Genomic DNA, 140,802 nt, shown 5'->3' on the forward strand with positions numbered 1-140,802 from the left:
ATCATTTTTTAATTATATTTTAAAGATATAGTATTTTCATATATAAACCGTATTTACATTTCATTTATATCATACATATACCATACCATAATACACACATGTATATTATCAATATTGATCTATTGTATTTTTATCTATGTAATAATTATTTGTACTATAGTGTAAGTACAAGTGAGTACACTATAATAAAATAAGGAATATTAATATTCTATTTTTTAAAATTAGTTATTTAATATTTAATAATTTCCCAATAATAGCCTATAATAAATATATATATATATATATATATATATATATATAAATAATAATAATATAAGAAATATAAATAAATATAAATAATAAATATAAAAATATAAATAAATATAAATAATAAACAAATAAAACAAATCTTTACTCAAAAACATACGCAAGAAATCAAGAAAATGAAAAAGCAAGAGCAGTAGAGTGCAGAAAACACAAACAAATCAACAGCACCACAAATCGATACGGCATTTATTTATTTCAGAAACTTTAATACTGTGATCACTGCAAATGTCTTTTTCATACCTTTACATTTTACAAAGACAATGGATCCGGGATGTAAACAGTATATTTCCAATCCTGTAAAACTTATGGTCCTCTTGAAAACGGTGTGCTTTATCTGCCGTCAGAGCTGATCACTGTACTGTTTGAGTTTGTTCTTCCAGCGGAGAGGAAACCAAACGGATCACGACACGGCCGTGTAAGCCGTGACTCCTCTTCCTCCCCTGCTGCAATCACTAACCTGGCAGGTTGTGCTCGACTGAATACCAGCATCCTCTACAGAACAAACAACATCCAGCCTGCTCTCGTCTGATCAGCGATGCTCGAGGAAAACACGGGTTCAGGTTGTTTTTTTTGAAGTGAATAAAGTCGAGCACCTTCCTCTGTTTGTCAGGAACTGCATTGGCAGGAAAACAACGGAGCAACATCCAAGACAAAGATTGCACAGGGATGGATCAATTCACCCTTCTCATCCAAAAAACCTGTCAACACAATCCTTTTTATAAAACATTGTGCAAAGGTTCTTAGAAATAAAAAGATATTACAAAATGGAACATTTGAACATCTGAACATTCACATTTCCCTCTGAAAAGCACCAAAAAACAACTGTAAAATAACTTTCACACTGGAGTAACTGCTGTGTGTGTGTGTGTTTATGTCTTTGAATAAAACTGTATCGAACATCCAACTCGATGCACACTTTTAAAGATGCGAGCAAAACATCTGCACTGCACAGTTTGTCATTTGGCCATACTTCATTTGAAAATACAAAAAACTAGAGCACTTTCCATGTACAATAAAATACGAAACATTACCTATTAGTCATCATTTAAGCATCGACGAGCTGTGGTTCTGGTGCTCGAAACAACTTACAGTCAAAACATCCTGGATCTCTGCCTATAGAACTCAGATTATCGGTATATTTGGAGGATTTCACATTAGTGGATGACGACCAGACTGCTTTACACAACTGGCCAACTTGTTAAAACAACCAAATCTGAGGAAAACAACGGTCAACTGGTGTTATTAAAATCCACAGAGGCTCTTAAAACAGAACCTATTTTCATCTATTTGTTAAGAGTTCACTCACCTCCCTGCAAAACTGCAGAGCTGAGTGTCTGTTATAGTAAACATCACATTTCTTTAGTTTATAATCTCTTTACATTCAGACCGGGGTGCCGTTTTGTGCTTTACGCTGCCGGGTTTTAATTGCATCAATTTAAGACGCAAATTTACTCTTTTTCATGAAAAGGGGGGAGGAAGGATTTAAGGCTTATATTACACCACGTTTGTGAACAGTGACCTGAAATAACCCCAACACAGACACCTGGCTGGGGAAATAGCTTTCCTGCTTTAGTTGTAAGTAGCTTTGTGATTTAGGGGAACATTTCATCCAATACGCTCTGACTACAGGCGCCAGCTGCCCTGAAAGATATACTGCATGCAACTGAAGGCAAAGGCACACACTAGGGCTGTCCCCAATACCGCTTTCTGGGCTTCGGTAAGTAATGTTCGAAGGTATTCGAAGCTTCTCTTTGCGGCGCGGCGCGGTGTCTGTCCGTCACACACGCACCTCTACACACAGCAATATTCGTCCGAGAATAACTAATAAAAATGTTGTGTGATTATTCCTTATTTCATGGGCTATATTGGGATTTATACATTATTATAGAGAGGCGAAGTCCCGTCCCTTCCGGTGGACCACCATGGGACCTTATTTCGGAAAAAATATGTCAACACAAGAGACAAATCATTTTTGATCCCATTTGAATTGCGCCATGAATCACACATATGATGTTTGTCAATTTAAAAAGGTAATTTTGCAAGTCAAGAAAGTTGCAGTTTGCCTCTTGACCACCGTACATATTTTTTTTCCAAGGGGAGGGGCTTCGCCTCTCTATAGCATACTTATATATATAAATATATATTAGGGCTGTCAAAGTTAACGCGATAACACATTGACGCAATTGATCTTTCGGAGGTTGTAGCGGGCTCAGTTTTAAAGCTAGAGTGAAGATAAAGGCATCATATGAAACTAGAAAACCTAAAGAATCCATTGGTACCAACCATGTCATACTAGCTTGTTGTGAAGGAGGATAAATAACGCTCCAAAGTTATGCTAAATTTTGTCAAGGAAAAACTGGCATGGCCATTTTCAAAGGGGTCCCTTGACCTCTGACCTCAAGATATGTGAATAAAAATGGGTTCTATGGGTACCCACGAGTCTCCCCTTTACAGACATGCCCACTTTATGATAATCACATGCAGTTTGGGGCAAGTCATAGTCAAGTCAACACCCTGACAGCTGTTGTTGCTTATTGGGCTGCAGTTTGCCATGTTATGATTTGAGCATATTCGTTATGCTAAATGCAGTACCTGTGAGGGTTTCTGGACAATATCTGTCATTGTTTTGTGTTGTTAATTGATTTCCAATAATAAATATATACACACATTTGCAGAAAGCAGCATATGTTCCCACTCCCATGTTGATAAGAGTATTAAATACTTGACAAATCTCCCTTTAAGATACATTTTGAACAGATTAAAAATGTGCGATTCAATATTTTAATCGATTGACAGCCCTAGTACACATATATATAAAAAAACTAAACGAAGTATTTGAATATCGATTTGGAGGTTGATTACCATGGCAACGGTCAAAGCTTCGAAGTATTCGGGTCAGCCCTAGCACACACGCACATTTCCATACACGACTTCACACACTCTGGTCCCTGTCTGGAGGCTTATTATTCATACGAACAAGAGAAAGCAGCAGATTCCCCCGTAAAGACATTTATGAGGTCTACAACTGTGACTATGATTAAAACTAGTGTGTGTGGTGTGTGGTGTGTGGTGTGTGTGTGTGTGTGTGTGTGTGTGTGTGTGTGTGTGTTACCAGGTGTGTTTATTTTTCTGGATGTAGAAGAAGAAGAGCCTTTCCCTTTCATCTGCTCCCCAGGTGCTGTTTCAAAGGCACGTCCCTGCTCTGCCTGGGAGTAAATGACCAAAATAAGTGACTGTAGGCACGGCTGGATAGACTGATGTACATTCACACTATGACAACACACACTGCCACCGGTACAGTAAGTAGCTCCTTTCTTATCATGGAGATTTTAACCATATAAGTTTGTTTTTAATTACTTTCTCCTCACGTTCCCAACTTTATACTGAACCTGAGGAAAACTATAAATTTAAAACACGTACAAGTACACCTAAAGTCTGCTCCCTTTTATCAAAAATCAACCTTTTGATTGTCTCTCGAAGCTGGCTTATCATTGTTCTTCCTGTTCTGTTTGTGTGTTTGGCCTCCCGGTCGACTGATTGTTGAAGAGGCGGTGGGAAAAATACAGAGTGACTGGCAGCACATTTAATAATCATGACATTTCCACTGGTCACCACTAGAGGGCACTGTTAAGCAACACGACAGCAGGCTCGGGCACCACGAAATACAACAGAATACAGAAGAAAAAAGCATATAGTTTCGCCGGAATTAAGAAAGAAAGCCATTTAAATAATAATATCGCTAGTGACCTTTTTCTTGAGGAACTAAACACTGATGTCAGTTGTACTGTACGAACAGAACAACTTATTTATTGGAATTATAATACAAGGAAATAAATTAAACCTGGGAAAAATAACTTTTCCCTCCCAAAAAAATGTCATTCCTTATCAGCTCTCTGTATTCCAGATGGTGGAGTCCTCTCTTTCCTTTTTTCCCAAAGCTTGACTGCTTTAATGGAAGAAGATGGAGTCTTTTAATTAAATCTTTTCCCAAGTCGAACTTCTTCCCAGAGCAAACTCTCCCTTTTGTTTTTAAAGAGTCCTGACTTCTTCCTATTGCTTTTAAGACACATACAATTGGGATGGAGCAAAGCACTCTGGATATCAGTCATGTTTAATGGCTTATAAATATACTCCTCTGTCAGGGGTTTGTGCTGTAGAGACAGACGGGACGCTGTAATCCAGATCTGAGGAAAAAAAACTGTACAAATCCGTGTTTCCCTTCTGTTTCAGAGGCGACCTGCTTCCACGATGACCCTTCAGTGGTCTTTACACTCCATTTACATGTGAAGGAAATGAAAACGTCTCCTGTGTCCAGCTGTCTTGAGGCTTCAGATTCATTATGTTTGTGTTATAGCGAACTCCAAAGTGGCAGGACCGGCAGATTTGTTGTCGTACCTGTCTGACGTCGCATGGCGTGGATGTCTCTGCTACCCTCTGCTGTGGCGGGTTCGGTTTGGCACTAAAGACTCACCTTTCAGAGAAGCTGGGCAACGTTAGAAAAAAAAGGAGGAAAAGGCCAGATATGGACTGTAGGTTGTCTCTAAAAAGGAGAAGCATCCACTGAGAGAGCATGGCAGGGGGAGTCTGGTGTGCTTAGATGAGGGAGAGGCAACGCTGACCTCTTGAGAAGGAGGAGGGAGAGGGAGAGCTTCCTCTTTGTTGGCAATTTTGCAAAAACAATTTTGGCACAGCGAGATGAGAGAAAGATCAATTCAGCAACGCTCTCTCTGGAGAGTAGAGGTCAGTCCTTCATTATCTGATAAACAACTTTTATCTTGAGTCTCATCCTGAGAAGTTTACAGAGGGGTCTGTGGAGGCCGGTCGACAATATTACCCGCTGATGCTTGAAGCCAATGGAAGATGGTCGAAAGTTTTCTTGCGCTCAATTTCTTCTTCCCCCCTTTTCTGCCTCTCCGTCCAGTCTGTGTGTGCTGATGTATGCGTTTGTGTTGGTGCGTGCGTGAGTTAAAATATGCAGGTGCGGAGTCAGTTCATGTCGATGGTGTTGAAGACCCACTCTGTGAACTTCTTGAGCTTGGCGGCGGAGGTCTGCGACTCCTCCTGCAGTCTCTGGTTGTCCTCCCACAGCCTCTTGATCTGACCCTGAAGTCTCTGCTTCTCCTCTCGCTCCTGTGGAGAAAAAGGTTGGGGACAATTAATACCAGTTATTAAGCTGTTAAAGGGATAGTTCAGGTGTTTTGAAGTGGGGTTGTATGAGGTGCTTATCCACTGTCAGTGTATTATCTACAGTAGATGATGGTTTGCACGCCCACAGCATTGAGAAGCAGACAGGAGTTACCGCACAGGAGCAAAGAAATGTACTGCTGTGGACCGGGCTGGCAGCAAAATGTATTTTAGCCACCTAAAAAATCAATATCAATTTAAGTGTACACTATATTTAGAATATTTTCAACGCTTTACCTTGCCGTGAGACAGCCCGTTTCCTACGCTGTATCCATCGATGCTCTCGCTAAAGCCACCAGACTCCATTGAAAATATCTGTAATTTTACCTCACAGAACACAGGGGTTGCTGGTCTACCGCTGCCTCGATCAGTTAGTTTGTTTGTGTTATTGTGTAACTTTGGTGAATCGGAACTAACCAAAGTCACACAATAACACAAACAAACTAACCAATCGAGGCAGCGGTTGACCAGCAACTTCCGTGTTCTGCTAAGTAAAATTATTGTTTTTTTCAATGGAGTCTGGTGGCTTTGGTGAGAGCATAGAGAATGGCTTCAGTTCCCCGTTGGAAACAAAGACTCTAAAGTTGTCTGACGCCAAGGGAAACCTGCAAAAATATTCTAAATATAGCGTACACTTAAACTGATATTTATTATTTTAGGTGGCTAAAATACTTTTTCCTGACAGCCCCGTCCACAGCTGTACTTTGCTTTGCTTCCGTACAGTAACTGCTGTCTGTTTCTCCAAACTGGGGGAGTGCTGACCACCATCTACTGTAGGTAATACACTGACTATGGATAAGTACCTTATACAACCCCACTTCAAAACACACAAACTATCGCTTTAACATAGGAAAAAACAATAATGGAATGAGTGTCCAAACACTCAAGAGTCAACGTAAACACTTTACTGTGTGTATAAATATAATAAACAGTGTTTAGTGTTTACATAAACATCTCAGGTCTGCAGACAGTGAGTCACACTAGAAGGGAACTTGAGGGCTTAGTGGGTAGATTTTATCAGTTGACATTTTGAACCCGCCAAAAAGCACAACAAAAGTAAATCCCTCGTTGGTTTGCATGAACATAAATATCGAGGCACTTTAAGAAAACAAGTGAAACTGTGGGGAGCTTGGCTTCATGCCGTCAGTCAGCTTGGAGCTGATTGCTTCTGGCTCCGGGAGGTGAGAGTGAAGCATATTAGTTTTTCCTGGTGTCAAACTCATCTACTGCTATTTACTCAAAAATATTAAAATGCAGACAGCTTTCCAGTATTTCACAGACAGAAGAGAATTTACTGAGAATTGCGTAAGAAATAAATCAGAACCTGACTGCAGCAATGTTGAAGCTCTTCACTGTTGAGAGCTCGGAGTAGTTAACGGCTCACAAAGTCTGCAACTAACGGCTAAAACTTTTAAAAAGTGCAGAGGGCTACAACAGCAGACGACCTTTCAGCTTCCACTCCTGTCAGCTAAAAAGTAGGTGACAGCATTGAAAACATTGATGCTGCCTTTATAAGTAGAATTAGGTTTGAATATGGATCCACCTGAAGACTTTTCGGAGTAAGTGAATATGATATTTGTAGCATAAATCAGACAGGCATCGTTCGTAGCTATACCTACAAAAAGTAATGCACTGTAATTCGCACATATCCCACAAAATCAATTTGTATGTAAATATAGGAGTGATAAACGTTGCTTAGGGAGGAGGTCATGGTGGATGAGTGGGTCAAAAAACACTCATTGGCCCAGGAGACCGGCGTTCCTGCCCCGTGTGAAACCAGAAGCCAACGTTGATTTATTCGTCACGAAAGTTTCGTACTTAATATACGCCACTTCCGTAGTTATTTTAAGCCAAACCACGATCTTTCCCTAAACCTAACTAATTAGTTTTGTTGCTTAAAGATAAGTGTGTGAAATGCATCACACACACACGCGTCTAAAGCAAGCAACGCATCCCTTTTACCACAGTGGACGCAGTGGAAGTGGCTGAAATATTGATACAAATTGGAAAAAGAGTGTTTGAGTGGATGGGAAACCATTTGAGTCCATTAGTTTAAATGATTCTTATAAGAATACAAAGAGCAAAATTAAACCGCTGAACTCCTTCCAGGTGATTTGAAGTGAAAATAATAGCTGGAGTGATTGCAGTGAAATCTGAGTCAGCATTTAACAACGATCAGCAGCACAGTGGAACCCAATAACAGCGGCAGCGCTCAACTGCTGACTGTGTGTTTTCTATTGAATGCAAAATATGTATTTACACCCCCAACTTCCTGTTCCAGTGTATGCAAATTAACTGTGGCCTTCATCCCTACTGGCACTTGAATAGAGAAGGGGAGCCAGAGGATTATCTTTTAGCACAACACAGAGTGCAGACTAAAGTTCCTTATACACTGAAACAAAAACAACTACAACTGTATAAATGCAGATGTTTGTGTTTTCTCTCCCACCTTCTTCAGATCCTCCTGGAGCATCTTCACCATGGCCTCCAGCTTGGTGACCTTCCTCTCCAGCCCTATGTGACCTTCACTGTGGACCAGACAGAAACACAAAGGAAGCCTCGTTAAGACAGGCAGTAATAGAGAGATGATATATTCAATGATGACCTCAAGACTCGCTGCAGTTTACACTGCAGGCCCTCGACTGTACTACCCACTGGTTTACTGTTCATTCTCTACATTCATTCACTCTCTACCTGTATATTAGTTTCTGTTCATCCTGTATTTTCTGTATAATCGGTTCACTACATTGATTCATCTACTTATATCTATACACACTAGAGCTGTAATGATTAACTGACTAATCGGTCGCCATCTCTTTTGATAATCAATTAATCGTTAAAGTAATTTTTCACGCAAAAATGGCCTCTCAAATTTGGAGATTTCATCTGTTTTATATCATATTAAAGTGAATATCTTTGGGTTTTGGACAAAACAAGACATTTAAAGACAACACCTTGGACTTTGAGGAACTGGGATGGACCTTTTTCACTATTTTCTGACATTTTACAAATGATTAATCTATTAATCTAGAAAATAATTGACAGATTATAAAAATGAAAATGTTGTTGCAACCCCTAACACACAGTTGCTTCTGTTTGCACTTTCTAGTTAGATGCTAAACTGCATCCTGTACTGGTACTTATTGCATGCAATTACATTGAAGTTGCATCCAATCTAATCTAATATGACACCAAAGGACTTGAATTTTTCATTTATTTAAAATGTATTTAACCAGCAAGAGCCTCTTGAGATTAAAAAGCTCCTTTACAAGAGTGTCCTGGCCGAGACAGACAGACAGCAGCACATTAAACTAAGTTTAAGACATATACAACATATAACAGTTACAGACAATAAAATAAAAAAAAAACAGAATAAATATACCAAAAGAAGACTGAGGTCAGATCCAGGATGGATCACATAGGGGCAAAGTACCTTCCTCCAACTCCTTCAATCTATTTTTGAAAACACTTAAAGAGACCAGCTCTTCTAGACTAAAAAACAATCTGCAACGAATCAAGCTGCAAGAGCAGCATACCTGCTGTACAGTAAAAGCCCTTTTTCCCATTTCAAGAAAGACATTGGGGACAGATAGCAAGTCTTGTGAATATGTCACAGAGCAGAGACGGTAACTTCCAGCATTTTTTCAGATGGATAAATTTACATAGATAAGAAGGAAACAAGTTAAAGGTCCCATGTCGTGCTCATTTTCAGGTTCATTCTTGTATTTTGTGTTTCTACTAGAAATGTTTACATGCTGTAATGTTAAAAAAAATACATTATTTTCCTCATACTGTCTGTCTAAATATACTTGTTCTTACCGTCTGTCTGAAGCGCTCCGTTTTAGTGCATTTCAATGGAATTGCAACGGAATTGCGTTGCTAGGCAACAGTTTGGGTCCATGTTTACATCCTGTCAGCTGATGTTATTTACATACACTGCAACAGGAAATAAACTGGGATACATTTTCGATGTTTATGTTTAAAACCGTGTAATGGTCTAAATATTGTATATTTGTGACATCACAAGTGGACATAAATTCTAACGGCTTGTTTCAAATGCGCAGTTTCTGAATACGGGCTGTGTGTATTTCTCCGTATATTGAGCGTTTTGAGAGTTTAACAGTATTTATAAAGCACTTAAACCTGCTTTATAACGTACAAGACCTGAAAATCTCACCTTTTACAATATGGGACCTTTAAGAATATTAGCTGTATAATTTTAAATACAGGAGCTACACAATGAGAAGACTCATTGAAGTAGAAGTGCAACACTAGAGCATACAGTAAGGGTGTGTTGTTACCTAGATGAGGGCCGTGACAGCGGAGCAGGCTGCAGCTCTATGTGGGGCTGTTGGGGACTGGAGGCACCGCTGCTTCGGTGGTTTGAATCTCCGAACACGTAACTTCTCTGTACTGGAAGGAGAGAGAAATGGACATAAGGTGAAAACAAGTCAAGTTACAAATACACAGAATCAGCAACAAGTGCAGGTAGATGAATGATGAATAAAAAAAATGCCTTTAACTGAAAATATAGGTAAGTCTATTCATATTGTAAAATACATACATACATGGTGTTAACACTTTACTTAATTTACACTTGTGCAAAGGAGATAAAAGAAAAAAACGTGTGCACTGTAATACCATAGTGTGTGTTTCTTTCACTCTCGAAGGTGTTGGCCACATCCACCAGGTGAGTCCACTCTAGGGGGCTGTCCCTGTCCTGAGACGGGAGGGGCATCAGCTCCTGAGGGAGGGGTCCACGGTGACGCTCCACCAAATCCACCAATGAGGTGTCGGATGCTGAAAGGTCGCCTGGAAACAGAAAAGAATTGAATGTAAAATGATCGTTTCTATGGGTGTTGTGTGTTTTCAATCAAAAGGGGGCAGCAGATACACATCTGGAACATTAGCTAAATCAGATGTATCACACGCTCATTCAGTTTATTACTATTTTTTATCATAATTAAAACAGATCACATGACTTAGTGTGGATGTATAAACCTCCTTGTCTTGCTCTGCTTTCACATAAAAATGGCTCTATGGTTACAAAATATTACAAAGCACCTAAAAACATCTTTTCCATGTGAATGGACTCCAGCTGTTATAAATACCTCTATAGACAAGATACCTACACTCCTCCTCCTCCTCCTTACCGTGGAGCTTGACTCCCAGTTTATAGGAAGGCCGTCGGAGGGGAACGCCGCGGGTGGTGGGTGAGCGTGGGAGGGTGGAGCAGCTGAAGAGAACATCGGCGCTGAGTGTCGGCTCAGTCACGGAGTCGCACAGAGGAGGCAGGCGTTGGCCACGATAGATACTCTCATCTGATAGGGTACGATGGAGGGAGCGGCGGTGGCTCAGATGCTGGCTGGGTGGAGATTTCTGACCGTGCTGCACAGGATGGAGGGAAGTGATGGGGATGTGTTATAATAAAGATCTGAACCCATGCATTATGTGGGTAAACATCTGTATAGAGAAGGTTTAAGGTTCTTTATCTGTCATTTGTCAGTTCTAGCAAAGCAGTCACTGGCAAGGAAAATCTTGGGTCTCAGGTTCCTTCAACAATGCTCATAAAATATGTATATAGAAAAGGAGAAATCACACAAAATGATAATCTAAGGCATAAAATATAGGGCTTAAATATAAAAATAAGTAAATATAAAATAGTAATGTAAATGTAAATGTGTAATTTTGTTAAAGGCAGTATTTCAGATGGGAAAACTGAATGTAAACAGGATGTAGTATGTATAGATAAGTAGTAAATATGTTTATATACACAGAGGTGTAACAGTTTGTAAAACAGTATGTAAAGTACATAAAGGTAAATAAAGGTAAAGTGAAATCTAGTCCAGTTTAAAGGAATACTTCAACCACAAAATGACCATTTGTATATCAATTACTCACTAAAGCTGTAAGTGTTAGTGATGTTAGGATGTGTTCTTCTTATGTGTCTGTTAATTGGTTGTTCCTGTAACTAGATTCACAAAGACGTACCTTTTCCTTGTGTCTGCGTGGCGGCGGAGGGCTGTCTGGGGCGCTGTGTCTCTTCGTATCCTCCTCCATAGTAGATTTGGCGTGAGGTTGTGGCGAGTGCATATCCCGAAGAGAGGGCCTGGCTGCCGGGGTCGGAACAACCTCCACTCCTCCCTCTCCTGGAGACTTCCTAAAACACACAGACAGACGATTCAGCAAACACAATCAGGACACAAATTATGCACACCGTCTCTGTATTCTAATAATAACATTGATAAATAATGAAGATCATTCAGCTTCAAAAGAAGAGCTTTTAATTGGGAAATTGCATTCAGTTGCTGTATTAAGCCTTTAATGTAATACCCTCTTCAACCACAAGGGGGTAATCAAGTAGTACGCATATTATTACTACCAAAAGACATTAATAGGAAAGAACAGTGGGTGGACAAGTAGTGGGATCAAATGCAGTGTTACAGCATCTTACATCCTACAATAAACACTATCATTGTAAAGCTGGTAATGTTTTATACAATATACATAAAGGGATGAAGAGCAGTCTGAAATAACAACACTTCATCATCACCTCTGGCACCGTCTCAACAATAATGCAACAGTATGAGCTTTATAAAAGGTAGTATTGATTGAGCATTATTATGAATGTGAATAAGTTGCATTATATAGTAGAAGTGCTCTTCGTTCATTTGTCCACACTAGGACTGCAATTAAAGATTATTTTCACTGTCGATTCATTTTTCGATTCTTTTTTTTTTTTTAATCTATTAGTTGTTTGGTCTATAAAATGTCAGAAAATGGTAAAAGAAATGTCCATCAGTGTTTCCCAAAGCCCAAGATAACATCCTCAAACGTCTTGTTTTGTCCACAACTCAAAGATATTCAGTTTACTGTCATAGAGGAGTAAAGAAACCAGAACATATTCACATTTAAGAAGCTGGAATCAGAGAATTTAGACTTTTTTTTTCTTAAAAAAAATACTCAAACCGATTAATAGATTATGAAAATAGTTCCCGATTAATTAATAGTTGACACTTCTAATGTAAGAGCTGCAGGTAAACTGTTACAAAACCACACATACAGTTAAAATCCACTGCTGGACTGGGAAATACAACTAAAGACCTTCTTAATTTTAAATTTTTTTTTGCTCCGTCCTTACTTGCGCGTGTCTCCAAAGTCGACAGAATTGATGGTGGACCCGGGTTTCCTCCAGCCGATCAGGTACTTGGACTGAGCTCCTTGGCGGGGGTAGAAGCTCTTGGGCCCGGGTGACGGTGAGTTCTGGGACGAAGGTGAGGTGGCTGAAGAGGAGGACTCATCTCGTGGGGAGCTGTGGCCCGAGTGCCTGGCAAAGGGAGGGGAACAAGAATGAGAGGGGTTATTCATCATAGCAAATGTAGTTGCACCACAAATAAGAAAAGCTGATGGGAGTTGAATCATAATCCTGCATCTTTAGGCAATGACAGGTTTGTTTTATGGCTTGTTTAGAGAGGAGAATCTAAACACTTTTGCCCCTTAAGATATCAATTTCAGTCTTGGGTCAAGCATTCATAAAAATCCTCATCCTAATCATCCAGGAGGACATTCCAGGAAGGACACACATAGTTGAGTTATAGATGGAAAATGATATGAAAGCATCACCTGCGGTCATTCAGAGCCCACTCCGCCACACTGACAGAATACAAATGTGTCTTAAATGCTGGACAGATGATGCCCAGGTCATGAACTGCAACTCTATCTGAACGGGTGAATTAATACAGGAAGAGCGAGACACTGGAGTTCTCTCCGCTCTGGACGCCACTTCAGCTATGAAATGTTGGACATGTGTTGCACATTTCCTGAGGCCTAATGTGGAAAGATAAGAGGGAGTTAAAATTGCTCCCGTGCTCGGTTTCCAGGAAAGACTCGCTGAGAGGGAGGTAGTCTAGTGTGTGTTCCTCTTGGGCAGAGAAATATCGGCGGCTTGAGTAATGAGAATTGGAAACATGCTGCCGAGGTCAGACAAATACTGCGATGTCACGTGACAGATTATTCATTAAAAGGCGGGAACATTATTTCTTTTAGGTTTTTATGTATGTTTATTTTCCCAAGCCCTTCTAAAAACTTTTTTCCACATGTCCTGATGTAGGTTTCTGCATGATGACGCTGCTACATGTACAGTATATACACATCCTTATAGTCAGTGTATTAACGTTACATACAGTAACTTAGATGGCGTTCGGCATGCTCTCAGTTTGGAGAAGCAGACAGGAGTACCAGCAAGGAAGCAAAGCACGTCTGTTTGGATCCGAAAGTCACACAATAACACAAACAAACTAACCAATCGATGCAGCGGTAGACCAGCAACTCCTGTGTTCTGTGAGGTAAAATTACTGTTTTTGAGAATGGGGTCTGGTGGCTTTGAAGACAGCGATATAACGGCTTCAGTTCCCCGTCGGAAAGGGTGGTCTGAGGGCGAGGTAAAGCGGTAAATATATTCTAAATATAGCGTAAACTTGAGCCGTTATATCGCTCTCTTCAAAGCCACCAGACTCCATTCACAAAAACAGTAATTTTATCTCGCAGAATGCAGGAGTATACATACAACCTTACTTCAAAAAATCCGAACTTTAACGCTTTAAGACTGAAATTAAATAAGCTGTAACGTGCAACTCTTATTGAGAGAAATTAGATTTCTTCTTCTTAGATTGTTTAATTTCAATATTTTTTTTGATTTGTCATTTTCCAACTTTGTTGTCATCTTGCAACTCCATATGGGGTCTCGCCCCCCCAGGTTTGTAAGCATTCAACACATAAAGTTGTACACTCTACACACAAACTCATACAGACCTCGAGTGTGATCCAGCTTCACTCAGACTGAAGGTGCTGCTCTCTCTAACCAGGAGATGAGTAGGTGGGCTTCGGCCCGTCTCCTGACTCCTTTCTGCTGGAGGGCCCGGGGACTCGGCGGCAGCCGGCGACCTCTCCAGCATCCTGCGGCCCCCCTCGGTGGGGCTGTGCCATGGAGACGCCGTCCGCTCCCTGCTCTCCCTGCTCTCCCTGCTCTCTCTGCCTCCGCTGGGAGCCAGCAGGGAGGTGGTGCTGCCGTGGTGAGAGTGGGGGTGCGTGTGGTGAGAGGCTCCGTAAGAGCTGGTGTCGATGCCGCTGTCGGCCGACGCCCCCTGGAGGTAGCCTCCTCCTCCCAGGCCGTTGGGCTCTGTCTCGCCCTGGTCACCGCTGGAGGCTCCACCGGCTCCCATTTCGTACCATTTATCGCTGTCGCTGTGGCCCCCGCTGGACGCTGTGCTGGATAGTGTGTTACTGCTGGAGTGGCCAGAGTAAGGCCCATCGGACTGGAGGAACAAAAGTGGAAGAGGGAAGGGAAAGGACAGTTGAGGGAGATTTCCACGTTAGTGAAAACATCAGTTTTTCAGCATTTATTTTCAGTCATTTGGTGAACACCACATCATGAAAGGCGCTTTCACAAGCCAACATTTAGTCTGTTTTAATCAAACTCTGGTGCGGTTTGTTTGGGCAGTTGTGAACGTAGTAATCGTACTCTGGTGAATACCAAAACAAGGTCAGAGACCGCTCGTGAGAGGTGGTTTCCAAATGAACCAAACGCAGGCTGACTGTGTGGGCATTTGTTGAGATATCCACAGGTAAACGACAGGTTAACATGAGTGGGAGGAGGACTGACCTGGACTTCAGCAGAAGTCCGATGTTTGCTTGACATCTGGGCCGAAGAGAACATACAGAATATACTAAATAAAGTCCACAAAAAAGTGACGTTTATAAAGTCATTCGGGATAAATTGGAGAAGGGATTCATGAGCGGAGTAGATCAGTGCCGAGTCAGAGAACTGTGAAACCGAGCCAGACGAAATAGAAAACGAACCAAAGGTATCAATTTCACGCTGATTCGGACTAACCAAATGGACTATGGCTTGTGAAAGCACCCTAAAATTACTTGAGACTACAGTATTATTAACTAGGATAACAGAATGAAATGTACAATGTATGCTAACAGAGATGCAGAAGTCTTTATTACAAATAAATAAATCATCTCAGCCCCAGAAGAAGAAAGGAAAGAGGGGTTACAGAGCATTTAAACTGTGCTGTCAGAGTTCCAGTAAATAGTGTAAGACAGGTGTAAAGCCTGACCTGGCTGCCCTTCTTCGGGGACACGTGGATGACCTGCTCCTGCCTCTGGATGCGGGGAGCTCCAGAGTAGCCTTGACCAGACTTGGAGACTGGGGCCTCTGCAATAAATAGAGCAATAAACACAGCTTGGGTTGGTGACAAATACACGCACAGAGCCTGCGGTACAAACAGACGACTTGTTGGTGATTCAACAGAGAAGTCCTTCTCATCTCTGCTCGCTCGTGTGTATTTTGCTACGACAGCACTCATGCTTCTTGGGGCTTCGTAACGACGACATTGTTTTCATTCCGCCTCTGTTTCGTGGACAAAAAAACCCTGATCACTTGTCATCAAAAGTAACGCACATCAAACAGAAATTTGTCCCCGGACGGTTCCTGCTGGCTTTGTTTGTTCTGGGCAAGCTGTTCAGCGTGAGGGGATGTGTGCATCTGTCCTGGAGCAAAATTCGGGGGTATAAATGGGACTGTTGTGTAATTGTCTACATGTTATGCAACAAGACACACACAGTAGGCAGCTAATGACCAACGCACCGTGAGAGGCAGAGCTAAGGGAGGTATCATAACATCTGCTGGGGTGAAACTAGTAACGTAGTGAAGCCCCCCCATATCCCACTTACAATATTCATTACTCTGCATAGTTTTCTCTGCCTAACGGGCCTCGCGGCATTAATTAGAGATGGGTGCATGTGTGCATGTCTGCTTGTTTGGATGCCTGTGCATATATAAGCAGTGTATGTGACTACATGTATTTTTTTGTTTTCTTAAGCGTTGTTATTGATGTGATTGGTCATCCAGATGTGTCGGTATGAAAAAGCCGGATATTTTCTTGACGAACCAAAAGCACGTTGGGTTAACGTGTGCACTCCTGTAGGCTTTGTTGAACTAAAAAACACTTCTACGGTAGTTAAAAATTGCTTTGCATAGAAAGGGAAGTCGGAACAAATAGCAGTTTTCCCAACGCATGAATTAATCATAAACCTGCCACAGGATATCAAAAGGAAATGGAGCAAATGCGCGAAGCAACAGGAAAAATGTATGCAATAATTACTCTAACGAGGGCTGTGCCCGTTCGGAGCGGGCTGATTGCTCGGCTCCCGGTATTGCTGCTCGCAGCGTTCTCGAGAACCGCTCATCGCTCGTTGACTCCAGGGAAGTGAGGATGAGTTCAGTTGGAACAGGCTGGAACCTCCAGTTCAGAGAGGTCGTGACTAGAAAGTCCTCTGGTTGCGAAAACAAGTCTGATTGTATAGAAGTCTATGAGAAAATGATCCTACTTCTCACTTGATTTATTACCTCAGGAAACATTGTAAACATGAGTTTATGGTCTCAATCTCTAGTTTCAAGTCTTCTTCAATACAGCATGATGTTCATTTAGTAAATTATGGTCCCATTTAGAGTCAAATAGACCATAAAGCAGGGGATGCTTTAGGGGCGTGGCTACCTTGTGATTGACAGGTCGACGGCCAAAATGCAGAACTCGAGGCTTCAAAACGGCAGTCCACACACCAATGGGTGACGTCACTGTGACTACGTCCAATTCTTATATACAGTCTATGGTTGTAAAGTTAGTATATCAGCAAAAGTGAACGCCACGGCCTGAAAAGGCCCGCTGTGACATGCTCGACTCAGTGCTGCTGCACGGAGCGCTGTTCGCTTTATTAATATTGAACGTGTCACATATCCAAATTGCACCAACTTCCACACTGCACATCCTTGGGTCCCCAGCAATACACCCGCCAAGTATGAAGTGGATCAGATGAAAGGTTCTTGAGACACGCAAATGACACACCCACCGACAGACAGACGGAGATTCCTCGAAATATAGTTAGATGCAAACCTCTGTATCGGCCACATTAAGAGTTAAAGTAAAGTCCGGTTTGTGTGACAGGAATTGAGAGAGCAAAAGAGAGTCTTCTGGCCTCTGCATGACTCGTGTTATTTCTGGACAGAGCACGGCCACATCATCATCGCTGAAGACTTCACGGGTCAAGGGGGTAAAAATGGGAGGAAGAGGAAAGGATAGAACAGAAACCCTCAACCACAGAGACGGCAGAGTGGACCATGTAGGGAAGGACACTTGGCTGACACAGTCTGAGCTGGCCCAGCCTGCATTGTTCCACCCTGACCAATAACGACATAAGTGCTATAAACAACCACAAAATGAGAGACTAAGGCCGTTCTCTGTGATTGTGGCGGTCAGGAACAGGTTGAGGACACGGCTGAAAGTAGGCTGCTCGACAATCAACCAGAGCAACGTCGTGCTGGGAATCAGAGGAGCGGCTGAGGAGCATGTCGTTTCTGTGGCTTTCGGAGACCGAGCTGGAAAACAAGAATAAACAACTCCCAGAAAAACAAGTGCATGGGAGAACACTCGTAATTAAATGAAAGCCAATGTACGAGAGAATAAAAAGATGAATGAGAGGCGAACATAAGAGCAGAACGAGGACCGGAGGAAGGGAGGGAAGGAAAGGCTCACAATGGAAACTTGACCAACTGTGTCGACAGGAAAGAAAGGAATTTCTCCCCTTTCTCGTTCTTCTTTATTAAACCTCACAGAATAAAGTATAGAAAAGCCATATACTCTAATTGAGATCAGGATTTGATCTCATTTCCCCCATTCAATAATTATCTCTTCCCTTTTTCTGTTTGTCTCATTATCTTCCCAGCGTTTTGTCTGCTCGCAGAGACATTAAGACCTGCTCTGTGAAAGCAATATAATTCACAGCTTGCAGAAGAGGTGGGAGAAAAGGAGGAGGAGGAGGAGGAGGAGGAGGAGGAAGAAGAGGAGGAGGAAGAAGAGTAGGAGGATTGTGGATGCTGTCAGAGTTGGTATCTCAGCTCCAAAAAATTGTCACTAGCAGATGAGGAAGCACACTCTCTTCTGGATACCTGTCATTTCAAAGGATTTAGTAATATGGATAAATATGGATGACTTCTTTCCCTTCCTCCCTCCCCCGCTATTCAAGACTCAATGTGACCTTACATATAAAAACACATGTCCATGCACATACACACACACACACACACACACACACACAACCACAGATTGATGTTTAGAAAACATTTACATTGCTGAAAACATTAGAATCTACCTGGAATGTTAAGCCACTGCACTTTGCTCTCTAACATCTGTATTTTTCACGCTGAGATTTGAGGCACATACGATACGAGAGTATTCACCGTCAGTGTGGTAAATCGCTAAGTGATGCTTAATGACAGTGACTAGCATGGCTAGGTAACGTGGGCTTGAGTGTGAGGCTGCTGCAGTAATACAGTCATACATTAACGTTACCAGACTGTCGTCTCCAACTATATCTCAGCCTATAGATCAAACAGTTGGATATTTACAGACAACACTTAGGGGCATGACGGAGATCAACCTTAATTTATTAAAGTATTGCGAACACTCAGGTTCAGGCAAGATTGCAAAATAATTATTAGACATATGTATAAAACAACAAGAGATAACAAGAGATGAATGCATACAAATTTGTTAAAATGTATAATAATCTGAGCCTGTCAGTGGCAGAAACAAGCACCGTTAGTGGACGTACACTCACCGGCCACTTTATTAGGCACACCTTGTTAACACAAATAGCTAATCAGCCAATCACATGGCAGCAACTCAATGCATTTAGGCATCTAGAGGTGGTGAAGACGACTTGCTGAAGTTCAAACTGAGCATCAGAATGGGGAAGAAAGGGGATTTAAGTGACTTTGAACGTGGCATGGTTGTTGGTGCCAGACGGGCTGGTCTGAGTATTTCAAAAACTGCTGATCTACTGGGATTTTCACGCACAACCATCTCTAGGGTTTACAGAGAATGGTCCGAACAAGAGAACATATCCAGTGAGCGGCAGTTGTGTGGACGAAAATGCCTTGTTGATGTCAGAGGTCAGAGGAGAATGGGCAGAGTGGTTGGAGATGATAGAAAGGCAACAGTAACTCAAATAACCACTTGTTACAACCAAGGTATGCAGAATACCATCTCTGAACGCACAACACGTCAAACCTTGAAGCAGATGTGCTACAGCAGCAGAAGACCACCCGGTACTAGCAAGGTGTACCTGATAAAGTGGCCGGTGAGTGTATATTGACAATGCATAATTGCCACGAGCAATTACATTGCAGCCTGTTAAGCGGCTGCAGCGTTATCCCTCAATACTGGAACAATTTCAAAAATTGTTGTCCCCATTAGTCACTTAGATATGAAAACATGGGAAAATAAGATTCAGCTTGAAAAATACCAAAGTTACCCTTTAAGTTTACTGTATTTACTCCACTATTTCCCCACAAGATGTATTCACCTGTTGACCCTCGTTCGGCCCCTCCCCCTTCCTCCATCCTCGACCAATTGGGAGTGGACTTCCCACTGGACCCGCCCTCTCCGACCACCTCCCGTCTCTCCGCAGACATCGGCGAGTGGCGGCTGCCTACAAACCTGGTGAACGAGCACACGGGAACAAAATCAGAACACTGAGTTTATTATATTCTGCTGTTTTTTTTACATCAGCTAAATGTGTGTTTCCACTGATTAAAAATGCAGAGCTAGAAGTAACAGATTAAGGAAGACAATACATTTGACCACAGGCTGCAGTGGGTGGAAGTATAAAGAGCATTATAATATACAAAGACACACAAACGCTATCACCTCGCTCTCCTACACTAATTTAATGCACCGTTACAACTGTGGAAATTAACAAATCAGCTTCCTAAATGTGAAACAGGGACACAGTAGTAATAGTATCACAAGATAAATGAAGTTATTAGTGCTTAGACATGCTTTCTAAAGATGAAAACTGAGTCACGCTCTTTGTAACGAATCAGTTCATGACCATACAATCATGACAACAGCTAAAAGACAATTAACAAACACGTTTCTATCATTAATATTTACAGAAAGATCAGAAGAAAGTCCCTTAAGGCAGCAAAAAAATAGTGATACTGAGGAAATGAGTTGCTTTTCTGATATGATATATCATAATTTGCATAAAACAATACTCAGCCGCGCCACAGACAAACACAATCCCACCCTCCTCCCTCTTCCTTACTGCTCGGGCATGGACTTCTGTCTCCAGTGAGCAGAGCTTCCGGAGGCGTCACTGGAACAAGACAGGTTGCTTGGAGAGCTGCGATTGGAGCGACCCAACGCCATGGAGGCGGCCAGGCTGTAGCTCTCGCTGCCCGGAGACATCCTGGTACACGAATAACACACATGTACACACACACACACAGGAACTGTAAGAATTTACAGGGCAAGTGGAAATGGAGGAACTAAAGGAAGATGAAATAAACACAAGCAAAGCACTGCAGGAGCAAAAATGTCCCTTCAGAGGAAATTCCATTGATTGCTACTTCCCACACAGGCTGGATGAGAGAATGATGTGAATCGTTCAAAGCTTCTGCTTAAAAAATCAGCTACATATCCAACAGCTGCCTCATGCCTGCAGAATTTGCAATGATTTTCTTGCTTCGTTTCAACAGTGTGAGAGGTGAACATATGTATTATTTCACATTAAGGAAAACAAATGAACTCAAACAAATACTGTACCAACGACTTCTGGCCTAGAGTGGAGATACTGGCATCATATGAAACTAGAAAACCTAAAGAACCCACTGGTATTAACATATCATACTAGCTTGTCATCAAAGAGGTTAAATAAAGCTCTAAACCTATGCTAAAGTTTGGCGAAGAAAAACTGTCATGGCCATTTTCAAAGGGGTCCCTTGACCTCTGACCTTAAGATATGTGAATGAAAATGGGTTCTATGGGTACCCACGAGTCTCCCCTTTACAGACATGCCCACTTTATGATAATCACATGCAGTTTGGGGCAAGTCATAGTCAAGTCAGCACACTGACACACTGACAGCTGTTGTTGCCTGTTGGGCTGCAGTTTGCCATGTTATGATTTGAGCATATTTTTTATGCTAAATGCAGTACCTGTGAGGGTTTCTGGACAATATGTGTCATTGTTTTGTGTTGTTAATTGATTTCTAAATATAAATATATAAAGACATTTGCATAAAAGCAGCATATTTGTCCACTCCCATGTTGATAAGAGTATTAAATACTTGACAAATCTCCCTTTAAGATACATTTTGAACAGATAAAAAATGTGCGATTAATCAGGATTAAATATTTTAATTGATTGACAGCCCTAATATTTTCCAGTTTATACTCTATTTTGGAATTATATTCTAATAATCCATATCTAAAAAGCCAAGGGGCTCTAACCTCTTGGGGTCCAGGGGCCGGCCATCACTGCTGACACTGCGTGGGATGACGGCGCCCCGCTCCAGCCTCTCGGCTGACAGGGTCTTCCCCACTGAGCTGCCCAGGCTGATGGCCCGGTTGGGCGTGTGCGGCTGTGGCGAGGCGGTGAGTGACTGCTGAGGGCTGCTGGACGTCCTCTGCCACTTGTTGTTGTTGCTGCGGAAGGGGAACTTGTATTCGAAGGAGCCGCTGTCGCCGCTGCTGCTCTTGTATTCTGACACGGGCATCCGATAGAGCTCCGAACATCCTCTGTAGAAGAGCAGGAAGGACATTTTGTTTGAGAGGAAAAGTGTTGTGTGTGTCAGTGAGGGTTCACATAACCTTTTCTTTCTTATAGGGATTGAAAAGGTCTGAAATAAGAATAGAGATTTGTGACTTTTCAAAGGCAGGGTGAGCATTTTTGAGAAGTGTCAGTGCCAGTGTTTGGTTTGTCCATTCTGGGCTACTGTAGAAACATGACGGAGCAACATGGTGGACTTCGTGAAGAGGACCCGCTCCCTATGTAGATATGAAGGGCTCATTCTAAGCTAACGAAAACACAACTGTTCTTAGTTTCAGGTGATTATACGCTAATGAAAGCATAGTTATGAATATTATATTCCATTTCTGCTAATAGATCCCCTGAAATCCTACACACCGGTCCCTTTAAAGGAAACAATCGATGGCTCCGCTCCCATCCCCCGCCTACCTGCGTGGAGTGGCGTCATCATGTGGCGGGATGATGACGACACGCACTGTCACCGAGGTCCGCAGGAGGTCAATCATCTGCTCGTGGGTCAGCGTTGCTACAGCAACTTTGCAGATTTCCACCAATCGGCTTCCCTGCCGCAGTCCTGCCTGCCAGGCGTAACCGTACGGCTCCACCTATTAGTGACAACGTTTGATTGCATTACAGCGGCGGTGGTGAGACGCTTCATTATCCAGACAGTAATATAGCCAAAACAGGGAGTGTCCATATAGAGCTGAGAAATTACTAACAACCTGGCTTTTCATATTCATATATTCAGACATTTTGCAACAATACAGCACAGAGAGCCATGGTGTAACGTTTCCCCCCATAATGGCTTAATATAAAACATGGAAAATTCTATTATACTGTAGTGATTACTGTTTTACCAAGTCTGAAAGCAATAGACAGCAACAAGGCAATTTTCTCTCCCCGCACAGTGTAACACACTTTGGGTAACTAATCTAATAAAAAAGCAAAAACAAGGGCAGTTCATCACATTAACAGGTAGAGTAAGGCTAATAAAGCATATTCAGATCTTCAATGTAAACATGTGTTCTATCCTAATTAACTAAATTAGTTTTAGAGCACATCTTCAATACCACATCTGAGTTATGTACGGACAGATACCTCGGCCACGATGCCTTCGTAGTTCACGTGGAAGCCGAGCTGCCCCAGACCGTTTCGACGAAGCGTCATCTCTGATGTCTCGCAGCCTTTAGTCAGGAACTGGACACAGGGAGGGCAGAGAGACACACAGAGTACAGATGAAAGATTAAGTGACATATTATCAGAGGAGAGATGATGAGAAAGAACCAAACAGGTCAAGAGGTGAGGAGGGGGGAGTGAATAGAAAAGAGGCAGAGGTAGACCGCTTTAATCGGTTTGGCTGAGTTTTACAAACTATCTTAATCGGCGGAACTGGGCTCTGATAGCGGCCGATGGCTACACAGCCACCACCAGTCATGCGGGGACGTACATCACCTTTTGGCATGGAGGCTCCATACACAAAGTCAAGGTAGAGGGGGAGAAAAAAGTTATCTCTTGAATATGTAACATAACAATATCAGCTCTTTCTCCACAATATAAAACAGGCAGACAGGGAGGAAAATAAATCATTCACTGTTACTTTAATTTGCCAAACTGGTGTTCTCTCTTCCAAACAATCCAGCCACGTAACCATCCATTCATGAAATTAAATCGCACACTTTAGGATCCTCCTTCCCCCGGGAATATGCAGAAATATTAATGGTTTATATGAGTGGCATTTAACAATGTAACGGGACACGCAACAGAAGTACTCCTGGCCAGTTATAAGCCACAGAACGGCGCATTGCCCATTGCAAATAGAACATTTTCCAATGATGTAATCCACCACATCATACTTCAGGATACTCTCTTACGAATTATTAAATTCAGAGTGATAAAAAACAGATTTATTAAAAAAAGGCGTATGCAAAAGTAGCCGACTAGGCTGCTACAGAAGTAAAGAAGATATCGACCGATTAATCACCCCTCTCCAAACTATCATATCATTGACCTTAAAAAATCCACTATCTGTCGACCTCTAAAAAGGGACATAGTGAAAGAGGGAAGTGAACTTTTCTTATCTTCCTCAGTCAAATTTGCAAAACCACAAAACTCTATTTTTAAGTGTAGAATCAGTTGCTGTTAATAGAATACTAAGTCTTAAAATGTGTAGGTCTGCAGGTGGGTGAACAAGTTCAGTGCATACGTACGCATGCTTCCTCTTTTAAGTTTAAGAAGAAATTTCTTTAAACAACTTAAGTGATCCCTGAGAGATTTTATAGCCATAAATAAAGATGAATTAGTGCTCCAGCATCTCGCTGCCTTCACACACACACTCGACAGATGACAGAAATGAAAGCAGGTGTGTCTCTTGCTGTGACACTTTAGGCTGTGCTCACACAGAGATGCGTCGCTTAAGAGAGACCCTTTTGAACTTCATGTTTTTTTCATGGAAGGATGGGACTCTTCAGGCGGGGTGGGGAACGCTGTGAAGCAGCCGCGCTGCTTTTTCACCGGGAGTCAAGGTGGAAAAGTTGAACATTTTTTAAGGAGAAACAGCCCCGGATCATCTGTCAAACTGTAAAAGGGCGACCAATGAGTTAGACAAAGCATCTGGTAGAGCCAATCCTGACTACTTTTTCTTTGAGGTCAGTCACAACTCATCTCTTCCTCCCTCTAGTGACACTCCTGGCGGCTTCGGGGCACCTTGCATTTCTATGTCTGAACAGAGCATCTCCGCAGAAGTCAAACTCACACAAGGATGCGTGAATAAATCATGCTGCAGACTGGCACCTGATAGGAATTGTTATGATGCTCTGAGATGCTTCTGAATGTGTGCGTGGGAGAGGAAGAGAGTACAAGAGGAGAGCAAAGAGAGGAGAAAGAAAGAGAGACGAGTTCCAAAAAGCGAGAGGCCCGAGGCCACTTCCCTTCCTCTCTCTGGCACCGAGGTAGTCCAAATGATTGAAGATTAACGCCAGATGCATAAAACGCAACATGAAAGTGGTACATTTCTGAGCCAAATACCGATGTGTGTGTGTGTGTGTGTGTGTTCAAATATGCTTGTATGCATGTGTGCAAATCAAAAATGGAGGGACGCAATCCAGGTTACATAAATACATGATATAAACCATCACACACACACAGTTTGAAGGTAGGGAGAGGCTGGGGAAATGAATGTATTCTAAAGCACTGATGATTGCATAAGAAAACACCTTTTTTTCTAACCAGTTTCCATGGAAACAGCTAAGGAAGAGCTAGCACCACTACAGTGTGTGTGTGTGTGTGTGTAGGTGTATGAGCCATTAGGAGCATGTTGTCCAGAGGTGTTTCTGAAACTCCCTCAATAAGCTGAGACCAGTAATGAGACAGCAGCTTTGGCATGAAACGTTGTCATTCTGGCAGACTGACAGTAAATAGTAGGAGAGAGTGTGAGTGGGTCAGGTAAATGATCAATGGCAGCCAACAGCATTTTAATCCATTGATTTGGTTTCTCAGTACTCGTCTGCTGACATGAATGAATGTTCGTCACCTTTGCCGTTCCTTTGTTTTACTCAGAGTCTCCCAGCACCTACATGGAGCCTGGTTTAGCTTTACAGTGTGAGCAGGGCCACTGATTTGGTTACAGGCACCAAAAAAATCGTTGTGTTGTTGACACTGAAACTACATTATGTTAATTATCTTAACACCAACTGACCTAAATTGATTTTGATTGTGTAGTTGCCATGCCCTAAGCTATGACAGCAGAGGGCAGGAAGTCCAACAGATTGATATCAAGAGCAAAGAGAGCAAACAACTACTAATTAAATATATAAAGCTCAACAGTGAGGTTCCAGTGCGTACACTATACGCCGTGTGTCTGATGCACGTTCATTATGCCGAGGAAAACAACTCTGGATTCAGCTTTAAGTTCATTTTACAACTTTTAGGACATTGATTTAAATGAGGGCTATTTAAGTGTTCGTACTGGGAAGTTGATTTACCTCAAAAAATAAATGATCATCTGATTTACAGACATCTCTTTATACATTCGTGGCTTTGGGCTCATTGGCGTTATCAGTCCTAAATGGCAGCAGCTATTGTCAAAAAAAGCACCTGAGTTTCGTCTCTTTTCTATACTCTTTAATGAGAGTACGTGTGTTGCTCCCGGATTTCAAACCGGGCCAACTTGGTGGCTCGTTTGGAAACTTTCTCTTACATTATGACAACAGGCGAGAAATAAGCCATGCAGTTACTGAATCTGTCTTCCTTTCCAGAGGCGGCGAGTTGCCATTTTCAATGGTTTATGAGATGAGTAGTTATTTCACTCACTCATTATGTATACAGTCTTGTACCTTTGCCTCTTTTTCAGTTTTCCAACTTTTTTTTTGCTCCGAATCAAATGTTTTATGGTCACAATTCATCTTGTAGCTGGTTGGCTTGGTTCCATGCCTACAACTCTTTATACACTGTTATACACTGTCACTGTTGAACTCTATTACAAACAATAACAACCATCAGTCTTATCACATATGTAATGTGTTGGTGTGCGTGTCTTCTAACCTCTAGACGTTTGACCACCTCCTTGAAATCCTCAGTGTTATTACTGACACTCCTCAGAGACGCGCTTTCTCCCCGCTCGTAGAAAATCCGCAAAGACGCCGGGCTGCTCGCCGTCCAGCCGATCACATCCTTGGTGGCACAGTTAAACACCACGGCCTTGGCGTCCTGGTCCAACAGGATGAGGAAGTCGTTGGAGATTGCCAGAAGGGCCTCCAGTTCCCCTCCGGTCCCGTGATCCTCGACGTGGACCAGCCAGGTCACCCCCCCCAGGCTGCGCAGCTCCGCCCCGGCGTACGGCCGGCTCTTCTCTTTCTTCTTGTGGGCCAGCGAGATGAACGGAAACTTTCCGGAAGGGTCGATGGGCGTGCTGGTGGTGTGGCGCTCGGCCAGGTCGCGCAGGTACTCCTGGCGTGTTCGGGTGGCCATGGCGCGGAACTTGTTTGACTTGTGGGCAGCATTTTCTGCGTTGATGACCTTGGCCAGCAGGAAGTCCCGGAACACAGAGGACTTGGGAAAGGTCACGCCTTCTGGGATAGGGGGGGCCGAACGAGGGCACGTCTTTGGAGCGAGTGACAGCCACACTACAGGGAGAGGAAAGGAGGCAAGAGGAGAAAGAAGGAAACATGGGAGGAGAGAAGAGAAGAATTGATGGTTAATAAATGATGTTGTTCCAGTATTGACCAACAATCTGGACAATTTAGGGCGGGTATTTTGTTCCAACATCATAAATTCTGTGGCTTAGATTAATTGTTTTATTACACAGTAAATCTACTCAGAATGTCACATCACATCCAAGCAAGTATTTATGGCATTAAGATAAAAAAAAATATGCTGCCAGATTCAGCAACAGAGTTTATGTTTGGTATAAAGCCTCACGCTGTCTGCTCACTCAAGTATAGGGACATAAAAGGCACAATTCTTGATCTGTCAGGACAAAAACAAAAACATTGAGAGTGAATTTAAAAGTGGAAAAGGCAACAGACCGAGCTCCAGACTCCGCCGTCTTGCAAAAATAATCTTTTTGATTTATATTTCTTTTTGTATATCTGCTTCAAATGAGTTGTCTACTGCTATCTTCATCTGTCTAAATCATAGACTTTATATAAGAAGTGGATTTAGTCACTGTGACATCACCCATTGGTTTGTGGACTGCCGTTTTTAAGCCTTGAGTTTGGCGTTTCGGCCATCGCATCTTGTTTTTTTGCAACCAAAAGTGAGACGAGAGGGTGGAGCTAAGTACAACCGAACACTGAATAAGACATTTATTATGCGACTAAAGTTGTTATAATTATTTTTCATGAGCTGAAACCACACTGTGAAAGGGTTAAAGTTCTAAGACGAAAACACGGACAACTCCCAGACCGGACAACGCCGTGGTAGCGACCTCTCAATCACAAGGTCGCCACGCCCTAAAGCATCCCCTGCTTTATGGTCTATTTGACTCTAAATGGGACCATAATTTACTAAATGAACATCATGCTGTATTGAAGAAGACTTGAAACTAGCGATTGAGACCATAAACTCATGTTTACAATGTTTACTGAGGTAATAAATCAAGTGAGAAGTAGGCTCATTTTCTCATAGACTTCTAAACAATCAAACTTCTTTTTGCAACCAGAGGAGTCGCCCCCTGCTGGCTGTTAGAAAGAATACAAGTTTAAGGCACTTCAGCATTGGCTTCACTTTTCAGACCCGGAGGTTGTCCACTGGTCTAAATGCTGCACATAATAAGTATTAAGACATTTGCTATTGTGTGGAACATATTTGCCTTTCCCTAATACTGCAGCACATACTTCATTCTCATGTCCTTTACCTCCCTGTTTCCCCTGCTCTCCACCTCCCTTCTCCAACCCCCTCCTTTTTCCTTTGATTAAGCCCCTGGAATGGCCATCTCAGGCTGTTTGCCCTGTCTGGTATGTCAGGAACTCAGCCGAGCAGCCGTGGAGAGGAAGGAGAGTCGAGGACGAGGAGGAGGAGGAGGAGGATGAGGGGAGAGTACTATTCCAAATCTCCTGCCCAAAGCCCCAGAAAACCCCACAGTGAGGGAAAAGGAAAACGTGGCTGAGAAAAGGAGGACTGTGTGGGACAGCTTACTGGAAAAAACATCATTTTTCTGTTATGCAAGACAAACAGACTTACAACCTGATCTGTTGACAAAAAAGGTTAGCAGTGCCCTGAAATGGCCTTCTATTTGACCAAAAAAAAAAAAGCACAATGTCTGTAGCCTACATGTGTCACCTGGTCTCAACCTCGTCGTGACCAAATGAGCTCAATCACAGATCGTCTCTTAGGTGATAATTACCAGCTGACGAGAGTAACACCGGAAGTCGGTTCCCTCAACCCACACGCCCCCCCCCTGCTGATATGCATCAGCACACATGTTGACACAGGGATTAATCGCTTTGTCTAATAAGCAACTAAAGTCAAAACGTCACCCACATATTTCTAAACATACCTCGGAGACACCCTATCCTCACCGGAGACGTGGGGTGTTCAATTACACTGACGTCAAATTCGTTGACACCTCATTCCCCACCTTTCCTCGTTTGTGACAGAGAGACGTAACAGAGGAAATGTTTTTTTTAATGGTAAAGATTGCCTTAGAGAGTGAACGGCAGAGGTGGGACCAAGTCACAAGTAAGTTTCAAGTCTTTGCATTCAAGTCCCACGTCAAGACAGGAAAGTCCTGAGTCAAGTCCCAAGTCAAGACAGGCAAGTGCCGAGTCAAGACAGAGTTAAGTCAGACAAGCGCAAAGTCAAGTCTCAAGTCAAGATAGGCAAGTCCCGAGTTAAGACAGACAAGTCCCGAGTTAAGACCAGCCAGTCTTGAGTTAAGACAGGCAAGTCCCGGGTCAAGTCCAAAGTCAAGACAGGCACATCCAGACTCAAGACTGACAAGTCCTGAATTAAGTCCCAAGTCAAGACAGGCAAGTCCCGAGTCAAATCTCAAGTCAAGACAGGCAAGTCCCGAGTCATGTCTCAAGTCAAAATAGACAAGTCCCGAGTCAAGACAGGCAAGTCCTGAGTCAAGTCCCAAGTCAAGACAGACAAATCCCAAGTCAAGACAGGCAAGTCCCGAGTCATGTCTCAAGTCAAGACAGACAAGTCTCAAGTCAAGACAGACAAGTCTCGAGTAAAGACAGGCAAGTCCCGAGTCAAGACAAGCAAGTCCCGAGTCATGTCTCAAGTCAAGACAGACAAGTCTTAAATATGCATCTACTTAAAAAGTGATAATATGTCAGTGTTGTGTTTACAGTTTTTTCCACTGAGCCCAAGTGTCCAAAAAAAACTGCTAATGCAGGTTTAAAAAGCAACTTAATATGGCAATATACTGCACCCAAGTTTCACACTACTGATAATTTGAAAATCAGATGTCAGCTGGTGTCATTGCAGCACGCAATGAGTGTTAATGTGCTGCGAAAGAGGTGCTTTCAGGTTCACCTTACCTACACCGGTCTGGTTGAATTGCACTGGAAGGCAGCACACTGTCAGTGTGTCAGTGCTTAGGAGTATACATCAAGTATCTTATATGAAATTTTTGAAAATGTCAACAAAACAAAGCCCAGATGGAAAATAACCATGAATTGTCCTTTTAACTAGCTTTCACCTTGCAGCATACTAGCATATTAAATCTTTATTTTTAAACTGACAGCCGATACAAAGTAAGTGACATAGTCTCCAGGCAATGTCCGCCTGCTATTCTGCAGATGACACATGAATCATGCAGGGTATTTCAGAGAGGAGACGCTGAAGTGGTTATAAGCAGGCTGAACAAATGGTTAAAATAAAATGTGACCTTTTGTTCGTATTCTTCCCCATCACTACAAACATCACTCAATACATTACACCGGAGCTCTAAAAGCACTTGTACTGATCTCAAACACCTGTGAGTCAGTCAACCAGCGACCTGTGACTCATGCAGGACAGAGGGAAGTGATAGAGAGAGAGAGAGAGAGAGAGAGAGAGAGAGGAGGGGGTAGAGGTGTGAAAGCCAGAGAACAAGACAGAGAGAGCATTAAAAAACTGAATGACAAAAAAAGAGAGATTGAATGAGAAAAGAGGGTGAGGAGAGAGAGAGAGAGGGAAAAGGACGGAGAATGTAGTGCGATGGGGATTGCTGGGCTGTGTGGCTGCTGTGTGATCCTCATGGCAGGACGTTTGGCAGCAGGAATGAAAGAGCACATTCCTGCGGTTTCAGTGATTTGTGGTCTTATAAATATCCAGTGTGTGGGCAGCTCTGCTCTTCCAGTATCCACGACCTGCTGCCCACTGAGGCAGGGCAAGAAAAGAACATGTCAATACCTATTGGAGTGGGTGGCTAAGAGGTGTACTGTATGGATGTGTGTGGATGTGGGGGAGGCACATATAACATGTTTTTGTCTGCTTGTGTTGTGACAACTAGTCCTCAAAGCAGAAACCATGCGGACACATGCAGTGATGTGTTCTAGACATCGGAAAAGAGGTTAACAGATCGGGGGATGAATTATGAAAATGCATAGTGTATAGGTTATTCTAACACGGCAGAAAATGGTCCATTGATTTCAAAGAGATATACGAGTGTTTTCTATTTTCTGCCACTTGTAATGTGCAGCAGACTGCACAGAGAAGATGAATGTGTACCCCAAAGACGTCACATGAAACTGTCATAATAAAAAAAATGAATAATCGGGACTAAAATCAACCTGTGTAAGGAAGTGAGTAATGTTTCACACCACACAAAACGTGTTCACTGTCTGGGAGTCACGTTCAGTGTCACTACTACCTCATACTATGTGATGCTTGTTTGTCTAGTCTAGTAATAGACTCACAACTGCGATGATGTATCTATGGGGAGACAAAGAACTGCATTGGCATCTATTTGAATGAGCATATGCAAGCATTCATCTGTGAATTATTGCATTGCTGGAAATGATATCTTAACGTTTACATTTCAACATGTGCTGAATGTTTGTTTACAATGACGCAATGCCAATACATTCCTATAAGGCAGGGGTTCTCAAACTTTTTGGGGCCCTTACAGGGGAGAAAACTTCTCCAATAAACCCCTTTTAATCGTAACACTGATTAATCATATGCTAACTACCATCTTAGTTGACATTGGATCCATTTGTATTCTAAAACTTTTCAACCTAAATACATCTAGAGCTCATATCAAAAACGATGTGGACTGCAGACCCCAATACTTCATTATATGAGCGTGGCATTATATGATAAGAATATGACAAATATGATATAATATTATTATCTTTGGACAACGATACATATTTATCACAAAGTCCGCCACAAGTGAGTCACAAAAAGCAACTAAAATATGATTTAACAATTTTATCACTGGGCTCTGTTGGAAGGAGGTCAACTTGGACGGAAACGGTGACACAGACGTGCCATGCAAGGTTTCCGCAAGTGTGCTCGCCTCGTAGGTTGTGTGCTTAACGTTAGCGAGTGTCGGTGAGCTGTTGAGAGATGGAGACCGACCGAGAGAGCGAGGGAGCGTGTGTGTGACAGACTGTCGGTGAGTAGAAACGTTATAGCCGTGAGCGTAGCAGTGCAGTGTGTGTACAGTTTAGGTTATTGGTGAATAAATGCTACAACTCCTCAAGACCCGAGCCAGAGTTCCCGTGACTTGCTTGGCATAGTCTGTTTACTTAAGGGATAAGCCCTGAAGTTAGCAACTACTTCAGCTCAGGTTCGCTTAATGTGGGCTAACCTTTAAGCTGGACTTTGACAAGCCGCTCCTCAGAGTTTTGCACATTTCCTTTGAATGGGCGCCGTGGTTCTAAAAACAATCAGCAGCAGAGCCATAGTACAACAATGAAGTGCGCTAAATTTCCCCTGCCCTGTGTATGTATGTAAATGTCCAATAAAATACACACCAAAGCTTCAAAGCATTTAGGTCATCCTTACTTAATACATTATGACTCATGGTCAATTCCCCATGGTGAATATGAATCAGAAATTTACATGTGAAACCTGAGGTTTCACCTCTAGAGTGCGTGTTGGAAATTAGTTTTCACTTCAGAAAACTTAATTCACATTTGTGAATCACAGAAGGCACGTGTAAACAGTATTATGCTCTATATTCACTCCATCGCCGGGCTCTTTGTTCGTGTGTGTGTGTGTATTGTTGCTCAGTAACGAAGTAGCCCCATGGGGGACAATTAAGACCTCACACAATGTGCTCAGACAGCAATTAAAACAGCCATTAGTGGGAGAGGGAGAAAGAGTCATAGAGAGCGAGATAAGAGCGAATGACAGAAAACTAGATAACAAGACAGAGGCAGGAATAAACAGAGAATGAAATGTCCTTCACAGCTGAACACGCAGAAAGTTCACTATTTCTTAAAAATGACTCCGGGCTGGCACATTGTATTTCATATTACACATCTCTGACAATGTGGTAATAAATCGTGAGCTGCAGAGAGGGCTCTCAACACTCACAGCCTACTCTGTGATGGAGTGGTGGAACTGCAAAGGCAACCATTTGAAGCAACAGATAAGAGCATTATTGTTTCAGCAGTGATGGGAAGTGATTCATGAAGAAAAGTTATGTGCATACTTTAGGTGAAACAAATGATCCATCTAGACTTTTTCAAAAAGCGTCTACTGCACCGGCGTCACTACGAGATGACACATTATACAACGACCGACTGAAAACATTCAAAGATAAGAAACACTTAATCAAAAAAATGTCAGATGTTTTAAAGGTATCATCACAATTGAACAAAAATACATAAAGTTAACTTTTTCTTTTCTTTTTTTTCTTAAACTGTGCTGGTGATTAAATTACCATAAAACTAACAATCTACAGTTTAATTGTCTTTCTAATTCCATTTTACCACCTCAAAGAAAATCAGCATGAACCACTAAATTCAGCTGTTTAGTGATTTCAAAAGCCATCAGCTGAATAATTGTTCTGGTAATAGGCATACCTTCTTTCTGTTGTTCAGTCACATACACACACACTCCTTAGTAGGTAAAAAAAAAAAAAGAATAAAAATTACGAAGCTGGGGGAGGTGGGTAATATTCCGAGAAAAATACTCAAAAAAAACTTGGATATTTTCTGAGATTAAAGTGGTAAATTTACAAAAAAACTCACAAATTTATGAGAAAAAAAGAGGATATTCTTTGAGATTAAAGTGGTAAATTTATGAGAAAAAACAAACAAATTTATAAGAAAAAAATTAAAATTCTCTGAGATTAAAATGGTAAATTTATGAGAAATAACTTGGATATTCTCTGAGATTAAAATGGTAAATTTATGAAAAAAAACTTGAATATTCTCTGAGATTAAAGTGGTAAATTTAGGAGAAATAACTTGGATATTCTCTGACATTATAAATCATAAATTTGCGAGAAAAAAATGAGAAATTCTCTGAGATTGAAGTCACAAATTTACAAGAAAAAAAATTGGAAAAATTGTTTTCTGAACCACATCGCTTAATTTTGCAAGGTTGGATCAACCTCATCACACCACAGACGCCACCGTTAAGCACTGCGGTAATGTGAGCCGCCGAGTGTAAAGTATATGAATTATATTAGTATTTATTCATGTTCATAACAGAACAGAAAGAACATGAAAGAATATTCAACGAATGTATATTTCAGGACCTTCGCCTCGCTCAGAGAGGACATCAGAAACAGCAATCTTTAGGATTTATCTGATAACCCATTGCCAAAATAAAACATACAACAGCTGCAATGGTTGGGCGATAATACAACACTAAAACATATACACATAGGACAGTATATCTCACCTGTAGGAGCTGTTGTCGGAACATGGGTTGTGAGCACGCACCACCACAAAGACGTGCTGGAAGTGTGAGCGAATGTTTTTGGGGGTGAAGGGGAGCGCCCCGGGTTCCTGGAACACGATCGTGACGATATCGTTCCCAATGTGACGCTTCCGCAGTAACTGGAAAAGCACAAAGACAACAGGAGAAACTAGCGTTAGATATTGAGTTATATAATTGAGTTAGATTAAATAATATATCTAGAAAATACAAAAAAACAATGCAAAACCAACCACTACTTTAAATGTACGCTGCACTGTGAACATATAAGTTCTGTAGTGCTTTATCTATTACATTATCTAGACAATTGCTTCCTAAGCCATGTGCAAAATGAGTGAACTTATCATAGGATCATGTAAACGCTGTACTTATTTATAACAGTCTGACCTAGATGACCATTTTAATATAAATAAATAGCTGCAACTTGCTCGTGGACATAAAGACTTCAGTGTGTTGTAACTGAGAGCCCTTTAATTAACCTACCTGTTGCTTGTTGTTGGGTGTGTAGGGCAGCATGGTCGACACATGGAACATGATCTCATAGTCCTTGTAGGTGGTGTACATGGAGTGGGTGCCCGTCGAGTCAGCTGAGGAAGAAACAATTACATGTGAATTTCTCATGTTTTGGAATAAGGTCGTTATAACATAGCTACACCGATGGCTCAGAGTCAATGGGTGGGTATATAGGGACCAGACCATTTTGAAAAAGTGATGTATTATGTTCAAAATCAATAAAAAACAAAACAAAACTATTGCTACCAGACATGGAGAAGCCCAGGAACACTAACATACAACATTCAACTGGAAAACTCTTCAAAATATACACTATGTATTAATTCTCTCTGAAACATTTCCATTATAAACTACCATACTATGAACAAGTATATCCAAACATTATCTTTATTGTTCCCCGAACTCCTCTGCTGCAAATGCTGATGAGATGTCCCTGTGTTCCCTGAGCTCTTAACTCTGGCCCTAAAGAGAGCCACTGCATGTTAATAACCACCTCCGCAGTCTATCGACGTGCTCTATGCAGAGAACAAAACAGTCACAAGGTGTTTAAAGGGCATACTTAACCTAGCTAGATCACCTCAATTAATTACACTCCTCCTATAGGGAGTGATTTGCAGGGCTGTATTTAATCTACTAGAGGCTACTGAAGGGTTTATTACATGTCCTGCATGAAGTGACGGGGAGTTTGTGTCTCACAGCATTGTGGGGGATGACTTAATTGATATAAAATAGTATGGAGTTAAATATCAAAGCAGACATCAATGTACGAATGCAGGGTGGTCGGGCAAAGGAGAGAAGAGGAGGACAATCTGACACCAAACGCCATCTGTCACATATCTGAAATTAAAGGAACTTTTGTTTTTTAAGGCAGCGCAGAGAGAGGAAACAGAAGAATCACTGAAAGAAAGCCAGAGGGATTAAAGCAGACTCAGACGGAGGGGTGAAAGTCTCAAAAGCCTTTTAAACATCTAGGGCTTTATTCATAAACACTAGACATTTTGAAGGCTACATGACTTGCCGACACCGACAGCAAAGTAGTGAAATAAAGCCAAATGCTTTAACTGTCCTTGCATGAATAACTTCAGTCCAGTGTTTCATTTTACTCCTCGCATTGCAAATCCTTATCCTAATGAAAAGCCTGATGTTAAAAGTGATTTTAGATTATTTGAGAGGGCACGCCATTGACTGAATAAGTAGTGCTGTAGATTATGAAGTGTATATTTGGTGTGCACACAAGAAGGGATGGCTCACTTAGCTGGTTTATAGTCAGATCTGTGTCTATAACACCAATTATGAGGGAGTCTTCAGAGGCCATATGCTCTCCAAGAAGAGAGTGTTCCTGTGTACTCCGACCCCCTGAGGGTGACACCCATGCTGGTGCGCAGAAACACACACCTTTATATACTTTTTATTAATTCATGAAATAGTTTGGACCGCTAAGCTGATGCTATCTGCTGCTGCGATACGCTGCCACTCCACAACATTTCTGTTACTGGTCATTTATACATATCACGTTTACTTATTACACTAAAAGGCAGAGGTGAGGAACTCGAGTCACATGACTAACAGACTAACATTGATAAAACACTCGACTTGACTTGGTATTCATGACTTGAGACTTGACTTGAGACAGATGTCCCGAAAGAGCTTGACTTATTATTTATTAAATATTAACATTTCTAGATATTGAGAAGTTGCGTTTTATTTTTGAAACATGATAGGGTGATTCCGAGTGCAATGCGTGCAAACCTGGCAACCTACTAGCGCAGTGGTGACACTCCAGAGTGTCAAAATGAGTTATGTTCATTAGAGAAAGTTGATTTATTAAATAAAACACTAACTTATTTAAAACACTGAATCACTTTATTCAAATTGAGGACTTTGTTCGAGGATTTGTAATCTTATTTGAGTGTGATGACATCAGAAAATAGCAGACTAGCAGAGGCCAAGATGCGAGCCAGCTATCGTGGAGAGCGCTAGTCCAAAAACAATAAAATTTGGTTTTATTTGTCATTGTAGAATTGCCAGAGTACACAATTCAAGAGGGTGCAAGCACACACAATGACAGGCGCACACACAGTGAGAAGATGAACCGCGGCTATCAGGCAATTACAATGGCATCCTGAAGCGGTGGTGGGATTTTACGTTTGGTAACACAAAGTTTACAGATAGAATAAAAAAACTGTTGCTTTATGAATTGAATGCATGTGATATGAACAAATCAATGAATATGTAAATGTAAATTATCTTTGTTTTTTATATTAAATGTGAGCTCATTTATAATTGAATCATTTCCATGGTCTTTTATTGACGCCACGCATCACTTTCAATTATGGAAATAATGTTATGACATTCAATGGTCAGCATTTACTTTGGGACGGGTTAAATTAGGGTAGATAATCAGAATTTCTTATGACTTGACCTGTGACTTGCTTGACTTATAGCAGACTTGACATGCTTGATTCTGACCAAAGTAGCTTGAGACTTGCACATGTGTGACTTACTCCCGCCTCTGCTAAAAGGTATTTTTGATATCAGTCCCTATGAATATCAAATTGCATGTTCAGTTATTGATCATACACATCATGTCAGAGGGGTTGGTCACCTCTCGCATTCCACAATCCGTCAAATGCTCTCTGAGCGACCGAACAAAAGACTCATTTACTCAATGAGAACTTCTACATAGTGTGTGTCAAACCTTGTTGACATGCTGCAGTGGGTTAGGCATTAGTTTCCATGTCAGTGTAACACCATCTGAAGGTTTTATGTATTTGTAGGACAACATGAGATTCCTGTGCGTGTACATACTCTTGGTGTCGAGCTGGGCCCGGTACTTGGTGAAGCCTTTGAGTCGGACCCTCTCCCCCAACAGATGAATGAACTCCTCCAGGGCGGGACCAGCTGATTCGTTGTTGTACATCTCCTCCTCGCCGCTCTGGCCTGCCATGCAGTACATCACCCCCACTTTACGCTGGAAACTCAACTACGGAGAGAAGCGTGATCGTTGCAATGAAATGGGGTGAACACACACCAATGTTACCAAGGAGAAATCATGTCAGAGCAACCATGTTGACATTTCAGGGAAAACTCATGTTGGCATTTTAAGAATAAGCACCTTGGGTTGTACTGCAGTGATCGCGGTGCCATTTTCCGGAGAAATCATGTTGACATTTTCAGGGGTTCAGCTTTTGATGATTGCATCAGGGAGCATGAGTATCAAAGAGCTTGTTTTGTATTATTCTCCTTCTTAAGGTCGAGGTGTGTGTGTGTGTGTTTGTGTATGTGAGGGAGTTTCTCCACTTAAATCCCACATAATAGTCCGTGGGAGTGAATGGATAAATTAAGCGTAAATAAAAAAATGAATTATAATGAATAATTCGTCTTCACAATGAGACATGCCCCGTTGGGAAAAATAACACCTACACATAAAACGCAAAATGAAAATAATTTGCTGTACGTAATACAGGATAATGTCAATGGTCAATTATGCTGAATGAATCGTCTTTTTAAGGAATGATTATGACAATATTAAGGTTTATGGAGGACGGAATCTGACAAAAAAATAAATGAATAAATAAATAAATATAAATAAATGTCATTAAATGTAGCAAAAATAATATAAAGGATTAATTTTGCCATTAATTAACTGATAAAATGGTACATAAATTGATATTTCTGTTTTAATATGAAATGCAAAAAAATGCAAAAAAAAAAATACATTTAAATTTAATAAAAATAAATAAATAATTTAAATGGAAAATTAAACAGAAGAGTAAATAAATAAGGTAATTAATACAAAGATAAATGAATAAAGAAGCAAATTAAAACCTGAAATGTCAATTTATGTCTCATTTTATCAATTAATTAATTAAAATAAATGGCTACATTTACTTTAATTATTATTTTTGCTATATTTAAGGACATATTTATTCATTTATTTATTTATTCATTTATTTTTTATTTTGGCAGGTTACGTCCTCCATAGAAGTCTGACCAATACTGTCTTTTTACTAAATAGATAGCAGTAATAAAACATAAAAAAAATAATTCTTCCAATATGAACAATCAAATGAATTAATCAAAGTCATCCAACCCGACTCAACATCCTCACTGTGTCTCCTTACCCCCTGCTCATCCAGCTTCATCAGCTGCTCGGTGACCTTTGGCGTGTTGAGCGCCAGTCGCAGGCAGTGGACGTTGAGCTCAGGCACCAGGTACTCCAGCACCTCTTTGAGGGGCAGGCCTCGAGCAAGACCGTGCTTGGATGTGGACGGTACGGCGTCTTCCAGGACGGAGCCCCTCAGGGTGTTCAGCTGGAGGCGGCACAAACACAGGGAGAGGAGAGAGAAAATGCAAAAGATCAGGACAAAAACTGATTTCTTGAGTTCTTTCCATTCGCTGTGAAACTGTGGAAATGACTTAAAAATTAAATTAATGTTCATTCAGCTTGAGCATTTTTCTTTATAAGGCTATATTACTCAAAGTGCCTCCTTATCCATGATCTCTACTAACACCTAAAACGATCAGTAGCTGCAACCTCCTGTCATGCGGAAAAATGATGTGCATCATTCCTCGAACCTGCACCGTTTTTCGTGAAAGAGCTTTTAAACTTTTTGCACCTTCATCTTGGTGTGAGCTACAGAGACACTTTAAAGGAACTATGTGTAGTATTTAAGGGGATCTATTGGCAACAATTAGAATATAATATTAATGTTTTCTCTAGTGTATAATCACCTGAAAATAAAAACATATTTATATCTACATAAGGAGCGGGTCTTCTTCACGGAGCCGGCTGCGATGTTTCTACAGTAGCCCAGAATGGTCAAACCACTGTGTGAACTTTTCCTGCTTGGGCTGGAGTGGAAAACGTTACTCGCTCCGGAGTTAACCTCCGTCACTGAACTCAGCCGAACGAGACACGGGAAATCTCTGTTGGTCTTGAGGAGCATTTGTTTCTGCACAAACTGCTAATTCCACTGTACATTCACTTAATATTCTCAGAGTTAAACTAACTCTGTCTTCTGCTCCACTAGCCATCAGTACAACACTTAAGTAAGTCTATGTTTGGAAAAGTGCAAGGAAGCCTGTGATGAAACCTAAGGGACTGTGCAATTAAATTAATTCACAGCATAAGAGGGCTCTTTTCAAAGGATAATCATGGCCATCAATGCATCATGGGCTCAAGATCGGTCATGAAATCAATCTTTTTTGCAGGCTAAAAATTGATTCTTCCACACCATGCTCTCTGCTAGTGCAGGGAAACTGTCTGGCTAAGCGAGAGAAAATAATACATGGAGGTTTTGCTGCTGTAGTTTCCACTGTGACTCTTAGGCTTGAGGCTAAAACAAACTCGAAGAGGACATCCATGAATAAATCAAGAGGACTGTAGAAGGACCAGGACCTGAAATATCCATCATGAACAAATAAACACAGCTGGATATCCGTAGTGGTCCCGCGGCTCTTAAGAATCACTTATATGTGTCTTCACATAGTGTTCGGTAGGTCAAAAGGTTGGTGCCAACACCCTGAGGTTTAAACAAACGGAAGAGAAGTGCTGCTCTCAATGAAGAGAGGACAACAGCTGGAGACTTCAACATCAGTGCATCCCACTCACTCCCACAATGACACACAGTCACACACACATATATATCTATACCTGCCCAGCTCCCTGTTCTGAAAATAGCAATTAGAGAGGAGAGAGGGAGTCAAGAGAAGGTGGAGAAAATGGTGGAAAACGCAGTATAGTAGGTTGTGCGTCATCCCAAGAGATTGGAAGGGCTATTACTCATGGTGCTCTTTAATACGAGAGCTTTTCCTTCTACACTCAAATACCTTTGGCGCTATTTTAGTCTCGTTTAGCTGTGAAATGGCACAGCTCAGTCCTTCACAGATGAAGGCTGACAAAGATGGTAGGTGGGCGTTCAGCTCACAGAATGAGGACATAGATCTCTGTGTGTCTATAGGAGGGGATGGCAGTGAATCCTGGAGGGATTCACACGAGATTTCCGATCACTGCGAGCTGAGCGTTGGTAATAAACAATCAGGGGAATACATTACAAAATAAATCAAAAACACATGCGATAATTTGAGGTGGTGTTAAGGAGTGGAGGCGGAGGCATCTGAGGTCTAGAGCCATATATCTGACAACCTGGAGATGAAGCTTTGAGAATGTCTCCCTCCAACTGGGTTCGTCAATAAGCAGGGCTATGCTATATTACGCCTACACACTTTGAACTCATAAGAGCTTCACTCGGTACAGAGTGTACCAAATATTGAACATGAACATTCATGGCTCCGGAGGGAACGAGTACAATTACAGTATATCCTGGTGAATGGCTCATCACATAACACAACAGTCAACAAATAAAGATAATAAAACACAATATATATATATATATGGGTAACACTTTATATTATCATTGATAGTCCATTAAAATGTAGTAAATAGTTATTTTACTGTTAAGAAAAAACATGAAATTATAATGAATAATGTGTACTAATTATAAGCAATGCTAATAAAATAATTTGTGTTATTTTAACAGTTTATTTTTGTACACATTATAACAGTTTATATAGTATATTATAAGTACTTGTTAATGATTATGAAATGATTAAATAGTTTGTAAAACATCTATAAACATAGATAGATAGACCACATATTTGTTATACTTTGTTAACGGCTAATAATTGGTTTGTAAACCATCTATAAATATTATTTGGGTGGCTATTATAAAGTTGCAACTAATGATTATAATACCTTGTTAAATGGTTAATAATTGATTTCTGGCCCATCTATCCATGTAATGTTTATAGATGTTTTACAAGGCTTAAAGGTTTATAAATCATTTGGTAATCATTAAAACATACTTAATATAGTATATAAAATGTTATGTGTGCAACAATAAACTATTAACAAATAATGTACCAATGTAATTAGAATGTTATTGTCTATTATCAGCTATGATATAATATATAATTTATAAATTAATCACTTTATATTACACAAACTAATGATAAAATAACAAAATTTATAGCATTACTAATAATTAGTAAAAATGAATAATAATATAATTTCATTGTTTGTTAACAGTAATTATTATTATTTTTTGGGCTTCTGCGTGTATTTGATAGTGATAGTATAGACATGAGAGGGGAGAGAGAGAGGGGATGACATGCAGCAAAGAGCCGCAGGCTGTATACACAGTGTAAGACGTGCGTCCATTACAACGTACCTCGCTCGTTCTGAAGATGACCCTGTAGTTGTACTGCTGGCCGTGCTCCTTGTGTTCCTCCAGCTTCTCCCTCCTCAGACTCACTGCTACCGGACCCAGGTTCTCGTCCACCCCCAGGTAGTTCCAGTGTTCTAGAGGAGAGGAGGGATGGGATTTGAGGCATGAGGATGGACCGGAAGGGATGATATGAAAGAGAGGAAGAAATTACAAAAAGGAAGAGAACTTTAGAAGAAAACCCTTTGGTTTAAAAACAACTTAGAAATACATGACTCCCCCGATGCTTAGGCCCGGCGGACCTAAGCATCTTGTAATGAAACCCTGGACTTTGAAAGTAGTAAAGCCCAAACTATCCTCCTTTGCTCACCTCTGAGGTAGAAGTACTTTCGGTAGTAATAGGTGCCGAGGTCAACATGTTCCACAATGTAACGTTTGGACCTGTCAGCGTGTTGGCTCGGCCCGTCCTTGGCGGCCTCCAACACTGCCACACCAGCGTTGGTGAAATGAGTAGTGAGGGTGGCGTCCAAAGGTCCTTCCTCTGTGCTGCCTGAGGAATTGCTTGAGGTGCCTCCGCTACCTATGCTGCCCGGCTGGGGGATGGAAGACAAGGAAAAGTGAATCGATATATAGACTCTATTATATGCTTATATGCCCAAAAAGTAAATATAGTATGATAAGAAAACCTACCTGTTTAGCAGAAGAGATGTTCCTCTCACCCTCTCCACCAATCTCATTCCTGAAACAAGGGCAGCTGAGCACCTCGTCATTGCTCTTGTCGTCACCAGGGTCCAAGGCGGGGTTGGTACCGTGTCCCATCCCCTCCTTGCTCAGCTCTTCCTGTGAGCCACATGGCGACCCGTATATTCCACTCTGATTGGAGGAGAGGGAGGACGTGGCCGAAGCAGAGGCGGCGGCAGCGGCCGAGGCACCCGTAGTGGTGTTCTTGCGTTTGGACCCAGACTGACGACTGTGGACTGCCTCATTGAGGTCAAAGAGTAGAGACTGGACGTCAAAATGGGAAAAGCCTCTTTGGCACGCCCAGGGTCTGGGAGGTGGGCCACTGTCATCCACTTTCCCCCCATCCTCAGCATCTGAGCCAGCCCTCGATGTGTCGCCATCCACCTTCACACTGCGCAGCTTACGGAATATCGACTCTCCACCCGTCTCCGACTTTGACCTCCTCTTCAAGTGCTTCTCTCGCTCCTTCAGCCGACTGGCGGGACTACCTCTGGCTGAACCTAGAGCTCCGTCTGGCAGGTCCAGGGCGGCCTGTTTTGTTGGCGCCACGGTAAGCAGCTCCGATAGCTTCTCTGGAGCTGGGCTTCTCTGATCAGGAGCCTCAGACGACGTGTATCCCTTCAGCATGTCAAAGAAGCTCTCTCCTGACACGCCGTGTTTATCTATGGATGAAGTGCTGCCATACTCACGGTGCATGGGTGTCCACCCGGAGAAGGACCAGCCCTCATTGCCGTCCACATCCAGCTCACTGATAGTTATATCACTGTTACTGCGCTGGCGGATGCGCCTCATGCCTTTGCGAGGTGAGCCCTGATAGCCATCCGGCGACAGGAAGCGGTTGTCCTTTCCCTTGCTCTGCATCTTGTTCTTTAATGTGTTGTGGATGTTGCGCAGCATGGAGGAGTCCTGCGGGCTTATCAGGTGGCCCAGCTTGGCTGACAGATTGCTGTGGGCTGCGACGGCTGACACCCCTCCTCCTCCACTGCCACCACTACCACTACCACCACTTCCTCCTCCTCCTCCTCCTCCACCACCACCACCACCACCACCTCCTCCCCCTCCGACAAGTCTCTCTCTATCTCCACTTCCTGATCCTGAAGAGCTGGTGGTGATGGTAGAGCTGGGTGAATCCGTTTCCACGGTGATGTGCCAAATACCCCCTCCTCCCCCATCTTTCCTTGGGGGCCAATCAGCCACACGAGCCCGAACCCCCATCTTGGGGACGCCGGGGTTGGTGCCGGTGGTGGAGGAAGAGGAGATGTGGGTGCTCTCGCTGCGGGGTGGCGGTGCCCCTCCATTGGGAAGTCGCAGGCGGCGGGTGAAGAACTCGTCAGAAGCCGGCACCGAGCCCCCAACCGAGCGCTCCGTCTGAGAACGCTTCAGACTGGTCATGGTGGAGATGGGAAAGGGTGTGGGGATGGGAGATGGGAGGGAGAGGTAGGGATGAGTTGCTGATGGGTTTAGATTACGATCAACATAATGCCCACTGAGTGAAGTAACGAGAGAGTCTCACGGATGCATTTGGTGCTGCAGAAAGAGAAAAGAAAAAAGAAAAAGAAAACATGAATAGGGCTCAATGTTGAATAATCAATGGTCAACAAAAGATCTTAAATCAATGGTCTCCAATAAAAGGAATGGTAGCGATTTACAGTAAGTGCGTAGAATTTCACTAATACCCTACGGATCATGAGATGTTGCAAAGATAGCTGGATTTAAACTTTTGCAAATAAAATACTAAAAGGTAAAAAGGTAAACCTTACAAAGAACGTTCAAAGTTCAAAACTTTAAAACCTTAAAAGGATAGTTCGGGTGTTTTGAAGTGGGGTTGTACGAGGTATTTCTCCATAGTCAGTGTATTACCTACAGTAGATGGCGGTCGCCTAGAGTTTGGAGAAGAAGACAGAAGTTACCGCAGAGGAGCAAAGCAATGTACTGCTGTGGACGGCGCAGGCAGAAAAAACGTATTTTAGCCACCTAAAAGAAAGCCCCAACACAAATCAATATCAGATTAACTGTACGCTATATTTCGAATATTTCCGCCTGTTTACATTGCCCTGAGACAGATATACAGTTGATGTTTCCGAAGGGGAACTGAAGCCCTAATCTATGCTCTCGCCAAAGCAACCAGACTCCATTGAAACAAACAGTAATTTTACCTCGCTGAACACAGGAGTTGCTGGTCTACCGCTGCCTCGATCCGTTAGTTTGTTTGTTTTATTGTGTGACTGTGATTAGTTCGGATTCGCCAAAGTCACACAATAGCACAAACAAACTAACTGATCGAGGCGACAGCATACCAGCAACCCTCGTGTTCTGCAAGGTAAAATTACAGTTTTTTTCAATGGAGTCTGGTTGCTGTGGCGAGAGCATAGGTGGATACAACGGCATCAGTTGCCCGCTAGAAATTTCTGTCTGACGGCAAGGTAAAGCAGAGAAAATATTCTAAATATAGCGTACACTTAAACTGATATTGATTCTTTTGGGTGGCTAAAATACATTTTGCTGCCAGCCCCGTCCACAGCAGTGCATTGCTTTGCTTCTGTGCGTTAACTCCTGTCTGCTTCTCCAAACTGTCCGTCATCTACTATAAGTAATACACTGACTATGGATAAGTACTTCATACAACCCAATTTCAAAACACCCAAACTATCCCTTTAAGTTTGTCTTCTTTTTAATCAAACAATAGTAGAGAGGCTGTACCTTGATGAAGCTTGATGATCAGATGCGTTGATGGTGACCTTTCTCAGCCGGAGTCTCTAAAAAGCAGTCTGCATTGCAGCGGTGCTCGAGGAGACCTCAATCAGTCTGGATGAGACCAACTCAGGAACTGAGAAAAACAGTACAGAGAGAGAGAAAGAGGATAGGTAAAAAAAAAGAAAAGCTGGGAGGAAACAGATCAAGTTAGAGAACATCCTACATCACACGTTCTACAGTATCAAATCTTACCTTCATTTCAGAGCCACCATTATAAAGTAAGCAATTGGAAACTACTGTATTTCTGTGAAATGTAGAACCATAACGCCTGCACAACAATAAAAGTGAGGCTATATTTGAGACCCAGAGTAGTCTATAGAGAAACCATCCAATTCTACTGCAGGGTCACAGTAGACCACTTAAAGCTAATGATTCGATTCATAGCTACAGCTTTCTCTCAAAGGGAAGGTTTAACCATTTTACACTTCAAGATCAGTTTACTAGTCATGAGGAGTCATAGACTATAAGACCATTATATATATCTAACTCTAAATGGGACCATAATCTACTAAATGAACATCATGCTGTATTGAAGAAGACTTGAAACTAGTGATTGAGACCATAAACTCATGTTTACAATGTTTACTGAGGTAATAAATCAAGTGAGAAGTAGGCTCATTTTCTCATAGACTTCTATACAATCAGACTTCTTTTTGCAACCAGAGGAGTGTTACACAACCTGCAAGAATTGAGAATGACATCTGTTCTGTAGAAAACTTTACCCAAAACAACCCTGGTGATGTCATCTCGGGCTTGGAGACTACTAATTTTTAACAGAAAGCTTTTGTTACAAACGGGGAGGCTTTTTTATCATGTTTATCTTAACGCTATCGTCCTTTAAAACTAAACTGAAAACATTCCTTTTTAGCTGCGCCTTTCAGTCTGGTTGCCCGTTTTCATTATTATTTTATTTTATACTTACTTCTTTTATTGGTTTTAACCCAAGTGTCTTATTATTATTTTTTTTATATTTATTTGTATTAGTTGATTTGTTTTTCTTATATTCTTGTGATTCCTACTTCTTAATAGTTTGAATTCACTCGTATCATTTATGTGTCTGTTTTAAATAGTGTTGACTTATGTCTAATGTTTTGTCTTACACCATCTGGAATGAAATGTGCTATATAAATAAAGTATGCTTGCTTTATAATACGTGGGCATTCACCAGGCAGTGAGGGTCTAAGATCGAGCTGCATCGGGGAATTGTAGAAGCCAACATTTTTGGCATTTGACCCATACCAGGAGAAGGGAATAAATGTTGAGGTATCGCGGGCCTCTGCTGCACTGATTGTGACTCACAAATTCAGGAAAGCACTAAATTGTTGAGGCTGCCTTAAGGAAGTAATGGAATTTGTTCCAGTGGAGTATTTTGTACGTCATTCAGGAAAACTGTGCAAAAATAACAGACGCTTCAGGATTTAATTCTTGTTGCCTTCACCGGGAGCCGTGTCTTTCTTGCTTGGATCTTCGTAACATCAAAAGGAGCCGTGACACACACGACCTAGCTGTCAAAAGACCTTGAACAGCCCACGCAATGTGGATTTTACCCCGAAGGGCTCAGGAGATAAATGTAAGACAGAACCATATGTATAAAATCAACATCTCAACAAACAATAAGAAATGATGTGACAGCTGAGGAATGACTTCAGTTTGTTTGAGATTGTTTGTCCATTATGTTGCACGACGTCTCTCTTCCAGACCACACTTTGTATCACCATGGAGATAAGGACTTGTACAGTACATGTTTCTGTGAGTGTGTGTGAAAGAGAGAGACGATTGATTCCTTCCCTTCCACACAGACCTCGCTGTGAACAGTTTCTCAAAACTCAACACATTACTATTGAGTTTCTCAAATGTAATTACAGTGGAAACCTCTTATAGTGATCACGTCTGACTGTGTCAAACTGATCACGGTAAGCGGATGATTATTATAACCGATTTCTTTCTCCCTTTATTTCTCATGCAGATTACCATCTAATTGACATTTGTATATTTATTACATGATCCTTCTGGCTTTTTCCGTCGCTTGGAGTAAGGCTTTGCCAGTTTTCGGCCAGCTCTGTGTCACTGCAGCGTGGGCGGTGCCTGAAAATGAACGGCGCCCCTTTGCCAGGGCTGCTCTCACCAGCCAGCTAAAGAACTTTTTGCCTGTGGGTGACGTCCGGGCGCTGGCGGTATGAAGGGAGGCGGCCTTTCGTCTGCATGTGCTGCCTTGTTGAGGATCAGCAGAGTTTCAATTGCATGTCCACGAATTATCAATCCACTTGACAAAGGCGGCTTCAACCACAGGTGTTCCCCGTGGGCATTCGTTTTCTGTGAGGTAGCCTGAGGAACACCAAGTTTTGCTGCTGCATCTCATTTCATTGAGAGAAAATTACTTTCTTTCTCCCGTCATGATTTCAATGTGCACGCAGCACCAGCCTCAGGTAGCCAGCTAGAAACGCTGACAGGTTACCGTGAGCCAAAGTATCAAGAGGGTAAAGTAAAAAGATCTATACTGTATATAGAATTACTATGTATTTATGTAAAGATCCAAAATGAACACTTTAAGTGGACTACTTCATCACTATAAGCAAATTATTTGGAGCATTTGTATAGGAATGATTCTGTCCCAAACATTTACCTTGATCACGGTTACATTTTATGAAACCGTGATCACTATTAGCGGTTTCAGTAAGGGATAATGTACAGCGAGCCGGTCATTGTTGTGAAATAAACCCCAACAGGGCGATGCGGCACCCAGATGTGAAGCTTATTGCCCTGAAGGGGTTTATTTCACAACAATGACCCGCTAAGCTGTACACTATCCCGCTTATTACACGGCTACTTACTTAAAAAATCATTAATTTGACACAAATACACTCCGCCAGAGTCCAACATCAGACCACAGCAACGGTCTGTTATACATAGCAACGGTCTGCTATAAAGAAACAACAGACCGTAGAACGCTGTGATTGACCAATCAGAATCAAGTATGCAACAAAGCCGTGAAATAAATTGTATTAACGCTTTTAGTAGCACTTACATACTGTCAAATCACTCCCGTAAAACCAAAACTATCTGGATGGATCAATGCCACAAGTTGTCTGAGAAAATGTATTTTGTGTGAAATGGGTGAACTGGCCCTTTAACAAAGATCTGAGCTGCTTTGTTGTATTATTCTGCAGCTTTGTGGGCAGCACTACTCCTGACACTACAGCATCTCCTCCACTGACACTGTTTGCGAGTTGTTCAGGTGGGTCTGTTTGAGCAGCGTGACATCCTAGTCTAGGCTTTGGTTCGGCTTTAAACACTCAAAGTGTTTGAAGTCTAATAGGCAGAAACTCAGAAGTAAAATCTCAAAGTGTTTCCCGTTTCACAGCCAGGTGTTGGTGAGCGTGTGTCTGACTGGGAGATTTCCATTTGCAGACACACGCTGCATAAGGGGGGGGATACTTTTGATATGCTAAAGAGGCCTTTCAGTTTTCTGTTGGAGATCATGTTCAAATACTGCATAAATACTGTAAATTTAATCTTTAAGCTCACAACAGCCATGATAGTTGTCTCAACTGTTGTATTAAATTCGAAGCGAGGGTCAAAAAGGACAGAGGGTGTCGTATGCTGTACAGATTTTAAAGCCCCCTGAGGCAAAGTTGTGATACTGGGCTGTATAAATAAAACTGACTTAACTTGACTTGACTCATCTTGGCTGGATAAAAAGTACTCGTGAAACACTTTCAATACGCTCTCAAAAGAGAATCGTGAATTGTGCAACTGTAAGAGCATGAATATAGATGAACCTCCTCAAAAGGGACTTTTTTACTTCACTGCAAATATAAAAAATCAGTACACCCCATGCATACAAGTGGATCTACATCCTACAAGCTCCTTCGATTAGACTTAAATCCCCTAAATACCAAATGACAGAACGCATTGCAGTCACAAAAGTAGTATTTATCCAAACACACAGGAAAGCAAAGTTGAAAATGCACAACTTTGAGAAAAAAATTTTAACTAATAAACCGCTTTACCTCCAATAAACTCCCACATAGGATTGGGCGGTAAAAAGATCATCAGCTGTCGCCGGCACGGAGGCATAAAAAGAGCTCAATTCCATTTTATTCCCCCAAAGTGATGCAGGCAATAGAATAAATTACGTTCCTATTTTTCTATCGAGACTCACAAAAAAAGTTAAATACAAAAGTAGAAGTCACAAAGTAGCACCACTGCATTGCCCTCCACTGTAAGTCAATGACGCCTTTGAAATCACACTCAAAAAAGTGTATCCCAAATAACTACCTGCAGTGCTCTCTCCGCTGAGGACTGGGTAGGACGCTTTAATGAGTTGGAGAGATACTGTATGTTAGGGAAGGAGCATGGGAATTGAAACGAATGAATGTGGCGCAGCGTGCCTCTCTGCAGTCGCAGAGGACCAATTACACTGACAGATACTCAGTAACCTTTAGCGGTGTCTAAATGAGGTCGATTCCTGAGGTAAATACGAAGCATCGCTGCTCGATGGAGCAAGGGGCTGCCAAGGTTGTCTTCTGGCCCAGTCAACTGGAAACTGTTAACACAGGGACTTATTTGCATCTTACAGATAATGGTGGCTGGGACAGTGAGCATGACATTACCAAAACATGAAAGAGTTGTTGTAATGTCCTATCAAGCATTTGATATTACAGGTACAAATCTTGTAATTCATAGGAGAGTGAGTTTAATTGGCAATTCTCTACAGACGGAAACTGTTCTAAAAATACTAACTTTGGATGAAACGTACGTAGTTTAACGAACTCTAGACTGCTACACGACTGCAGATTTTACATTAGAGTTGTGCTAATTGGGGTCGTATGGACAGGAGGAATGATTACAGTGGCCAATAACTCTTCCGGTGCATTGTTTCAAGACAGACTTGAGAAGATGTGAGCCTATCATTTAACAAATTGAAATACTCTGTATTGTGTATACCTTTCTGTGAAGCACTATACAAGCTGTATTTTTAATGTTTTTTGTTGTTGGTTGTGTTGAATTCATAAGCAGTTGTTTATTTCCAGATGAATTTCCTTGAAAGAAACTGCTCCAATTAGCTCCAAGTTATTATCATTCATCATCGATGTATTATTCATGTGTTGAATTGTTTCCTCATTGGCACATTTCTGCCAGTTCAACTGACCTGCTGTGCGCCGGACAAGAGACTCGAGGCTTTGCCAGCAACTCACTGGAACTAATTAATTGAAGAGTACCAACTTAACAACCTCTCAATTTTCCTCGGCAATTAGAACCAATTTACACAGTCCTTTCCAGGAACACTCCTAGGAATTCACAGTTGCATATCATTTATGAAATGATGCTATGCGACCGGTAAAACAATTAACAAAAACAGCAGTAAATTACAATACTTATGGATTAATTCACTGAGTACCACATCATGAGGGATTTAAATACATTTAAACAATAGCACTGCTGCTTACTGTATTTAAAATGTTTCAGTCTAACGTCCGGCCACACTGTCTGCGTGGGAATCTCTTACTTTTTATTTCTTAAACTTAAACTCTAAACTTTATTAGAATCATCATATACATACAGGTTCATACATGAAATTTGACCTCTGCCTTTAACCCATCCTAAGCATTTAGAGGCAGTGAGCTGCTGTAAAGCGCCTGGGGAGCAACTTGGGGTTCAAAGGGTCTCGCTCAAGGACACTTCGACATGCAGACAGTAGGAGCCGGGTATCGAACCAGCAACTTTGTGGTTAAAGGACAACCCGCTCAACCCATTGAGCTACAGCCGCACCATATTCGCCCGTGTACCCATGTTTGACAGTATATTGACATCATACTAGCAACATTACTACAGATTTAATATTCATATCTGTAGAATATGTCACAAACATGAAAAAAAGTTTGTATTTTGAACTCCACACTTTCTGTTCTCCTGTGGTAACGAGGCTTTTATTCTGAAATATTTGCGGGACAGTGTACAGGACAGTGGAAAATGCAGTGAATTGCACGGCTCCATGAATCAATAGAGTACTGGCATTTAATTGTGGATTATTACTATTATTTACAAATAAGCACATGTGTCTTAACCTTTTTCTGTCTAAAATAAATATAAATGACATTTATAATATAATGAAATAGCCATTATGAAAGGACAACTAAACAGCAAACAAAAGAAAGGGCTGGCAGCAGGGTTGGAAATGAGCACCAGCCACCGGCCAAATGCTGCTAAAATATGCGAGTGGCTGCTAAATTTGCATCTTTCACCAGCCAAAAAATATAATGGTTATCTACTGAGTGGCTGGTATATTCTGAAATCCACCAGCCACAGTGGCAAGTGGACATAAAAGTTCATTTCCAACCCTGGCTGGCAGCAGCAGTGCAGCAGCAGCAAGCTGTCTACGTGGATAGATAACCACACGCGTGAGAGACACAGCGGTTTAGCGAGTTAGCTGTCAAACGCTGCTCACGCAGGCAGTGTTGCCCGGGTGTAAGGTTGTTGTCAAGCAGCACAGGTGTGCCACTATGGACGCTGTGTGAATCTGCTCAATTGCACAGTGAGTCATACACACCTGAACATTACAGAGCAGACGAGCTGACTGACTAACTGACTGAAAGAGGCCAGAGCTGAAAGAGAGGGCACCATAAAGTTGAGCAGAAGATTCTCTGTGTGTTTGTGTGCTAAGACTTAAACCTTAAAACATCCTTTTCTTCTCTCCATTCTCAGAAATACTCTTATTTGGAACCGACTAATATTTTTAGACAACTGCAGAGTGAATAAGTGTTCGGTATTCATTAATCAGCCGGTATTGTAGTTGAAGAATACGGATAGTTTTTCCCGAGGCCTGTGTTCAGAGGAGATCAGCACCTTGCAATCACAGAGCAGGTCTTTAATGGCAGGAGAACGGAGGCAGGGGAAAAAAGAAAACGACAAAAATTGAAGAAACTAAAGAAGAAACAAGAAACTAAAATCTACAAGCTAGTGTCAGTCATGCTGTGTTTTTTCATATTGCCGAATCTTTCACAATTATACACCTGTTTCTCCAGACAGACATCATTACCAGACCGACTGGTGAGTCAAGTCAAGTCTCGTCATGTTTTTTTTTGTGAAACACACATACAACAGAAACAGTGTGAGAGCACAAGCTCTCTAAGGAGACAAAACAAGAGGAACCAAAAGCTTTTGGACATAAAGAAAATAATGGAAGGAACCTCTCGAGAGGAAACTCAAAAAGAGAGATCCCCCTCTTCTTGGATGGCTGGGGGTGCAACAGAAGCTGTAGGTGGGAAAATGGCAATTACAGAAAGAGAGAGACACTGACTCAAACTTTGACAGCATGTCCTCTCAAACACCTGCTGCCAAGATGCTGCTGGGCATAGGTGTGACCGTTAGGCTAAAGTAGATATACCTTATATGTATGTGTGTGTGTGTGTGCATGTGTTCGGGAGTGGGTGTAGAGCCACTGCAGGTAACACAAAGAGCCTTAGGACAAAAAAACATGGACAAATTCCAAATTATGACTCAGTGAATCTCTTTCTCAGTCTCTCACACACAAACAAAAGCACTCAGATGATGAAGAATGTTGCGTCACATTATTATTTTCTCACCCAAGTCATCTTTCCCAGGCTCAGTGGCATTAGTGTCTGTTTTCAGTTGGCTTAAACTTTGTATGGGAGGCATCAAACTCTTCACTCACATCCAGCGTCTGAAATTAACTTTTTTCATTGTCTGCCACTCAGAAACTTTATCTGCAACTTTTGAAATCTATGCGCTAAATGAAGGAATAACATTTTAGATCTGGTGTTTTTCAATGGTTGATATATTTTACATAAAAAACATTATATACATGATAAATGACAGTGTTGAAATTACTCCGTAGCTTCCAGGAGAGCCCTATTTTTCAGGGGTGGGAGGGTACCGTACACTACTGTACTGTTCTTTGTTATTGTCATCCATAGTGGTTATTTGCATAAAAACACATAACTCAAATGATTATGATTATTTTAATATTTGCTTTCATTTAAAAAAAATCTTGGCAGTAGTTTTAACGACGTATTATGGTGCCTTCACGAGATGAGCTCATATGAACGCCCTCCTCTTGTCGTATTCACCACCTCATAAGTGGAAAGTTTCAGAAGAGTTCACGAGTTGTGACGTGTTTGTTGACGTTGTCAGAAATGGCGGAGGCCTTGGAAGTTAATTTTTCGGTGCTTAATAAGTTAATATATTATAATTTTAGTCTCATATTGTTTTTCTTCGTAATTTTATAATATGTCTGAGGAAGATGTTGATATTCCCAACGGCCTCCTGTTTTTCCTCTGTCATTATGCCTTTACATTTCCTGCATTATGTCACCCGCTTGCTAAATTGTTAGCCTCTGTGGCTTCTAGACGCCGACAGTAACGGCGTACTCACGACTTAACCGCTTGAACGCCAAGCATATTGTGTACACGACTTCCCATGTTGTAAACCCAAGCGCAGGAGTTTCATTTGTAGCCACCATTATAAGCTGCTTAAAGCTAGTGTATGGAAGTTAAACAGGTCACTAATATCTATTTTATATTGCTGTGGAAATATCTCATCATTGCCATGCTTTTTTTCTCTCCGCCATGGCTGTGTGTATGCGTCATTGTGCGTGCATAACTGTTGGAAAGCATCGATACAGAGAAATCAACAGTCACAGAGGCATGAGATGCCAAGGAATCGGACAACTAAGAACCTATTCTCAACGCAAACCAATTCTCTATTCCCATCACTAGCGTTTTCCCTGTCCACTAAAGTGGCGGCTGGTGTGACGATTTTACCCGCCATTGACAACATTTATCTGCATTTGGTGGGTGGCGGGTGCTAATGTCAGACCCTGGTCATATCCAAACTTCATCGAAAATAAACTATGTGCAGAAAGTTTTAAAGTAGTAATCATAGCTTCAAATGTTCTCGGGGAATTGCAATTCACAAATACATTAGCGATGACTGCTCTGCACCAACAACAAACATTTAAACTAAATGCAGGTATTTCAAACCTCCGGTGTGTAAGAATGGAACAGTAATGGCCTAGTGTTCCTAAATGCTCCGCAGCCATCTGAGAGCCAAACAGCTTTTCATCCGAGTGTAGATGAGGAAATGGCAGGCCAAGACACAGAGGGAAGATAAGGAGAAGAGAAAAAAAAAAAAATCAAACATTATTCTCTTTGAAAGTTGCCAGGCAGCAGGCAGTCCCAATGTGTTGGAGTTTCAGCTCAGAGCATTTCAAAGTGAAATTGTAATTGTGTGGAAAGATAAACGCACTTTGCTGTTTTTTCTGCCTCTGCAGAGCTCGGCGGTGGGGTGGGGTCTCCTCTCCGGCTCACTGAGACGTAAAAGGGTTTTTTTTTTGGTGCTCTGAAGTCTGCCGATGTTGTCTTTTTCTCTCAAATGTGAAATTGTGAAGGCGTTCTACGGCGTACACTCCCCTATCTCCGGCTATCACAGAACGGCAATGGAGGCAGATGGAGACGATGAGCATAGATATTTGACCAGGTGATGAGAGAGGAGTGTGTGTGTGTATATAACAATACTTACAATGACTACGTTTACATGCAGACTAATATTCCACTATTATTCAGAATATGACGATATACCGAATTTGATACGGGTCACGTAAACAGCATATTCTGTTTGGATATTCTGAATTAGGCCTTAGTCCAAATGGAGTATTTTCTTATGAAGACGTGGGATATGCAGATATTATTCAGGTTTTAGAAGCATTCTTTGGACATGTACAGTATGCAGCGCATTCAGAATATGTGTCTCAATTGGGGTTTTTACATCAGTTTGCGACACACAGCCTCCTGCCTGTTTACGACCAGCTCTGTGCGTTGTACACAAACCAACTAGCCGACAGTTTGCAGATGCATTACCAAAAGAAAAGCCCACATTTCTGGTTGAAAGGAGAAACACACCTACTTCTAAACATTATGAAAAACTTGGATATCAACAGGTTTTTGGATACGCGCAAATATCGCAACGCCGTCCTTTTCAAGAAGGTGGTTGAAGGAATGAAAGAGGGAGGCTGTGTTCGCACGGTCCAACAAGTCCGCCAATGGTAGAAAATGTCAAACTTAAGAAGTAAAATGAAACAGAGCGGCTCCTGACGTTCCACTTTTCTTTATTTTGACGTGATAGGCATCGACCCCCCTTCAAACACAGCCGAGAATGGCGTTGACGTGGGATTCGCCGGCCCTGGTGATGAGGATGCCTTGAGCTCCTCAAATGGACCAGATGATGATGATGGTAAGAATAGGGAAAAATGCATCTAAGTAGCCAGCTGACTTGTTAAGCTAAATGGGTTGTTTGTAGGTCAGCATGACATATGTCATGGGGACATTAATCGGAGTATGCACGGCTACATGTAAACAGGAATATTAGTGGAATATTCATTTTCATTAGCCATGTAAAACAGCTTAGTAGGAATATTGCCTTTTTCGGAATAAGGGCAAAAAATTAAATATTTACAGTTTAAATATCAAAAAAATGTCTCTTAATACTGAGCAGTGACTCTAATGAAAGATTTAATGTCATAAATTTCCATTTTAAAGTTCAAACAACAGTTAATAATAGCCAGTGGCAGGGTCTGCTCTACACCAGTGAGTTGCACAGAGCTGTAGTCAAGGGTTTGACCTTCTTGATCCATATGAGCGCTCCGTTTCACACCTCCATTTCAGTAACAGTTTTTGACTCACTAGTAAAACAGATGTTTTTGAGTCACTGAGTCACAACTATGGAACCTCTCATTTCTATATTTGTAACTCATTTCTTCCGTGACTCCATCGCTTGTATTAGTTTCATTGTGACTCATGATTTTATTTCTTGCATTTCACCAAAGCTAGCTTTATAAAAAATGTAAAATATTCTTACCTGGCTTTGACAAAAAAAAAAAAAAAACAGCTCTCCTTTGACTGTGGGTGTCTGGAATCTGTTGTAAACACAAAGCACCTAAAAAGATGAAAAGAAGAAAGATGAGTGCTGAGGATCAACCTCAAGCTGTTAGATCTGGGCTAAATACCGTTTATTCTATTCAGAATCATAAGAGATGTGAAGATGCAGCAACAACCTCAGGTGAAGACAGTCAAATCTACCTCGGGTGAGTGGAGGACCAGATTTGCACTCGATTGGCTGTAGACAGTATAAACTATGTGTGTTTGGTGAAGTCACAAAAGCTTCTTCAAATCACATTGAAATATTTTATGTTGTGTCCATAAACACAAAGTATATTACTTTCCAGAGAAACATCTTTGCTGCACATTAGTTGCCAGTTTATTTGGTACACCTAGTTAGAACTAATGCAGTCTAATATAACAGCCCTGCAATAAATCCCAACTTCATGCAGGTTATAATGTTATTTGTGTACAACTTTATGGTTGTTTGTGGAGGCTGTAGTGCTGTTGAATTGCGTTGCTTTATACTGGGAAGTGTTTTTAATATATCTTTATGTCAATGAGGGCAGACTAAATGTGAAATATATCTTCCCTGACCTAAAAAAAGTCTCAGGAATTTAACATTGTTTTCTTGCTATCTTGAGCGAACGCACAGTTTTCAATGCTTTTAGATGTCCAAGTCAGTGAACTTGTTAACACAAACACCCGTCACTCCATCCCTCTGGATTAACAGCTATGACGATGCCTCTTTCTATGGGGAAAAAGAAGAGATAGGAGTGATGATAGGACATGGAGGGGTGGGACATTACATGGATTTTCGAGGAGAGAGTGACTAAGGCTAAGTGCCACTTTGTGTTTCAGGTCCACAGTGTCCAACGATGACACAAATAGCTATGGCCTTCCTACACCCCCCCTACGTACAAGAGTGTCCATATTTGTACAGTTCCCACAGCAAAACAGCTGAAAAAGAAGATCGTGCCAGAACAAATACATACAGGAAGAGGTAGTTTACCACAGCGTCATATGTATGACTGCTTCTTCTGCTCTGCGACGCAGTTTAATCAAAGCCACAAACCATTTCCACAGCAAGATAACAAAACCAGTTTCACCCTCACACACTTCCTTTCCTTCCTCTTACTGTGCCTCAGGGGGTCCAACACTCAAGTTTCCTCTCCTCTGTACCTCCATGATGCAATGAGATGTTCATCATTATACATCTACATTCCTTTATCAAGTCAAAATACGAAGATGAAGTACACATGTGAAATACATGCAAAATGTTATTTGCCAAATACAGTATGAATAGGGAGACTTATCCAGTAATCCAATAACCACGCATTACATAATGCCTCTGTTGGCATGTGATGTGAAGAGTTTTGTTGTTTGTATAATACTGACATGTGTTGCTGTTATTTTGGGAATGCCAGTTCAATCCCTATTGATCTAAACTTTTTAAGTACCGTTGATCCATAGCCATGAACACAACCCGTATGAATTACTGAACTACTGTACTCTTCACCGTCACGTTGCAGGACGTGGTATCTGGGTCGCGTGAGCTCTGATGAATCAGGTCCATACAGCCAATTGCCCTTGTGACGGGTTGATTTATTATTTATTGCGAGCAGCGAGGATATTGTGAGGGTGGGTGGGGGTTGGTTGGTAGATATAGGTAGCGTGATTGTCCCTGCAGGCTGATCTGTCATGTATAGATAACAGTGACTACGTTACCTAACAATTCAAACTATCACTCCCCTGCTCACTCAAAGATCTTTTGAGTTATGCATTGTTAAGATGTGGCTTTTCATTTCTGGCCAACAACATATTCACATGGAGGACTGTGAGCATGTCCTCCGGGTGTCTCCATTGATCTCTCAGATAAAACTGCCAACACAGATAGCTCCATTTGTGCTGCACTGGTTGAAGTATTGTACTGTTCACATGTTCCACTGGTGACTGTGAGGTCCGCTGTAATCTAAATGACTTTCAACTGCTTTGGTCTCTGATTTAACAGTATATGTATTAAGGGTTGGAGAAAAAATTGATCCACCTATGTATCGCGATTTATTTTTTCACGATTTTGAATTTTTTTTTTAATGCCAGAATCAATATATTTGCTTCATTTGAGTCTATGCAAAGGTAGAAGGAAGTTACCGCTTTTATTGTTGTAATCAGAGTAACGTGACGTCATATCTGTTCCGTATACGTCAACTAAAACAAACTACAGCTGGCTGCAATAAGGAAGTACAAAACAGCGGAGGGTCCACGTGGATACAACTTGAACCCTCACATGTTAAATCCAGCGTGGTAAACACTACACATACAGTAAAGTATGGAAACACTTTGAAAAAGCAGAGCTAGACATCACGGCTAAAGCTGCATGTTAACTCTGTCATGGACAGCAAACGTTATCGTATTGTGGTAACGTGCGGTCAAGCCAGCTGCCACTCTCATCTCTGTGGTCAAATCAGCCGACGCTACAACTATAGGGCACCCATATACTGACATTTATGTTAAATACATTGAAACGGCCCCGATGGAGCTGACCATGGATGGATAAAGAGAACGGAGCTGACGGGAGAGCTAGCGACGGACTTGGCGAAGTTAGCGGAAGAATACACGTGTGACTACATCCAGTTTTCAAAATAAGGTGTTAAAAATGGGAACTATGTACAAATTACATATATGGAAATAAGATTGATTGGATTATATTTACCAGAAGTAAAAAATATTGCATGTCCCTTATAAATTAAAAAGAAAATATTACTAATTTGTGAGGGAAATGTCTTTATTCTTTGATTTCTGGGTTGCTGGAAAATTGTTTATAAATAATGCCTGACAATGACTGATATATTTGACTTCAGGACATCTCTGACTACATACATGCTGAAAATCAAACATTCTTACTGTATTAATTTAGATATTTTTCAAAGTAAAAGTCCCTAGAAGTGTATGATTCAACTTTTTCCCATGGTCTAGAGTTAAAAAGGATAATAAAAATCGCAATAAAACGGAATATCGAATCGCAATACTTGTAGAATCACAATATATATCGAATCGGCACCCAAGTATCGTGTTAGTATAGAATTGGGAGATAGGTGAATCGTCCCAGCCCTAACATGCATTGTGCATGAGATGTAGGTCCAGTCTGTATTGTTAAGATTGTGGGATATTGTGCATTGTTATGTTTCGTATCATTCACCTGAGGAAACCTCACTAAACAACAACCACATTTAGTCCAGGCTCTCCACACATCAATGGAACGGACAGGTGGCTGCTAAATGGACTGATGAGGCACAACAAAAGTTCAAACAACTCCTGTGGGCGTAAAACGTCCTTGCCAAAAAATGTGAGGTTTACATCACTGGTCTGATTTTGCCCAAAAGCTAGAGGGATGACACACTTTTATGCAATGCTCTGGCTTAAGCAATGCTATAATTGGCCTGACTGGTGTGGTATTAGGGTCAAATTTTCAAACATTGAAAAGTCATAGCTGCTGCTCCACTTGTCTAATTTGAATGAAACTGCAGGTATGACGCATCTCATCATTACCAGCTGACCCAAGGGTCGCCCAATTCTTGGTGGCTGCTGATTAATTTTCTGCGGACAGCATGTTTGTTTTGTATTGTGTCCCTGAATGGTTTATCTAACACCTGTTTGTTTGGATTTGTTGAGCGTATCCGTATGTATCGCTGCCCATAATTGCCTCACTGTTGTGTTCATGAACTGGCTGAAATACAGATCACTACTGTGAACAATCAGTGATCGAGAGTGACGGATATTTAAATATGCAGATATCACCGATTATTACAGTAAACCCAACCCAAGAGAGACACAAAAGTAGCAGCAAAAGGCTAATCTGAGAAAAAGTTATTTGAATCTCTGCATTGCAAGCCTGACAACTAGGATGTGTTTCTTTCTCTGAAACACCTGAGCACTTTCTGACATTCACTGCAAAACACATGCAGTCACACCTTGTTCACTCTTGGGTGTCTCCAAAAGACAATAAATAAGTAAACAGTGGAGAACACACACATGCACTCACACACAGACTGAAGAAGGGTCCTATCTGAGAGGTTGCAGTCCATTTTGATATAGCTCTTCTTCTGTGCCTAAAAATAAGCAACTAACCGAGCTGCAGGCATCACGTTTGAAGGACACTGTTCAGCCTTGGACTCTGAGGATTTGGCAGTAGCTGCACGTTGTGTTGGTGATGCACTAATTTAATACTCAGTACTGTATTGGTATAAGGCTGCCCCCTCTTAGTTAATTGGTCGACTAATGGGTTGTTTTGGATTCCTTTAGTCCATTAATCATTTTTTCATGCTGAATGTCTTATTTCCAAGAACCTTATGAGCACATCTCTGGTAAACACACACTTTTAAGTGGTGCTTTTGTGTTATTCTTCGAGGAGAAACTCAGTTTTACAGATGTCGATTAAATCAACTATTAGATTAATCGACAAAATCGTATGAGTGTTAGTCAACTAAGTTTTTTTTGGTCGAGGACAGCCCTATATCTGTGGGATACTAGCAAAAAGACATCAGATATTGACTATATTAGCCAGCGCCGGTGAGAGTTCCCACGAGGGGAAAGGGGTACGCCGGATTTATAACACCAGACAAAACGATAGCATCATTGTGAAACCGAATACGGCACAAAAATCGCATTTGTATCGATTATCTTTTCATCTCTCTTCTCTTGTTTTAAATGTTGGGAGGCCAAAATCATAATTGAAATTCAATTAATTGCACAGCCCTAGTTTCATATCAACACTCTATCCCATTCAATTACATTTAATAGAGCAAAATGTCATTAAAATAGTAAAACACACTCTAGGCGAATGGCTCAGTCAGCTGTGCTCAGACAGCAGCAGTGAAGCCTCTTGGTCCTCTGCAAGAGCCACCTCCGCACCACCACCGAGAGCCCTCTAATCTGTGCCAATCAGATGACGCTAAACAGCCATTTGTTGTTGAATTGGGCACCAGTGTACGCCCCCTCCTCATTCCAACAGCCACTGCAGACCCCAGCGAAACGTAGCGAAAGCAGGCGCAGCAGCGAGGGTGACAGAAATAGCAGAGTGGTGAATAATAGAGAAAAAAGAACTGTGGTGTAATTAACATGGTGGCTCGGGGCTGATGTACTGTAGAGAGATAAAGAAAGGAAGTGAAGAGAGGGCGTCGAGAGAGAGAGGATGGAGATGAGATGTGCCAGAATTTAAATGAATTAAAGAGTGGGGAGTTTAAGAAAAGGAACATTTTGGGAGAACAGCAAACACAACTGAAAGGAAAAGTGAGAGAGAGAAAACCAAACTGCAGCCCTGTCATCAAAAGATCTAAAGAGTAAATCCTGGTAGCAGGCAGCAGTATTTTTGTCATACTCAAATTATCCGGGCTGCTGCTTAACAAGAAAACCTAGTTGATGCATCATAAAAAATGCTGGTACACAAAAGTTCAGAGATGGAGGGAGAAAGGCAGAGAAGAAAACAGAAACGTTGATGATAATTACAGGTTCCCCAGCAGCAAGTACATCTCAGCATCTCCGTTTCTATTCTGTAAGTTCACTTTTAACTGGTAACACATTTTCCAAATCCACAGAGTAAATGAGGATGTCTAGTTATCCATTGCCTCATAGCACAGGTGACTTCTTAAAGCCACAGAGAGAGAGAAAGCCATAGATTACAGCCGTCAGAAAAGAGCTGCAGATTTCCAAAATGGCGCTGCTCTGCGTGGGCTGGAACAGCACTGCAGTAAGGAGAGGAGTGAGTAGGACTGAGAACTGAAAGCAGCTCACTCTTCAATACTGGTGTATGTGTGGCTGCTATGCAAGAAGACAGGAGGATCGACAGACAGACAGACAGACAGACGGATGCGTGGACGGCACAATGGAGACACTACATGCATGAAAAATTACAAGTAAGGAGGGAAATATGAATGAAGCCACGGAGGAATGAAGAACCTGAGCTCTCGATCTTAGTGTACAGGCACATTAAGAAGATTAAATCTAAAAAGGTGCATCTTTTTTTCCACATTTCAGCCCTCGGTGCATTATAAAAAGCATTTCTCACCCAAAAACTAAGCTTTCCCCCAAACAGTTTCCACAGTGGATAAATCTTAAAACCATGTCAAACCATGCTGCGTTGATTTTCATTACCAGTTTTAGCACGCCAAGTTGTGCAACACCGCGCCTAAGATGGACCGTCAACCCAACATTTCCTAATTTTGCCGCTTTAAAAGCTTAATAAAAGCTTTTCAAATAACAAGAATTCATAGGAAATGAAATGTTTATCACCGGATTAGCAGAGCTTTTTTAGCAGCTATTCTTCAATAAAAAAAGTCTACTAATACTGCAAGGAGGAAGAGTACAAGCAGCAAAAATAAAGGGGACTTTTATTGTGAAAAATATAGGAAATGAAATGTGTTTATCCACCGTTTCACAGCCGCTCATTTGACCACTAGTCACAGCCATGGTTACACACAACCTCAAGGGGATAGCCCTCTTCTAATGGAGATGCAAATCCCTGCCATGCTGGGCTGACGAGCCGAGTCAAGCCGAGTCAGACCAAGCCAGCACATGTGTATGGAACAAGGCTACTTGTGAAGAGGAGCAAGTCAAGCCCTTTGTCTTGAATAACAAGATATGACAGCAAATAGATAATTTTTCATCAGAGGAGGGAAAAGACAAAAAATTAAAGTTAAACTAAAATTAAAATGCGTGTTTTTACCTTGCTATAAGGTATGGATAAAGTAAAAGTTTAATACACGTGGCAGTAATGTGCAGTGAATATATAGTAAGGAAACCCTGTTCCTTCCTGTTGCTTTCCAACACAGGGCTGAGAAAGCCTTTGCTTTAGCCAAGGAAGCTCTCTCACATTCCAGTAGGAAACACATCTCGGCCACTTCCTGCTTCCCGTGAGGAAGTGACAGGTCAGACAGGGAATGGGTGAGCCATGAGATGAGTGACTTTCAAGAAAAAAAAAACACTTACAAACTGGTTCTACAATAGCTCAATGGCAGATTATCTGCTTTAGTGTTAGGGTGTGTTAACACTACTCTGCTGTTTTTACAACACATGCTCTGTTTCCATTAAGACTACCTGCAGCTGCCACTATTCACAAATTACACTACTGCAACTCAGAGGCTTAAGTGCAGAGAGATTCTTTGATCAAGGCTTTGGGATGTCCCTTCGTACTGTAGAGACAGCTACCTGCTCATGCTGCATGAATAAAAACGCTCACAGCATGTATACTTTACTACACTTTAACTTTTTAAGTTTTAAAAGCAGTTGCTAAATATGTTCCCCGTAGCGTTTTCACAAATGCTTTTTTACTGTCTGTATTTTTATATCGACTGCGTCCACCGTCTATTGTGAAGCACATAGTGACATCTATATAAATACACATAGTAGCATAGTAGAGTTCATTTCAGGATCAACCATACTTACCACAAACGTTAAGACTGGGTTTACAAGCTACGCAGGTTTTACTGGCACACAAACCAGTTATATTGTAAAAACACAATAGCACAAAACAGAACCAACTGTAAAGGTATTTTGCGTCAACATTTCCTCTATTTCTTCTTCTTTTGTTCTCAGCACTCCTAGATTACTGAAAGAAATATGTCTTGCATCTTTAAACACCACGTCAGGGTTCTCCCCAAAGAATGTAACAGTGATATCGCACAAAGGTGATACCTCACTTCAAACCCTAAACATTGTACTTGTCTTAATTTACTAAAGAAGACATTTTAACAGGAGCAAATAATAGTGTTGAGAGTCCTTTCTTTCACAATTCGCTTTCAGAATGATTGTTTAAATCGGCCATACACAACAAAATAATTTGGCAGCATCTGGTGGTGTGGTTGCAGATTGCAACCAACTGAGTACCCCTCCGCTCACTCCTCTCTTTCCAAGACTGTGGTAATGTGAGCTGCGAGTGTAAAACCGTGGTAACACTGTTCGCCTCGCTCAGAGAACATCCTTACCATAACAACACTACTTTAGGAGCACTAGAAGTCAGACGGCGGCTTGCTGTACCACGGTTTCAACAGCGTGTCGGAGAACTATGGTGGCCTTCAGGTAAGGTAAGAAACCGTCTCTCTCTAGAGCCAGTGTTTGGTTTGTCCGTTCTGGGCTACTGTAGAAACATGGTGGACTCCATGAAGAGGACCCGCTCCCTATGTAGATACGAAGGGCTCATTCTAAGATAACCAAAACAAAATGATTCTTAGTTTCAGGTGATAATAAACTAATGAAAACATTGTTATGAATATTATATTCCATTTCTGCTAATAGATCCCCCCAAAATGTCACACACTGTTCCTTCAAGAAATCTATTTGAGTAATCTTTGTAAGAAAAATTCTCTGATTCCAGCTTCTTAAATGTGAATATTTTCTGGTTTCTTTACTCCTCTATGACTGTAAACTGAATATCTTTGAGTTGTGGACAAAACTAGACATTTGAGGACGTCATCTTGGGCTTTGGGAAACACTGATTGACATTTTTCATTATTTTCTGTCATTTTATAGACCAAACAACTAATCGATTAATCGAGAAAATAGATTAATAAACAATGAAAATAATTGTTAGTTGCAGCCCTAAATAATAGTGTTGAGAGTCCTTTCTTTCAGAATTCCTTTTCAACAAAATACTACGTTTTTAAGAAAGTATGTATTACTTTGTTCAAATGCATATCCGTATTGTGCCTATTTATCCACAACATAACATTCCCTTAACATTCTGGAGAAAGCCCTGCACAACATCATCTGAAGAGCCACCCCAAACAGGCAACCCATACCTTTAACATTAGTCATGATGGGGTGGAAAACGCAGCAATAATGAGGCTAAAAATCTCCTAGTTTGACCCAGAGAGCCTGGAAAGAAACCACATACATTTCATTCTTCTCTCTTTCTGTCTGCACCGCAGCTATTATCCATAAAGGTAGCAATGGTGGTGGTGGTTTGAGTAATATCTGACTCCACAGGATACAGCCATTTACTGACATTGACACTGGACGGCAGTGACCCATGGTTACTCTGAGGCCATTGTCAAAACCTACACACTGCTAACAGACCCTGTGGCAGGAAGGACTAAATTGCAGTATTCGCATTGGGGCTCCTGCTGACAGGTAGGCAGAGGTTTTTGCCCAATTATAGGGGGAAAGGGATGAAGCAGAATAAGGCGGGCCACTAGAATAGACCTAATGAGGACGTGGTATGATTGCTGTGGGACTGGAGGGACACGCGCTCATTTGTGCCCACAGCAAGCTGCATTCGATTCGGTAGAGAATGGCCAGGATGAAGTGGCAGAGAGAGCGATAGAGATAGATAGGGAGAGATAATGGAAGTGAGAAGGATTGATTCCTCACTCTATGTGAGAGCACGTGGGAGGAGATGAGGTGCTGAGACTGAAAGTGGGAAAGAGAGAGATGGATACAGAAAGTAAGTGAGTAGTCAGTCCATCGAGTCAATTAGTCTCTCTCTTTTCTTTCCATCCATCCATCCATCCATCCATCCATCCATCCATCCATCCAACTCATAAAACCACAGCTGGCAGAGGTCGCGCTGGGGGAGCCATCCATAATGATATAAGTCTTCAAAGAACAGTCCCCACTGCATGCAAACACATCTAAGCCTGTAATACTTTGTCAAGGCCGTGCAGCATTTACATGAAGCAGAACAAAATCTGGAAAACCAGGGCAAACATGCGACGGGAAGGGAGTGCTCCGCTCAAAGAGAGTCCGTTTCCATTCAGACAACATTTAATGGGCTAGTCCATTGTACCACACTGAATGCAGAGGTAGCTATTGTGCATCCTTTATATCCACATGCACAGTCAATGCAATGGATACCACTGAATGCAACAAAAATATTATCGTGGGAAAAGGAAAACAGTCTTTCTTGATTATCAAGTACAATTCAACCCTCCTCTGAGCAATATGACTAATTCATTCTACTTTGCCTCAGTCCAGCCGATTAGACTGTTGGCAGGCTATTAAATAGGCATTATCAGTCGTTTATTTATCGTTGTTTATCAGGCATTTATTCAAATGGTAGAGCACTGAAAGAAGGTATAAAAGAACAAGGCGACCTGTGGCGACCGTAGTAATTATGACAGGAGCAGAAGCGGAAGTCAGGCGCTGCTATGCGGCGATTTTCAAAAAATAATCAACTAGTTCCCAGTGATTATCAAATAATATTTTTGCTTGGAATGCACATCCCTAAACTTAACTAAGTGGTTGTGGTGCCTAAACCTACAGAAGTAGTAGTTTTGTTGCCTAAACCTAACCAAATGTTGTTGTTACCTGAACCTCAAGAAGTTGTAGTTCTGTTGCTTAAACCTAAAGAAGTTGTAGTTCTGTTCAGTGCTGTTTTCTTCATAAGATTTTATACTATAGTGCTCCTTAAGTGTGTCTATGTGCGACCCCGGATATATAATCACCTGAAAATAAGAATCGTTGTGTTTTTGTCAACTTAGGATGAGCCGTTTACACCGATCAGCCATAACATTAAGACCACAGACAGGTGAAGTGAATAACATGGATTATCTCGTTACAATGGCACCTGGCAGAGGGTGGGATATATTAGACAGCAAGTGAACATTTTGAACTTTGACCTTTGTGTTGGAAGCAGAAAAAAATGGGCCAGCGTAAGGATGTGAGCGACTTTGACAAGGGCCAAATTGTGATGGCTAGACGACTGGGTCAGAGCATCTCCAGAACTGCTGCTCTTGTGGGATGTTCCTGGTCTGCAGTCGTCAGGACCTACCAAAAGTGGTCCAAGGAAGGACAACCGGTGAACCTGCGACAAGGTCAGACCCGAGGCTCATTAATGCACGTGGGGAGCGAAGGCTGGCCCGTGTTGTCTGATCCAATAGAAGAGCTACTGTAGCTCAAATTGCTGAAAAGTTAATACTGGTTCCGACCGGTCAGGGTGCCCATGCTGGCACAATGTTATGGCTGATCGGTGTATATCTACATAGGGAGCGGTCCTCTTCACGGAGCCGGCCGCCATGTTTCTACAGTAGCCCAGAATGGACAAACCAAACATTGGCTCTAGATAGGGCCATTTACGTTTTCAAGTCGGCCACCGTAGTTCTCCTACGCACTTGGGAGAAGTTTCAGTTGGTTGCAATCCGTGTACAAGAAGATGCTACTATGCTATCAGGAATTCTCACTACACATTTTTTCTAACTTATATTGCAAGTTTAGATTGCTTCTTCTTTTTTAAAAATACTTCCAGACGTCCACTGACTTTATGGACCACTGGTGTTACTTTTAGGACCCTGCTAGCTTTTAATAAAAAGCACTCAGGCGCTTAATTTTTTTTCTCTTTGTGTTTGATCTCATTATATTCCTTTCTTCTACGTTCTATTATCATCTCTGTCTCTCTTCCCTGGTGTGTTTTTCTTTCACTCTCCACGCTATCTCTCATTGCTAGTCTTTCTCCCCCCCCCGTCCTTCATACTTGTGTGAACATAGTAGTGTCTGTATCTCTGTGTCTATGTGTGTGTGTGGGAGGGGAGGAGAGCAGCATAGCTGGCTGGAGGAGGAGGTGAGAGAGAAAGAAAAAGAAGCGAGAGAGGGGAAGAAACAGAGAAGCAAAGCTTTTACTGGAACAAAACATGCTGTTTCAATCTCAGAGATAAGGAACGCCTACTCACCATGTTTCATCTCAAGGCAGATTACTCCACATTCTTACTATCTATATTCTTCCATAAGTTTTATATATTATATTATAATTCCTAAGTCTATGTTACCTTATTTACAGTCTGGACAAGCAGTACATTATCTTTTGACATTTTTGTCACCCAACTGAGCTACATTGGAGTTGCTAGACCGACCATCTGTCAAGTGTCTATAAAGTAGGTGGCATTTTAACTTTTCAATGCTCAGACCTTCTGTATTAACTTGACTGTGGACAACCGGAATATCACGCTTAAAATTAATTAAGTGGTTTTGCCTTTCTAACACAATACCAGTGATAATCAATTGGATACAACAAATCATCCATAAAGTGGGGGAATGCTGCAGAATTTAATTCTTACTATCACAGCACTGGACACACAGGCACGTGCATAGGAACGACCATATGGAGGACAGAACCTGCCTCAATTGCATAATGAGGTAGAAATGCATTAAGAAATGTGTAAAGAATTGTATAAAGAAAAGAATACAGAAATAAATAAGTTTGGGGAAATAAGTGAGAGGTGCAATGCAAAAGGAAAATCGTGCAGAAATAAATAATTTAAAAATAAATAACAAATAAATGCAAAAATAAATACGAATAAATAAATACATTTAAAAATGAATTAAAATAAATACATAAATAAATAAATAAAAGGGAAAATTAAACAGAAGAGTAAATAAATAACGGAATTAATACAAAGATATATTAATAAAGAAGCTAATTTAAACAGAAATATCAATTTATGTCACATTTTATCAACTAATTAAAGGCTACATTTATTTTTAATATTTTTGCTACATTTAATGACTTATTTATTTATCGAGTAATTTATTTATTAATTTATTTTTTATTTTGGCAGGTTCCGTCCGCCATACAACCACGGGTGATTTGATGAAAGAATTGTCATGTAAAACAGCCAAGAAATAAATGGTTAGGGAATAAATTGGTATGGGAATTTAAAAAAAAAAAATGGCTAGTCATTTGTTCAGAAAGGATGTAAAAAGGGAAGCCTGTCGTTAAAACGTTACAGTAATATAAAATAAAATATATCTACCAGTAAATTTTCAACAGAGGTGGCAACAATGACGGACTGAAATTGGTGTTCTCTCTCCCGTAACGGCTCTGTAATACAGGGTCATTCACTTTATGAAGTTCAGTGGTCTTTTTCTGAAAGAATACAGTTACCTTGACAACACAGTACAAGAGCTACCTGATGAATTTCACTCAAACAGAACAGAGCCAGCTTACAGACAGCAGACCTTCGAAACCCAACTGAGAAAGTTGAATACTCACTGATGATCCCAGTATCTTGTCGAGGCCAGTGAACTGCAGATGACACAGTTTGAAGGCTCTCAGGTGACCCTGAAAGAGAGATAGGTATTTCTTTAAAAAGAGGACCTATTATGTTCATTATGTTTAGGTTTCTACTAAAACATGTTTACATGCTTTATTTTTCTCATACTGGCTGTGATGCAACACCTCTTTTCACTCTCTTTCTGAAACGCTTTGTTTGAGCAAAGAGCAGTGAACAAAACAACAACACTTTCTCATTTTTAGCCATCGCTGACCGTCTCTTTCCTCTCTTAAAATGACAAATGACTCTGGTGGCGGGTCATATCAGAGTGTTTTTGTAGTTCCCACAACTCCAACTGAGTGATGCATCTTCTCTCAAGCTGGTGATGTCACGTTAACCTCAAGAGTCACATTCTCTTCATCAATCTTTCATTTACTGGGAGGGACAGTAGGGTAGGAGTTACGCTTCCGCGACAACGCTCTCAGTATGGACGGCGTTATCAGCTGTAACCGCCGTATGAGCGCAGTGCAGAGTGGCGACCATGAGCCAGCCAGTGGGGCACGCTCACTTTCACTAACATGCACTAAAAGCATGCACAGCCGGCCCGGCTATGTCAACAAAGCACAGAGGAGCTCTGATTACAACACACACAGAGGGAGAGAGAGACTTCATTCTCTGCTCAGGTAGACATTACTCCTCTATATCTTTATATAGACAACAGAGATGTGAGAACTTGCGGTATCGGCCGAAACCAAGTACCGATCCAACACCAGCGTGATAAAAAAATATGTAGTTATTATTATTATTTAACAGCTGTGACAAACTACCTCGCTGCTCTAAAACAGTAGTTGCCAGTGGAATCCATGATACATCCAGGACAACAGCACAGTCAAGGCTAATGGTTTGGAGCGGCGAAGGAGAATTGATTTCCGGTTAAACAAGTTGATTTTTTTCTGGGTTAATTAATTATGGTCTGGAATCGGTGCATAAACTGACTCACTCGCCGATACCCAATCCCGAATTGTGGGCAGTATGGGACGCATTTCCGATACTGGCATCGATATTGGAACAACTCTAATAACAAATAGTTGTTTGCTGCTATATGAAGCACTACAAGATTCAGGAACCTGACAAGACACTGGCTCTCCGAACTAACTGTGTCTCTGCATACCAGAACATATTTTCATATTCCTCAAGACTTAACCTGTCCAAATCGACGGGAAAGTCAGAATCTGGTTTTGGTATCAGTGATACTTCCTCCTTAAGAGATTTATTTGATACCGTTATCTAAACGGCTAAATCCCCGAGAGAACAATGACCTGATTCACAACAGAGCTCTGATGAAAAAAGAGAAGGGAGAGACAGAGACAACAACAGGATCCTTGGCTTTCCTTTTTAGGATGCAAATTCTGAACTGTGACCCAGGACAAAGGTGTGCATAACTTAATGACTACCTGCATTTTAATCCATTTCAACTTGTAGAAGTGACTGAAGGGGATATCCTGCACATGACTGCAACAGATGGGCCACAATTCCCATCTTTTGCAGAGTTTCAGCTTGTTAAAATCAGCTTTAAAAGCCTCTGGGAAAACATATGAGTGCCGACTTTAATGGAGTATCTCAAAATGGTAGCGGTAATCCAACTTCAAGGACCATCACGCTAACAAGACTAAAAAATCATCATGAGTACAGTGATGCACAAGCCTTCATTTTCACAGTCTAATGAACGTCATACATTAGAGTAGATACAGACGTGATTTACATTTTGTGGCAGCTTATGTGGACGGCAAAGTAAAAGCAAAGTAAAAATCACAAAAGTTGCTTCAACATGCAAACCAGTACAGTTGGTGACAAAGGTTAACAATAGTGCAGTGTCCAGTCAGTGTCTTCACAGCTCCAGCAAGTCATCTGGTAGTTGTTTTTAAACACACACACACCAACACACACATATTTCATTTCCTCTCTGTGGAGGTTGGCTGGATTTCCTGGAGAACTGAGGAAGCAGCAGCCGCCGACTCTGCAGACTTGATATAACTTCCATCTGTGTGGTCCTGTGAATCCATTTGATTTCACTTGCGATTTGTACTCATGACAACCAACTTTAACATTCTGCTTCCCACCAGATATCACCAATCCAGTAATTATCTTGTTAGCCCCGACTCATGGCACCACGGTTTGACAGATCTGACAAACACGATCTGTGTAACCTTGACACGATGTGATTAAGAGCTTAATTGAACCAGCTCTGCTCGAGACAAATTCATATACGGTATATAGAAAAATGACCCGAATAGTAGTATAAACTGCCATAATATTTTTTTTAAAAAAGGAATTTTTAATGCAAGAAGGGCTGTCCTCGACCAAAGAAATTCTTATTTGGCTGACAGTCATAGTGTTTGTCTAGATAGAATGTTTTACAACTATCGTTAGCTGTGAAACTGGGCTCTGATAGTGGCCGATGGCTTCGCAGCCGCCACCAGTCATGCAGCGACGTACATCCCCGTTTTACATGGAGGCTCCATACACAAAGTCAAGGTAGAGGGGGAGAAAAAAGTTATCTCTCGAATATATAACATAACACTGTCAGCTCTTTGTCCTCGATACAAGACAGGCAGACAAGGATGAAAAGAAATCATTCACTGTAACTTTAACTTGCTTACTGTACCAAATAATCCAGCCACGTAACTATCCATTCATGAAATTGCACACTTAAGGATCCTCTTTACCCCGGGAATATGCACCAACATTAATGGTTTGCAAGAGTGGCATTTAACAATGTACGAGACGTGGAACTGATGTAATCCTGGCCAGTCGTATCGCCCATTGCAAATAAATAGAACATTTTCCAATGATGTAATCCACCAAATCACACTTGAGGATATTCTCTTACCAATTATTAAATTTGGAGTGACAAAAAAACTGATTGATTAAAAACAGCGTATGCAAAAGTAGCCGACTAGGCTGCTGCAGAAGTAAAGAAGATATCTTCCGATTAATCGGCTATCAGCTTTTTCCTGCCCCAAAGTATCGTTATTATATCGATTAGTTGATTTAACTAGTTTCTCCACAAAGAAACACACAAAAGCACCACTTTAAATCTCGTGTTTAACAGAGATAGGCTCATAAGTTTCTTGGAAATAAGTCATTTAGCATGAAAAAGTATTAGAACGACTAATCGGCTAAAGAAATCTTAGTCGACAGCCCACATGCAAGGTAAACACTGATGTCTCTAGTATGATCCACCTGAAAGAAGATCTGAAAACCAAGATGCCAGGCAGCACATTGTCCTCATTGTCTCATAACTGAGATTAGATCACACTTGAGTTTCACATTTAGTTCCAAGGATTTCATCCCACAAAAAATGGGGTCTAACAGCTCGTCTCCCGTGCCATTACCACGTGTTTTTCCAGTCGTGTTCAACACCTGGTAATGATTCGGGAAATTGTTTAGCAGGGGTGGTAAGAACGTGACATACAACACTTACTGTCATGTGTTAACCTTAATCAGAAAAACACAGACATATTTCATCTTAGTTTAGTCACTGGAGGATTGCATAAACTGTTTTCTCAACCATTGAATAAATGGCCTTTACTGTGTGATATATACAGTATGTGATATATATGCCCTTTTACCCTGAAGGTTGATGTTATATTTTTAAAAAGTGTAATAATTTCTTCTAACGTTAGCGGCACATCCCTAACTACAATATGCTGCAGGGAACCCTGCAATTAACCCTTTGAACTCTGCAATAGAAATGGTCCACCAGTGCCTACATTGGTGTTTTTGCTGTGTATTATGATGTGGGGGGGTGGGGGGGGGGGGGGGGTAACTGGAGCCGATCCCAGCTGACGTAGAGCGGAGGCGGGGTACACCCTGGACAGGTCGCCAGACTACCACAGCGCTGACGCATAGAAACAGACAACCATTCATGCTCACATTCACACCTACGGACAATTAAGAGTCAACAATGAACCTAACCTGCACCCTGTGGGAGGAAACCGGAGAACCCGGAGCAAACCCACGCTAACACGAGGAGAACATGCAAACAAACACAGAAGGGCCCCGAGCCGGATTCGATTCTGCACCAACGTGCAGTCCACACACAGATCACATTGATCCAAACGATTTCTAAATGTAGAAACATGAACAAAATATTTCTCTATAAGTTATTTGAACTGTGCACATTTTTTATTTTTTGAAATATGCTCATTTTTAGTGTTCCACACGTAACGTAATGACGTCATCATGAGTGGACAACATGATAACTTGAAAGACAGAAGCCTTAGCTTTTCTTATGCAAAAATAATGAATGCTCTATAGTTTATATTTTAGATTGATTTAAGTAGGATCGTGCAAACAACGATCTTCCTATCATAATAAACTACAAAGTTATTATTAAATTCCAGTCGTCTATACCAAACTTAGTCAGATTTACTCTCCAAACCCATTTGTATCTCCTGAGCCCAAGCAGTCAGCTTCATTACCATCTCTCCATATGCCAAGCTATTAGTACAGACTGCTAACTTGGACCTTGGACCTCTCCGTAGTCTGTTTCTGCATGCTGGCATTCAGCCTAATGAGGCTTGCTAATGGTGCACCCATGTCAATCTGGGGGAAAACCGTCTACTCTATGCAAACTGGAACACATGTACACAAGAGCTCAGAACACACACTCACACTTTCTACCACTATCCACAGTTGCTTCGTTGATGAAAGGACACACATAACCCAAGCATGAGTCAACTTAGTGTACAGCCGGCTGTAGCCCTGTTACAGAACTCCCTTTTTAGGTTTTCTGGCTGAGATATCTGTGGACTGATTAATGTTCGGAAAGATGAACCGACAGCTTACACATTAGTGACCCACATTTTTTAGGAGATAATAAGAAAGTATGCGACGGTAATGAGCATACAAGCCAGAGTGAGCCATACAGTACAGTAACTAAGTGCACAACCTTTTGTTCCACCCCACCACTTATCCACTGGGGCGCTGGTGGTTCGATAGGCTTCGCATTGCAAGGCCACACACACTCAGGAACTTGTCCATTAGTCATGCTCTGTTAATGTTACTAGTTAATGATTGTGAGCCCTGCTTCAACACATTTATAAAAGGGTGGCCTCAGTGTGTAGGTTCACACGACACAGAGGAGTGAAATGTGAAACCAAAAACAAGATTAGGAAAATAGGAATGTCAATCGATTAAAATATTGAATTGCGATTAATCACATGATTGTCCATAGTTAATTGTGATTAATCGCAAATTAATCACACATTTTTTATCTGTACAAACTGTACCTTAAAGGGAGATTTGTCAAGTATTTAATACTCTTATCAACATGGGAGTGGACAAATATGCTGCTTTATGCAAATGTATGTATATATTAATTATTGGAAATCAATTAACAACACAAAATTATGACAAATATTGTCCAGAAACCCTCACAGGTACTGCATTTAGCATAAAAATATGCTCAAATCATAACATGGCAAACTGCAGCCCAACAGGCAACAACAGCCATCAGTGTGCTGACTTGACTATGACTTGCCCCAAACTGCATGTGATTATCATAAAGTGGGCATGTCAGTAAAGGGGAGACTCGTGGGTACCCATAGAACCCGTTTTCATTCACATATCTTGAGGTCAGAGGTCAAGGGACCCCTTTGGACATAGCCATGACAGTTTTTCCTTGCCAAAATTTAGCATAAATTTGGAGCGTTATTTAACCCCCCTCATGACAAGCTAGTATGACATGGTTGGTACCAATGGATTCCTGAGGTTTTATAGTTCCATATGATGCCAGAATCCTCACTCTAGCTTTAAAACCACTACAGCCTAAAATCACAAGTTGTGTTAATGCCTTAAAGAAATTAGTGGCGTTAAAAGAAATGTGTTATTATGGCGTTAACTTTGACAGCACTAATGAAAATACCATGTGATTCTGCAGAGCTGGCTCCTCGGCTAGTTAGATAAGCTAAAAAGAATTCAACATTATCTAAATGATTTATTAAACGTAAATAATTGTAGGCAATAATTTATTGTAAGGAATGCGACGGAGTCAGAGCTTTAAATGCATCCACATAATCCAATCAAGCTTGTCCGGGGAAGTACACGTAGGACCAGTACTGTGACTGCTACATAGGAGAAATGAAAAGAGTTTCAGAGAGAGGCCAGACAGATGATGACAGAGAAATGAGAAGGAGATGCAGGTTTTGGAGAGCAGAGAGAAAAAAAGGAGAAAGGAAGAAAAACAGGAGGGCAAAACAGGTCAGAGCTGGTAAAGCCATCGTGTGGGCTGGCAGGATAGTTCATGTCTTAGGCCAAAGCCACAAGCTTCTTTTCACTGCTTTTACACCAGCTCCTGGAGCGAGGCACAGGGCAGCTTACTGTGACTTTGAAATGAAACATTTTTTTTTTTTAAAAAAGGCGGATAGATCTCAAAGTCTTTTGAAATGTGAGGGCTCCTCTCCTTGAGAAGTCAGTTTTGATTTTCAACATCAGCTTCTGCTTTTAAAGAGTTTATCAAACACATTCTGGCCTCTGAGTGACACGCTACCTTGGATTTAGTGATTAGGTCCTCCGCTAAAGTCAAGTACCAAATGTCAAAATCAATCAGCAAAACATTCCTCAAAGTGTACAAGTCCAACTGTTGGTTTCCCTCCTATAACGCATTCTTACTCTCGATGTGAAGCATGTTCCATCCATTAGCCATAAAACAAAACCCAATATGACCAAAGAAAACGCTGTGATTAAAAAGAATGTGGACTTTGGCGAGGTTTTTTAGGAGACAGCTTGACAATACAAATCATGCTGTCAGTGGTGAACTGGATTCAGACGGAGCGTTAGCTCAAGTTGCAGGTCGTAAAAGAGACAACGTCCAGATGTCTGGCAGGGTGCACAAGAACTCAGAAGAGGTTTTAAGGAGCTAGTTCTCTTCCCAGTCTGCTACTGGTGGTCATGGTTCCTCCCAGTGGAGAATCAAATCCTTATTGGGAACCACACTGGAAAGAACTCAAAGGGATTTGATCCCACTTTCTGTATAAATTTGTTTTTAAAGCATAAAGTTGGCATGTTGAATATTTTTCTTATTGTCAACAAACCCAATGAAAAGACCAAACCGACAGTGCAGTAATCCGTCTCTCATTACTTCTTCATCTTCTCTAACACATACATTTTTAAAAAATGGTAGTAGACATTTTTAGTAGCCTTTTAATTTTATTTTTTTTATGTTGACTGCTACCGAAGCTCCGGAGCCCAACATATGGTATTTGGGATAACCCTATGTAATGTATGTTTCTATAACTAATTTTAGCACAAATCCTGTTTGGCTGAAATGTTGCACTGTAGTAACCTTCTGTATGGTTGCTAGGCTGGCCTTGGTTGTGTCATAATTTCACCGTAACAGTCTTTTCAATGAATGCCGTCAGAGACTCCGAGGAACAAAAGATAGATGACATGAGAGAGAGGAAATAACCTTCCTCACTATGACACATGTTTTCCTGTCTTGGTCCGATTATGGACAGTGATGAAAGCCTGTGCATCTTGCAATCCAGACATGGGAGAATGAATGACTATTGGCCTTTGTATTGTCTCACAAAGAATTCCACTGATGTGAATTATGCCAAAATATGCTTTCAAAAAAACTGGCTTTCTAACCCATTTCTCAAGACACAAATTCAAGAGTTGCCACGTGTGCCATTAGGTTCTCACTCCTTGAGAAGAGTCATTTAACCTGGAAGAATAATTAGCACCTTTTAAATACTTCTTATGTAACCCACTCTACCTAAGCCCGGGCACTAATCCTCAGCTGGCAAAGCTTTACGGGATGACGAGATGGTGAAAAGAAAAACTGCACTGCACCGATATAAAATCAACACCTTTTTTTTTAATGGCTCATAAAAATACCAACTTCACGCCCAATACTGAGAGAAAACCCCACATTACAGGAGTGAGTCAATAACATGCGGGGTGCTACATGACGCATAAGGCAATTTTAGACCGGAGGAACTTTTTCATAGTTTTAAGAACCCGTCTTTTTATTGTGTATTTTTATCGTATCCGCACCGCAAGAACTAGGAATGATTGTGGTTATTAGAACGGTGTTTCCCACTGAGCCAAAGGCCATGTTCAGACCTGGCATTAACATGCGTCCTGAATGATCCGAACACAAGTGGACAGCTTTAAGTTCGTCTGTTCACACCTGGCATTAGAATGCGTCTCTACATGAGTCTTGAGTGACCACTTCTGATCCGATCTCACTTCCCGGCTCTACAGTATATGCAAATAAACACATAGTAAACACATGGCTAATACAGAAGACATTGTGACGTAATATTACAGGAATGTCAGTTGTAATATCCTACATTTGTGAATTTGCGTACATTTTATTAACATCCAAATATAAGGGTATCAGCTCCTTGCAAAGCAGCGGAACAAGAACACCGATATATCTCCGACAGTATGATAATGATGCACTTCGCGTGCCTAGTCTGATAGTCTGTAGATGTGTAGTCTATAAGATATATCCTAATAAAATACACTTGTACCGACAGAAAACAGTAGAGCGCTCGCTTCTGCCGGTCTTTTCACATGAGGAGTGCAGAGACGTGCAAATCCCACCAGGACGTCAGTTGAGTATGCGGTCCTTAATCTAGCCCAGGACACATTCGCATACACGCTACTAAAACAATGTGGCCATACAGTATGTGGCTCAGACCACCTCTGAATGTGGTCTGAATGATGCGATCTCAATGCGTCTTGAGTGCGTTCACACCTGTACTTAGAGCGGTCCACTTGTGATCCGATCACCCGGGATGCTCTGAACAGGGCCAAAGAACGAGTGAGAGCTGCTGCTCAGCAAGCCAACGCAGTAGCACAAAACACGAACCCATTGAGACGAAGAACGATAGCCGATTCAAGCTGATATCGCAAAAGGTACTTTCGTGACTGAATTGTTTATTAATGTTATTGAGAGAGCTTGTGAAATGTAGCCGCTCGCCAATCTTCCAGCTGAAGATGTGTGCATGCAACGCCGGCCTGCTAACGTCACTTCAGCGTTCCTATTGGCGGTGCAGATGCAAATGCAAACAGAAAAAAGCCCTTGAAGGTATGTGGTTCTTGGGGGAGCTCCCCAGTGGGCAGTTCCTCTCAGAGAGTCCCCAGAACTGTTTGGTCCGAACGCCTATAGACGGAGTGAAGAAACATACTCTACAAAGCCCCATGAAGGTGTACGGGAAAGCTCAGAGAACTTGCAGAAACTCAAATTCTCCATTTCAAAGCCACCGCGAGCCAGCATAAGCAGCTTTGTTCCTTTGCCACCTATCCTCACTTGCTGCCTGTTCTAAACCTATCTTTATTGCTTTGGCCACAGCTCTCTACCAAAGTCTCAGCTGCCTGCTTTTCCCATTCCTCAGTCATGGGGACATAAGCTTCAGTTTTCCTCTCCCACACTCTTCAGAAAACAGGGATACAGGGCTGGCGTAACCGCTGTATCAAATCTATTTGTTGGTTAAACCTTCTTCACAGTGGAGCCTGGATTAGGCCTGCTGCTGCTGCTGCTGCTGCTATTCAGCGAAACCTGGCGTGCGTGTTTGCTTGCGCTGACGGCCAGTGAGCTTTGACGGGCCAAGCTATTCGTGAAGCTCCTGATTTGCCAGGAGGAGTTCACCCAAGGGCCACAAAAGCCTCCGATTTACTATCATCGCGGTTATAGTCGTCAGAAGTGTGTGCTTATGACAGCTTACATGTGAGCGTCTATGCAACTTTGTGTAATTTTCCACCAGTCTACGAGCCTGTTGAGAGCATTAATGTTAATCACAAGAGTTTAAGTGCCATGGCGACGATGTGGTTGCTTTTTTAGCCTAGTGTCACTGCCGTCAAGCCAAAAAGATGAGAAGAATTAAGGACAGATGAGAGAGAAGAAAAAGGAAAAAAGTCTGCGTGTGTCTGAAGAAGCCTGGGAATCATCTGTGCACAGACGGGAATTGACAAAATGTGGCGAGGAAGAAAAGCATGACCAAAGTAGCAGATCCTCCGCTATGACTGTAAATCACACCAGAGCTGAAGTCCACAAGCGAGAAACAGAGAGAGAGAGAGAGAGAGAGAGGAAGGTGAGGTGAGGTTGAGGAAGGAAAAATAGAAATGTTATCCAGAAACCCTTACCAAAAAAGAAGTTTATTCAGGTGTGCTACTAGTATACTTCTTTTAAACTTATAATAAGAGTGAATACTTTCAGTTTACTTTTTATGTACTTATTCAAGATATACTTAACAAAAGTATACATAAGTTGGCTCATACTGACAAGTATACAGAAAAGTCAAAGTATGCTTGGTTCATACTGACAAGTATACAGAAAAGTCAAAGTATACTTGGCTTATACTGACCAGTATACAGAAAAGTCTAAGTATACTTGGCTTATACTGACAAGTATACAGAAAAGTCAAAGTATACTTTGCTCATACTGACAAGTATACAGAAAAGTCAAAGTATGCTTGGCTTATACTGACAAGTATACAGAAAAGTCTACGTATACATGGCTCACACTGACAAGTATACAGAAAAGTCTAAGTATACTTGGCTTATACTGACAAGTATACAGAAAAGTCTACGTATACATGGCTCACACTGACAAGTATACAGAAAAGTCTAAGTATACTTGGCTTATACTGACAAGTATACAGAAAAGTCAAAGTATACTTGGCTCATACTGACAAGTATACAGAAAAGTCTAAGTTTACTTGGCTCATACTGACAGGTATACAGTAAAGTCGAAGTATATGATATTAGTATACTTACTACATAAAGTATACTTGAACTTTACTTAAGTATACTTCATAAAATAAACTTATACTACTTTTTTTACAAGGGAAAATGGGCTAAACCTGAGTAAAAAGAGGGGTTGAGGGCTTGAGAGAATGCTACAGATAGAAATATAAAAAAGATAAAGTGAAACTAAAAATAAAATGTTAAAGAGGCAGAGAAGGGTCCCAACTTGAGTTCACAAGTTCAAATGGAAATACCTTTCCGTTCTCTCTACTTCCCCTTCGTCTGCACTTCACAGTGAGCACAGGAAAAGCACAAATATCAAAGAATCAGGTAGCCGAGGAAGTGTGTGCATCTGTGTGCGACCGTGTGTGTGTGTGCTGTGTCTCAGCCCCCCGATCCAGACCTGGAGCAGCATTAATATCTAATCCCTGTGGTCAAAGCTGCACCTTAGAAAACTTCATCTCACCGCAATCTGGCAAAGTACGAGCCTCCACAGTTATCTCAAGTGTATGTGTAGGTCTGTGTGGTGTCTATTGGGAACCGACAGTGTGGTAAAATAATGAAAGCTATAAATCACCGCTACCACATCCCCAGCCTCAAAGCTCATAAAACTCCAGCCCACAACAGCCTGACCACAAAAACAAGCTGTTTTCTTAAGTTTTCCTTTCTTGGTCTTTTCTTCTCTTAACTAGCGTTCACACAATAAACAACAGCGGTGGCAGGGGTAGCCATGGCACAGCCAAGTCACCGGAAAGACTCTTGCCTCTTGTTTTGCCCCGATGCATTTCTCCTGACACTTGGAGAAGCATCTCCAAGGTGATTTTAACTACAAGTCCCTCTAGCTGGTAATCTTTTTACCAACTACTGAGTCAGATGCAGGCATGTAAACAAAACTAAACTAGTAGTTAGTACACGATTCATTTTCCATTGTACAAATAACAGATTCTTGTTGGTATATGATGTAGAAATGCCCCAATCACGTTTTTGCTGCCAATCCCAAATGCCAATCGTCAATGAGCCATATTGGCCGATACCGATCCTTTTCTTTGTCTTGTTCTGTTATAGCGGCTGGTCCCAAAGTCAGCCCAGAGTCTTTGCATCTACACAAATCACGGGGGCGCCATATTTTTCATTCAAAGTGGTGACGAGTTTGCAGCTATGCATATGTCTGTCTACATTTATTTTGCTTTGTGATCCAAGATATATTTTATACCAATCTGTCTTGTGGCGTACAATGAAACCACATGCTTTGTTTATTTGTGTGTATATATAAAATAACAGATGAAGCTGTATGTAATTGACAGCCGGAGCATTAATCTTTGGAAGGAACTTATTCTGTGTTTCTTGACAATATGATCTGATTTCTATCCTACAATTTGGAATCAAATGAAGCATTATTTACTGTCTGCAAGTGTGTTATTTCATAGGAGAGCCAGAGATGTGTGCCAATCCACCAACCAAACACACATGCGCTTGGCGAGGAAGAACAGCTCCTAAACAAGACATAGGGAAAAACTGCAGCTCTGACATCAAAGTAAATAAAAGAGGGAGAGAGGGCCAAGTGTACGCTAACGACTCTAATCCTGTCATCTGAAGACACAAGCCCAGTGCTCACAGTAATTAGCCCAGAGTTTTGTTCTTGCTCGTCTCTTTATTGTGCTGACAGTCTAAACAAGCTCAAAGCACCAGTCATGGTCCCAGGTAGCATCATTAACAAGTGAAGCCAGAAAGTCATGTCTGACACGTTCTGTGGGTGTACAGCTTATGTTAACCGATCAACTTAACAGGGGAGAGCAGTCAACTCTAAATAACGGCATAAACAAATTCCCACGTCTTGACAAACAGAAAGATAACTCTTTGATTGGCGCTGTAGTTCTACCTTTAAATTCTTGGAAGTCAGTATCAAAACATGAATACAGCAGAAGTTAATACAAGTTAATACAAGAAGTAATACAGCTAGAGTTAACTCAAGACAAACCCATGACGACTCTTGTATGCGCTTAACTAAAAGTGGTTCTTTTGGTGACTCAGCGTTTCCCATTACCTACACTGTGGTGGCCCGCCATAGTCTATTTTGTCCCACCACAGTTTCATATTGAACCGAAAATATGTTTTACACTTCTCAACGGGTGGACCCTCGACAGGTGCATTTCTTCTGCGGCAGTGCGCAACAACTGGCACTAGTTCGGCTCGGAAAGGTCCGGGGTGAAAGTGGCTTGATGCTCTGACCGTGAGCTTTACAGCACCCCTCGCCCGGACCTCGCCGCTTACCGGGACCGTGGACTTATCTTAATGCGCCATCTCTCCCTGCGGGGAAGGATGGGGTCCTGAATCTGCAATGTAGCTAGTAATTATTGTCAAATAAATGTAGTGAAGTTAAAAGTACAGTATTTCCCTCTGAGATGTAGTGAGTAGAAGTATACAGCTACATAAAATTGAAATACTTGAGTAGCCTAAATGTACTTAGTTACATTCCACCACTGCTAGAGAACAAAACTGTTTACAAGAGCATAAAGTTCTTCATAAATCTAGCCTCTTAATTTTGCTCTCAAAGTGCACCAGATTGATGCATTTAACTTTAAAATGTACATTTTCTTCTGGAGGAGCCCCGGACCCCTCCAAGACGGTCTAGGTTCACCCACAACAGTCTCACAAAATCCTGTGGGAAATACTGTGACTCTTCACAACCATGTCTCACATCAGTTTTTATATTCTGAACTACAGATACAGGTGTAGAAACAGATACTAGATACTGTCTCTAACTATACCGTAGTTTGCTAAACCATGCATGCACCGTGAGACTAAACAGCAGTGATCTTAAGAGCCATGTTGTTTTTTTGTATGTTTTTATATCAAACTAAACTCAATGACTGCTGATTTAAAAGGGCAATTAACCACTAATCTGTATAAATTGATGGTGCAGGATGTAACTATGCATGGATACGTCTCTCAAAGCCGTATGGTTGGAGACCATTGAGGTAGAAAATGTGCACTTGTATCGATTAGGCCTAAACCAGCTGAGAGGTAAATGGCTGTGAGGCCATCGGTCAAAAGACGAGGGAGGCAGATTGACAAGTGTATGTTTAATGGCCGTGAGAAACAGTGTGCAGGGGTTGCTGGTTAATGGCTGTTTTAAGGGATGGGAGGAGGATAGGGCTGCAGACAGCAAGCTCTGTGACACTTTGACAGATGTGAGGCTTTTGCACCTCCCAAAGGGGCAAAACAGAGAAAAGGCCTTTTGAATAATAGGCCTACTGCTAAGCTTTCTGAGCAGTGCCCTCAGCCCCGCAGCTCACAACCAAAGAAAGGGTCAAGCCGTTGCTTGACTACAGGCATCTGGGGCTTTTCCTGGCAAAACAAAACAATTAAGTGCGGGGGCTGGATGTTCTTGAGGTCCACCTTTCCCTCCCTTGCGCTCATCACTCGAAAAACCTCTGCTCTACTAGTATTTATTTCAACCCTCTCTGCCTTTTCTCCCTGAACGGATCAAATGTCTTTTAATTTTTAACTTTTACATGCCTAAACTCAACTTTTTGTCATCCTTCCGCTGCTTATCTCTACCCCCTCTGCCCAGTCTTGTTGCTATCCATGTATCTCGCTGACATTTTTGTGGCATTTCTGTGCACCACCTCCTCAATTTATCCCACTCGTTTTTTTGAGGGCTGAAACAGAGCTGCTTTGGGTGCAGACGTACAGTGTCAGAGGCTCCACCATGCTTCCATCAGATCCTGTCAAAGGATGTCATCTGTTGTCTTCAAACAGAAGACAAGTTCCTGTCTGGTGTTTTCAGGCAGCGCTTAAGAGATTGTTGCTACATGATTTCATCCGTCCATCAATCACTTGAGGCATGTCTGCGTGGTCCCAATTTTCTCTTAAATGGAGTGCACATTTAAAGTAGGGCTGGGTGATATGGAGAAAATCAAATATCACGATATTGTTTTAACCAAATACCTTGATATTGATATTGCGGCGATATTGTAGGGTTGACTATTGGTGCTTTCACAAAAATGCATTTCTATAGCCTCCACATGGCTCTCCACATGGCGGCGACTGAGCCGGAGGCTTGTAGCTGACGGTGCTAACAGCACTAAACTTGAAAACAACGGCAAAGGTGCTGACAGAGCCAACAGTGTTACACTGGGGGGAACCAGAGGTGGGTGCAACGTTTCCGCAATGGCATCGTTGGTCCATTGGGGCACACTCACATGCACTGACATGCACTAAAAGGCATGTGTGGCCAGCACGGCTATGTCAACAAAGCACAGAGAAGCTGAGATTACAACACATACAGAGGGAGAGTGACTTCATTCTCTGCTCAGGTAGACATTACTCCTCCATATATTTACATAGTAAATACTTGTTTGCTGCTATATTTATGCTCTGGATATCGTATGGTGCACCTTTAACCTCAAATTCCAGTGTGTTGCATTGCCACTGGCACAACAGAAATGTGATAATCTACTGGCAACCTTGAAAATCTTCAGTTTTCAGTTCAACAGACGCACCAGAAATAGATACATAAACTCAAAGCCTTTCACTGAACATGCCCACCGAACATCAAGAACTGAAGCACGTATTTTTAGTTCGGACATTTCCTTTTGATATAGAACACAGCACAAATTGCTATACAACACAAAGAGATAACCGCCGACAGTGCGGCTGACATTTCCTCTCAATGGCTGTGGTCACTTAATAGCGGATGTGTACAGAGGAGTTTGAGTTTCAGCCTGTGTTTGTTCAAAACAAACTTTTATTAAATGGCAAATGCGAGTTGGTCTGTGTGTCTATAGCTGTAATGCCGTATCAGAGACACGGAGTTCATGATACAACACAGACGCCTCTTCCTTTAATTACAGAGGTATTGGGAGGGCAACATGATGAGCTTTTAATGATAGTGACTCTGATACGGGCTTTTTAAATAGAGCTTGCAGGGTGATAGGCCCCTTCCTGGAAGACACCTGCAGTATATTATTCAGTCTTTATTCAAGGTTTATGCTACTTGCAGAGTGTGCCAAAAGAAACACACCAGCCGGCTGGGGAAATTAACAGCGAGTCTTCACAGAGGTTCCTGTCCACAATCAGTGTGAAACACATTACCAAACATGAGGGGAGGAGATAGTACTAACGTGTGTAAGCTGCGTCTTTCTACAACATATGATGAAAGGATATTTCTCCTTGTTGCATTGCTCCGCTGAAGAGCGGCTGTAGGGATAAGAGAGGAAGCTTAAGAAGGAAAAAAAGAAAAATGGCTTCTAATTACCCGTTGTTAGAACCCTGCATTATCATTACACTCCAAGGTTTCTGACAACACAACAACTGTGCTGCCATGGCAACACAGCGCCGGAAGAGAGCACGTCGGTGCCGCCGTTTCATGTTTTTGCCTCTGATCCGCGCCGACTACATGCGATCAGTCTGTTCAGGGTCAATCTGTTCACTGACCCGCACCCTAATCCTGAAGCCACTCCGATGAGCGCAGGTGGACTCATCCGTCAGCTGGGCTGGCACCACGTCACCCATAGGCTAAACAACACAGCACAGCTGGGTTCATCTGATATTATGTAACGCGGCAGCACCACCCCCGCAGGCCCTGTTCACACTACCCCTCTCCTCCTACTCCGCCTCCCACTAGTGCACCATTGGCCGTTTGCAGGCAGAGGTGCATTGTGAGACAAGAGTGCTCCAGCTCTGACACAACCTGTGGGGATATTTGCGGAGGATTCAGCTTCGGAAAACTACGTAAATATTAAGATGCAGAGCATGCATAGAGATGCATTGACTAGCAGCTTATTGTGGTCCTGTTCTTTTTGCTTAAAAGGCAGTCTGTGTGGTGCATATACACCCTTCAGTTGTGGTTTACACATCGTTTTAAATTCCTAAAATAGGCGATCCGATTCCAGGGTTGTATCCATCATTGATCCTACCAGTGATTCTGCCTTCAGTTCTTGGACACAAATTTTGTTACTAAGCAATACTTGCCAAAAGTGGAATAGCACCCGTTGCCTGGCAACATTAGCTTATTAAATCTCATATCGGGAAGCAATGAGAACCCAGCGGTGCTTTGAGCTACAACCCTCTAGATACTCTTTTCATCTCAGGTACAGATTGTGATGTCCAACTACAATCACGCTTTTCAAGTCATCTGATATCCCATTAAATCCCTACACCTGGCCTCCCACTGTCATTGATGTAATCCTACACACAGGCACAAACCGGAGACATATGAATTCATGAAGTGCAGTTGTTTATTTTGTGACGTCTGCTCTCTAACTCACTGACTGCAGAGTATAACCTGAATAAAAAGGCCATTGCTTTCACACCAGTATGTCAAGTTAGGGCTGTACGATTATGGCCAACATGATAATCACGATTATTTTGCTCACGTTTATTCATAGATTTTAGGGACAAGTATTTTTATTGCATGTTCATATTTAGAAAAAAAAACAGAGAGCTGCTTTCACTTCCATGTTTTGCTACATTACAACCGTCAAAAGTTTTCTAAATGCTATCCTTTAACTTTGTTATTGTCATATAATATTGGTTATTTGTATAAAAACACAAAATTCAAATGATTAGGAAATAAATTATTGCATTTTTATTTAAATGTTTACTTTGATTAAAAAAAATCTTGGCATTAGTAGTTTTAATTATATATTATAATCTGCTTAGAGCTAGTGTTAGGAAGTGAAACAGGTCAAAATTCCCTCTCTATTATCTATTTTTATAGTGAAAACATATCTTTCAAACAACAGGATTAGTCCCATGTGTCCCTTTGTGTATAGATATAAATATAACTCCACCTGTATATATAATGTATTCTTTATAATACACTTAGACAACATTTTTTTATACAATATTTCATCAGTATGCAACTTATACTGTACTTAAAACTCTTATTCATCAGAATATGACATATCGCTATCTTTTGCACCTTAACTGCAACCTGTGTTTATGTCTATTTATAAACACCGCATATATCTTCATTTGCATATATTGTCTTTGCACTTTACTAGTTTGCACTCTAGTTGGACGCAAAACTGCATTTTGTTGTACTTGTACTATGTGCAATGACAATAAAGTTGAATCTAATCTAATTTATTCAAGTCAAAACTACAAGATCGACCAGAATACATTTGAACGCAACATGATAGCGTTATAATTTATCGCCCAATATTCATATCTCTAGCTGTTAGTTTAGGAAGCGCTTGATTTATGCAGCAGAGTTTTCTATGAGCAGAGCACCCATTTTAAAACATCAATATCACAGTTGATCATGTTCATCTAACAGCGGGAAGCCAAAATTGTGCTCGCGATTAATATTCGATTAATTGTGCAGCCCTAACGTGAAGTGATGAGACCATAAAATGCTGAAAACAAGGGATGCAGGCTGAAGTGAGTCCCTTCAGTTCAACCTCTCCTCAACCGTGGCTGTTTCCCCAAAGTGCTTTATGAGATGTTAAAGGGCTTCAGGCAGTCTCTTCATTAAAAACAACCCTCTGGGCCCACGTTGAAGACGCTTTACTTCTAAACTGGCCTGCTGTCATTAGAAAACAACCACCAGGGCAGTCGACTCTCCTCCCATGCGCCAGTTGCTCCTTAATGAAAAACAGCAGCTTGCTTAAGCTCACACGTCTCACATCCATAAACCACTGATCGAGCTTTCCTCCTCGCAGCTGGAGGGACCCAGCGGAGGCATTAGCTCGAAGTTGTCAGAACGCCACTGGAATGGATCAAAGCTCTGTGTGGTAAAGAAGCCTCCGATGACCATTTAAAGCACTCCAACGCCATAGAGCGGCCCGCTCGAATTTGAGTGACTGGGTAACAAGGCAGCAACAACCTGTGTTTATGGTGATATGGGGGAGATGGAGAGGAGACAGGTGTGAGAGGAGGAGAGCAGGGAGGTTTTCTGACTGACAAGGTCACCATCACTCGCTCCATGAGTCAAGGAGGTTTTTCAGCAGGATCGAGGGGTGACAGCAGGTTACTGGTGCTAGGTGACAAAAAAGTATAGTCAACTAAAATGAAATGAAAGTATGCTGTGAAAATATTTTTAGTAAACTGAAACTAAAAACTATATCCTTTAAGAAAAATAAAACTAAACTGAAACAATATTGCCTGGGTAAAAAAACTAATACAAATAAAATAAAAAATGCACATAAATTCAATTCAGTTTTGTTTTTTAGTTATAACATATCACTACCGAAAAAAAGAGACATTTTCAATGGGGTCCCTTGACCTCTGACCTCAAGATATGTGAATGAAAATGGGTTCTATGGATACCCACGAGTGTCCCCTTTACAGACATGCCCACTTTATGATAATCACATGCAGTTTTGGGCAAGTCATAGTCAAGTCAGCACACTGACACACTGACAGCTGTTGTTGCCTGTTGGGCTGCAGTTTGCCATGTTATGATTTGAGCATATTTTTTAGGCTAAATGCAGTACCTGTGAGGGTTTCTGGACAAGATTTATCATTGTTTTGTGTTGTTAATTGATTTCCAATAATAAATATATACATATATTTGCATAACGCAAGCATAATTGTCCACTCCCATGTTGATAAGAGTATTAAATACTTGACGAATCTCCCTTTAAAGGTACATTTTGAACAGATACAAAATTAGCGATTTAATTTGCAATTAATTGCGATCAAATATCTTAAGCGATTGACAGCACTAATTATAACCTTGTTGTGAACATTGGGAAGTAATAAATTATATTAAAAAAAAAAATTTTTTTTTTTTTTTTTAAACACTTTTAAGGGCAACAACTAACAATAATTTTCATTATCAATTAGTCTAAATTTAGTCGTTTGGTCTATACAATGTCAAAAACAGTGAAAAAATGTCCATCTAAATTTCTCAATACCCAAGGATATTCAGTTTACTATCATATGATAAAAGCAGCTAAATCTCACATTTGAGGCGCCAGGTTAACCAATTATCGTTTCAACTCATTTTAATCTAAAAGACAAAAATCACAACACACTATAATACAGGCCATCTTCACCCAGCGAGTCTGTGATTGCAAATGAAAGCATAAATTAGATTTTCCTCTCAGTTCACAGGCTATCTGATCAAAAGTTCAGGAGGGTCAGTTAGTGAATGCAGTCCTAACCTCGCTGTCACCAGGAACAAAGCCCACTGGCGCTGGCTTCTCTGCAACAACATACCCCAGTGTGTGTAGCCCAACACATCCAATCCTGCTTGTCCAAATAATCATTAACCTGTTCAGCCCTGAGTAAATATTTTAAGAACCTCTGTAAACTAGAAGGTAAATACACACCTCAGAGATGTGGAGGTAAACACATACATACATACGCAGCGTAAAGAGGGGGAGGTTTGGGGTGGTGTGGCACGCAGATTTCATTGTTCTTGAGCTTAGATGAAAACAATGAGGTCATCCCTTTTGTGTACACATGGCATTCTCACACATTCTGCTGCATACAGCCAGCAAAGCATGATGGGATGAACCCAGTGAAAGGCTGATGTACTTTAACCAAACATTTGGTCTTTACAAAGCCATGAACCTGAAATCTATCAAACCCGACAATGGAAAGTGGACTCAAGGCCATCACCTTAAGCCAAGCCAAAACACTCCCCTTGCTGGATGAGCACAGTGAGCAGAGAGGTTCCAGTGAGCACTACAGATCATGACAGGCCACTTTCCTGTTTTGGTTTCTGCTTCCACCACCTGCAAGCCAGATGTTGAAAATCTGGGCATTGTGACCTCATTTTTCTGGTTTAGCCTAAAAGAAAATCGTCTGCAGGTCCACTTGAATCCGATCTTCTAGCCTAGTTTATGTCTGTGGACTAGGCAGTGGAATCAACAGAATAAGCCGACGAATCAACTGGCCAATTAATCAATTTATTGATTAACAGAAAATTAAGATAATAATCTTTTTTTTTTAGGTTTTTAATATCATTCTGTAGCTCCCCGCTGGTGCTCCTTTTGTTTTCAAATCCAAACATTTTGGTCAAAGTACGTATGTTTTAGCGTCAAAATGCTAGTTTCTCAAGCTTTTCTAGAAATGATCTGACGTAGGTTTCTGCATGATGATGCTGCTACATACTGTATACAGTATATATACACATCCTTATAGTCAGTGTATTAACATTACATACAGTAACTTAGATGGCGGTGGAAGTTTGGAGAAGCAGACTGAGGTCCCGGCACGGAAGTTAAGCAATGTACTGCCTTGGATGCCACGTTAGTTCAGATCCGTAAGGCACACAATAACACCAACAGACCAGCAACTCCTGTGTTCTGAGAGTTAAAATGACTGTTTTGTGAATGTAGTCTGGTCTGGTGGCTTTGAAGACATCGATATAACTTAGCTTCAGTTGTCCATCGGAAAGAGCTGTCTGATGGCGAGGTAAAGCTGTGAAAATATTCTAAATATTGCGTACACATAAACTGATATCGATTTTTTTTTGGTGGCTAATAGCCGTTTTTCTGCTGCTCCCGTCCACAGTCGCTTTACCTCGCCATAAGACAGCCCTTTGAAGCCATTATATAGCCCGTTATATCGCTCTCTTCAAAGCCACCAGACTACATTCACAAAAGAAGTAATTTTATCATGCAGAACATGGGAGTATACATACAACCCCACTTCAAAACATCCTAACCAACCCTTTCAGTTATTTCCAAACCAAGCACAGCTAACTTTGACTCAGCTAGTGCTGGTGTTCACATTATTCATAACCTTATTGATTAGCTTTGATTAGCTCACTCTGGTAACCTACGTCACTGCTTTTTTGCTAACGGCTGAGTGAGCGTATCCATTTGAAAAAACAGAACAGTATGCAGATGGACATGAGCCAGTTCAAGTTCCTAAAAAGTTCAGATTATCTGCTTTTTGTTTTATATAATTGTGAATTAAATGCCGTTGAGTTTTGAGCTGTTGGTCAGACAAACAAGCAACGTGAAGCCTGAACTGTGAAGGCTATTTTTCAGTATTGTCAGTCATGATAAATAACAAAATATAGTCCAGTCCAAAACATAATTGCTACAAAATGAGCATCATATCCGGCTCCTAACAAGTGTCATTGAGGAATTCACTGCTATCAGCATTATCTCTGGCTTTGTGTCAGTACATGGATCTGCAAAGCAGGAAGACTGTTGAGGGTTCAGCCAAAAGCTGCTGATCTCAGTATGCCAAGATGGATTTATGTGTTTACCTCCGCTGGCACAATCCAGGACCTCCTTGGAACCCACAAACCCAAGCAAGATGACTTTCATTACGAGGATCCATCAGAGCTCTTTTTTCTCCTTGGAGCATTATTTTCTAAGTGAAATGAAATCTATGAAAATGCACTGAATATGCGTCATTTTATTTAGACTGTTTACCAAATGCAACTTTTCTTACAGCAGTCTTTAATCTAGATCCAATGTCGTTCTGTACAATAAGACTTTTATACCAGCTAAACAGTAGATATGCTTTAATACGGAACTGGATATTTCTACACAAACACTGGCATGAAACCATCTCAAACTGAAAAGAAGCTTGTAGACAACCACTTGAAGAATCACGGTTAGCAAGCTACCAACAAGAAACATCCATATATCCATTTTCTGTCTACTATGTTCAAGGTCGTAGGAGGCTGGAGCCATTACTATGCACTCAGTGCATGCTGTGGTATGTTAAAAGCCCAATTCATACTAGGATACAATATATATAAAGTTATGTTGCCAACACTGTCAGATAAATATGATCAAACCACATTGACACATTGATTGTCCTGACGAGGCAGCTTAGCTTAGCTTAGTTAAACTCTTGATAAATAACAACTTAGGATGTTTTTTCCCAAACTTGAAACCATGTTTTCATTGGCCTTAACACTACACCATGGTCAGATCACCTATCTGTCACAGGGCGACATTGATCCACTATGGTACTTATAGTTGTGGTGTATAATAATGATTCTGGTAGAGAGTTGATAAGGAGCATTGGTTATTATGGAAAGCAGAATTATTACCAACAAAACCGCACATAAACTTTGTATTGAAAAAAGCTCTTCCTTTAAAAACGGTCCACTTATGAGCTTTTGACAGATTCCCCTTTTCATAACTGACATTTTAAAGTATCTTGAGCTAAACCACATCCCTGCCTGAAATGTGAGTTCCAGTATCTTAACATAACTCCCAGGCAGCCGCATTACCAGAAACATCAACATGGCCACAAGATTATCTGTTTGGTTTGCTGTGGCTCAGTGGGGCATTATAGCCAAGGAAGAGAACTCAAACTGACAGTGAAATCACAGAGACTGTCAATTACGGCGCACTTAATGAATCATTTTCAAGGACGGGAAACAACTCTGTTGACTTTAAAGCCAGATTTTTCTCTCCGAGCCGCTTCTTCACGCTGCGGCGGATCTGCAATGTGTGGTATGACACAGAAGAAGACAACATCCCTTATATCATCTTCTTCTTCGTCACATAAAAGCGCAACTGCTTCAAAACTTGCTGATAGTTTTATACACTGCATGCAGCCATTTGATCAAAAAAAGAAAACTTACTGCCAACAGATGACAGCTTTCCCAACTTCAAGTAGTAACCGTTTCTTTTAGATCAGAGAGGCGACTCCAATCCAGCAGTGATGAACAATGACCAGGATGTGTTTTCCTTTAATCCTGCGCCTACTTGTGTGATTGTCGTCAGAGGAGGTTTCCCTACAGCGGCATATGAAAAAAGCAGGAATTGGTTAAGGAAATAAATTGCATATTTTACAAACTACATACACAGCCTGTTGAACATCTAAACATTTGTCAGAACTTAACTATTAACTGACTGAAAAGTAAAACCTTCAGACTGAATTGCAATTGCCTGATCATGTGTGAATATACGTACAGTATATATCCAGCTTGGTCGCACGAAAAGGCGTGTGAATGACGCGATAAGGCGCAAGGCAAAAGTGTGTAATAAGAACGCCGTTCTTGCTTTAGGCGTGTCATTTTCACACCATGTCGTCTGTACTGGCTGCAATGTAAATGCATCTGCATAAATATGCTACACTCAGAGCTAGTGACGTGGGATAAAAAGTGAGAAAGACGGCTTATGGTGGGTTGGAGGGGAGGTGGATGAGTCCAACAAACACAGGACTTTCAACCAGGGGACCGGTGTTTTGCAAGTTACGTTAGTGGCGTTTGTCACGTGTTTTCTAGTGGCGTTTGTGGCGTGTTTTCCATACTTATGTTACGTTGTTTACATACGTATTTTACTTAGTTTACTTATTTTGAGGCCATCCATGACATTTTTCCTAAACCTAGCTAAGTGGTTTTGTTACCTAAACCTAAGAAAGTGTTTTTCTTGCCCCCTGCTGGTACTGCACCTTCATACACACATAAACGTGACACTGACCCGCTGTTCTCTGGTGGACAGGCGGGTCTATTACACGCTTTGCCGTGATATCGAGTTGATATATCAGTATTTCAAGATCGTATTTTTGGAGCACTCTCCTCCCTTTTCATTGATTATTCATTATTCATTATGAGGACAGTAGTGTTGACTCACTGGCCAGCTTGGACCCACTAAAGATAAGAAATATAGAGTATCATATAGATTCTGTTGCATTCATCAATTATAAACATAGTCTACAGTATATGCAGAGGACAGAAATGCTCTCTGCCCAAACTGAACTGTCTGTGTGCATTACGTAATACAATTGACCACGCTCAGATTTTGCGGTTTTTATCCGAATAATTCAGGCATCAAATCGAGAGGATGTCTCAGGCCATCATAATGCTTGGATGCCAACACAGTCCCATGAGGACGGGTCAAATGTTCCAGGGGCATATAAGTGATAAAAATTAGCCATGCTCCTTGAGTAACTGGACTGTCCTGGACAGCATGTTAGCCACTGCAAGATTATAGTACGTGATGAGTTATAACAACCACTTTGCTAGGATATTCTGTGTAAGTGCATCACCAGCAGGCTTGTTGACTATAAGTAGCCTTTTAACTTATAGTTACATGAACACAGCTTAGAGACTAGATATAATGCTGAAATGTAGCTGACATTGCAACAGCCTCTTGGATGAGCCTGCAGGGTCTACCTCTCCAATTAGTTTGACAGAATGGGTTTCTATTCATGTTAACACAATCTTCACTAAAATCTTTCATTGCATCCGACAGAACTCAGTTTGCATGCAGAGCTGATAGAATAGCTCAGAAGGAATAAGATGTCTAGTTGGCCTCGACTTAAATTATTTCAGTTCAAGGTCCACTAATCATAAAAAAAGGCTGATAACCATGCCAAAAAACAAAGGGCATTTAGGGCTCCACTTAACAAAGATGGGGGGAGAAAACTCTTGCATGCTTTGGACAGAATTAAAATCACAGTACATCTCTGTGAAAAACTAAACCCATCTGAGCGCAGCTTTAATAGCTAAAACATCCAATTACAGCGCCTCCTCAAGAAAACCTATCACATAATAAAAGTGATTTAATCTCTTAATAGAATATTCTTGCAAAACATTCTTCATTATCTTTTATCTCACATTATTCTACACTCAATATCTTACAAAGCCTAAAATGTATCCGGCTGAAGCTTTGCTCTAGAACTTATTTAGTATGATTGTTTGGTTCCAGATTTTGCTCCTGGTTCCAATTTACCAATCAGTTTAGGTGGCCCTGGATTCAGCGTGCAATGTGATGGACTATTTGACAATGGTTGCCAGGGTTACAGCTGGTTGAATTTATACTGACTGTTGCTATCAGATGTCAAGAGCAAGACTGCTGCTCTTTCTATTTTTTCAATTTCCTTTAACTATGCCCAAACACTGGCCATTAGTGATGTCAGTGTTTATTATCCGCACCCACCCGACCCATTAAAACAGCCAATCCACACCGCCCAACCCACGAAAATATGCGTTAATCAACCATGCGAACCCGACCCGCAAACCGCCAACTTTACGCATTATAGTAGCACTATTGTCAGGACTGAAGTCTGAGACAAGGACAGAGACAAGAGGCGGACACAGAGAGAGGGGAAGAGAAGATGGACTATTGCATGCAATGTTTCTGTAAGTTATTAATAACTTACTCGGAAAGCGGCTTTGTCACTTCTTGACCCGCCTGAACCGTATCACAATAACAAAGCATTGACAAATCCAAAACCAAACACAAAAGGCTGAGCTACTCTTAAAAAAAACTGCAACATAAAACATATTTAGAAACCATCATGCTAACAAACATATATTTTATTATATTATATTACAATTAATTCTAGGATGGAGAATGAGCTCAAGTTACCAAATATTAATTCTACGCAAGCCAATAACCCCAAATTGTACCAGAAATTCAATCTGGTACCAGATTGACAACAATCAAATCACATCTTCATCACATCCCATCTCATTGAGTGTTGAAATAGTTATGTAATTTCCTGACAAATATAGCTTGCATAAATTCCAGGTTGCAGCTCCACGCACTCAAACTAATTTTCCCAAAATGGCACAGCAGAGACAGCAACAATTAACAAATCCAACAGGGTCAGAAAAGCACTTCTACCAGAAATACCGGCCCAGGCAGCCGACAGTAGCAACATCCTTTTAGTCATCCAGCAAGACAGAAATCCGAGAGCTCGGTCTGCTTGGAAACAGATGGCGAGGCAGTTGGTGGGAATTTCGGCAATGCTCCCATACATGTTTGGGGATAAGATTTACAGTTCTCGTGCACAGTCGCGTTCTTGCGATGTCATCACGGTGGTCGAAGAGAGGAAAACATCTTGAGATAATCATCCATTTCACACACGAATGGATGCAGATTAATGAACACATGTTCCACCTGCACATGGCTTTTCAAACCAGACTGTTGTGCCTGTTCTCCCAGTTCTGCAAACTATTTACAACTAAATCACAGAATCATGCTTAACATTGTATGAAAATACATAAGCAGAGCTGTTGACTGCTTTTTGCAATATTTGTACTGGATATTCACCGCAGTGATGGTACAGACATTTAGTCATAAAGTTAACACAACAACGTACACTTTACAAGCAAAAGTGGCTAGTAATACTACTAGTAATACTAGTCACTTTTGGATTACAACTTGGAGCTATCTAAATGTACTTTTAACGGCGGTATCGCCAGTACTCATATTGGCAGATATCCCGAGTTGAGGTGTCAAAGTTGGACTGGTGCATCCGTAATAGAATTCTGTTGTCAAAAATAGCATCGTGGAGTGCAAAGTCTTTCCATCTTTATGTAAAAGCTGAGGTTTTAGCCGGTGTTAACTGCCCACCCTGGCTTGTACTATTGTAAGAATTATGGTTGCTAGCTACAATGCTGACAGTATTTAAGCGTGATTGTCATAATATCCAGGCTGTTCTCTCTCTCTCTCTCTCTGTCAGGGCTTTCCATCTGTACAGTATGTTCCTTCTGTTTATTTCTGCATGGATTAGCCTGCCTAGTCATTGTTTCATGATGTTTTTATAGATTTTTTCCTCATCTGTCACAACTGAAATCTGGGCTTCTTTTTTTTTATATATAATCCACGCTGCTTTCATGTGCTATAATCCACTCTTACAGCCCTAATTAAGAAGTTATTTCACCAGACAGAGAGGAGAAAATTGAGAAAGAGAAGGGGATTCAATACAAGGAAGATTTAGCTTTTTAAGTCCCCTCACCTCAGGTGGAACGGCTAAAATTAACTGGCTCTTCTGGTGCCCTTTCTTTCCTTCTCCGGCTGCTATGAAAGGCCCTGACACAGCCGACTGAAAGCCTCAACAGGGTTCCCCGTTTATCCTCTGCAAAAGACCACGGATCAAAAGAGATATGCAATTTCACATATCAGAGAGAACACCACCAGGGCTGTTTGTTAAGTGAAAACAATATGCTGGCTTGCACTTCAAATGTGTCAGAGCACACAGACCTAGGCTTTCTAACAACGCTGCACTCAAGTTCATCCCCTTCAGGGATAAATTATTTAAAAATATGTTCTGGATTTTCAAATCTCAGCAAAATAGCCAGACATGCCCCAACCATCTGTTGTATTAATAGAATGGTTACAAGTTCATCTGGCTTTATTATCATTCAAGATAGGTGGCTGTATGAAATGTAAACAAATAGACTTTGTTAGTAGTGTTAATTATCTTTGTATGATAGTAGTCTGAAGTTCCATATGCCAACTGTTTTCACTAGGGATGTCACAAAAACCCATACTTCAGTACCAAGTCAATGCCAAAATTCTGAAAACGTGACAGTACTCGTTCTTCTACAGTACCACAGGTACCGGGGATTGGGACTCGAGACTAACAGCATCCCATCGTCCCGGGGACGACAGACAATTTTCCTGATAATGCTAAATAGTGAACAGCAAAGCCGAGTTGAAATCAGCAGGAGGAGAGCTGGTTAACATTAGCTGTTAGCAGCCGGTGGGCAGCACAGTCCTGCTTGGCTAAATAACGGAACTAAAAGCTAACGTACGGATGTTACATTATGATGCATTCAAGCTCTATTCAGTAAAAATTGGGTGAAGGTAAATCATAGCGTTATCATGATGTACTCAAATGCAATCTTGTAAAATGCCATTTTTGGCGAGAAACTTGAGGCGGATCATCAGGGATTAATAATAAATTCGCAAAAAACAGTATGCAAATGGTAATACTGGAGTGTGTGCTGGAGTACATGGGATTTACTGTTTTGTTTTTACCGTGGTGCCGAATTGGTATTGAGAATCATGGAATTTCACTGGTATTGGTAACTACTACATTTCTGGTATCAAGACATCCCTAGTTTTGTCATTCATAGTGCAACTCAACATTTTCAGTGAAAGACAGCTAAGCATTTAAAAGACAGCTATGCTGATGGCCTTGTAAATGGTGCCGATGTTTGTGAAGTATTTCTTTTTGAGGTCTGCTTGCGAACAAACACCTCCCTAGAAAAGCTGTGCATTTCTTTCATCCTGTTTTCAACATCAGCCTTCACTACAAACAACAACCAATTTGTTCACAGGAAAGTCACCACTTGAGAGGGACACTAGTTGATCCACAACAGCAGTACTCTCACTCTCCCTTCCATCATCATACCTCTTCTTCTTGTACTCTGTCTACTATCAGACCTGACAAACATACCATATCTTGTTTGTAATGTGAATTATGCTTATAATGGTCAGTGCTAAATAGCTGGCGTAGAATCTTACAGTCATCTTGGAGGGATTCTGCTGCTGCAACTGCAGTTTACAGTGATGTATTTAAGATAACACTCTTGAAATAGGTCTTATTATGTTCAGGTTAAGGTAAAAATCGACACCGTATTTGAACAAGAAGACCACCTTTAAATTCTCTATGCAAGGGAACCCGATTTGCAAGGTCTTAGTAGTATTATTAAATCATTCTGCCCTGCAGTGTGATCTATTCACTGTTAACGAGTATTTTTGCTCTGGTATTTCTCAAGAGATGGCCCACCCCGAGACCTGAAGCAGAGGGAACTCACATTCCTATCTCCAGCATACACAGAGACAGAGGAGAAGGGGAGGGAGACAGAAACACAAGAGAAAAGGAGAAATGAAAACCAGGGAGAGGAAGGGGGAATAGGAATGGGAGAGAGACAGAAGGATAGATAAGGTGAGGGATGTTGACAGAAATGATGAGAATGTCAGAGTCCTGACATGCTTTTCCACAACAGGAAGGAATCGAGGCGAGAGGAAAAGGCACTGTCGGTGATGGGAGGAGAAAATCGTGGGAGGTGGAGAGTAAAGAAGTAGCGACAGAAGTGAGACAGAAGGGGAGGACGAGGCAGAGATGATGGAAAGTAGCCTGGTAAGGGAGGGGGCATAGTGAGAGATCGTAAACAGGTAAGAGCCCATTTTCAGCTCCTGAAAATGGCCAATGCATTGCATGTAAACAGTGAAAGTGCAAGCTGGCCAATAGGACTGCACAATTAATCCAATATTAAACACAATCACGATTTTGGCTTCCCACAATTAAAGCCTCCCTCCAGTGTATTTGGGCATTTTTGGCATGGTAATATTCCATATTTATTTGAGTCATTTTCTGACTCAGTTGATTAGCCACACTGTTTGTCAATTTTTTTTTGCCAAATAACTTAATATTGTGCTCAAAGTTAAAAAAAAAAGAAGGTTGTTGCTAAAATGGGAAGATGACGTATGACTATAGTAGAAGCTGCAGGACATACGTCATCCTCCAAACTGATAAATCTGTTAATCTGTCTCAGTTTGTCTTTCTAGTTGGATGTAGTTAGCGAGACTAACTCGTTGCATCAGCTAATTGAGGGTTTTCATTTTAGTTTTTAGTTTCCTCCACCTTACTTTTGTGTGTTTATTTTCACAATGGCATTTGTCTGTGCGGTGAACGGGTACAATCAACGCAGTGAATTACACAAAATCCCACCAGCAGACATAACAAAACACACTGACTGTCTCTCTCACGGGCTCTCTTCTTTACCGTCTTCTGTCGAGGATAAATTAACGGAAAGCAGCCGATACCGGAGGTTTGCGGGCCTCTAACAGGTCCGAGCGACGGGGAGCGCACAACTTTCAGCCCAAGAGAAATCCAGAGAAAAGTCCCGTTAGAGAAATAAACAAAACACAGCGCAGCCCGGTGTGGTGTCGGTGCTGGAGCTGAGGCGAGAGCGACTGATAATGGTGGACGGTGGACCTCCAAAACATCCCAAAACTGCATTTCAAATGGTGGACCTCAGCACCTGGCTGGTGGTGGTGCGGCTCCTCGGTGCAGCAGCAGCCAGAAGGCCGCCTCGCCAGGAGGAGACGGTAAAGAAGAGAGCGAATGAGAAAGAGTCGATGTGTTGCGCTTATTCTTGTCTCATTTGTGGTCTGATAAACAGTAAATTAATCTAAACTGGTTTAATCTAAACTAGGGTAAAAAACAATGGTTGCCATGGTAATGAATTACGTCTGACTATTAACCATACCCCCATTCTCTGTTAGATAAAGAACGTTAGCTAAGCAACAGGAAGTAAAACTGGCTGGAGGGGGGCTTTAAATGAACATGATCACCTACGGTATTGACGTTTAAAATGTGCGTTCTGTTCATAGAAAACTCCACTGCATATCAAATCAAGCGCTTCCAGCTAGCCACCAGCCAGCGGGATAAATATTATCTATACAATACTGTGTTTATGATTAAATTGAGCATAAAATTGTTCATCTAGCCTCTTAATGTTGCTCTCAAAGGGCACCAGATTTATGCATTTAACTTTAAAATGTAGCTAGCAAAAGGGTAGGGTGAATATTCCTGTATTTCTTTTCATATTGCAAAAGAAAATAGTCAAAATGACCAATTTTTCCCACCGCATGCAGCCCTAATTTGTACATCAGCAGGAATGCAGCACAGCATGGAAGTGAAAGCAGTGCTCTGTTTATTTTAATGTGAAAGTGCAGTAATAAAAATATGTTTTTGCTAAAATCAATGAATAATCGTGATCTCAATATTGATCAAAATAATCGTGATTATCATTTTAACCATAATCGTGCAGCCCTACTGGCCAGCTATGAGATTGAAATGTCCTCTTTTTCCTGACTTTGCATTTGCCAGATTTCTCTCTGTGTTTGCTGCCAAAAGCCTTGCCTGTTCCAGATAGGCCTAGGCTACACATTAGAGGATTTTTGGAAGAATGACCACATCCATGATCACAGTGCATCTGATACAAATTTAAAGCTGAAGAGTTTGCTTGCAAACACTAACTAAGGTCCTGGGAAAATCTACATTTGAAACTCCCAATAAGAGCCCCCACTGTGCCGACGCTGGTGAGGGTTGAAGCCATCCCGAAGACAAGTTTTAGCCAGCTGCTTAATCCAGGAACAACTAGAGAGATGTTACAGCTGCTCTACATCCCAAAAGCCCTTTGATAATCTTTTAGCTGCCCATCAGCAACCCTGACATTTTTCTTTTCTCCCACCTCCCCTGTAAATCGGCAGCTACATGTGTTACAAAACATGTGCGCCTCCACCTACACACTCAATTTCAATAGCCTACTTAATATTGTAAATGCAACACAGCCTCCAGATCTGCTCAGCCTTGGTATTCACAGGCACCGACAAGGGAGTGCTGATGGCATGTTCGACTGCAGTGCTAACACATGAGAGTTTTGGAGAGGGGGGTTTTGGACACAGCGGTTGCAGTAGCCAAAGCAAAGCGGACAAAGCCGCCTCGGAGAGAATCTATCTCTAATGCTGCTGTTGTGTTTCAAGTTGAGAATCTGACCCACCCCGGCCACCCGCTGAATAGAGATGAGATCTCTTTGACGTGTCCATTTAGGGCTTGTCAAAGGAGGAAGCAGTGTGTTTCTCTGTGTGTGTGTGTGTGTGTGTGTGTGTGTGTGTTTAAGCCCCCTGGGAGGCTGAAGCTGGTAGCCTGGGGGTAGACTCCACAGGTTGAGATGGCAGCAATAACAGAGGGGGGTCACTTACAATACGAATACCTCTCAGGGTATCATTAATGGCAGGGGAGAGCTCAGACTAACAAACTTGGATACAAGCTAACTTTAGTGAGTATTAGGACTTGTTTGAATTAACCTAGTTTTACTGAAAGAATGTAATTCTGTGGTCAAAGCCTTCATGGCAGCTCCATCCATACTTCCTGGGAGACTCACGTTTTTCTCCCTCCCTCTCCCGGTTTCACAATTTTCCCGCATTTCTCCCAATTTAAGGCAATTTTGTCACACCTTTTTTCCCCTATTCGTTATCTCAACATGTTTCTGGCACTGTACAGCGAGTATACAAGCCCCACTGTTTCCATCCGGGCGGCAATAGAGCTGCACCAAATGTCTTTTCCCGGTGGAGGAGAGCTGCTTGCTCGCTGCACATCACAGCAAAGCCAGCATGGCGTGGCTCAAGCCATTGGAAATAACGGGTTGCAGAGCGCAGTGGTGCCGTTGTCGTGTTTTGTCTAAAAGGGCCTTCAGTGAGTAAGAAAAGGAGGGGAAATGGAGAGTACTAAACAGGAAGTAAAACTGGCTGGAGGGGGGCTTTAAATGAACATGATCGCCTACGGTATTGATGTTTAAAATGCGCGTTCAGTAAATTCATCTAAACTGGTTTCATCTAAACTAGGGTAAAAAACAATGGTTGCCATGGTAATGAATTATGTCTGACTATTAACCATACCCCCCTTCTCTGTTTGAGAAAGAACGTTAATAAAAAAACAGGAAGTAAAACTGGATGGAGGGGGGCTTTAAATGAACATGATCGACTGCGATATTGACGTTTAAAATGTGCGTTCTGCTGATAGAAAACTCTGCTGCATATCAAATCAAGCGCTTCCTAAACTAACAGCTAGCCAACAGCCAGCGGGATAGATATTATCCACACAACCAATGTGTTTATGATTAAATCGAGAGCATAAAATTGTTCATCTCGCCTCTTCATGTTGCTAACCTTGCTCTCAAAGGGCACCAGATTTATGCATTTAACTTTATGTATGTATGAATGAAAACTGATTAATATTTGCCTAGTTTATACTAGAGAAGTTCACGCCAGAGGGGCGAATTATTCAGTTTTCTTTCCTGAGAATTAAAAGTCAAACTAAAAGTAGGCTTATTTCACAAAAAAATGCTTTGCAGTGTACTTATTATTTTGTTATTTTCATTCTTTAAAAGTCACCACAAAGCAGGAAACAAAGTCTCTGAAACTCACATTTCTCTCTAGGGGACAACCCCCACCAGCTCTGGTTTTGAAATCTTCCCTATCTTTGAGATCTCTAAATGTAGCACTGTGTTACATCACTATTAAAATCTGACTAGACTACACAGACGGCCATTTTGATTAATGAGACTGGTATTGACAGAGCACTGGGTAAAAAAACATGCTTCAACTTCATATTTGATTTCCTGCAAGTTTCGTGCAAACAAATGCATTGTTTTCTCCAGTAGCAGATTCACATTTCACTGAGCTAGAGGTCTGATTTTGCAGAGAAACAAATCATAAACTTTCCCTGAAAAAAAACACACACACCTCTCTGGAAGACTTCTATGTGAATCCACACATGCAAAATGTCCAAAACAAACCCATGCAAATGACAACACAAGTCATGAGCTTCAGAGAGAGAAGAGCTGCTTCCTTCACCACAAGTGTCTGCCAGTAAAAAGATGGACAGTGAGGTTGAGATGGACAGGAAACCCTCCACACAGGAGAGCACTGCAGCTATAGCCATCCCAATTATTATACCCATATGCATTGTTTTCTCCAGTAGCAGATTATGCATAATAAATAACATTTAACTGAGCTAGAAGTCTGGTTTTGCAGAATCATAAACTGTCCCTGAAAAAAAATCAACACACACATTGTCACACCTCTCTGGAAGACTTCTATGTGAATCCACACATGCAAAATGTCCAAAACAAACCCATGCAAATGACAACAAATTGCACTGCAAGAGCTGCTTCCTTCACCAGAAGTGTCGCCAGTAGAACGATGGACAGAGAGGTTTGAGATGGACAGGAAACCCCCCACAGGAGAGGACTGCAGCTGTAGCCATCCCAATTATTATACCCATGCAGGGAGACTAAACCAAACAACGATTACCTTTTATCTGATGCTCATTTTGCTGGGTTTCCTGTTTCTTTAAGAGTATATAAACTGTGGGTTGTTGTTATTCTGGAGAGGAGAGGCATGAATGGAGGCTTGATAATCTAAATGTTTATAGCTAATGACGTGATTGATGAAAGAGCTGGCAGTAAGGGGCTGCTCCAGTAGCAGATTATGCATAATTAATAACAACATTTTTACTAAAGCTAGAAGTCTGGGTTTGCAGAAATCATAAACTTTCCCTGCAAAAAAAACACACAGTCACATCTCTCTGGAAGACTTCTATGTGAACCCACACATGCAAAATGTCCAAAAACAAACCCATGCAAATGAACAAACAAGTCATGATCTTCAGAGAGAAGAAGAAGAGCTGCTTCCTTCACCACAAGTGTCGTCGTTCACCAGTAAAAAGATGGACAGAGAGGCTTGAAATGGACACAGGAGAGCACTGCAGCTATAGCATCACAATTATTATACCCAAATGCATTGTTTTTTCTCCAGTAGCAGATTATGCATAATTAATAATAACATTTTTACTAAAGCTAGAAGTCTGGTTTTGCAGAGAAACACAATCCTAAACTTTCCCTGCAAAAAACACACACACACACCTCTCTGGAAGACTTTCTATGTGAATCCACACATGCAAATGACAACACTGCAAACAAGTCATGATCTTCAGAGAGAAGAAGAAGAAGAGCTGCTTCCTTCACCACAAGTGTCGTCGTTCACCAGTAAAAAGATGGACAGAGAGGCTTGAAATGGACACAGGAGAGCACTGCAGCTATAGCCATCCCAATTATTATACCCAAATGCATTGTTTTTTCTCCAGTAGCAGATTATGCATAATTAATAATAACATTTTAACTAAAGCTAGAAGTCTGGTTTTGCAGAGAAACAAACTAAACTTTCCCTGCAAAAAAAACACACACACCTCTCTGGAAGACTTTCTATGTGAATCCACACATGCAAATGACAACACTGCAAACAAGTCATGATCTTCAGAGAGAAGAGCTGCTTCCTTCACCACAAGTGTCGTCGTTCACCAGTAAAAAGATGGACAGAGAGGCTTGAGATGGACACAGGAGAGCACTGCAGTTATAGCCATCCCAATTATTATACCCATATGCATTGTTCTTTCTCCAGTAGCAGATTATGCATAATAAATAACATTTAACTGAGCTAGAAGTCTGGTTTTGCAGAATCATAAACTGTCCCTGAAAAAAAATCAACACACACATTGTCACACCTCTCTGGAAGACTTCTATGTGAATCCACACATGCAAAATGTCCAAAACAAACCCATGCAAATGAACAAACAAGTCATGATCTTCAGAGAGAAGAAGAAGAGCTGCTTCCTTCACCACAAGTGTCGCCAGTAAAACGATGGACAGAGAGGCTTGAGATGGACAGGAAACCCTCCACACAGGAGAGGACTGCAGCTATAGCCATCACAATTATTATACACCATGCAGGGAGACTAAAACCCAACAATAACCTTTTATCTGATGCTCACTTTACTGGGTTTCCTGTTTCTTTAAGAGTATCTAGAATGAATGCAATGCATGAATGGAGGCTGGATAATATAAATGTTTAGCTACAGACGTGGTGCATGAAAGATGGGTGCAGTAAAGTGAACTTTTAGTGTAGTTTTCCCTCCTGAAATCATTGCATGGATCACATGCAAGAGAGCGTCCACTCACCTTGTATTAATGTCCACCTCGAGAGGGAAAATAACGCTCTCTCTGCTCAGACACCGTCACCAGCAGTACAAAGATGAAAACGAACCGGCTGTGAAGACTCAGCAGCAGGAAAACCTGTGAATATCTTCACCTTTTCGTGCCTGTTGTTGTCCGTTGCAGACAGACCTCCTCCTCCTCTCTCTCTCTCTCTCTCTCGGGTTTGTTTCAAATCAGAAGTTCATCCAAAGTTGCAGCGGTTGCAGCTCCGCCTCGATGACGATGAGGTCACCTCCTCTCAAACACTCAACTCTCGCGACACGATACGGAATCAGAGCTGGCCGCGTAATTATAGGCTGTGTAGTCTCGCGAGAGTGGAGACAAAAAAGGAGCTGGTGGTGAAAGGATGGGAGAGAGAGAGAGAGAGAGCGTTGCTCTGGCAACAGAATCGGATGGGGCTTTTTTTTTCAGTGACAGCTTTTCTCCTCCTCGAGCAACTGGTGGGTTTGTGTGGCAGGTTTTGGTGTTGATGAAGACTGCACATGATGAGATGATGGTTTCAGCTGGTATTGCATCATCTATTTCAGATTGCATACAGGTATATGACAGCATAACTGGACAGGTATCAGATGCAACAGATAGCTTTAGCTGGAAGGTTTGTTATTATGAATTATGGGTCCCTTGACAATATCATGCTGACTGATTTATGACATCATGATAAGAACAAAATGATGTATATGGTTTTAAAAAAACACTAAAAGAGCATTACTTAAAGGGACTGTTTGTAACTTTCAGAATTGCTTGTTAACAGCGACACCTGTGGACGTTAAGTCAACGAAAGTCAGCGTCGGGCTCGCGCTTGTGCTCGCTCTACATAGACATGAACGAGCATCGCTCAAAACAGTGAGGCAACACACGTCAGCTAAAACCACGATATCACTCTATATTTCAGCTGCTTGGCAGTAATGTTAGCTGACCAGACGAAGGTCTCTCCATGAATCACTGCTGATCCTAGTGCTGGCTTTTCCTGCTTCAGCCCCGCTGCTTCAGCCTCCGGGTCCCTGCGAGAGACGATAACGTTTCTCGCTGCAGAGCTCCGTCACTTCACAAGACACGGGAAACCTCTGTTGGTCTGGAGGAGCTGCAGCAGCTATTTCTGCACAAACGTCCACTGTACATTCACTAGATATTCTCAGAGCTACTAACTCTTCTGCAGTGAGTAGTGTGCGCGCATGCACGTATAGAGGTGGAGCGAGACAGCGAGAACGCACGCGGTGTGTGAGTGAAGACAAGCAGGCAGAGGAGCAGAGACTCCGGCCACACGCGAGCACGCATGGGATCCCGCCCCGTTAGATTTATACATGTAAGAAGTTACAAACAGTCCCTTTATGAAGAAACTTTAGTAATTAATAAGTATTCTTGGGTGTGTAAGGGTATTATAGGCATTCCATGTTAAATGATGATATTTATCTGTTAGATCATGATAGATTCAGTCGGAGCCTTTCTATTTTCTTTATGTTTTTGATATTTAAACTGTGTCACTTGTTATTGTTTTATTTACAGTTGACGTGTATTACGATGTGTTATGTTAGTGTATGATGAGTAGTGTGAATGTGTATTTTTATATTGTCACCATGTAAACTATGTGGACCCCAGGAAGAATAGCTGCTGCTATGCAAAAGCTAATGCTGATCTAAACAAACAAACAAACAAACAAACAGTTATATTGTGCAGCACTTCATATAGCTGCATAGTTTAGAACAGTCCACTCAGCTTGAAGGGTCACTCTTGACCTTGGAAACTAGCTGACAAAAAATATTCACTCTCCTTTTAGCCCCGTTTTGGTTTCCGCAAGAAATGTATGGGCTAGATGTTTGTCTTTCTTTGTAAGACACATTCAGAACTTTTTTTTAAGTAAAAGCACCAAAAGCACAAGCATAACCGAATTAAATATAGTTACTTATATTCAACATTTTTACATAATGCATTCATGTCTAGGGAGCATTTTGATGCTGAAGCTGGTTGAGGTGGACCAAATAATAATTACTTACTATCCTAAACCCCTGAAAAGAAGTGGTAAAGTATAAAGTAGCAGAACATCTAAAAGGATACTCCAACGATTTGGCGATGGATGTCTTTTTTTATTCCATGCATTCTTCTCCCTTGCCAAACCCTGTCGCCTACATTACCCACAATGCAACTCTGCTGCCGACAGTTCAGTCTGGGATTTGGGTGTGTTATGCTCGTAGTGGCTAATGTAGCCTCAAACAGAGATGAGGAGCTACAGAGGTCAGATAAGCTTGCTGGTTTCTAACTCCACACCTCCAGATTTTTTTATTTTCAAACTTGTAATCTTCAGATCCAACTAGGTGACTCACATTTATCAGACTTCACACAGCTCCCTCTAGAGCCACAAAAGGCGTATATGACTTTTTTTTTTCACATCTGCAATGATGCTCCTCAAGACCTGTAAAAAGACTCTTACTGTACTTGAGTCATTAATGGATTACTGAATGGGCCAACTGGGCTCTGGCTCAGGGGCCCAACAGGTGGCCCCACGAGCCAGAGCCTCCGTTTGAAGTTGTGAAACAACCAAAAGAGAGAATACAACCACAAAGAGACTCAAAACAACCACAGAGATGCAAATTGACCAAAACAAGACACAAAATTACCAAAAAGAGACAGAATACGACCAAAAAGAGACGCAAAATGACCAAAAAGAGACAGAATACAACCACAAAGAGACACAAAGCTAACACAGTGACATGAAATGACCAAATCAAGACACAAAATAATCACAGAGACAGAACATAACAACAGAGCGATGCAAAGTTACCACAGAGACGCAAAACATCTACAAAAAGACACAAAATAACCAAAAAGAGACAGAGTACGACCAAAAAGAGGGTCAAAATTTCAACAAAAAGGGATGCAAAACAACCAAAAAGAGACAGAATACAACCACAAAGAGATGCAAAACAACCACAAAGAGACACAAAACTACCACAGTGACATGAAATGACCAAAACGAGACACAAAATAACCAAAAAGAGACAGAATACAACCAAAAAGAGGCGAAAATGACTACAAAGAGTTTCAAAAAGTCCAAAAAGAGACAGAATACAACCACATAGACGCAAAAACATCCACAAAGAGACACAAAACGACCAATAAGAGACACAAACTAACTAAAAAGAGACACAATACGACAAAACATAGGCGCAAAATGACTACAAAGAGATACAAAACCACCAAAAAGAGACATAAAAAGATCACGAAGAGATGCAAAACATCTACAAAGAGACACAAAACGACCACACTTACTTTTTGATCTGTGACGATGGCCTCCGAGCATCCCTGAGATCACAACCAGTGAGACTCCTTTATTAAAACCTGTTCAGAGTAATGTAATGTTTACCGATGTACCTTTGTTGTGGTTGTTTATGCCATCAAACAAACAGCTGCATCGTGGCATAAATAATAAAACACATCACATTCTCCTACACTTTGTGCCTGAGGATTATTGAAAGACCCACCAGACATTAAATGTCACAAAGAGCTAATTTAAAAGTCTGAATGATATGAATCGTTTGGGGACAGACAGCAACGATGACGCATTGTATGTGAAAACTGATTATAACTTCAATGCTGTAAAGCTTAGCATTGAAAATTCCACCTGCTCTCTTTCCTCCCATACATTAATTATTTCAGCATTAAATTTTAATTAGATAAGAGAAAGAACACTGGCCTAATTAAAGCAGCTCGGCAGGTACCTACAGAAGGAGTGGGTGAATAGTATGGGAGTCGCAGGAATTCATCTCCTGTCTCCTACATAGTCACCTGTGAATAGTAACAACCTTGATATCTGTATTCTCCGTCTGCAAAGTCTTTTCCTTCTCTATAATTATTCATTCTGTGCCCAGTGACGATACTTCATGTTCTCATCATCATTTACCTTTCATTTCCACTTTCCATCTTTGCATCCATTATTCTAAAATGTCATCCAGGATTACATAACAATCTAATAAAGACAAAGGGAGAGAGATTACCGTCATTAAGACCTCTATATTCCTGTAGCTCTGTGGGTCCTAACACCACCCACCCCATTCTGTCATGGGGCGGATATTTGTGTGGGCGGTTTGTATTGTTCTCCGGTGAAAAACTGCTCCCCCAGGATTAGCTCAAGTAGTCTAATTGGGTTAGCCACAGAATTCAATTCAGTATGGATTAAAGAGAAGACACATCACCAACGATAAACGACAGTGAAACTTTACTTCACAACACATTACTCATCTAGTGGTGGGATTATGAGGTTTATACTGCCCGAGAAGTGTCCTGTGTCTTTAATCGCTTTTATTTATGAGGACAATGGAGAAGGATCTTTCTTAACATGAATGGCACATTGATCCACCATTCATAAGAAAAGCCCCTGTGCAGAGCAGAGGCTCCAATACTCAAAATAATGATTTCTGATGCAGGGGAACGTCTCTGAGTGTCTTTCCTTGTGTGAGCCAATGATGCAACAGACACTTTACCTGCTGCTGACATTTCTTCCTCTCAAAACTCACTTTCCAGCTCATTTTCCCTGTGTTAAACTGAAATCGCAAGACTGTGAAGGGCAAAAACCATAGCAACTAACATATATTAGTACATACAGTATTAAAGATATTATATGCACTAAACTTTAAAGGTGTAGTGTGAAGGATTTGGTGGCATCTAGTGGTGTGGTTGCAGATTGCAACCAGCTGAGAACCCCTCCACTCAGTCCTCCCTTTCCCAAGCTGTGGTAATGTGAGCCGCTGAGTGCAAAAAAGATATTATGGTAACGCCAAATTGGATTTTAGGATCAAGGTTACTCTGATCCTGGACTGGGTTCCTGCTGTGAAAGCTTCCTTATACTTTTTTGGCAGTTTGTGCACAACAAAGAAATGTACTTTCACTGTTTTTGACTATCGGGAAATGATAAAAGATACAACTTTGGAAATCAACCCCTCAATTCATATTTGAAAAGTTAACAATAAAATGAAATAGCCTCCATTTTCCATTGTACATTGCATTATGGGACAGTAGTGTCCATTCAAAAGTCCCTTTTTAAGTATAAATGTACAGTACTGCATGAACAAAACATGGTTACAATTTGTATGTAGTTTGGAATTAGGACACAGGTCTTATCAAGACAAAAACTGTGTCCCATTTCCATACTATATATTAATTATGTACTAGATACTAATTGTATTGTATCATCTTTGTTTTGTTAGTATACAATAAAACAATTAATGTGTCCCAATTCCATACTAAACACTAATTGTATGCACTTTTTGCTACTACTAATTGTCCTAATATACTGTTTTTGCCATTAGTGTACAAAAAAAACATCAGTACTTTTGTTTTGTACAGGAAATGATGCAATGTCTGATGGACATCAGTGAAACATTAACAAAGAGAAAGCTAAATGCTTCTCCAAAGATTTAATACTTATTTATTTGTTGTTTATGTCTGTTTGGTTTTCCAAAATCTTCCTGGAGCTTCACCAACGTGTTTTGAATGTTTTGCAACTGTGAGTAGCTCCTCCATTTCCTTTGTGCATTGCATTGCAAACACTTTTACTTGAATATACTTTTCCAATATGGACACATTACATACTCAAAACCTGTTTAGATTTAGTTTTTAGTATAGAATCGGTACAAAACCAAAGATAATGTTGCAGTTCCTACTGGTGAGTAATGGAGGTTGTTAATTTCATGAGTTATATCGCCTCTCTTTGCACTTGTGGCATCTTGGCCTTTACCTCCACTATTATGTTTCATGTTCTCTCTTGGTGGTATGATAGACTGATCTGTGGGGAAAGAAGACATCTTAATGAGGGAGGCTGTTTTTGAAGCTCCGTCTTTGACCCCTCTTCTTTTTACAGCATGCCCTTTACATCACAGCATCAAACGCTACGCCGTCATATCTGATGGGGACTCTGCAGCGGCAGACTATTACGCCCCGTCTGAGATATATTAAGATGTCAAGTAGTGAAGTCAGACATGGGGCGACCACCTACAGGAGACATGACCGCTGTAACCCAGAGAGGGAGAGCCGAGGAATTCCTGCTCTGTTGCCCCTGGAAGCGGAGAAATGAGAAGAATGAGCCCCATTCACAAAGTTCCACTCAAGCGGCGCTCATACACTAATAGAGATTGACATGAAGAAAGGCGACAAGTTGTTTTCACATACACTGCCTCTTTTGTCCCCTTTACTAAGGGCCATTGTGCAGACAGTGCGCTCTTAAAATAGACAGAATTTGATGCGCTTGTTTTTCATAAGTGGAGACCACAGTGTCTTGATTGGAGTGTGTGGGCAATTAGTGTTTTGTTCCACATTGTTATTGTGAGAGTAAACTGGTGGCGTTTATTCACTATAGGCTGAGTGGCAGACAGGAGGAGAACAGCAACTGGTGATGTTCAGTCCGATCACTACTTAAAGGAACAGTGTGTAACATTTCGGGGGATCTATTGGCAGAAATGGAATATAATATTAATGTTTTCTTTAGTGTATAATCGCCTGAAAATAAGAATCGTTAGAGAAACAATAAACCAAACACTGGCTCTCGCATTTTCAAACCGGCCCCCGTAGTTCTCCTACACGCTTGGCACACGGTTTCAGTTGGTTGCAATCTGCAACCTCACCACTAGATGCTGCCAAATCCTACACACTGCACCTTTAAAAAGAAAGAGTAAATGCTCAGAGATGGATAACCTTTTTCCATCTTTATCTCAGCCCTCACATCTGGTCAAAGACAAGATGTAAGGGCTGAGATAAGACATGCCCTATGCATGCCTCAAAGATATGATCATCAAATGCAAAGATTGCACATGAAAAAGAAACACACATAACAGCAAAACAAGAGTCTGCAGCTAGCTAGCAGCTCTATGAGGCGGTACTTAGGTCTTTGAGCTAAATGCTAACTTCAGCATGCTATCAAACTCACAACCACCAGCCTGTTGTCATTCCAAGGGCATCAAATACCAACGCTTTGTCACGCCCCTCGGTGTGTGATGCCGCCGCACATGGCAACCTTTACGCTCACGGCTTTCGAGTAACTATTATGTAAACCCGTCCGCATCAATATTAAACACTCAGAGAAAGTGGTCGGGGAGTGTCATGACATAGTTTTAAGAGCAAAAAAAACGAGTGTGTAGGAGGTTTGGTGGAACAAACCCCGGGCTTTCATCCAGTACACCGCAGTTCATGTCCCCTGTGAAACTAACAATGTGTTGTTTGTCATTGTGTTCACAACATTAAGTTTCATTTCACTATCAAAACAGTCATTTTGAGCCAAACCATGATGTTTTTCCTAAACCTAAGTGGTTTTATTACCTAAACCTAAGTGTAATAGTTTGACGATGAAAAGTTAATTTACCGTGTTAATCATGTTGACACAATGACCTTGAACACGACTTTAGAGAAGGGGCAGATGATTGGTTGTAGGTGGCATATTGTCATAACAACTATGGATGTTTTAGTCTTCCCAGTGCCCGTATTGGAGTGGGAAGCCCGGGGCATAATATGGCTCAGACGTACTTGGTTTGACTCAGTTAGAGCTAGAGTAGACAAATAAACCATTTCATCACAAGCCTTACGCAACCAGCTCTATTTGAACACGCCTTAAAGTCTCGTCCACCACGTTGAATACCAGTTGCCAAAACAAACATAGCAAAGACAAAACTAAGGACTCGTAAATCATCAATTATTTACCGTGCATATATATTTTGCGGGTGCAGCTTCAACTGCGTGCCAAAAGCATTTTGACTCTATTGACTGAAAGTTAGCGACATAGAGAGAGACAAACTTTCCTCTCCTCTTGCACCTTTATTGCCAGTTTTGTTATGGGAATGTGAGTTATCATTGTGCATGCTCCAAACTCCACCAGATATACTTATTAAGACACTTATATATTAAAGAAAGTGCACTGCTGGAGATGAATATATAGTATATATATATATATTGTTCTCCGTCTCTGCAAAGAGGCAGGTGGTTTTAACATCCGAGCTGCCTGTCAAAAAGCGGCGCTGCACTCTGATCCCAACCTCTTTTTGTAGAGTGCAGGAACTTGCTGAGAACTCTTTTAAGACATGTTTGAAAAGGCAGAGGCATTGACAGAATTCAAGTTCAAAATACCCCCCATTGCACACACACACACACACACCTCCCCACGAAGAGAGCTGGAGCAGTGTGACTCACGCTGGTGTGAAAGCACAGTGGAGAGGTGGGAGGATGACATCACAGCACCCTGCTGCAGAAGAACAAGTGCATTGGAGTTGGACCCCGTTCAAGCACGCACATAAGGGCACGCACACACACACACACACACACCTATCTGTATATATATGTACACACACTCCTCCTCTGCCACCTCCCAATTGCACCAAACCGCCCCCGCCACACGTGCACACAAACGCCGAACATTTCCTCACCAGAAATAACGTTGGTTGTCCTGAGGAGACATTGGAGTTGTTATGTTTTTGATTTCCAACTTCATGGGGGGGGTTGGGGAGGGCGTGGGAAGAGACGAGCCAATGGTTGGCCAGGATACGGACACGCTCTGATGGGATTTGGGGGCCGAGGTTGAAAAAAAATAGATATTAGAAAGAAAAAGGTGCCATCCAAGTCAGATTCTCCACCAATCTCTTGCCTGTATACGTGTATGCATTCAGTGTATGTTCACCCCCCTGCTGCTCGGGGCCCGGCTCCAGCCTCTGTGTTGATAGCACAAGCAGAAAGGAAGTGTCAAACAGAAATCCCCCAACCCCCCCTCATACATACTGCATTCAAATGCATGAACACGCACATGCTCAGTGTTTCTAACGCGATTGAAAGGAAGGAGGCCGGATTAAAGCTCGATCTGTGAGGCAAGTTGCTGATGCAGTGATTCACCAACAAAAACACATTTCACCATGCTTCCGACGAGCGCTGTGTCTTCCTTGGCTGATTAAAAATAGACGAATACACGCTTGACTCATCCAAACAGGGTCGCTTTCGATAACACTATCTCACAGCTCAAGTAGAATATCTGGAGCTTTTAATCATAGGACATGGTCTTCAGTAGTAGATGTTCAAAAGACTATAAAACCAAAACAATGATTTAGAGGATGCTCAGAAGCTCTTTAAAGCAAAGAGGAACTGCAGAGCTGAGAGGGTTCATTACTACGAGCGACCTCCTTCACATTACACATTCACAGCCAGCTGATCCCTTTAAAATATTGATTAGAGCAGCTTTAATGACTTCTTGTTTATGTTCTGTCAAAGCATAAAACCCACACAGCTCCACGTGAAAACATGTTACCTGTCATGTGATGCAATCAGAGCAGTCAGGTGTGTTTCTTGTGCATACAAAGGTGGGAGGAAGTGCATACACTATGGGCAGAAATAATAACTACATGAACCCTGGAAAGACAAAACTGTTCGCTAGTTGTGTTATTACCAACATCAAGTCTGCATTGGCATACTGTCACCATATAAAGTTTGCAATATGCCAAAAATGTTAGCAAACGGTTACCTTTACTCATCCAGGAGACGGAACATCATTTGCATTCATTCTTTCAGTTTCAATTTGACCTCTTCATTTAACCCGCCCTAAGTATTTAGGAGCAGTGGGCTGCTGTAAAGTGCCGGGGAGCAACTTGGGTTTCAGTGTCTCGCTCAAGGACACTTAGACATGCGAACAGCTGGAACTGGGGATCAAACCGCCAATCTTGTGGTTAAAGGACGACCCACTTTACTTTACTTTGCCCCCGGCAAGCTACTAGATGCTTGACTATGTTCAGCTTGTTGGTAACTTTATCAACTATTTGTTTCTGGACAGTTAGCGTACAGTGGGTACAGAGCTGTCTGCTGTATCTGGAAACAAGGAAGAAAAGATAAACAGAACCAAAACTAGAGACCATCTCACAATGGGATCACACCAGCCACCACAGAGGCTAACAATTTAACACTCAGGTAACGCGATGCAGGACTTTTGCACTGAAAAATTAACTTCCATGGCCTCTGTCATTTCTGACAGAAACACGTCACAACTCGTGAAATTGCAGCTTTCAGAAACTTTCCACTTACGATGTTGTGAAGACAACAAGAGGGGGGCGTTCACATGGACTCTTCTTGTGAACACGGTGACCCCATTTGAAGGCAGCAACACAAACACCTGGCATAGTACTCAAAAGCGTTTCTGTGGTAGTTCCTGCTATATAGTAGGTGTCTCCAGGGTTACTTTTGCCATGATGACACACACACACAGACTCACAAGGTGAAAACAATACCAGCGCCTGGTGACAATATAGTTGCAGGCTGGAAAAATAAAATTATCAGCTGAAAGGTGCTAAAACGCTCTGTAAAGCTGAGAGGAAATACAGAATCAGGTGATGATTCTTTGTGGGTTTGTTACTATGAACAGCAGTTTTCACATTAGTAGTGCAACTTTAAATTAATCAATTTGCTAAAAGTTGCTGTTTGTGTTAAATAGTGAAAATATAACCATGCAACATGTGTTATTGTCAGAGTAACATAACAGTAGCTACATCAGTTATACCATCAATCCACTATTCCCAACATCTCTAAGTGAAATCACTGAATATAAACTGCAGAATTACTCTTTATGCATTGATGACAACATGTAAATGAGGCAGATTGCCTCTGCTGCTGTTGTGTTTTTGTGGAATCGGAGATGTTTCTGCAGCAGACAACCCCTTCCCACTCAGTTTGTTTTTTAGATATTGTTAAGGAGGATACATGGAGGTGGTTCTCGAGAACACAGGTAGCTTTAAAAAGCACAGTGCAACCGCAGGTGGCATGAGAAGATGGAGGACAAAATGATTCAATGTTAGATCTGGCTGTACAAGAAACCTTCCACCTACACTGCTACATCTGAATGTGTGATTTGGAGTCTATTTTCTCCTCTGATTTTCTGGCTCGCTGTGAACATAAAGCTACAGCTCCATTTGGAAAGGGAGGCATTGGCGAGGATACTGGGAAGTGGAGAGGGGGGGTGTCTGGGTCTGGTTTGGCAGTGTGCTGCAGCAGTTAATTAAAGCTGCCGGGCAGGTATTTCAGGATTAGGAGTGGGAGTGTGGAGAGGGCCTCTGGTGGCCTTCGCATGAAGTCGTCATCACGTGGGTGATAGTGACTGGGAACACTTTACTGGGACTCTAAATGTGATTGCTTGTGTCATTTAAAGGCAGGGTCGTGATCTTGAGAAATAGCAAGAGTACACTAGATTTGAAAAAACAAGCCCAGTGTGGCCAACTGTTATCCAATGAAAGTAGCAGCACTAGCTCCACAAGTCCCTACATCTAGTGAGAAAGTTACTAAGTCAGCAACACTGACAGTGCGTCGCTTCAGGTCTCCCTCCAAAGCCGCTCCCCCAACAGGCGTAGAACGTACTTGGTAGTTGGCCGTTGGCTGTAGTCTTCGCGGTGTGTTCGAGGGCAACAAAGGCGATGTGAGGAGACGCAACTGGTGGCCTTCGTTGCTGTTAGTTCTTTGATGTCAGGTTGGTGTGTCTGGGCCTTTACATCCGGGCCGAATGAAATGATTGGACAGATACCGGTCAGAGCATTTGATTTATTGATTGCTGTCGTGATGTAATGAGAATTTCAACTAATATAACAAAAAAAAAATTCTAAAATCTTTACCAACCCTGCCTTTAAATGTGATTGCAATTGGAGCGTCTTGGTAAAGCACATGCCATAACGGCAACATCCTGGGTTTGATTCCAGCCTTGGGACCTTTGTTGCATGTCATCTGGTCGTGTCTAGAAGGTAACCCGCAAATTGTGAAATCTGATCTAAGATCTGAAAAACAATAATCATTTGTCTCTCAACACTTGAGGCTACTTTATCAAAATTGATTTACAGTCGCATTTAATCAACCTTAGCCAGCTGGCCAGAGGTCCTTCATGTTGACAGAACTGTACAAATCAGAGCTTGTAAGGTGTTTAAGGTCGAGGGAATCCAGCTCGCTCTCATGTGTGTCCATGAATGAACTGTCTTCTCTGTATTCTGTACCTGTCCTTATCAGAGAGTCTGTCTGTCTCTCTTCTTCGCTCTCACTTTCCCACGCACAGATACAGTTTTATCACCCCGACTCTCAAACATTCAGTCATTACACACACTCACATACACACACACACACACAGATACTCACACACACACACCATATGGCCGAATGTCAGACAGCTGCAAGACCTGGAGTAATGTGGTGGGGGATTGTGTTGCAGAAAAAGATGATGATGAGGATGATGATGGGTTTCTGCTCACAACAACAACAACACTGAGAGCTCCCTCCTTGTGTACATATATCTGTGTGTGTGTGTGTGTGTGTGTGTGTGTGTGTGTGCGTGTGTGCGTGGGTGCTATGTGTCAGTGTGCTAGTTGACTTGTTATTCTGTACGTGTGTCCGTGTGTCACTCAGCCGTGTGATAGATACTGAGCTGTCGTATCTGTCAACCAGACAACAGTTCTGCATGCATATTCATCATTATGCTAATTCCACCCAGAGAGATTTTAATGAGTTCACAACATTAACAACTCAGATGAGGTGACGAACAAAAGCTTTGCAGTTTTTTTTTCAGTAATTCTCAGTGAGAAAACCCCATCGCTGACGACTAATGACACATTTACATTACTATGGTTTTACTATGAAATGTCAGGCTTTAAAGGGGTTTACGAATAGAGTGGACTTTAGACCATTTAAGGTTTTTAAAGTGACCACCAGATGAAAATTACATGATTGTTTGTGATTGTTTTTGTTGTAAATATTTCCTGTGTAACCCTTCTGACTAATAACTTTCTCACGACGACACATTTTAGGTGCCTTACACTCTCTGACAAACCAAAAAGAAAACAGAGTTAATAATGTCATCTAGTGGTCAAATTAGGAAGTAACAAAAGTTTGTGATTTGGCATACAGCTGACATATGATGATATCTATCCATATAGGGTTGGGTGATATGATTCGATAAAAATGTATTGTCTTAATCAATTTTGGAAGTGTGTCAGTCCCAAATGAAGAATTGTTTGCTAAATCTTTATCAAGCACTGGCATTGCTTAAAAGATTGTCAAAGACAATTGTGTGACCCTTTGATCGATTTAAAAAAACAAAACAATGGACAAGAGACCTCGCCTTTGATTAAGAATGGTTATTATCTTATTCACTTATTTCATAGTGTTTAAGTTGTATATTTGTATTATATTTTAGTATTTTATTAATCACTTATTTCATTTTATTTAATCATTTATAATTTTATTAATCACTTATTTTATTGTATTTAATTTGTATAATTTAATTCTATTTTATTATTTTATTGAACACTTATTTTATGTACAAAATTTGTAGAATTTTATTCTATTTTATTAATCACTCATTTTATTGTATTTCATTTGTATATCTTTATTCTATTTTATTGTTATTTTATTAACCACTTATTTTATTGCATTTAATTTGTATGTTATTATATTTTATTAATTACTTATTTTATTGTATTTAATTTGTATAATGTATTCTATTTTATTGTTATTTTATTGATCACTTATTTTATTGTACAAAATTTGTATAATTTATTGTTATTTTATTAATCACTTATTTTATTATATCTAATTTGTATAATTTTATTCTATTTTATTGTTATTTTATTAATCCCATATTTGATTGTATTTAATTTGTAGAATTTGATTGTATTTTATTAATCATTTATTTTATTATATTTAATTTGTATAATTTGATTTTATTTTATTATTTAATTAATCACTTATTTTATTGTATTTAATTTGCATATTATATTATACAATAGTTATGTATAAATGTGAAGGATATGCAGTCTACTGTCTTCTCCTGGTATTCAGGGACATTCAGTACTCATTACTCCACCACAGTGCTACAGTATGTACTACAGTATACAGTACTCTATCTCCGTCTCGAGGGATTCCCGGGTCTTAACATAACCAAGAAGACACACTGAGTCATATATCTGCAAGTATTTACTCATAAACATCTGACATCTTTTCTCCAAGAATAACATGTTGCATTTCACATGTTGCATGTAATATATTTCCACAAATACGAGTCAAAGTAGTCTAAAAGGAAAAAAAAAAGAAAAGTAGTTCTTGAAAACAACACAGATACATCGTGTATCTAGAGCTTAGTCCAGAACATCATTCAGTACAACATACTGCCATTTCACACAGTGCACAGATTAACAGCTGTTTTGAGTAGCATTTAGTAAAGTTGCAAAAAAAAAAGTAGCCAAAGTTCGTCGTTCGATGATGGTCATTCTGTTTAAACAGGCAACTCTGGTCAAATGCTATGCTTGTGTTACGGTCAGTTGATTATTAACTTCACTGAAGTTGCAATAAAAGAAAGGAAAGAAGAGTGGGCCGCATGCAAAACTCTCGCTTGTCCCTTTTTAAGTCTGAAGGGGGGAAAATAAATCACTGGACTCTGTACAAAACAGACAGAATGACAGAGACATTATTATCTTTACAGAGGGAATATTTCAGACCATCTAGAATATCACTGTGGACTCATTTATACAGCCCTCTAATGGTAATAATACATTAAATGAATGGCGTATTCTCGTCATGATTCTACTTTGAAAAACCTGGTATGTACAATGCAACGGGCAGTTATCAAACCATCGGTACTATATGATATCTTCTATAATAAACAAAGACTATAAAATGAATAATATCTTCAGTTTTGCTACAGGGAAATTACAATTTTGCTCTCAAATGTTTCCCTCAGTTAACGACTTATACTGGTGTACTTGATGTGTGGTCTGACATGAATGATATTACAAGCTTCCTCTGTAGCCAATATTTGCATGAAAACAATAAAAGAAAATAATTAAATTGCTGCATATATTTAGAATCCTTTCGTCGCATTAAAGGAAGTCATTGCAAGTGCAATTACAACCGAAAACACATACACACATAAGAAAAAGACAGAGAAGTAGCATCATTTACTGTAACACCTCTCCAGCGTTTGTGCTGTTTTCACAAAGCATGTAGCACCCTCTTGTGGCCAAATTCTCACACTACATCTAATGCATTCAATGGTAGAAAGGAGGGGTCAGCAACCTTTACTATCAAAAGGCCAAAAAAATATACGTCATCCCTGGAGCACTCTTGAGTTTTGGCAAAATTAGAGGATAAGGCGCTTGGCCGTAGACGTAGGCTATGACCCACAATATATTTGACTGAAATGTTTTTCAAATGGAGAATGTAAGAATCACTTTAGGCTTACAGCAATGATAAATGACAATGAATATGTTAAAATGATTATTAATGTTATAGTTATTAATTTCCATATAATTGGTTTCAAACAGGGAGTTCCTGGAGAGGGACTAAAGAGCTGCAGGCATACTTGCCAACCTTGAGACCTCAAAAATAGAGAGGATTTCAAAACAAAAGTGGGGGTTTCCTGCATTTTGGTGACTTTTAAAGAATGAAAATACCAAAATAATGAGTACAATGCAACATTTTTTTGTTAAATAGGCCTATTTATAATTTTACTTTTCATTCAGGAAAGAAAACTGAATAATTTGTGTGAACTTCTGTGAATCTCTGGCACAAATAATCATCAGTTTTTATTCATTCATAAATTGTTTTGCCCCTGCTTGAGTATTATTCCTTCTCTCACTCACTGAAAGACACAACGCAACAACGGCACCACTGCGCTCTGAAACCGCGTCATTTCCAACAGCTTGCGCCATGACGGCTCAAATCATGCCGTGGTGTGGCAAGCTCGCCCGTCCGCCGGGAAACGACATTTGGTGTGGCTGTATTGTTGTCCAGGTGGAAACAGTAGGGATTATACACGCTGTATAGTGCCAGAAACATGTTGAGATAACGAAAAGGAAAGAAAGGTGTGAAAAACTGCCAGAGAAATGCGGGAGAATTGTGACCCAAGGAGGAAAACGTGGGAAAATTGGGAGGGTTGGCAAGTACGGCCGCAGGTTGCTGACCCCTGGTAGAAAGGCTATGGGTGCAGGAGCGCTAATACCCACATAAAGGAAAACACTAAAGGAGTGGATGAAGGCCAGATGTAATCAATCAACATTGTTGATTAGCAAGGCAGCCAGCCCCATGATCAATATCTGAGACAGCGCTTGGAAAAATAATGTGAAATATAACATTGAGAAAAAGTTTCAAGTCAGTGGTGGACAATCCCAAGTCTTTCCTCTACATCAAGACACTGTACAAATCCTGTAAGAAAAACATGATAAAATCTCCGTCTCCAGCTCTCCTGGAAGTTTTAAGTCTTTTCAACTGTACGTCAATCGCAGAATTTGTAGCGGACGGGGATTTGCATTTCAAAGACACACTGAACGGAGCAGGAAACAGTGCTTTTAGACAATGAACATTCGGTCCCACCGAGGGAAACCTTGACATTTTGGACCTTCAGTTCACCAAACACTTGGCACAGAGCGGCAAAATGTTTCCACCTTTGTCCTTGAAACTGCTCTCAAACGGCTCGTTAGCATTTTTTTGGCGTTGCTCATGTGAAACAGAGGAACATAGCTGGTTTTAAAAGTCGCAGCTCGATGATCCTCTTTGTTTTTTCGACAAAAGGGGGACACATTTTGCCCAGTTAGTGCAGAGTGTCTGGCGATAACAGTAACACTAACTTGAATAGTTTCTTTTTAACACCAGCAGCCTTTGTCTTGGTCGCCTGCCACGCTGTCACAGAGTCCTTCCTCTTCCTCCAGAGCAGCAAGATTAATCTCGTCATTAGTGGACATCCGGAGAAGATCCAGGTCCTTTTTATTGGCTGCCAGCACCTGTTCAGCCAATCGCGTGAAAGTCTTGGAGGTAAACACAGCCACAGGATAAGACGAGAGAGAGAGAGAGAGAGATAAGATCATTTGTCACAGTAATGGTACGTGTCCACAGGGGCGTTTTTTTATCGCGAGGGGACGTGACGCTTCCCAACATTGGACGCTTGGTGTGCTGTCCCTAGAAACAAGGCACTCGGCTCCTGATTGGACGAACGCTTTCCCGCCGTTGGCTGCTGCTCCCAGCTTTCAAACCGGAACCAGTATGGAGGCTCGTTTGGAAACTTTCTCCTCTTATTTCACGTAAATAGTTCACTGAAATGTGTTTCTGAAAACATTGGAGGCGAGAAATAACCCATGCAGTTGCTGAATCTGTCTTTATTTTGGATCGACAACGTTTCGTTTAAAAGATTATCGGGAGTTTCGAGAGGCGGCGAGTCGCGTTTGACGCCCGTGATTTGCATAAAGTAGCCAGGACCTCAACTTCATGCAAATAAGGAGCGGGCGTCATGACGCCTAGTCTCTCGAATCGCGACGCCACGCTACCGGAATGCATTGCGCGGCTGCTTGCATAGACAATGAATGGAGAGCGTGGAAAGCACGGAGCCTGTGGACACGTACCGTAAGGCCTCATGGCGGGACCTGACGACCACTAGTCCGCACGCCTTGGCAAATCACATCACGAATTCCATCATTTGAAAACCAATCATGTAACGTGGTCAATCTTTTGCAAGCAAATCAAATGTCCAAGTCCATAATTTGACAGCCAATCACGTGTGTGGTCCATCTTTCTAAACGCCAATCAAATGGCGAGGTTTTGAACTTTCTCCGCTGCCTTTCATCGATATTTTCTCCGTGGTTTTCAGGAGGTAAGGTAAAAAAAAACGATATTCTTGTCTGAAGTTAATTCAATTTAAGTCTTCAGTTTGATTGCATAAATGTTCACATAAATGTCACCACCTCGTATAATCGCAATATTTGCAAGGCCAACCATCCCAATGATACATGTAACACATGCTAATCACTTGTGTGGTTGGTTTCTGTAGCGTTAGACTGGTTTTCTTGGTAACACTTTATAATAGTACAAATCATATACTAATGCTAATGCATGATTATGACTTTATTTCAGACCCATGTGGTTAGAGCTCTGGTCTAGTCGTGTGGTCGTGAGTTGAGTTCTCACTGAAGCCTCAGTCCTTTAATTTCATTTCCTCAGATAAATGAAGTTCAATCTGATCTAATAAAGTCATTTCCTCCCATTATATAATCATGCATTGCTTTGATCGTGTTACTACTCTGTATGTGGTCATAAAAAGTCATAGTCAGAGTTCAGACCTCACCTCTGTTATGTTTTGGTTGGTGAAGGCACTTGTCTCAAAGAAGTCCATTCCATAAGCCTTGGCCAGCTGCAAGACAGATAACACGGACACATTTTAGTTTGTAGAAAAGAACAAAAAACATTCTGTTTTGGTCTTTTAGAATTAGGAGCTCAGACAACTGACTCGTTGTTTCCTTCCACACAGGAGCAGTATGATCTGCTGCCTGTCAGCTTTTAATGGAAAATGTGAAGCAACAGGAGGTGAAGCATTAGTCAGTCTTTGTCTGATGTTGGCTTAGTGCGTCAGGGCCTTCAGAGCAGACACAAATGCCAGACTGAATCCACGCCGCAGGTTTCTATACAAGTATCAAGCCCAAAGGATCCAGCCTTTTGGTGAACTTGGAGCCAAAGTTTCTACCAGAACACAAAACCAAGAAGGAAGAAGTTTAGCTGAAATCTGAGCATTATTTCCTCACAGACCTGAAAATGAATCCAATGATTACAAGCTTTTGTGAAACCCGGGGTAAATACCTCTGTAAAGGGACAGTTCAACATCTTGGGAAATAAATAAAATAATTAAAATAAATAAAATAAATAAAATAAATAAAATAAATAAAATAAATAAAATAAATAAAAATATGCCTGACAATACCTCTAAAGCTCACCAACTAACATGCTGGAAAACAGCGTAGGGTGGTTACTTCTTTTTATATCTGTTATTCAATCAATCTCGGTTCAGACTAATTTGGACGTATATCTAAAATCACAGATAACAGACGTACTGGATAATTTATACAAAAGATAATGCATATAAAACTATTTTAAAATGATATATCTTTTGCTACTTCGTAGGCCACATTCTGTTTGAACCCTGTATTTGTGCAGAGTTGCAGGCTTTTCTAGTGCAGGGGGTTCTTAAAGGAAAATAGGTTTAGAACCACTGAACTAATTTAACTCAAAGAAAACCAGCATCATAATAATGAATATTAGAAAGTAAACCAAGCCAAAGGTCTAATAATCCATATTGTGTGTAATAGTTACAACACAAAGCCAGTGATGGACTCACCTTGATACCTTGCTCTGTGGCCACCTGCCTCTTGTCCACCTCATCTGACTTGTTCCCTACGAGGATCTTCCGCACCTTCTCGGGAGCGTACTGCAGGGGTTTATCATGTGAAGATAAAGGGAAGGTGTTTATAGATAAGGAAGAGGAATAAAAAACAAAATTAACGAGATAGAGAGAGAGAGATATTTGAAATGTCAAGAGAATGCAGAGGGGAGAAAACACAGCGCTCAGGAAATGAGACCTAGATTAAAAAGCAAATGGGAAGCGTGCCAAGATCAACAGAGTGTATATTCGGACAGACGGGTAGAGGAAATTAGGTCCATCATGACTAAATTAATAGAATGAAATCATCTGGGAAATGACAGGGGGAAGCAGGCCAGACGAGACGGCTTCATGAGGACTCAGAGCTGAGAGAAATATGTGACTGCAAGAGGAAGAAATCTGCTCCGTCCAATATCTATGACTACACATTTAAGAATATGATGACAGGTATTTGAAGATGGAACATAATAAACACAGAAGAACAGTATCCGTCAGGCCAAAGCATTTTATCACACCATGTCAGGCAGCTGTTCTTTGTCAACCTGAAGCCTCAGCACAGTAAGCAGTTGTGCCGGTTTTGCCCTTTTCTACAATGCGGAGGAAAAAAGGCCCTGTTGATCTTAAATCCCAGATCTCTCTCTCTCTCTCTCTCTCTCTCTCTCTCTCTCTCTCGCTGTCTCTGTGTGACTCACCTCATCCACATCACTGGCCCACTTCATGATGTGCTGGAAGGATCGCTCACTTGTGATATCATACACCAGGAAGATTCCCTGGAGAGAGACGTTCAAGGATTTTTAAAAAAGACAGATGAGAAGCAGTGCATTTTAAAGCATGTTTTAAATAAAAATCAATTTCGATTTCTTGATGCTTAAAAGCAGCACGGTAAAATCAATACATTTAGAAAGATTAATATGATTCCTGTAAAGAAACCAGACCACTACTTAGAAAGTTGGCAGCCTCTACCAACAATTCATTTAGCATGGTAACTAAGCCACTGGCTGGATTTCCTTTATAACACAGAACAGGAACAGGACACAATTTCATAGCCAGTTTCTGGTAAATAGATAATTCAATTTCAGCCAGTTTAACGTCTTTAACAGCCATAAGCAAAGGCAAAATTCATATACAACAATGTGATGGTTGTGTTACTTACATCATCCTCCACACTTACAATACCACTTCTGTGAGATCAAATCTTTTCACAATGTTTTATCGATGTTTTAAAGCTGCTACATGTAGAAACATGAGAGATCCCTTTAACCCTCTGAGACACGCAATCCCGACCGACTTTACCATCTTTCAGAGGCTCTAGAAGGATCAGTTTTAGAGCTAGAATGAAGGTACAGATATCATATAAACGAGAAAACCTAAGGAATACATTGGTATCAACCATGTCATGCTAGCTTGTCGGGAAAGAGGCCTAATAACGCCCCAAAGTTAGGCTAAATTTTATCGCGGAAAAACTTTCATGGTAATTTTTTTTTTACTTAATTTACATTTTTTTCACTTTATGATAATCACATGCAGTTTTGGGCAAAACCCATGCAGTATAAATGTGTTATTTTCACTGTATAAAATGACCTGTGGTGACCTCTAGGATAATCATAGCCTCGTGAAACTTTACAGCCACAAACTACAGACCTAGAGCATTCAGAGGATGGATGGCTTTCCTAGCTAGATTGACAATAAGGGGGTTTCTGAGCAGTTTCCACAACAGAAGTGCTCGCCATCCAATCGCTCAAAAAATAAATTCTTGCAGAAATCTCAAAAGTTTTTGATACCAAATCACAGCATGACTTTGTCTATGGCGTTCCTCAAGGTCTTGGTGTATTAATGTGGTATTTTGGAGGGATTATTGATAATTTTTATCAATTCTCAAGTGGTAAAAAATGGTTACATTTAGCACCAAATCTGTGTAACAAATGGTATCAACCCAATAAGTGCTGCAACAACTTATGAGACACGGTAGAGCATGGAAATGACCACCATATACTTCCATCATATTGTTCTACGCTCTTATACACTTTCACAATTTATTTAAATTAATGAATACATGTTTATTTCTGATTTATGACTAGAGCAACGTGACACACAGTACTGAGCTGCATCTCAAAATAATCTTCAGGTTCCCAGCTTTCAGATGATGTACACCACTTCTATGTTGACCTGCTATCTCTCCCTAAAGAGCACCTGTACCCTCCAAAAAAGACAAAAGTAGAAGTCTATTGTGGGTCTCAAAGGGTTAAAAGCAACTAAATGATTCATCAACGCACCTGAAGTGGTGCCAACTAATGAGGCATGAATTAATATCTTGTTGCTGTAACAAATTTAATTTCAAAGATAAACTTGATTTAATTTTGTTATGCTACCTCGTAGTAGTAATAATGTTACATTAATGTGTGTAAAGTGACTCTGCAGCAGCAGCAGCAGAGTGAATGAAGGAGAGTTGAGGTGAACTACCTGTGCTCGTCTGTAGTACTGCTTAGTGATGGTCTGGTATCTTTCTTGGCCTGCAGTGTCCCTGCAAAGACAACAAGCATATATGAACATGCACAGATATATTTGTGAGATTATAATATGACAACATGACCACGGCAGTTTAAAGAAATACTAAAATAAATTTGACCAGACACCTAAAATTCTTAATTATAATAATAACACAATGATGATATTTTCATGATATCTATAGAAAATTTGAAGTAATAATAATAATAATAATAATAATAATTATAATAATAATAATAAAGCGCTGCTGGGTCTTTGTGGTAATCACATACAAGTCATTTTAATTAATTATTGTCATGTAAAATAAAGGTATTTTAATTTTGCACAAACCCTACAGGAGATTATTTTTGACGGAGACTTGCATTTTATACTTTTTTTGAGACCATATTCCACCCATGCCAATGAGCCCCTCACGAGATTAAATATACATTATAATTAGGTTTAGGAAAAGCTCATGGCTCCAGTTTATAAAAGCTAATATTAGGTCTGTGACAGGATACAAACTCCAGACTCCTGCATGAAAAGTAAGAGTCTGAAACTACTGGAATAACATCCCTTCAACCAGAACTACTGTTGTGTAATATCTAATAACATTTTGTTAATCTCCTGCACGAGGCCTTCCAGCACGGCGCCCCATGCCACTATCTTACCATATCTGTATCCGTACTTTGATACCATCTATTACTAGTGTCTTCATTTTGAAGTCGACTCCTGCGGGAGAGCAAAGATATGGTTAGAAAACATTACATGCACACTAAATGTATTCAGACTAAATGGGTCTGAATCATCACAGAAGCGTTGCACTTTGCACTCAATAATTGACTGAAATCAATTAACCGGGCCGGCGTGTCTTTTACAGACAGAGGTTCACCAACAGTATCTGCTGCAGCTTTGTAACATCATACAGAGCATTAACGCAACGAGAGCCGCTGTATAATCAGCCTGTTAGGAGATTGGGCTAATGATCCAGCGAGCTTGAGTCCTCGTTTAGTTCAGTTCTCTGCATCGATCGCACAGGAGGTGAACTAAAGGGAGAAAAGGGCAAAACGACAGCGTAACACACCACAGAGGAGGAGATGAGAGTAAAGAAGAAGAGCTGAGATGAGGAGGGAGGGAGTGTCAGTCACGCTTCAGTGATCTCTGATCTGTTTCAGACCACAGAAAATCACAGGCAGGGCCAATTTTTTATTTCTATCAAGACCCTGTGTTCATTCTTGAAGGCCAGAATAGATATTGATATACTTGAAGAGGAGAGGTGCTGATACTTCATATTTTGTGCTGATGTTAAGTATTTTTTTATGCTTTTATAACAAAAAGTAAATCCATGTAAGTATATGGTAGGGCTGCACTATTAATTGAAATTTGATCAAAATTGCAATATGGCCTACTGTAATTTTCAAATTGCAGGATGAGGAAGAAATTGCAATATTAGTTAAAGGCAAAATGTGTGTCAAAATATTTAATTTTAAATTAAATATTGTGGTGCTGCAGAGATGTCCTGGCCTACTTGTCCACATCATATTCTACAGACTTAAGTAAACATCTTTGTTTGGTACAGAATAGATGACCGCAAATATCACACCATAATCATTTGAATATGTTTTTCAATGAAAATGAGAATAATGATGTAAAAATGACCATTCCCTCTAATATCGCAAATCATATCGCAAATTGCAATATCAGTTCAAATAATAGCATTTCGATTTTTTTGTAACCCTAATAATATGTTAAATTACTTTGCCTTACATTATGGCCTAATTGTTATTTCAAGTCTTCTCTACAATGCCAGGCATATAATTGTGGTGGAGAATACTAAATCCCTTTAGTCGCCTCTACCTTTCAAAATGTTTAGTCTAAAAAAAATATCAGAATCAGCCTTAAAAAAAACAGAATGTGTAAAGCATATGCAATGGTAGAGTGTAAACTCCTCTTTAATCCCAGAAACATTACCAAGGATCATAGATGGATTACTACAGGGTTTAAACAGCCTATCTTTATCTACAGCATTAAGGATATACTGAAGTTCAGGTGTAGTTTTCAAACAACAGCAGCAACATTTTGCTGAAAAATTTAGGATTATGGTTAACCTGCAAAGTGGCATTAAAATGATGGAATAGCAGCACTTCTCTGTTTGTGATATGGGGGTGTCTTGCTGCCAGGTAGGTATTTATATTTCTTTGCCTAGACCCATTTATTATAATCCGTCCATGCTGATGATATGACCTTGTTCTCCTCAATGGTAGCTAATACTACCAACCAACAATAATAATAAACAATAGCAATAATAAACATATTTATGAACATCTTCACGAGATAAAATCATAAATAGTATCTGATGTTTAACATTGAAATATATGAGTTTAACCCTGAACTCTGCCTCTACTAAATTCTTTATATGCTGTCTCTTTTATTCCTCGACTGTCTCCTCAGACTAATGCATCCGAGTCGTTAAAAAGCAAACCCACCGGCTTCTACATAGACCACACTAATCCCTGAGAAATCAATTAACAGTTCATCCCAATTAACCTGACACTCATCACCCATGTGTCACAGCCGGCATCACGCTCTCAGAGAAAGAGCTACTGAGTCCAATCGATCCACATAACTGGAAGAAGAAGAAGAACTGCCGTTTGTGGTTTTTATGGCTGCATTTCTGCAGGGTTAGTAGTCGGCTATTCCAAGAGTCTGACATACAAGAAACAGCTGACAGATGTGTACTATCGGCTGATTTTGAGTCTGTGTGTGTTGTTAAAAACAAGCTAGAGTGAAGGGAAGACTCCGCGGAGGCTGCAGCTCACTGACTCGACAGTATGAGGCCTCATTTAAGTCGTGAGGCGGCTTTTGCCTTTGACTAGAGAGCATCCAGACTAAGTGAAAGGTCAGCATAACAATCAGTGGCTTGCTTTGCCTGAGGCTGGAGACGAAATCATGGAAAAGAGGCCGTCTTCCTGCATCATTGTCCAAGCTGTATTAGCGGCGTATAAAGCTCCAGTCAGGAGTCATCCATGCAAACAGACAGCGCTGATTTAAATATGAAATGCAGATCTAGACTAATGGATTCTCCAGCTGTGCAGTGGGCGTCTCGTCTACAGCAAGGGGGAGGAACAAATCTGGAAACTTAAAAAAATAAATCAAGAAGACTACACAGGCAAGTCATAAGAGAATAAATAAAATCAGCAGTGAGTCTCTCAGACATTATTACCATGTGAGTTATATTTATATAAAGAAACACACTTCAGCCCACTCTGTCTGCGTCCTGCTGTTAAACTAATAAATTGTTTGGGCAGCCATCTGATTGCTCTGCATTGTTTTATAACAGCCGAGCAAAATGAGGCTGTTTTATAGATCCAGGTGCACTCCTAACCGTCGTGCAAAACAATGAATGACCCAGCAGGCTGTTGCAAAGGTTTAACAGCCTCTCTTTATTAGAGGCTTTATATCCAAAATACTCTGCGTGTTCCCATCACGACGGCAGAAGTCACACTTGCTGCACAATTGTTCAATCTGCATAAGGAGTTGTGCAGAAAGTCCTGAATGTTACTGCTACAGGGAACATTAGAGGTGTGTGTATGTCCTCTGCCATAGATATAAAACTGTTTTATCATCGTAAAATTAAAGTGGCAGTAGGCAGTATATTTTTGGCATCATAATAACCTTTCAGCATATTGTAATTCAAGTGTTCTGAGAGATAACTAGACTTCTGCACCTCCTCATGGCTCTGTTTTCTTTGCAAAGAGTAAGGGTGTGTTCCAATCCGCGTACTTCTGTACTTACACTATTTTGAGTGCAGAAGTGCGTTCACACTGGGAAGTACGGAAAAATGCAGTGCACTCAAAGTACTTGGATGTTGTACTCAAAACGGTCAGATAGTTGAGTGTGGAACGCTGGACACTTTTCACACTCAATTGTCGCCTTCTTGGCTACGTAGCGGAAGGGGCGGAGCCACGACCACTATTCAAACATACGTAGATAACAGATAAAACAATACAATACGTAAACATACCGGTGCATTTTCAGCCAACAGGAGGACACATCGTAGGCGACGACGTTGGAAACTTAATTTCCACTCTGCTTTCATTTTTTTCTTCAACAAAGCAGGCAGATATTTTGGCGGTAGTGGACGGGTAAAACCTGAAGGAGGCAGCAGTGCAACACAAAGGATGCCAGCTGCCGTAAAACACAGAAGAAGAAGAAGATATTTTGGCGGGTAGCGAGCAGCGGTGAAATGTTGCGATCGTCATTTCCGGTCAGTGCGCCACAGAGTATTCAATTTGAGACGACCCTACCCCGTTGAAATTTACGCACTACTCAAGTAAGTACACTCAGTGCACTACATTGAAGTGCACTTCAGGAAGAACGTAGATTGGAACACACTCTAAGTAAGTAAATAGTTATAATAGTATGGATATTTTATTGTTCAACACAGGCCATTTCAGTGGAGACATTAAAATGATGACAATAGAATAGAAATCATTTATTTTTAGTTTTGTTTGGCACTTTGTAGGCGGACGTTTAACTAGCGTCATTATGGTAGTGGGCTGGATTACATATTCATACTGCACACCCACATAACGGGAAAAACAACCATTTTTACCTAGTAAACGAAACTCAATTCCAACACTAAGCAACTGACTACCTAAATGAGCAGGCTTTCAAATGTAAACTAAAACTACACGTTTTACTTAAATGTACTTTCACTGCACACCACACTGTACACTTTAGACTGACTGAAGTCTTGAGAATAATTCAGCTGTTCTGGCTTTAAAAAATGTTAAATCACAAAGAGTAGCTTGAAAAAAAAGTCATCCTTGCCTCTCGTCTTCAGAGAGAACTGTGACAATGGAGATGAGCACAATGTGCGAGGAGAGACAGCAGTTAATTTAACATGGCAGCCTTTCACAATCAGCGGTGTGAAAGCCATGTAAAAACTAATGGCTACACACCCAAAATTGACTTGATGAATTACCGGGATGACTGTGTTCGACTGTGCAAGACGGATTAGGCGGTGACACGTGTCAGTGTGCTGTAGGTAATGGCGACAGGCTCACTAATGGACGGACGGATGGATGCTCTGGCAATGACACATTCACTGGGGAGTGGATCTGTCATCCATGACCATCGTACTAACAGAGGACAGCCGACAGCTGTCAACAGCTGCTGTCTTTAGGGCACGGCAGGACGAGGGACAAACATTTATGAACTATGAACTATCTGGACTGAACAGTGAAACTTTGTACTGACCTCCTGTGTGAAATTAAACATGTATAACGGCTCATAGTGGTTAGTTCATACCAGACCAGTGTTACACAGCATTTATATTTAGATCAGGATTTTAGTCATGCACATAATTGAATCTGAATCTTGAAAATTGAGCCTGACCAGAAATGCCAAAGATATTTATATCTCTGATATAATTTAAGATTAAGTTTATATACTATACTATTATGTTTTATACATCACTTATACGTCATTTTATGGATTATGAGACAATGGGCCCCACCCCGAACAAGAGCTACAAATTCGAAGAGATATCTTTGGTTGTTTTGCATCTCTTTGTAGACATTTTGTGCCTCTTTTTGATCGTATTTGGTCTCTTTTTGATCATTCTGTGTCTCTTTGTAGACGTTTTGGCCTCTTTTTGGTCATATTTGGTCTCTTATTGGTTTATTTTGTGTCTCTTTTGATCGTATTCTGTCTCTCTTTGGTTATTTTGCATCGTTTTATGTCCTTTTTTGGTTGTAATCTGTCTGGTGGGTGGTTTCTTGTTTATTTTGTGTCTCTTTTTGGTCATTTTGCATCTCTTTGTAGTCATTTTGCATCCCTTTTTGGTTATATTGTGCCTCTTTTTGGTTAGTTTGCGTCTCTTTATGGTTGTTTTGTGTCTCTCTGTAGTCATTTTGCACCTCTTTTTGGCCATATTCTGTTTTTTTTGGGGGTTTTTTGTTTCTCATTTTGGTCATTTTGCGTCACTGTGGTATCTTTGTCTCTCGGTCATATTATGTCTCTTTGTTATTGTTTCACAACTTCAAACAGAGGCTCCAACAGGTTAGGGGCCCCTGGGCCTGTGTCCAGTAGACCCGTTTAGTAATCCGACCATGGATTTGGTCTGGCTACAGCTATAACTTCTATAAAGTAATATCACACCTTTTATGTTCCTAGAAGTCCAGGAGGAAGTGAAGGCTGTGACAGCACCTCTGATTTCTCTGATAACTCTTTATGAGATCTGCGGTGGCTGCGACCCGACGCCCGGACCTTTAGACTAATGAGCTTGTCGAGCAGCGGCGGGCCGAGCGTACGGCCAGGTCGTGACCATAACACCACTGGGATCGCCACCAGGAGGACAGCTGCTTATTGAGCTATGATATAGGGCCGGGGCCTGGCTCCTACTTCATAGGTGTTGTGACAGCCAGGAGCTCCGAGGAGTCCGGGGACGAGACCGCCGAGGTAACGGTGACGAAGATTAAACTCAGCAGTGTGACTGAATAGCATTAATAAATCATCTCTGCAGCTGCTCTTTGCCAGAGAAATGTGCACTCTGGGGTCCAGACGAGGAACAGAGTGACCCGTTAAAATAAAATGTGCTACCTGGGTGAGAGAGGGTTTATTGGTCCTTCAGGTGAGATCAGAAAACCTGCTGCCAACGATGCTGGACTGGTTTGATTTTACTGATGTTGAAAGGGAGTAAAATTTGGAGTTTTATTTTATAGTGAGCTGTAACCAGGGAAAAAGTCACATTTTTATTTGATCTTATAGCGAGGTGTATATTCTTATCTATATTTCTGATTATCCCGTGTACTGTCAAAAAGCCTTGGCGGATCAACAATGGTGGTTTTGAAAGCAGGTCTCGCTCTGTGCTTTCTTTTGTGTTAGAAATTCTTTGATAGTCTGAATACAAAACCCGGACTGTCCTTCAACTTCTTGAAAGATTGCAGAAATAATTAACAAGACCACAAAGTTAAAATATACAGTATATCTGCTGTATGTCATGTAGCCTGTAAAGATTAACTTTATCAATGTTAATGTTTCCCATTGACCTGTCGTTGATTGCCGGAAAAAAAAGCATTTAAAGGCCGGGAGAAAGTTGTGTTAAAGGACCAGTGTGTAGCATTTAGAGGGGACTATTAGCGGACATGGAATATAATGTTCATAACTATGTTTTCATTAGTGTATAATCACCTGAAACTAAGAATTGTTGTGTTTTTGTTACCTTAGAATGAGTCCTTCATATCTACATAGGGAGCGAGTCCTCTTCACGGAGTCCGACATGTTTCTACAGTAGCCCAGAATGGACAAAGCCTTTCACGTTTTTACGTTACCTGAAGTTCTCTGACACACTTGTGAAACTGTGAGCCGCAAAGTGCAAAACCGTGGTACCAACTAACGCGAACGGCGTTACCACAGTTTTGCACTCGGTGGCTCTCGTTACCACAGTCTTGGAAAGGGAGGAGTGAGCGGAGGCGCACAGCTCGTTGGTTGCAATCTGCAACCACATCACTAGATGACGCCAAATTCGACACACTGTCCCTTTAAACGTGAACCCAAATTAGCATAAAATTCTCAGAATGCTAGATTATAGCCCAGGAAACAACCCCTGTCCACTACTACTTTATTGTGTTTTTGTTCTGGGGCTGTTTCAAGCCCCTTAGTTCAAATTAAGCAAAATCTTGAAGTTACAGCATACAATAACATTTTAGACAATATTGTGCTTCCAACTTTGTGGCAGCAGTTTGGGGAAGTTTGGTGTGGAAGACCTTGACTGGGCCTCCCTCTGGGATTAAAATAAATGATGTTCTTGTGGCTGAAAGGGAGCAAATCTCTGCAGCCGGGGTCCAAAATCTCAATAGAAGAGTGAGGGCTGTTATAGCAGCACATTAATGTCCATAGTTTTAGAATAAGATGTTTATCAGTCACATAGGAGTAATGTTTGGGTGTCCATACACTGTCTCTGCATCTATTCATCATCACACTGTTTGCTCAGCGTCTGGATTTTTAGGGGTTTATTTTTTATGCATAACAGCAGGAGATGCTTATAAATAAGACTCTCATGAGCTTTTCATCCTCTAATGTTTATGGAAAAACATAGTTGAATACAGCCCTCCGTGGGTGAGAGGTCCCTGCAGTTTTTGAGATAATTAAGAGCAAAAACTGAGCTGTAACGGAAACTGATGAATTATGGAGCTTCGCGTGAGGAGGATTTATATCCCTCGGTGACCGTGAAGGGTGGGAAATTATTTATTGATCCTCGGCAGGAGAGCACTGACGGTGGTCACTCTTGATCTCTCTGTATCTTTGGACGTTGTCGGGCTTGTTTAGTCTGAGAGGAGAGGAGTTTGAATCATTGCAGACCTCCCAGCTTATAGACACAGTCTGCTGCCCACAACTATTCAGACCAAAACAAATATCTGGACTCAACACAAGAGCCTGATCTCTGTGGCATCCAGCTGTGGTGCAACAAAAGCACAAAAAGATGACTACATGCAGACAGACTTGCAGTTATATGAACAACGCTCTATACAAGTGTCCTATAGAGCGCTATAGGTGCACGCCTTAAAATAGCATACTGCAGTCTTGTTATGAGTATATACTGGTTGGAGCAAAAGAGTGTAAAACTTGAGTGTGAGCCTCATGCTGTGGCTGTGGGGTGTTCGCAGGAGTTCACTGAGAGATCAAACATCATAAATATCATAAAGGCTTTGAATTCACCATGAAGGCGTCCATGCAAACACACAAAAAAATGTTAATAAATGATGTTAAAATGAACAATTAATGGTAGAATTGTATTCTCTCTGTCTTTTCTGTTGGATCTTTTCAGACGCCATCTGTCTGCAAATCCCCACCCTGTCCACCAGCTTCATGATTTATCATCCTGACCTTATTCAGACAATATATTCTCTATCTTTTCAACAAAAAAGTCAGCTATCCATCACAACCAGGAGGAACATTTCCTGACTCTGATATCTGTATTTCATTTTCTCCATATGACAGCTGCACAAGATTGTCGGATAGTAGTTGCTATAACACAAAGAACAGGAGCTCACTGGGAGAAAATATCTCTATTGACTGACACACCCACAAACATACACACGGCCTTGCCACAGAAGAAGAGATAACAGACTCAGCCGCAGCATGTGGAAAAAACGAACACTGCTTACTACTGTACATCCTTATTTCCCCTCGCCTCAAAGTGAAGCATGGAAATGCGCCTGTCATGCTCTGAATCCTAACTATGGAGGTAGATATACTGCACAGCCACTATTAACTGAGAGGAGAGAGGCTGGTTCAGCTTTGCTGAGTCAATAGTCGTCTTTAGGGATGTGGCAAACCCATGACTAAAGGTAGGAAGAGATTTGACTGATATTGCAATTGCGATATGATTTGCGATATTAGAGGGAATGATCATTTATTGAAAAACATTAAAATTGTGTGTTTTTTGCAGGGATCTGTACCAAACAAAGATGTTTACTTAAGTCTGTAGAATATAACGTGCACATGTAGGTCAGGACATCTCTGCAGCAACACAATATTTAATCTAAAAATTGTATTTTTAGACATATTTTGCATTTAAGAAATATTGTGATTTTAACAAATACTGCAATTTGAATTGCAGTATTTGTTAAAATCACAATATTTCTTAATTGCAAAATATGTCTCAAAATACCATTTTGAGACCCAATTATCAAAATAGTTGCTGATTCATTTCTGTCAAACCAACTCTAGTTATATTTGTTCCGTTATTGTTTGGCAGGAGGGAATTGAGACTATGGGTCAGGGGCTCCTCAAAAAAAACAAACGTCACACCAAGGACCTTCATTTGATAAGATTTTATCTTTTTTATAATGAGTACAGTGAAACTGAAAATGCGCTGTTGTCAGGCTATTAAATAGGCGTCATCAATCGCTATAAGACCCATAAATGTGGATCAATAGGGGCCTACTGCGTTGTAAAAGTGAAAGTGAAACTTAAAAGCAACACGTTCTAACATGTAAAAAAACTGAATGAAACGTTACTTTTTGAACACAAACAAAGAGACTTCTTTAGGTTTAGGCAACAAAACAACAACTTCTTTAAGGTTTAGGCAACAAAACTACAACTTTTTTAGGTTTAGGCAACAAAACTACAACTTCTTCAGGTCTAGGCAACAAAACTACAACTTCTTTAGGTTTAGGCAACACAACTACAACTTATTTAGGTTTAGGCAACAAAACTACAACGTCTTTAGGTCTAGGCAACAAAACTACAACTGCTTTAGGTTTAGGCAGCAAAACTACAACTTATTTAGGTTTAGGCAACAAAACTACAACTTATTTAGGTCTAGGCAGCATAAACTACAACTTATTTAGGTCTAGGCAACAAAACTACAACTTCTTTAGGTTTTGGCAACAAAAAATATTTAAGTTTAGGGAAAAACAGCATTTTGGCTTAAAATAACTACTAACACAAAGACAAGATATAAAATAGTTTTATATCTGTTCTGTATCTATTTGTATATCTATTTTATATATGTTTTATATCTATGGCTGTTGTGGTCTTTTATACCTTCTTTCTGTGATCGACCATGTGAATAGATGATAAAACCTACTAGTGGGTGTAGCAGGCCCATATTGACCCACATCTATTCAAGATTCAAGAGATTCAAGATGTTTATTGTCATTTCGGTTATACAAGTACAATCATGTGAGATATTTTTTGCTGGGAAGCTCCAAGTAAGTTAAGTAGCAAAAAATAATAAAATACAAAATAATAGTGTATTTAAAAATAATATACAGTATAATAATAAAGGAAGTACTTGGTATATGGTAACTATAGAAGCAATATACATATGGGAGCAGTAGAGGTTGCATACTATACATAAATATCTACATACTATACATACATCTATGGAACTTATAGCGACTGATAATGCCTATTGAATAACCTGACAACAGTCTAAATGCTGGAACATGCATGACAGACATGTATTATTTCTGCTTACTTATAAAGTACTGAAATAAAACTATTAATTTACTTTAATCAGGAGCTATCTAACAGGAGTCCCAAGAGCCCAGTCTGGTGGGTGTCTTGTGCAAAACACACCATATTCCCAAATATAAAAGTATATCTTTGCTATTATTTTTAATATGGCACTTGGTTGCACTGGCATTGCCAAGTGCTGATATAGTTGGTAAACTCATCTGCATGGCTGCCAAGTGTTGGATCTTCCCCCTCAGGGCTTTCCCCAGCCGATGCAATTAAGCTGATTTTACAGTTAACACTCTCTTTATTCCAGCTGAATACACTAATTAAATCTAAACAATTTAAATTCCTCATCAGATCTGAGTTAAATTGAAAATGCAATGGCCACAAAAGAAGAAGAGGGGGATGCGCATAAGACATCAACAGGAAAACGCAGAAAGATGCATGCAAAACGTTAATTAAAGCAGGTATTTTAATGCAAATGTGCAGAAATAAGTGGTGGTGCAGAGTCTTACCGATGGTGGAGATGTGAGAAGGGTGAAATTCGTTGTCCGTGAATCTGCATAACAAACATGTTTTCCCAACACCAGAATCTCCGAGGAGCAGGAGTCGGAAGAGCACATCGTACTGCTTAGCCATGGTGGTGGTGGTGGATGTATATATAGTGTTGAATTATAAAAAAGCTCCAGTCAGAGATAACTCAGAGATAAATGATGGATCTCTCCTCTCCTGCAGCCCATGTCTGCTCAGACAGTCACCATCACCATCAGGAGGCTTTGAGCTGGATGTTGCTTTCTGTTCACTGATGCTGCTGCTGGGAGACAAAACAGGGATGATGCTCCAGCTTCCCAGGCAGCAACCTCCTCCTCCAGCTTCCAGTGGGTGCGGTGGACCATCGTCAAGTGACACCTGATGAGAACAGGACACTTCCGGTGGGGATTTCCAGCATAAAATCCTTAGGTACTTGAGAAGATGTTGATTTCTGTGGTACAAAGAGGATTGGAAAGATGATTTTGGTTGCAAATTCGGTAATACAAATATATATATATATATATATATATATAATTTTGTTATTCTGTCAGTGTGAGTTTATTGATCACATACACATTGACATGGCAGTGAGATTCTTTGTTCCTGTTTGTTACTCTCTCATCCCTGTATAATAGACAATCGATCAAGCAATCAATTGAATAACAATAATGAAGTAAAATATAATCATCATTATAAACATTATAAATATAGCAGCAACAATAGCAAATTGTTCGATAAAATATGAGGTTGGGAATACATACACAATTATAAAATAAATATAAGAATATATACACACACACACGAAATATACAGATATTAAAGGTCCCATATCGTGCTCATTTTCAGGTTCATACTTGTATTTTGTGTTTCTACTAGAGCATGTTTACACGCTTTAATGTTAAAAAACCCCACTTTATTTTCCTCATACTGTCTGCCTGAATATACCTGTATTCACCCTCTGTCTGAAACACTCTGTTTTAGTGCATTTCAACGGAATTGCGTTACTAGGCAACAGTTTGGGTCCATGTTTACTTCCTGTCAGCTGATGTCATTCACATACACGGCAACAGGAAATAAACTGGGACACATTTAGTATGTTTACGTTTAAAACTGTAAATGGTGTAAATATTGTAGATTCGTGACATCACAAATGGACCGAAATCCTAATGGCTTGTTTCAAACGCACAATTTCTGAATACGGGCTGTGTGTATTTCCCTGTGGATTGAGTGTTTTGATACTTTCACAGTATTTATATAGGACTTAAGCCTGCTTTATAATAGAAAAACATGAAAATCTCACTTTTTTTTATAATATGGGACCTTTAAAACAAAAATATGTATTGATGTGAAGGTTTTTTTTTCTTCAGAACTACTATTTTGAAGGCTAAGTCACACCACTTCCGGTACTGTTTTGTTATATTTGATGCAGATCAACGGCTGAATAACGTGCGCTTCTTTAGATGTTAACATTAATAACACAGTGGGAATTAATAAAACTGTAACGCAGACATTTACTCACTCGTAAACCCACATTCTATAACAAAACTCACCATCAATCACTTTTACAAGAGGCTGTGTGTGTTAGTGATGTGTTGGTCCCGAACGAACCGGCTAAAAGAGCCGGCTCTTTTAAGTGAACGATAAGAGCCGGCTCCCGTCCGAGAGCCGTTTTTTTTTTTTTTCTTTAATTAATTCAAGGCAGAATGATAGGATGATCTTCTCCGCGCCACGGGCACTCCATGCACTGACTGTGACTGAATGTTGCGTTAATGACGTCCATGCGACCAAACAGGTGATGACAGACACGGATCATACCATCAAGCTGGGAGGGGCTGGGGTGCACGGCGCACTGACGGTCTACAGGTACAGAGCTGGAGGGAGAGGAGGAGAGAAAGAGAGAGTGGAGTGCGGTGCGGTGTGGTGCGTTAAGTTGCGATGCGTTGAGTTGCGATGCGTTGAGTTGCGTTGCGTTGCAATGCGATGGTGCGATGCGTTGCGGTGAGATGTGGTGTGGTGAGTTGCGGTGGTGTGGTGCGTTGTGTTGCGGTGCCTTG

The 140,802-nt window shown here is 41.0% G+C and overlaps 2 protein-coding genes and 1 long non-coding RNA gene across 3 annotated transcripts; 1 reads left to right on the forward strand and 2 right to left on the reverse strand.

Moving 5' to 3' along the window:
- The first annotated feature begins 1,944 nt into the window (after positions 1-1,944).
- On the forward strand, positions 1,945-24,224 carry LOC119476820. The gene is made up of 3 exons (XR_005204114.1): positions 1,945-2,072; positions 10,782-10,787; positions 24,213-24,224. It is a non-coding gene; the product is annotated as an uncharacterized LOC119476820 (long non-coding RNA).
- Positions 3,875-105,846, reverse strand: sipa1l1 (signal-induced proliferation-associated 1 like 1). The gene is given in 28 exon segments (XM_037750371.1): positions 3,875-5,436; positions 7,940-8,018; positions 9,792-9,903; positions 10,132-10,302; positions 10,644-10,878; positions 11,482-11,650; positions 12,632-12,817; positions 14,302-14,804; positions 15,615-15,712; positions 19,921-20,054; positions 20,665-20,808; positions 21,851-22,138; positions 22,578-22,753; positions 23,247-23,345; positions 26,688-27,227; positions 27,229-27,268; positions 34,443-34,600; positions 34,962-35,065; positions 37,800-37,974; positions 39,116-39,304; positions 42,224-42,354; positions 42,588-42,810; positions 42,908-44,485; positions 45,659-45,785; positions 56,588-56,665; positions 69,584-69,652; positions 92,863-93,015; positions 105,550-105,846. Coding segments are annotated over 23 exon segments (5,541 nt in total). The 5' UTR covers positions 44,351-44,485; positions 45,659-45,785; positions 56,588-56,665; positions 69,584-69,652; positions 92,863-93,015; positions 105,550-105,846; the 3' UTR covers positions 3,875-5,292.
- A 15,286-nt stretch (positions 105,847-121,132) lies between these two features.
- rab15 (RAB15, member RAS oncogene family) lies at positions 121,133-138,956 on the reverse strand. Its single transcript, XM_037750770.1, has 7 exons — positions 138,733-138,956; positions 127,915-127,975; positions 127,220-127,280; positions 125,452-125,529; positions 124,718-124,807; positions 123,674-123,739; positions 121,133-122,363 (listed from the first exon to the last, which is right to left on the reverse strand). Exons 1-7 carry the CDS (start codon positions 138,854-138,856, stop codon positions 122,202-122,204), a joined length of 642 nt encoding a protein of 213 aa, XP_037606698.1. The 5' UTR covers positions 138,857-138,956; the 3' UTR covers positions 121,133-122,201.
- Positions 138,957-140,802: the final 1,846 nt, after the last annotated feature.

This window comes from Sebastes umbrosus, chromosome 18 (genome assembly GCF_015220745.1).
Source record: "Sebastes umbrosus isolate fSebUmb1 chromosome 18, fSebUmb1.pri, whole genome shotgun sequence".
Lineage (NCBI taxonomy): Eukaryota > Metazoa > Chordata > Actinopteri > Perciformes > Sebastidae > Sebastes > Sebastes umbrosus.

Bases quoted from the DNA above. Each gene is read 5' to 3' on its own strand.
- rab15 (XM_037750770.1), bottom strand. From the start codon at position 138,856: ATGGCTAAGCAGTACGATGTGCTCTTCCGACTCCTGCTCCTCGGAGAT. The intron at 125,530-127,219 runs GTAGTTCACCTC...GTCTCTCTCCAG, and splicing joins AGTACTACAGACGAGCACAG to GGAATCTTCCTGGTGTATGA. The intron at 124,808-125,451 runs GTGAGTCACACA...AAACCCCTGCAG, and splicing joins GGGCCAGTGATGTGGATGAG to TACGCTCCCGAGAAGGTGCG.